This window comes from Rhea americana, unplaced genomic scaffold, assembly GCF_003343005.1.
Source record: "Rhea americana isolate MKP2758 unplaced genomic scaffold, rheAme1 scaffold_12, whole genome shotgun sequence".
Lineage (NCBI taxonomy): Eukaryota > Metazoa > Chordata > Aves > Rheiformes > Rheidae > Rhea > Rhea americana.
In genome coordinates, this window is record NW_028185261.1 from 8835425 (window position 1) to 8979603 (window position 144179).

General features: G+C 38.0%; 4 protein-coding genes across 9 annotated transcripts in view; 2 read left to right on the plus strand and 2 right to left on the minus strand.

Moving 5' to 3' along the window:
* Nucleotides 1-1302: 1302 nt before the first annotated feature.
* On the plus strand, nt 1303-47395 carry ABCB11 (ATP binding cassette subfamily B member 11). Of its 2 annotated transcripts, none has more exons than XM_085323494.1 (28): nt 1303-1378; nt 6813-6834; nt 8318-8365; nt 8460-8508; nt 10608-10849; nt 12324-12411; nt 13499-13632; nt 15252-15423; nt 16993-17117; nt 18589-18763; nt 21060-21173; nt 23222-23332; nt 23451-23576; nt 24806-25009; nt 25393-25563; nt 26912-27113; nt 27839-27917; nt 28819-28954; nt 30482-30646; nt 36035-36139; nt 36243-36404; nt 37771-37974; nt 40938-41179; nt 41263-41419; nt 42392-42589; nt 43426-43632; nt 44508-44654; nt 45372-47395. In XM_085323494.1, the coding sequence occupies exons 1-28, from the start codon at nt 1303-1305 to the stop codon at nt 45570-45572; spliced, it is 4062 nt and encodes a 1353-aa protein (XP_085179620.1). In that variant the 3' UTR covers nt 45573-47395. The 2 variants fall into 2 exon arrangements, with proteins under 2 accessions (XP_085179620.1, XP_085179628.1); XM_085323502.1 differs by having other exon boundaries at nt 1303-1372.
* A 2933-nt stretch (nt 47396-50328) lies between these two features.
* Nucleotides 50329-65481, minus strand: G6PC2 (glucose-6-phosphatase catalytic subunit 2). Of its 3 annotated transcripts, none has more exons than XM_085323528.1 (6): nt 65152-65481; nt 57635-57708; nt 57218-57327; nt 54205-54316; nt 53252-53367; nt 50329-52016 (listed from the first exon to the last, which is right to left on the minus strand). In XM_085323528.1, exons 1-6 carry the CDS (start codon nt 65452-65454, stop codon nt 51505-51507), a joined length of 1227 nt encoding a protein of 408 aa, XP_085179654.1. In that variant the 5' UTR covers nt 65455-65481; the 3' UTR covers nt 50329-51504. The 3 variants fall into 3 exon arrangements, with proteins under 3 accessions (XP_085179654.1, XP_085179671.1, XP_085179663.1); XM_085323545.1 differs by lacking the exon at nt 65152-65481 and adding an exon at nt 64749-64814; XM_085323537.1 differs by lacking the exon at nt 65152-65481 and having other exon boundaries at nt 57635-57852.
* On the plus strand, nt 65171-69570 carry SPC25 (SPC25 component of NDC80 kinetochore complex). Of its 2 annotated transcripts, none has more exons than XM_085323558.1 (7): nt 65171-65282; nt 65449-65606; nt 65692-65757; nt 66571-66717; nt 67580-67684; nt 68236-68334; nt 69316-69570. In XM_085323558.1, exons 2-7 carry the CDS (start codon nt 65453-65455, stop codon nt 69438-69440), a joined length of 696 nt encoding a protein of 231 aa, XP_085179684.1. In that variant the 5' UTR covers nt 65171-65282; nt 65449-65452; the 3' UTR covers nt 69441-69570. The 2 variants fall into 2 exon arrangements, with proteins under 2 accessions (XP_085179684.1, XP_085179694.1); XM_085323568.1 differs by having other exon boundaries at nt 65171-65249.
* Nucleotides 69571-84245: 14675 nt separating this feature from the next.
* Nucleotides 84246-144179, minus strand: part of CERS6 (ceramide synthase 6) — a 131660-nt gene continuing 71726 nt past the window's right edge. The window contains exons 5-10 of one of the 2 annotated variants that reach the window (XM_085323581.1): nt 120731-120781; nt 116556-116648; nt 109881-110009; nt 107097-107203; nt 91846-92002; nt 84246-89701 (exon numbers count right to left, since the gene is read on the minus strand). In XM_085323581.1, coding sequence (XP_085179707.1) covers nt 89540-89701; nt 91846-92002; nt 107097-107203; nt 109881-110009; nt 116556-116648; nt 120731-120781 — 699 coding nt within the window. In that variant the 3' untranslated portion in view covers nt 84246-89539. The remainder of the gene's footprint in view (nt 89702-91845; nt 92003-107096; nt 107204-109880; nt 110010-116555; nt 116649-120730; nt 120782-144179) is intronic. The other variant, XM_085323591.1, reaches the window with a different exon arrangement.

Here is a 144179-nt window from a genome sequence, read left to right on the forward strand (position 1 = left end):
TAAACTTCTCTGTAGTTTAAATCACACTCACACATGTGAGCGTGAATTTAAAAAAAATGTATAATTTTACATTATAAAAGACTGTTATAGTCCTGGCCAGACTTTTTGCTGATGTAGGTGTGATTCAGCGTTACCCACTTACATTCTGTGACCCAAATTCTCTCCTCAAGTAAGAGTGTCAGAATTTACTGGCTAGTGGATTAACAAATCTTCTCAGCTCATCAGTCTTTTAAKCAAGAAAGGATACATCCATAGAATAGCGATCAATGAATCAATGTCAGAATGAAAGTGTGTGTTAAGTTCTGCAGAAGTTTGCCTTGCTTCTTGTGTTGTCTAGAAATATTGGTAATGACGGTTTGTATAAAAAACAGGAATATAACCTGTGAGACATGTGAAATAATCCTTCTGCTTTGCTCAGCATTGGTAAGATTGAAGTTGCAATGCTGCTATGCTCATCACTTCCCAAAAGATATCACAGAAGCCAGAGGAGAGCAGTTTCGCAGAGATTTGGGAAATACAACCTGCAAGGGAAGATTGAATGAATTGGTTTGCTCATCTRAAGAGAGGGAGCCCTTCTAGTATTCTTCAAAGAAATACAGCATATTGCAAAGTGAAGGGAATTCTTATTGCTRTATCTGTGATGGATTGCACAAGATGTAATGGGCTGAAATTATGACACATGAGATTTGGGTTAGACCTTAAGAAAAACCTATCTTAGCAATCAGAATAGTGAAGCATCAGAATTCCTCAGGGAGTTATGGAGTATCTGTCCTCGGGCACCTTTGATGAACATTGGCCAAAATTAAACAGGAATAATTGAATTCTGTCTTGGACATTTAGAATTAAGAGTGGCTTCTGATAGTCTTTGCAGCCCAATTTATTGATGATTCAGTGACTTATGTGGCAAAGCTGTATACATGAGATGCAAGAAAAGATGATTAAAAAAAGAGAAGAAGGGCTAGGTTAGGCATCAGACTAGCTTGCAAGCAATAGTTGGTTTTAATATGGCTGTTAATAGAGCCAGCATTGTTTGTAGTAGGCTACAGTTACATAGCCACAAATGCCTGCCAGGCAGGCCTCACTTGAGTTATGAGATATGTAAGTCTTGTTAAGGACTTGCACTTTAATTGGAGAGGGTCATACGTGCTTCTCTGAGATACCTTTCTTCTCTGTAGTTTAAAGGAGGGTAAAACTGAGGGAGCATGAGCTTGATGCAAATACTGTTGTATGTTCAAAGACAAAATTGTACTGATACTTTTTCTTTTTTGTCTTCAGGACTTCTGATTTAAGGAACTAATCATCATGTCTGACCCAGTTATTCTGTGCAGCATCAAGAGAYTGGGAGAGGATAACTATGCTTTTGGCTCAGATGGTAAATGTAAGTTTATTCTTCAGACAGTTTCTAATTTTGTAAAATGTAAAATAGGTAGTGAGTGGCTAAAGTGGAACCAATACAAAACAAATAGCTTGTGGAATAAATACATGGTTATGTGGTACCTGCTGCTACTCCGCAAAGTTATGGATATACTGTTTGCAAAACAACATTTCTGTAAACACTATGTAGAAAAATCCCTGCTAGAGGGCAATCTTTACTGAGCCTACCTATTCACAGTATTTTTAGGTTTTTACTCATCACTTTGGAGTAAAATTAAGGGACCTTTGCTGGGAAAAATATGTCCCTCCTTTTAAAATTAAGCACAGATTTGGGCTGAAAGTTCTGTTTTCCATGGTTTCTAGGATTGCTTTGAATGAAAATATACAATATACTTACAATATGCTTATACTAAATACATTAGAATAATAATGCAATGCTATGCAAAGATCTACATCCCTTCCATCAGAGATTACTTTTCCTTTTTTTCTTTTCCTTTTTTTGGGGGGGGGGACAATGTGTATTTTTTCAAGTTTGTCAGTCCAAATGCACTAGGAGTCAAGAAAAGGAGGAGAAAATGAAGAAAAACAGCTAAACATTTAGAGACTTCTGTATCAGACTAGGTAAAACCAGAAAAAGGGAGGATTGTTTAATGTATTAGATGTAAGGTRCACAGGAAAATAAAATAGTAGCACATAATGGAAGACAGCAAATTGCGATATGTATATCTATATTAAGCTATATACAGTGTATCTGTGCCTACTCTACACATTGAAGAAAGAGGGTTCTTAGAAGGATTCCAGCACTCAAATGTCACCAGATTCCCTAAGCAAATGTCTAAGATCTATATCTTCAACAACACTGCCAGCTGTGACATAACTCTGGAGGTTTTAAAAAGTCTCTAAGACATAATGAAATGTTTCAGAGCACACATGAATAGCCTGTGTTCCAAACACTGGCCCTGTTGGGATTTACAAATGCAGCATTCATTCACTGTTTCACCTGCTTGCTCACAAAATCAGRTGTTTTCAAGTAGACCAGACTGGGCTCTGAAAAAAACACAGCTTGGAGGAGGAGGGATGCTTTTTAATCTTGGGGTTGTAGGGKTTTTTTTTATTGTTTGTTTTGTTTTGTTTTGTTTTTTCCTTTTTACCTGTCAGGTTGTTACAGCAAGTAAGCTGGATAGTGATAAAGACTGTTCATTTTTTTTGTTTCATTTCAAATATTTTTAATTCATGACACATTACCCACTAGAGCTGTAGTCAAACTCATAGTCAAAGACAGTCCTTTTCTTAGAACTGATTTTCATCAACAAAAAGAATTTAAAACAAACAGAATACTWGTTTGAGTTACAATGAATACGTCTTTGTTTCTCTGCATATATGACAGCTCAGGTTTAAGGCAGTCCATTCTCAGCCTCTTTAGTTGCATATGAAAAATACTTCTAGAGTTTATAGGTTAAAACTTGTGGCATGCAGCAGAATTCTTCACATAACCTGAACCATCATGAACAGTCAGCCAATAATTAAACCACTGCAAGACCTCATCAATAATTTTAATAACGGAGAGCCCTCTTCAAGCCTTTCTCCCTCAATATTGGTATGGCAGCATGATGTCCCAGCTATAATTTGATCTGTGGTGTCTGTCTTTATTTTTAAAGCCCTGAYGCTTTAATGCTGAATGATGTTAAGCCTGGATTTCAAAAGTAATGTCATTCAGTGTTTTAGTTTAGCTCCTAATCTTTGTTTTGTTTGGGCTTGGACTAAGCATTGATTGTGTTATCATTGTAGAGACTGACTAACATCTGCAAAGCTAAAAGCAGCTATTCTATTAGTAGATGATACATGTACTTTTTTTCTGGTCTGACCTTTGAAACTGAACAAGAGGTTCATGTGCATAAAATRTGCACTCCCACCATCTGTGTCTCTGTGCCAGTCAGATAGTTCCTTTGGTCCTGACTATTGTTATGAAACACCTTTTGCTTCCTTGGTTTATATTCTTGGACTAACTAATCTACTGTTCTACAGAGTCAAAGGTTTGCTTCTGGTAAGAACTTAACTATTGTTATACCTAGTAAGAAGCCAGGGTAGAAAACCATTCTTTAACRGTTTGAGTCAAAGCTGGCATGCTAGATTATGCAGATGATTTCAAAGTCTGCAGTATGGCAGAAGCAGCCTCAGCCCTGTAACTCCAACAGAAACCAATGTAAGTCTTCTCTGAAAGCCTGCCCTCTTCCCAGAGATTCCTACCCCAGCATGTCTTTCTACATCCTGCTAGAATGAACAGCTGTCAGCATGCTAAAGCAGGACAGACTGCCCCATTCCTCTCTGCATCCCCTCCCTCCATGTTTTTATAATATTCCTGTTTCAAGTATTGGTGGAGAGGGAGAAGGAATTGAAGGGAAAAGGGGGTGAATAGGTAAAGGGGTATGCCCTTCTGCTTCTAGCACAGAAAACGTATTGTTTCAGCTGATTACTTAAAGCTTCTCCCATTACTCAAATCTGTCTAGCTGATTTGGAGCCTTGGTTTTTTTCTGCAGTTTGGTAGCTTGTCTAATGTACTTGTTGCTTTTACTTGTCACAGGATTTTTAGCCGAGAACTTTCTTTCGATACCAAACCTACTCTCCTTTTCAGTCAGGGGTCTTCTGGCCTGTAAAGTGAGTTTGCCTCTGGCTTCTCAGTTTCCTTGGAAAAGCAGTCTTCTGCTCCATGTAATGAGCAGAAGACTCATTAACTAACTCATAACCAGTTTAAGAGCACGTTTCCCAAAGCAAACGTTATTGCTTTAAAACCCCGCTGATATTCTGCTGACTGATAACTTCTGCTTTGTAATCTCCRTTGAGGTTTGTTTCAATATCCATCTTTTATACATATTTGTAAGAATTAACCCTTTCTGGATCAAACACTTCAATACCACAATAGTAGACATAGTGAAGAGCCAGGTTTTGGCTACTACTTTTTGAGTACAGCTTCTCATCACTTGATTCAAGTATTTGATTTCCTTTTGGCTTACTTCTTACTGTGTTCTCATACCAGCAGTAAAAATTAAGTTCTTTGCAATGTTCTGCAGCTTTTCATTGACCATTTATTTCACATTGAAAAATTTCTTCCTTTAAATGTTTTAATTCCCCTTTCAACATTGTTTAAACATTCAAAGATTACTACAGCTTTTTTTTCTTTAGCGTTAATAAATTCTTTCATTTACCTTGCATTCTTTTCTTTGCTAAACAGATTATTCTCTGGCATCTTTCTCCTTTTCCTCTTGTAATGATCAGAACTGTTAATCTTGTTTCTTTACTCCTAATTAAGCATAATAATGTGATTCCAAGTTCTTGTCCTGCTCAAAATCTGCTGGCCCACAATGGTTGTCCTGCAGTTCCTCACGTTATTGAATAGCATTGCAATACTGTTTCCCTCTTCAAATTTGGTTAGGATCTCTTCATCTTTTGTAACGTACTCATCTTGCACTCTCAGTGTTACCTGGAACGCTATTTCACCAGTCTCTCTTGTTCTTCCTTGTAAATATTTCTCCTAACAGCCAATTCTTCCTTCATTTTTTGTGAAACACTTCTTAGCATTGCCATACTGCAGAAGAAGCTTCCTCTGAAACTTACATTTTCCAATAAACACTGGAGAATAAGGATGATTTCAAAGCATTACAGCTTTTACTAGTTGCCAAACTTCAACAGAGGGTAAATAGATGCACTTTTTTCTTTTTCCCTTCACAACCAGTTCTTTTCTAACACCAAATTGTTCCTTGCAATCATAACTTTATAAGTATACAACTTTCCTGGAAAGTGTTTGGGATTTGGGGGATATGGCTATCTCTTTATCTGAAGAATTTTTTCATTTTACTATTCCTGAATAACAAACTTAGCAGAATAAAATGAATGGAGTCATTGTTAGCTAAAGCCAAATAAAGTTATCTTATTAACTCCAAGAAGGGAAGAAAATAGCTGGATATAATCATCTGTTCCTTCAGTATTTTTTTCAAGTCAGTTTATTTTCCAGGTCACCATTAATATAACTCTCTCATTTATCCATCAGAAACAATGCATTGCTGCAAGTTGTGTTTAAAAACGCTTTTAGGGACTAATCTAGTCTTTCTGTTCCTTTTAATACATTTTTCTATCAGTACTGGTACAGGTAATGTTTTGAGAATGCCAAGCAGTTCTTAGCTGTGCTTACAGGTTTACAAGACACCTACCTCTTTCTATGCTTCTATGGAAGCAGCTGGGGGCCATAAATTTCAATAAATGCAAAAATGCCTAGAAGTTAAATGTTCTGAGAGCTTTTTGAGCATCTAGCCCAAAACATAAATTCCTTTCATCTAACATTGTTCCCTTGGGAAATCCAAAACCCTGGAAACAGTAGAAAATCCTTTTTCCATTGAATAAGAAAATGAATGTGGCAAAATTTGTGGTTGCAGAGATTACTTAGTGCCCTCTGTGAATTGTGAGGCAGAGTGTCTCTGTTCTSTGACATAGATTTGTCCATCCTCTGGACTGTGCCACTAGATGTGAAGAAAGGAAGGCAACTGGCTGAAAAGCATACAATGGTTCTGAACCTGGTGCTGAGCTGACAAGTGCATGGTAAACTTTAGCAAGGTGCATATATTTAATGTGCTTGGATTACCCCAAACTGTCCTGTATACATGAAACTAGCTCTTTATGCATTATCCTATCAAGTGACTTACAGCAAATACTTCACGCATCAACCCTTGTGATGACAATGCTCCTTTGAGGCTGCTGTCAGCACAGCCTATGCGTTAGCTATGTCATCTTTAACAACTTCTCTTGAAAGGGAGCTAAATCGAGACCTATTGTGGTAACTAAGGAGTTGCCCTACAGCACAATTATACAGTGTAGTATAATTCTGTTTCTGTAATCTGCAGTTAGAGAGTATCCCAGGAATAGACAATAGTGTTACAAATTCATCTTACTCCCAGGACTACAGCTGTTACTCTCAAGCAGGATCTGCTATCTGTAAGTGGTCTGAATGCAAGAGTGAAGAGCTACAGCTCCTCGTTTCAGGCAGCATATGTGGATTTCCAGCAGATACAGAAGAGGGGCRTTGCTTGATGAGGCAGGATTGAACTAGTTGACTTGGGTACTAAAACAGTTTGCAAAGAATTGAGTTTACTTTTGGCAAATGCCTTAAACTATGTGTTTAGTGAACATCATTTACTTATCTTGGGGATGGAAAAAATGAGACTACATGTTTAAGAGAAAACAAACATAATTTCAAGTTAACTTACCAAGGAATTCTTGGACCCATGTCAGTTCTTGACCTGACTAGAGATACCAGTGGGAATAAGATTCCTTATAACCTAGGAATGGCCAGGTTCCATGAGGTTCTAGAGTTTATTTTTCACATGCCTGTAGAAGATTATATACTTCAAAAATAATTAACTAGATTGTGCATTTATTTTTCCTAACAGATAACGCCTTCAAGAAACCAGAGTAAGTCATGTATACAAACAGAACAATCAATATTTCTAGGAATATTCAATGATGCTAATGTCATCAGATTAAATTGAAACATTTATAGTAAAAATTATATTTAATGTGAAGCTATTCTCTGGGAGTTGAACTGTCTTATCTGATACAACTGACACAGGTAGGCTAAAGCAGTCTTAGTATGATGCAAAAGGAGTTACTCTTGAGAACAGAGTAATGGCAGCAAAATGTGGATTTTCTTCTGCAAATGTTCTGGATATTCAGATTTATGACTCCTCAGTGCTTTGAGCCTCTCTGGCTTAGTTTGAAGAATGAGTTTTTGGGGAATTTTATTCCACCTTGATTGCTTTCTCTTAAGGTTTTAAAATGTAGCTGTGAGACTATCAAATAAAAGAATTAGCTCAGATTATTTGAGCTCAGATATTAAATTTTAAATGTAAAATGTTAAAAGATGAAATGACTTAGAGACCTTGACCTTCAACTATGATCTTGATGGAAAGGAGGATGAAGAGCTCTTCTCTTCCTAGATCTTGGGACAACTCTGTAACAGACTGGACATGGGTACAGTAATTTGTGCCAGCTCTTTCTGACACAGTGTATGCAGCCTGAGAGCTAGTCCCAGAATGGGGAAGCAAGAATGTCTCTTAATTTTTGTCTTTATCAAATTGTCCATCTCGGAGAGTACAAGCTCAGAATACAGAGTCTACAGTGATTCTTGTGTATTTCTTGAAACCAAAGTTCTGCTRGACTTTCAAGTGACACACACATGTGGCCCTACCTAATACATACATGAAGCTTCCCACAGGTGTTCCAAGATCTGGTTTCTGAAAGATGTCCGTGATGAATCTAGCTTGAATGCAATTGTTTTGTTTAAAAATCAGAAAACAAACAAACAAAAAAAGCAAACTCAAAATCCTCTATTCATTCATCATTGAATAGGTGCAGCTGATGATTGCCGCTTCTTATAATATGGATCTCATCCATAATGGTGGAGCGAGATCTTTAGTTTTTTAATTGTTTGTGTAGAGTAACAAAACYATATGGGTACTGAAAGAAAAACTGAGAGGTTGAGAAGTTAGGCAAGATATTCCACTGCCACTACAGGTGTGTGAATATATATGCAAAGAAAGAGGGAGTGGTAACAGGACCTCCCTTTCTTAAACAAGGGCTAGCCAACAATCTGGATGACAGGCATTTCTCTAACTGACCTCAAAGAACCCACTATCCACATTACAACTTCAGTATTTTGAGGAGTTGCTTATGAAACAGAGCGTAAACCTTCAGATCATTTTGACCACTGTTAGAGCAGTCCCTAGTCCCTGCCTAAAACTTGAAAGAACCATCAGATCGCTGGTTCCAAAGCAGTCTTAAAGAAATAACTTMTCTCTTCACAAATTCTGAATACAATGTCTCAAATAAAATGTAATTGCAGAGGACAAACCAAGAGAATAAAAGGATTAATGTAAAATCTTCTTCTTTTTGCTAGGAAATTCTATGCAAATGAAGAACCTTCTGTAAAGAAGAAAAGCAAAAAGTGAGTTAAATTCAATTCTGTGTAGAATCTTTGCGTGTGGTAGAAATACATAATAAARTACATGTTTATAATTGTACATTTTCTGTTCTTAAAGGTCATCAGAAAAGAAGGAAAACGGTATTCRTGTTGGCTTCTTTCAACTGGTAATGAAAGCTATGTATATAAATATTTCATATGTATTGTGCTGCAGAATAAGTGACAATCTATATGGTCATTTGGGGTAATAGCTGTGACTAAGCTGAACTTCTAAGGTTTAAACCATTGGCATGAAATCCTGCTGCTAAAATCAATGGAAATTTAATAGAACGCTTTGTCATTTTGTCRGTTGGGTATTGATTATCAATATTTGTTTCATAATTGCTCATTAAATGCATTATATTAAACCTACAGGTGGATATGGGAAAAGAGATGCACAGCGGGGGGATTGGGTGACCTTGGATGTTTGGGCTTTTGGAGTTTTTTTGTTTTGTTTTGTTTTGTTTTTTCCTGCTAGAAACTTGCTGTGTGATCTCTGGCAGATGATTTAGCTCCCTTGTAGTTACTACATGGATGTTATAAGATTTGGTAACTGATTGGGGAAATACCCAACTCTGTGTGGTATCTAGTATCTAGCCTTAGCTAATGCATCTGATGGGCCATGGAGACCCATAGGGTATTTCTAAACTTGGAAAGGAGTGCAGCTGAAATATGTCCAACTGAGCAGCAAGCAGCATAGAGGTTTAATTACTTCTGTACTGGATGTAACCTAGAAAATTAGCTTGAAATGTGTCCAAACTAAAGGTCCTTACTGTARTATTGAGCCAGTGCAGCTCCATTCCTGTGGCTTGTACTCTACCTGGTTAAGTATCACAGTTGTAGAGTTAAGTTAGCTGGAGAGAGCTGAGGCCTGTCCACATTTACCACTTTGGATATACCCAGAGTTAGGTAACAGACACAAAATAAAAAATGTATTGCTTTCTACCTTATGGTTACTGGAACAGAAATCACAATTCTTTCCTTCCCTGTGAACTGGCTTACACAGAGCTAAGCAAGTACAGAGCTTTAAAATTGTAGAAATTGCAAAAGCTCTTCTMCAGACTGTGTTTGAAGGCTATCTGTTGAGCAGAGGGACCTGTTTTGCTTAGATACTTAACTTGGAAGATGTGATCAGTAAACAGTGTATGATTGCATTAGATGTTCTAACATATCACATGTATCTGTGCATTTTCTAAGTGCTTTTATTTTCAGTAAGGGAATTCTAATAGTTCTTAAAAACAAGATTTGCAAAACAGTGATAATGCTATGGTTTTCTTCTGACTTCTTTTTTGTAGAAAGACTCTTTCTTTATTTTTCTTTTATATTGACTGACTTGTTTTTCCCTTTATCTAATCTCTGCATTTTTCTTTTTTTCTGCACTGAAATGTTCCTTTTCCATATGTGCTCTACATTCCTACTCCTTCTCTTTGACACATTATAGCACCTATAGACTGGATGAGTTCTTCAGTAGGCTATGGTTCCTCTTTGCACTCCTCCTTGTAAATATTTAGTATTTTACACTGATACTCTGTATGCATAATTTGGTCTATGTATTTATGCCTGACTTAAGCCTGAGAATCAGACTTCACACAATTGTGGCAAAGGTGACTGAAGTTACAATACGTCAGCTGAATCAGCATGCTTATGTGTTCTTAGGCCAYGACAAATGCAGGGCTTAGCTCAATTCTTTTTTACTATCATATTTCTATACATTTCTCCTGGATTAGAAGCCAATAATCAATTGCCTGAATATCTGCCAACATATTGTTTAGGTGGCTTTCTACCACAGTGCCACAGACTTTTTAGAAAGTGGCTAATTGTATTCGAAGACTCTGTATAAGTCCCTGACCCATACTTCACTCCAGGAAATCAGAAAAGCTGACTATGTATATGAATTATAACTTCCTATTCTTAATCTTTGAACCAGTGTCTGGAGCAATGATAATGTGGAGTGATATTTAGCTATTAGCATTATATGACAATACATTCGGTCATGTGGTCAGATACTGTCCTTAGGTACATAAAGGGAGCTTATAACAAGAGATTGTAATCATAGATACAGTTAGGTTAAACAGGAGAGAGAGATTTGTCTGCTTTCTATATTGAAGAGAGTTCTGAAATTCAAGAATAATTTTGTATCTGATTCATCTAATTGACTCATAAGTGTACAGACAGCATGAAGACTGCTTCTGAGCAGAGTTTTTTTTTTTTTTTTCTATCTCTTTAGTTTCGATTTTCTTCATCTATGGAAATTTTAATGATGACAGTTGGTAGTTTCTGTGCTATTCTTCATGGAGTAGCCCAGCCAGCCATGTTGCTTGTGTTTGGTGCAATGGCAGACACATTTATTGAATATGACGTTGAAATGCAAGAGCTTAAAGACCCAGGCAAAGCATGTATAAATAACACCATAATGTGGATCAATAGTACTACTCATCAAAATGAAAGTAACACCTTAAAAAGATGTGGGTAAGTAGTAGATGTGTTTGTTTCTTTTAATTTGTTATTAAGACTAGTCAGAGAATGTATTTCTAGGGAAGGTCCAGTTCAGCCTTTAAAGCTTACATTTTCTATCCATAGAGCAGAAAAGAGTCTTGTTTCAGAGTTCTGCTCCTAAAATGCAGATACTACCTGGAGAGGTAGAAGGCAAGGCTGGGCCTTTCCGCTAGCAATATCAGCAAGGATGACTTAGTGATGATTGTTCTTGTAACAGACACATCTGTGGCACATATGAAATCACTAAYACATTTTCTTTGGTGACCCACTCAATAGTAATGACTTCTGGTTGTTTTGGGCAGGACTTGGATACCTGTAAGTGCCTGCTGATTTCTGAGGAAGTTAACTAAACTGTTTCTAGTCACTGAAGAGAAATGGGTGCTTCTAGGATGCAATTCATCTTAGCCTATGGAAGGTGTCTAAGGCAGGTCAGATGCCTGCCCTATAGGAGTGCTTGTTTCTTTTCATTAACTATAATAAATGGAGTCAAGATGATGCATTCAGATATACATATCTGCCAAAGCCAAACTTGAACCTGTAACCTTTTCTAAGTCTATGTTTTCAATATATCATTCTAAGAATTTTCTAATCTCTGATATTAAATTAAATAATTAGAATTAGAAGTTACTTGTTTCTGTATTCTAAGCATATGAGAAGTGATTCAGGTTCCTAAATGTAGATATCTAAGGCCAAATTATTTCCTCCAGGCTGTCCAAGCTGGCCCCCCAGAAGGGGCTATCAAGCTCAGGATTTGTTAGAGACCTCTGTTCTGTAGCAGCACCTGGAGACCAGGCAGAATACATTAAAGCATTAAAAATGGCACTAGATATCTATGCTTAGGCTCCTATGTTTAGGCTATGTGATTATAGTGTCCCTTTTGTCTGAAAATCTCAGACTCAATACCTTTCACAGGTATTAGGAGTAACTTAATACTCTACCTGAGCTAAAAGAAATACTCAGTTCAAATTAGTGAGCTTTCTAATGGCATAAAATAATATTTGAATATTTTAGTAGCCCACCCTTTCTCTCTGTAGAATATTGTTTAAATCTGAATGTTATCTGTTGGTGTACTGCTACAAAATAGCTAAGCTAATTCAATTGATAATGAACATTTTTTGGACCTATCCCCTTTAAAAACCTCTCATTTATGCTTTTTCTCAGTAGGCAGTCTGGTGGCATTTCTCATCTGGCCCTAACAGACTATAGGGCTGCACCAGGACAGCAGAGAATTTCCAGATACCCCCCGGTTCCATACACCTCTGCAACAGGGACAGTAAAAAAACTATCTATTGCTAGGAATAGGCTCAGTATTAAGAAATAGTCTATCTGTCAGCTAAACAAGCCAACTTGCCACGTAAACCTTGAAAAAACACCGGTTTGTCGGAAGATTAAAACAGTATTGATCTTTTTTTTTTTTTTTTTTTTCTTTTTTTTTTCCCTCCCCCAGGCTGCTGGACATTGAACAAGAAATGACCAAGTTTGCAGGTTACTATGCAGGAATTGGTTGTGCAGTGCTCGTGTTAGGATACCTCCAAGTCAGTATTTTGATTTCCTATGACTCCGTATTTTGATTTCAAAATTTGCCTCAGTAAATGATTAGGTCTATAATAATTGTGTTCTTTTTAACTGCTTAATCAACTTCAATACTTGAGCAGACACTTTAATTTCTAATACTRTGAGCTGAATGTTGCAATATGTTGCTCCTTGTATTTATGCTTACCTTTTCACGTGGATGCATTTTAGCCAAGGAGATGAATGCATGCTTCTCCTTTCATATCACAAGAAATGTTTGCTTGAGTGTGGTTAGAAAAAAAAACGGCTGACATAACCAAGTTTCTAGGTATCCTCATCACTGGCACTGAAAATGAGTCAACTTTGTGTTGTACCATAAAATGTAATATTTACACTTTGGGCTTTGTTCAGTTTCCTATACACAAGCATCTAGTGCCATTTAAGGTAGTCTAGGGTATCTGAGACATTTGTGAAGAATGAGCAGATTCCTAGTTGGCATGTCAAATGATGCCAGAAACCTGTGTATAGGCAGCTGAGTAGAGCCCTGTGTTTCTATTATACAGATATTATGGAGTGTTGCTACTGTAAACATAGTGCTGGAGAAGAATCACACCCTACATGTGCTGTAGTAATTCAGGTTCAAACCTTATGCCTGAGATGACCCACAAGCAYGGATGATTCTTGCAGAATCTCCTAAAGAGACTACTGGTCCTGAAGCCTTTTATAATGAYAAAATTCACTTGTCATTATCCTTCCTAAAAAAATATCTGAAAGTTTTGCTGAGGTAGGATGGCTGTCATCCCTATATTATAGGGATAGAGCTGTAGATATAAAAACTTTTGTCTCTATGACATGAATGTAACATCACAAGTAATTTATTTGTGTCTTCTCTCAGCCTGTCACAACTAAGACAAGTGCTTGATCAGAGGCTAAAAAAAAGTTGTTGGATTATTTAAAGATCAAGGGCATAAAACTGTCATGTCTATGTAATTAGAATATGTTTCATCTAACTAGTAATTTTATCAGTAGCCAAACTRTTTTTCCTGTTTGTTTGGGAGCAGAAAGACTTTTACTGCAGTTCATCAGCCACATTATTCTCTTCCAAAACAGATCTGTTTTTGGGTTATGGCTGCAGCTCATCAGATACAGAAAATCAGGAGAGCTTATTTCAGGCAAGTGATGAGAATGGATATAGGCTGGTTTGACTGTACCTCTGTAGGAGAACTGAACACACGAATTTCTGAGTAAGTAATCTAGAAAAAATATATGCTATGGAGAACATTTTTGCACTTCCTTAGGTGCTATGAATGCCTGAGCAGTCCAAACACAGAGTGCCAATAATTAGGCATTAGMCAAACACTCCTGAGCACTCCTGATCCAAATTCCTCAAGAATGATCTGTAATCTCGCTGWCAGTGTATACTCCTCTAAGATTGAAGGTGTGGATTTGAACCCCCTCTCACTTCCTGGAAAGGAAAAATCATTAGGGGCACACTTGCTTCCACTTGGCTTTTGAAAGAAAAAAGTGAGCCTTGCTTAAAGTTCTGTGAAAGAGGATACAAGCACCTACCTTTAGAAGAGGATCCAAGGTGGATGGAGAAACCTTGTCCTGGGTAAACATTCAGCCCTTACAAAAACAGCTGGAGTTTAAGACTTACTGCTTTYCTGACTGGTTCCTGTTTACAGTCTGAAGGCAGCTGCATGACGAATATGCTGACTCTAGGTGGCTCCCCATTCTCTGTAGTGCCTGCCTAATTTGACAGGATTTTCTTTGTCTTTTCTCACTGTTCAGTGGTATCTGTGACTTTCACTTGTATTCTGCTTATGAAGAATAAATATCGACTGTATGTGGCTATGAGGAATTTCTCTGGCAAAAAATAGGAACTGAATGTGTATTTTGCAAATAAATAACATTCAGTTCCTTGATCTTCTTGACTGCAAAAACATTCTCAGGAAGAAACATAAACATATTCTTCATTCACCACTCATATTTTCAATAGAGGACTATGACTTTTCTTAATATATCAATAAACTAACAAATGTGCACTTTAAATCTCAAGGCCACTTGGTCCTGTGTTGTCTGGGAATTCCCAATTTTGCTTATTTCAAGGGTGAAGTAGTAGCCAAGAGTAGCAAAAAAATAATGACTATTTTACTTGGGAAATCTTTCCTGTATTTGCACTGGATAAGAGCAGGAAAAAAATGGACAACTCTGCAGCTGCATTAGGACCAAATGATGTTAACCACTACTCCACSATCCCCCCCATATGACAGAGCTGCTATGTTTTTCTAGTGCCTGCAGCAACAATGTAGCCCTCCTCTTTCTTGCACTCCCTCTCATTTGGAGAAAAAAACTATCTGAAAAGATGTGCAGAGGGACTAGAAGGTGTTGGAAGGTGAAACTGTGAGGAGAGATGCAGCCCTCTTCCCTTTCCCTCCCCCTTCAGCAAAGCTGTGTGTTACATATTTGGTGTTATCCAATGGGGAGAATGCTGTTTTCCCATTATCATACAACTGCATCCACACATGATGTTTCTGCCTCCCCTTTTGAATCAGCAGGGACACAGTACTAAGAAGCAGACAGTGAAGGAGACAGCTGGCAGGGTGACTTTTCTCAGGAGAAGCTGTATCTTTTCTAAAGTGTTCATATCTAAACATCTCCTGCCGTTGCAAAGGCATCAGCTGTCCTCAGTGTAGCCCGAGGTCTTTAGAAAAGATGAGAAAGGTAAGAGTAGAGGAGAGGAAGGCCTCCAGGGCCCTCTGCAGGAGAAAGCAATGAACCTTAATATGGCCAAAACTGTAACACAAATAAAAGATATAGTCACCAATCATCTCTTTTTTGTGTGTGTGTGTTTTTTTTCCAGTGACATTAACAAAATTAATGAGGCTATTGCCGATCAAGTAGCAGTTTTTATCCAACGCTTTACCACCTTTGTGTGTGGATTCCTACTGGGATTTGTCAGTGGCTGGAAACTGACTTTGGTTATCATTGCAGTCAGTCCTCTGATTGGAATTGGAGCAGCTATCTATGGTTTGGTAAGTGAATTGTGTGAGGTGCATGCCTGGGTGTGATGAGTAGGGAAGACCATGCCATTGAGCTAGAGGGGTTTGTGGAAGAGAAGGCTATAGCACCTCTCAGAAGTCAAGGAGGCAGATTCTCATCACAGCAGCTGCTGTACACTGTCCTGGAGAGAGCYGTCTCCTTCTGAGAACCTTACAACACTCCTGGGCATGACAGGGTGGGTGGGAGAGAAGGATGTTGCTCTCTTCGTTTATTCTGATTCCAGGAAAAATATGTCCTGCTTCTAAGATGGGAGCTTAAGCATACCTTCTGTGGGATCCCATGGATGGATATTATTGTTGCTGAGGTCAGAACTTGACCTATAGYGTCTCTCTGTTCCTGCAGATCTGTTTTAAATGGTTACTGTGTGTTGGACTTGAATTCTTTACAAAGGTTAGGGTGGAATCCAGTCTAGGAGCTTTAAAATATTTGAAAACAAGTATTTGACTCACCTCAAGCTGTCCATGCTCCCAGCAGCTCCTGCATCCTCTCTCAGTTGTTCCTCTCTCTACTTCTCCCACTCCCTTCACCTCCCTTTCACTGTGTGGAAGAACCACATGGAGGAGGGGAATTTCAGGCTTCTCAGTATTTTCACTTCTACTCCCTTACTCAGCAGGGCTGGGYAATTTCTACTCCTCCTTCACAATCCCCTGTGCTCTTCACTCAGGTTCAACCCTCTTGCTGTTTCCCTTCTTCCATGTTGAGAACAGTGTATTATCCTTTTACTGTCAAACCTGTAGTGTAACTCTGGCAATTTATCTTCTTCCTGCTTCTTTCATAGGTTGTGCTGTGACTGCAAGTAGATGATATGAGTAATGACTCAGTGTGAAATGGGAGAGCAGCATTTTGCCAGGGAATGAAATCAAACTCTACCTGCGTCTTTCTTTCATCTGCACTTTCTCTCTGAGCTTGTTCTCCTTTATGTTTATAATTTTTTCCCTTTCCTTTCTTCTTCCTCTATGCCCAGCTCTTTCCTTTCACATACATACTGTTTGGTGTTTTCTTCTCCTGAGCCTTTCCAAGTCTGTTTTCTCCCATAAAGAAGATAAACCCAAGGTCAGTCTGGCCTGGTTTCCTGTCTCCAAAAATGACTAATAGATGCATAGGCTAGAGTATTTGAAGAAGGAATTCCCTGTTCTGCTGGAAGCTGGGCTCTGCTGCAGTGGCTAAGGGCTTAACCTTCCTGCTTAACCTCCTCTTCCCCAAAATGCACATACCCTGCATCTGCGGGTTGCTTAAGCTCAACTGGCAACAGAAGGGAAGGGGAAGCAGTTGTCACCAGCTGCTCTTTCTAGCAATTTGGAGCAGAATGGTTGGCCAAGAGGGTGAATTTGTTGTGCAAAGTACTTGCTACAGAGAAGTATACACCCTAATATTAGAAGGCAGTTTCTGAGTAGGCAGCATGCCTAATAAAAGTTTGCTCAGAGCAGGAGAGGTGAACTCATGCAGAGAAGGTAGTGCTGGGTGACGGTCAGTAGTGCTCATCATCATCCTTGTCTACACCTATAGTTTAGGCGTAACCAACACTTCTTATGGTTTTGTAGGCTGTGGCCAAACTGACAGGCCGAGAATTAAAGGCTTATGCAAAAGCTGGGGCTGTGGCTGACGAAGTACTCTCATCCATCAGAACAGTGGCTGCTTTTGGTGGGGAAAAGAAAGAAGTTGAAAGGTTTGTTCAGATAAATTGTAAAGAGTCTCTGATTTCTTTTCTATGTAGCAACATAATGCTGTCATATGCTTCGATATCCTGACAAGTAGTCTCTCAGTTCTGAAACAGTGACTATCCTTCAGCTTTGAGTATTTTGAGTATGCATGTACCTACCACAGAAATTTAGTTTGCAAATGATATTATGTATGCAAAAACAGTTACAGAATTCAGTCAATCGGTGTATTAAAGCACCAGAAATACTATCTTCAAGTCATTCCTACTTTCAAACTTTCCTTCAGGCACTTTCTGATAAATCACTTTTGCAGCACGTCTGAAAAGTCTGGGAAATTTCAACCTAAATAAGAACTAGTTCCAGAGTCTCATAGCCCCCATGATGACCTCCATTTATGGTGCCCACTCTGAAAGTTTTATCTTTAGTAGGAATGTTTTCATGATTTTGTCCATTTTTGTCCATAAATTGTAATATACCGGTATATCACTTTTATTCATTTAATTAAAATATTGCAGCATGGATCCTGAAAAATGGAGGAAGTCATTCATTAGATAATGTCAGAAATAATAGTAACACTTCTAGTTACAGTAGTAGTACTTCAGAATCATAAATTATTGAGCATTATAAGTTACAGTAAAGTAAATAAATAAAGCTATTGATAAAAATATATACTATTAAATCGAAATACTGACAGGTATGAAATCAATCAGAACTCTTTTCATAGTTACCTGAATGTTCATGAACAGTTGGTCATTGTTCATCCACATCTTATTGCAGACCTATCTGCTCTTTAACCAGACATTTTGACAGGGTCCTAAAAATGAAAGAGCCTTTGATCTACATACAGATAGTTTCAGCTCTACCTGAATTTTCTGGTTTATAAATACTTCTAATAAGCTGGCTCTAGGTCTTCAGAAGTGCTTATTCAATAGAGAAAAATAAGCACAAGGTGAATTTTAGACACCTGAATCTAAACTATTTATCTCCTTTGTTGCCAAGATTACAAATTACTACTAAATTTTGTGTTTCTCCTGATTAGACTTAACAATTTATAGATTGTTTTCTTCACTGCTTTCCTCTTCACAGCAAAATATGATGATTTGATGATATTATGTTGCAGATCTCTTACATTCATTTTAAACACAGTGTGGCTGTAGGACTTTCTCTGAAGCTTTAGCCAAATTGCCAGATCTTGTGCCACACTGCTAAAACTCCCAATCCTTTGGTCAGGTATCTGTAGAAAGTGTGGCATTGCTTGTGCTTATTACAGTGGGATATTCAATGCTTTTCTAAACTGAAAGGACTGATGGTTTCAGCAGAAGCAACAGTGATYTCTCACTTCAGAGTAACAGGTTTCAACCTTATGTGGACCCTCAGTTCACTGCAGCACAGTCAACCATTGAAGGCACTTCATTTTGGTCTCTGTTATGAATTTTCTATCAAATTGATTTCATCCATTTTTTTCCACTCTTTCTACAGATATGATAAGAACCTGGTGTTTGCTCAGCACTGGGGAATTCGAAAAGGGATGATAATGGGATTATTCACTGGTTACATGTGGCTTATAATTTTCCTGTGTTATGCATTAGCTTTTTGGTATGGTTCTAAACTTGTCCTTGAAGAAGATGAATATTCACCTGGCACTCTTCTACAGGTACTCATTTTAATTTGATCTAACTTTTGTGGACTGTCCCTGAAAACATTAGTTCTAGAACACATATTTGTAATATTCTGATATCTGCTACCTAGCGGTAAMAAGCTCTATATGTTTTTTTCTTAAAGGTCATTACTCAGTGTATGCATAAAAGTATATGACTCAACTGGATAAGGAAAAAAAAAAMCTCATGTTCGTTTTAAAGATTTCACATGCCATCTACTGTGATCAGAATGACACTYGTGTTTGTGTGTCTCTACATATCCATCAGAGACCTGAAACTAGCTTTCTCATATCTTGAGTGTGCCTGTATTTTCTGGAATATTGGCGCTTCTGAAGAGCTTTATTTGTGAYGAAAAATCCCACTGTAGTAAGGAGGAACCTATCTGAAGAAAGTTTTATCAAATCTAATTTCTCTCATTTGAATAGTTTCAGTTCTGTTGAATCACCATTTTCTGTTGCAAGTTTCCCTCCCAGCTATCCAGATGACAAAAAACAAATTTCCCACCCAGTTCTCCAGGTGACAGAAAATGTGTAAATATTTTTGACCAATGCTGGCCAAAAAACACATGACTAGCTCCTGCAGTTTATGCAGGAAAAAAAAAAAAAAAAAAAGCATACTAACCTGAAGCGCTCTTATGCATCCACTACTAGCACAGTAGATGCTTTATAATCTAAATGCAATAGAACCAAGATCTACAGATATTTCACTTATTCTCCACTGTAAGCTACAACTGTCTAAATGGCAGGCTCTGGGTCAGACCYAGAATAAACTTTTCCTGAAGCCCTAGTGTTTTGATGAAACATCTATTTCTGATCATTCTCTCTCGTGCACCATGCCAGCTCTTAACCCTCATAGTAGCATGTAGTGCAGAACTTCCTGCTAATGGCACTTGATAAATTATTTCCCACTTTCCATCATACACTCCCAGTGAATTTGGCGGGGGGAGGAGGTTTATAGATTTTAAAAAAACATTTAAATATTCTCTTTCCAGTCTCTGAAAAACTGTTGTGCATGAGCCATACCGAGTTGGGATAAATTACAAGTTGCCTTCCCTTTTATTTCCGGTCAGAGCTACAGGACCTGYTCTCCTCCTGTTCATAATAGAATCTGACATGCATGTGATCTACTTGCTTTGGGACTTTTCCATACAAGGAAATTAGTCTCTAGTAAAGCTGAGTATGAATTTATGGCAAGATCTATACATCACAGTATACATTTTTGCAGTGCACATTATGCAGAGTAGTATGTGTCTTTCTCTTCAGCCCTGGGGGCTATTCTCAGTAAATACCAGTGGCATAAGGGAGAGCTGAGTCCTGTGTACTTTTCTTTCTTCCTGGACAGTAGCGTTTCCTTCTACACCTTGCCATCTGTCCTGACTGCAGTCTATATTGTATTCAGACTAGCTGACTTTTTAATTATTTCTTAACAGACTTCTCAGGCATTGTTAAACTACAGCAAAAGATTACATACTAGTCCTCCTAATACTCAGGTTTTATATTTTCTGCTACCTGCAGAAAGTCAACTTTAAGGCCTTGGGCCATTTATCAGGAGATGGCAAATGTTCTCCGATATCACCATAAAGAACTAATAGAATAGTCTCAACTCAAATATTGGCATATTCAGTGTTGATAGCAACCATTACAGTTCATTTCTGTGTGAAGAGGAGGCCAAAATATTCTCTGTAGCTTGTACATGCTCCAGAAGCAAGTTTTGCAAGTGTTATTTACTGGTGGGCGTTGGTCCATGTAAGAATAGCAATGATATTATGGCCAAAGTTGTCTATTTTTTCTTGATGTTGATTTGTCTTAATCACATCCTAATAGCAGTCACATATAGTATTTTAAACTTCTCCAGGCTTTTGAACTGTTATAGATTCTCATTTTCTTCTTAGTCACAGACATCTCCAAAGGATTTACTTGCCATGTTGTTCCGTTGCAGCCTTTTTTTTTTTTTTGAGGATGTAAGTGCACCATCAAACTGAGATGGCTTAAAAAAGTTGTATCTGTGGCACCTCAGTAAATGTCTGGGTGCAGACACTCTAAGTCTGGGGCAAACACGAGATAATTTGGTTTATTTCAGCCTGGAAACAAAGTTGTGAAAGACAATGGAAGTCTGTTCTTAGATGCATTAGTTTGTTTTGCTGTAAGCTGATTATGCTTGTGCAGTGAATTACTGCAGTTCGATTGATGCACAGGAATTTAAGCCACTGTAGTTTGATTTTTGTCTTTCTGAGCTCTAAACTAATAAAATTGTGCTGTTAGATTTTGTTAATTTCTTCTTCTATTTTGTCAGGTTTTCTTTGGCATTTTAGTAGGAGCTTTAAATCTTGGCCAAGTATCTCCCTGCCTGGAAGCCTTTGCCACTGGCCGTGGGGCTGCAACAAGTATTTTTGAGACAATAGATAAAGTAAGTAATAAATTTCTAAGCTCCGTCACTTGGTAGTAGAAAAATAATTAAATAGCCCTCTAGCAAGAGTATTTTTATCCACAATGTAAATGAGATAAAATGAGAGCAATTAAAGAATGGACTGTGTGATAGAAAGCTCTAGCTGCATGCACACATGTTCAGAGAGGATGTTGAACAGATTCTCCAAGTGGCCTGAATAATGATGTTTTTCCCACCAGTTACTTCTGTTTCTGGCTCCCACTTCTCCTTAGATACAACTACTGATCAGTGCTGGCCCATGGAAGGCCTGCATGCAGGCAGTAACTGTCAGTTTGCAGCCAAAGTTTCAGCATGAATCTAGCTCCAGGCTGCCAGATGGTGTCAAAAGACGTGGACCTATTGCCATTAGTTGGCAAGACTGGCCTCTGTCACCTGTCCCAAAGCTTCCCTAAGTGTGAAATGAGACCAAATGAGCACAAGCAGTGTTCCCACAGCATCCATAAATGTTATTTACAACATTTTCAGGAGAGATAAATAGATGAAATGTAGTTGTATGAGAAAGGTCTGAGAGTTGCTGGCATTTTTTTCATGAGGATTCTTTTCTGTATTTGGGTACATTTAGTGACTGGAGAAACACTGTAGATTTCTTAGTAGTATTTAGTATAGTTGGTCATTGATAGACTTTATTGTGCTAGGTGCTGTGTAAACAGGTTGAAATGCTGGCTGTCTTCTAAAGAGCACTTAAGGTACATAAAAAAGGCTAGAGGAGCTATGGTAATGCTAATAGACCTTTTAGTAAACCTTCAGTGTTCTGTAATAATAACGTATATGCCTTGTAAGTTGTGTTAAAGGTTTTGCTCTAAGATAAGCTGAAGAAGAGACAAATAAGAGAAGTGGGTTTTAACAGAAAAATTTTAAAAGCAGAAGAGTTTTCAACAGTGAGCTAGACAAAAATCAAGATAAAGCTGAGTAAGATAACCTTAGGGTTAAAAAAACAAACTACAATGACAGATTTCATCTGTCTAGAGAAAGAATGACAAAATTAGATCCATCCAATTGCCACATTTGTAGATTAGTGACTAGATAGTAAAAGCACAGCTCAGTCCTGATACTGATTTTCTCTGGCACTTAACTTAYGGTCATGCTGAGATTCCTATTTGCAGGATTTGTTTCTTCATAGCTTAGTATCTGACCTCAATTAAGACATAATCTTAAAGACTAACCAGTCCTTCGGCTGTTCTTAACAGCTTAGAACATACGCATTTCCATTATGAATATTCCCTTCTGTATGCTCCTTTCCCTCTRTTTGTTAGGCTACATAAAAGATCATATATGTTTCAGTTATCAAATATTGGTATTGCTTTAGTTTTAATTCATTCTCTTATTTCCACAGTTCATATCTTTAGATTTATGATAAGCTTTACTGTCCTTAGAAAATCTGATTTCTTTGGGATTCCTCGGATTTCTTTTTCTCCTCACTCACGTCTAACAGTCCCTGATACCCAGGGCCTGGCCAAAAGTCGRTGAGAGCAAATGCACTTGATGGAAAAACTTCAAATTAGGATTCCAGCACTTAAGAGTGGCCATGTAAGGATGGATGCTTTAAATGCAAAGAAGTGATTAAATGTGCAGATTTTCAGTAACAAATTGGTTGTTCAGTGATATGAGAGAATGTTTATGCGAGCAAAGTAATRCCATCTTAGTCCTGAGAAGCTGGGTAAAATAACTTAGTCAAAATGCCTGTTGCGTTCACCTATGCTGTTCCAGCAAAAACTAGCAAAATGACCATGGCAAACATAGTAAGCTGAAGATGAGAAGAGGATGTATTCACCTTGCCTGCGCTAACCGCTGGTGCCAACCACTCTGTCACTTTGGCCCTCGTTTTATGTTTCTTGCCTACTAGTTTTCTTGCGTACTAGTTCTGAGGCAGATTCTGCTATTACTTCAGTGCAACCAAGAGCTGTTCAACTAGAATTGTCATGGCTTTGTATGGAATTGGGAGTATTTATCTACTGCAGAAGTGTTGGTTGTTTAACAGCAATTAAATAACACACTAAATTCTACCCTAGAAACCTACCATTGACTGCATGTCAGAAGATGGCTACAAGCTGGATAAAGTACGAGGTGAAATTGAATTTCATAATGTAACATTTTATTACCCCTCCAGACCAGAAGTAAAGGTAATTAATTATTTGTCATCCCTCTTGTGAATACAATTACTGTAAGCAGTTAAAGTATGTTGGTTTTGCCAGCAGTAACAGAGAATTAAAATGGATCTTTTTGTGTTTTTTAATCCAGATTTTGGAAAATCTTAATATGGTTATTAAAGCAGGGGAGACAACAGCTTTTGTTGGAGCTAGTGGAGCTGGAAAAAGTACAACAATACAGCTCATCCAGCGTTTCTATGACCCCAGTGATGGCATGGTGAGTATCCCATTAAAGCAGGGGTTTCTCTAGTCTTAGAAGGTTTGAAGAGCAACATGCTTTCTTCTCCAAAGTGGAAAGGGAGATTCTTAAATCATTTTCCTTTTAGATCCAAAAAAGAAATGCGCAAAATACCTTTTTTTTTGTCCATTTTAGGTGAATGATGAATAGTATTATCAATAATAATTATGTGAAAGAGAAAAAAAAATTAGGAGGAAATAAAAATTCAGTGCTAAATCTGAATAAAAACTATACTTATCTAGACAGTAATTCAGGAGTGACAACTCATTTTCAGTTCTGGGAAATACAATATTGAATATTTAATCATTGTCCCATAATACTGTTTTAGTATATGCCAAATCATTTGGCTATGAATATGAGTTACATCTATTAACATTCTCATCTCATTTATGTTTTCTTAGTTGGCACAAATCACATACATGGTAACCTATATTTGAAACTAAAATAGACAAAGAATAAATTTAGTGTAAATATATATTTAACAAAACTCATTTATACAGAATTCAGTTACTTTATAGTGCATTTTCTATTATTTCTTTTTGTTCTCATGCCAAAAGACTGAAGTTTCAATATTCCTAAAGAACCTGAAAGTGCTTCATAGTCTTGAATATTAGAAAACACATGGAAAAAATAATAGCACACCTTCTCAACTTTTCTTTTTTTGAGAGGAAAGTTTTTGTAAATTTTTGTTTGCCTGTTCATTTTATAATTAAGACTTTCTCTTCCTTAACTACTCACCACCTCTGAAACAATTGACTAAATTTGACCAAAAGTATTGTTTTTCACAACTGAAAAGACCTAGTAAATGAGACACACAGAGGTAGTTTTGGGTTTTGTGACTAGATCTGTCTAGAAAACAGAAATCTCTTCCATTAGGGAACATAAAACAAAACAAAACAAAAGGTCCCTGTCTTGAAAAATATCTGCAAATAGATGGTAGAGGATGGATAATTCTTCCACCYGGCTCTCCATGAATCTGTTAATTTACTTTTACTAGTAGAAAAGGTRTATGTCCTTATATGTCCGAATATTTACATCCTTTACAGAAAACTAGTTTGACTATTTTCTGCCTGGCTTTATTTGTGAAGCCAAACAAAAAGAGATATTTATTTTCAGTGTGGTTTTTTTTTTAAATCTCTCAACTAGGGAAGAGAATGTCCATCACTTTGTTTTATTTTGTTTTGTCCTTGCTTTAATTGACTCTGTAGATTACCCTGGATGGCCATGACATTCGCTCCCTTAATATCCAGTGGCTACGCTCGCAGATTGGTATTGTTGAGCAAGAGCCAGTTCTGTTTGCTACCACAATCGCAGAGAACATTCGCTATGGTCGGGATGAGGCTACCATGGAAGAAATAATCAAAGCAGCCAAAGAGGCCAATGCTTACAACTTTATCATGGACTTGCCACAGGTATGCTCTGCCTCTTAAAATATTTGGTGGAATTTGATGAAAAAATAGAAAATCACTTTGTCCCTCCCCCTTTGTAGCTGTTTGAGTTTAGATGGAAGAGCAGAAGATTAAAATTGACAGTAAGTAGCAACCTTTCATTCAACAAGAGTTATTTAGGTCTTATAATTAATATTGTTGATTATGAAGGAGATTCTTTCATCAGCTGTCCTCAACGTCTGGAGCAGTAACAATTTTTTTTTTTTTTTTGTTTTTTAAAGTTGTTTTTTTTTTTTTGTAAGTCCACTGCCAGTGTAAACCTGAAAGGCATTTTACCAGTGACTTCATCAGAAGCTTGATAGATGCCTTTGTTACGTGTTTCATTTTAATTTTTTTCCCTCACCCAGCAATTTGACACTCATGTTGGAGAGGGTGGAAGCCAGATGAGTGGAGGTCAAAAGCAGAGGATAGCTATTGCTCGAGCCCTTGTGCGAAACCCTAAAATCCTGCTACTGGATATGGCTACCTCAGCACTTGATAATGAAAGTGAAGCTACTGTTCAAGAAGCACTTCATAAGGTTTGCTATAGTATAGCATAAATCAGATTTAAAAGAGTAGAAATAATTTTTAAGGCACTGTGTAGAGGATGCTGCTGAATTGTGACAAAGCATTGAGAAACTTCTCTTAACTGTTTCATATACACAAATAGAACCTTGGTATTGCATGGAAATATTTCTTTCTTATTGGAACATTAACAAAAATCTATAATTCACTTTCTTCAGAGATAGTTCCCATCTCTGGATATTCACTGCCCTCCATCTTTTTCTGTGTGAGTTGTAATCTGATCCATGTGTTGTGATCCAGCAAATCCCTTAGGAGGGGTTTTGGCATAAGTAGGTAATAAGATGCTCAGGACTATCAAGATTTTGACAATTCTGTCCATGATCAGAAGGAAACTTTTCTATGTCATTTGTAGGATTTGTCTGATTAAAAGTAAGTATTAGCAAGATAGATGTCTGCTCCCAGAACAGCCCCCCTTTTAACCAGCAGAGATTTGATCAATGCAATTGATAGAGTCCCAAGTGGGATTCATCTAATCCTACAGTAAATAAGTCAGACTAGAAGTGCCTATTTTAGATAAATAGATTTAATATGAAGGGAGCTTAGCCTGAATTATGTCTTRTGTAAATTTTGGCAAAATTAATGCCATTCCTGGCAATGAATGTCATTGGTAACTCTACATATAGACAATAAGTAAGTCAGAAGTTTGAAGAATCTACAATCTGTACAGATGTGTCACCTGTAATCTTGTTTCTTTTTCTGAATTAATTCCATGAATTCAAGAGTGACCTTGCCAAGGCAATGAATTYGGAACATTTGAGTTTTATTCAGCAATAACCTTTCTTCTCTGGTGCCAGAGAATTAATACTTAAATGACCATTCTGTAACTCTGCAGATGTCTGAGTTTCTCTGCAAAGAGTGAAGAAAAACAGTCACTGCAGATAAGCTCCAGTTTTTGACATGTGATTCTGTGGTTTTGTTTCTCTGAACACAGTTTTGGGCAGTTGTGTGTTTTCTCCATCTGTTCACCAAAGTGTCAAGAAAAAATAATCTGGGGGTATTAGCACAGTCCTGAGTCCAAGTTAAAACACTTTTTAGTGCCACAACAATGCAGTTTCACAGCTTCCATGCTGGAACAAACCTGCTTCCAGACAGTTTAGAGCACTAGCAAAAGGACTCAAAGATGTCTGCCTTTTTCTGTGTGAAGAATACATGAACAATATAGGCTACGGATGGAGATAATTCAAAGTCAGCTAAAACCACGTGAAAGACTGCTGTTGATATGACTGAACTTTAGGTTATGCTCCATTGGTTCCAAGAGCTTCTATTTGGTGTCTTGGCCCCATGGCTGCTGTTCTCTGTCAGGCTCGCCTTGGCCGCACGGCGATCTCGATAGCTCACCGCCTGTCCACCATCAAGGCTGCCGACGTCATTGTTGGGTTTGAGCACGGACGGGCTGTGGAGAGAGGAACTCATGAGGAACTCCTGAAGAGGAAAGGGGTTTATTTCATGCTAGTGACCTTACAAAGCAAAGGAGACAGGGCACTTGCTGGAGTACCAGTGCGAAGTAAGTGTCTCGTTTCTTTTATATAATATATATAATATATATAACATAGTGTGTATATATATTTATTTTATTGACGACTAATCCTTTTTCCCTTTCTATGCCACCCCCCACCCCATTTTTCCCCTTGAGGGCTAAATTTTAGCATCCTTAGAAGTAGTACACTGATAGCCCTGGCCGAAGTGGTTTTAGTGCATATGCACTGAATGCCCTGGAACATTAGTCCTGACCTGCAAYACCTTGGCATTTTGTTTCTCTGGTTAGTGCCAACAGTTCTGCTGTGCTGCATTTGAACTGTAGGCAAGCTACAGAGCATGCTGAAACCACTTTATTTGTTTTGCTAGAGGCAGATTTGAATCCAAGATTCTAGAAATAGAAGCTTAATAGGATGACTTGTATTTTTGTGAAGTGTCATGCGTTGGATATGATTATCTTAAAAGATGAGGCCAATTGCTAGAATAGGGAAATAGCCTTCAGCAGTCACATCCCAAATAAGATGATACTTGGTTTAATATTCAATTTACTAACTTGATCGGGTCAAATGCAAACTGATATAAAACCTGTGGTGTGTGCAGGTGGAGTAACATATTTGTTTTATGTCCCTTGCTTTCTACGAAGTATTCCAGCTATGACTTGGAGATACTTCATTTTTTTGCAGATCAACACAGGAATTAGGTTGTATTCAATTTTAGCACAAACTGAAGAGCTTTATATACTATATTTTACAGCAGCAGAAAATAACTTGCTTGAGCCAAATCTTGAGAAAGTCCAGTCATTTAGCAGAGGAAGCTATCAGGCCAGCTTGCGGTAAGTCTTAAAAATGAAGATGAGTGTAAATCTCTATGTGTTTCCAGATATCTGTACTTTTTCTAAATATACTAATAGTACTAATTATATACTGCTCTGTATGGCATGGCAAAGAGTCAAATGGCTGCAAGCATGTACTAAGACATAGCCCACTTGGAAAGGAAGAGCTTGGGTGATATGCTGCTGATTGAAGACCTATGGATAAATAGAAATACTCTTAATCCTACTGCCCTTCTAAGCATAGTATCTCCTTTCCAATTCTGGTCCACTGTGTTTGTGTTCCATTTTTAATATCCCTACCATACAGCCATGCGTTTATATCACCTCGTGCACTTTTCCTTGCTGTTGAATTACCTAAGAAATCAATGCTAACGTATAAGAATGTTTTTAGTTATGACTTCAACTTCATGAAAGATAAAGCATTTTACAAGCCAGTCTGTCTTGTAGCTAGAGATTTATTATTTCTTTCAGGCAAGCGCATGTCAAGTATGTATGAGTGAATGTGTGGCTCCCAGTTTATAGGGTTATGGTTTTGGGGCATGGGTGGACTGCTTCAGCATCCTGTTTTACAGGACTAAACTAATTTGTAGTGATAATGGTGATTTGACTTGGTTTCTTAAGAACATGTGCAAATAAGCCTGTGTGTAGAGTACTCCATGAATTTGCTCAATAAGACAACATCTGAGTGGTAAGGGTGGAGTGTGATTACGAAAATAAAAACTGTGGGATTTTTTCTTCTTGAGAAATTGACATAAGATGGCAAAGGAAAGAAAAAGTCAGTGGGATTCCTGTGGTTCAGTGAATCCTGATTTCATGTGATATTAAAACTGCACCTGCCTTGAAAGCAAATATTGTGTTTCTGAGCTGTGAAGAACAGACTGTTTTCTGTCTTCTCTCATAGAGCTTCACTTCGGCAGCGCTCCAGATCTCAGCTCTCTAATGTAGTCCCTGACCCTCCGTTATCCATTGCAGGAGACCATTCAGAATCTGCGTATCTTATGTCTTCTTATGGAGAAGGTGATGGATCAGCAAAAAAGGTYAGGTGTAATAGTTTATTATTAAATTGTAAACAAACAGGACATCTTTTATATTACTCAATACTGATAATCTGTAGATAAGTGCTTCTCTTACAGGACTTGTTGGCATGTCTTCTTGGATGGATCTTTTTCTGTACCAATCCACAGCTTTGGATCTTATCCTCTGTGTAAGCTCTAGGCTGCATTTTGATGCTGTTATGCTTACTCGTCCATGTAAAATTTCTAGCAGACCATGCACTATTGATAGATTGATATATGTTGTAGATGAAGATGTTCAGTCTATAAAAAGCCACTGAATGACTACTTTTTGTTCAGTACTACTGTTCAGTAAAGAGTAAATTCACTTCACTCTCTCAAAATTATCTGGAGAAGTATGAGAAAAGGGAGAACACCACTGCAACCTGAGCCAGAGTCCTTTCACTGATTTCAACAGACTTTTGCATCAGTGTCCTTTTGCAATCAAGCAATATAGAAAATAAAGACAGTATGCYTTAAAATGATACGGAATAGGACCGGTTCTTTAGCACAGTGTATTGATTTCCAAAATGCTTATGAAGCTATCTGCACCAACTTGCAAGGCTATAGATATTCAGTGCAGAAAGCAGCTGTCAGAAGTCACTGCTCTTGCTCTTGCTAAGCCTATTCTGTGGATAAATAGAAGGCTTTAGGGCTGTCACTATGGCACTAGTTCAGAAGGAAAAGAAAAACTAAAATGTTTCCATSCCTTTATCCTTGCACATTTCCAACAGGTAGGTGTTCACAGGGTCTTTCTTTTCTGGGCATTTTGGGCTATATGAACTGAGGGAGTTGAACAGGGCTCAGAACAGTTTTACAAATATTCTGCACAAAATCAAATGGCAAGGTAAGTTATAATTTGATGATGAGTACTCTGCACTTACTGGAAGTAATTATGGGAATTGTGCACATAGTCTAAGGATGCTTCACGTAAGGGAGGCATAATTAGCATGTATGATGCTGAAGTATCACTCTCAGGTCATCTTTGTTCTAATTTTACTTAGTGCCTATTTGATGCAAAGTCTGATCAGTACCTTCACCCACACTGTTTTAAAAAAATACTTAAGCATGCCACGAGTGACATAAAAAATCCCCTTGTGAGGAAGGAATATCATATTTTGGTAGTGAGTGTTGCATTGCACCTCATCTGAAGTAGCAGAAAGGGAACAGCCTGAGTTTCAGTAGCTGGAAGTCTTAAGCAGGTCATAAATAATCCCTTCATTTGGAATCAGCAGAGCTACACAAGCTATAACTGTTTTCCTTTTTCTCCAGGGACAATAGAGGTAATGATTTATGTAACACTCTTGTGACTCCCTAATCCTACAGAAGAATTCAAGACAGTAGGCAAGACCCATCATATTCTGTTCCTATACAAAGCCAGACTAGCTGTTTTGATACTGGAGGCAGCCATTTAACAGAGTACCTGCGCTCGTTATTTTATCTCACTGCCAAGGGGAAAACATTATTCAGAGAATTTTGGATTTTTTTCCATAAAYGCAACCTACTTTTTAGGAATCTGTTGTTGTGGATGAAGATGATGTCAAACCTGTACCATTTGCCAGGATTTTGAAATACAATGCTTCAGAATGGCCGTACATGGTGCTTGGATCTCTGGGAGCAGCTGTGAATGGAGCAGTCAATCCACTCTATGCTTTGTTATTCAGTCAGATTCTTGGGGTATGTTTTGCTAATATTTTAAAGTGTTTTTTTTTTCCTGCGGTTAAGCAAAGGGGAAAAAAAGGATCATGTGAGGCAGAACTTGATATGTTTTGTGTAAGTCTTTTAACCTTGTCTAGTAGATGGGCTTAATATTCTTGCCTATAAACAGTTTAGTATAGTTACGTAAATCACTGTCGTCACAGTATCTTTCAGCTCCCTTAAGGTGGTAGAATCATTAGTATTTGTCATGTGTGCTTCATTTTCCCTCTTATGCACCTTCCAGGAACTATTCAGAGTGGGTTTCAATATGTGCATATGCTGTTTATTTTAGATGAGGCAAGATGTACCTCACACCCAGGTATGGCAAGGAGGCTGATGTGCAGAGATCCCTCCCTACTGGACTTTATTCTACAAACTTGGCCAGGCCTTTGAGAAAGCTTTGGATCAGATCCAAAAACTACCAAACTCTTTGTTTATTGAACTATTGGAACATGCAGTCCTGCTGCCTGCTCTCAACAAAATGCCTTGGGAGAGGTAGACCATTGTAACAGGATTCAGAGCTGCCAGCAGAACGTATACCTGCATCAACAAGCCTGGAAGACAAACAGGAAATAGGAATGTATTTTTAACCTTGGAGTTCACTGAAGGATATGTTACCATCTAAATCCACAGCATTACTTGAAATTTTTCAAGAGGTCAGCTGTGACTGTTTTCCTTCAAAAGCCTGCCAAAACAGAGAGGGAATGCTTCCCCATTCTGCAAAGTAGCTTTTGGTGAAAACATTGGCCAAGTTAGTGGGAGATTGGAGGGCTGCCTGAAGAGATTCAGCATTACTCTAACTAATGCCTAGGATAGTATCCTAATTTCCAAGAATCAGTAGGGTTTTCTCTACTCTCTGTTGAACCTGTTTTTATTTGGGTAAAGTAATAACTTACACTGGGAAGAAATTGGGAATGACACTATGCTTTTGCAGTTTGGGTGCCATTTGAGGTGGTGTAAAACTTGTGTTGTGTTGTGATCCTCACTTAATTGTTTAGGTCAGGTTAGGCACATAGGTGTGCAAAGAATGCGTAGCCTAAAAGGTAGGCACTCTTCTGCAAAGCAGAGCTTCAAATCCTTTCAGACAGGAAAGAATGAATGCATGTTGTAGCATCTGAGATTAGGTTAAAAGAGGGCTGAGAAAATGTTCCTAGTAACAGTGCCTGCAATCTATTAAAGAAAAGATTGACTTCATGCTGTTGATGGTTTTGGGGGGTTTGTTTTGTTTTAAATAAAGGCTTAGACATTTCTCTGTAGAAAGTGAATTACATTTACTTGCAACTTGATGTTTGCTATCTAAAATCCAGAGATGGGCAGATAAGAAACATTCCAGTTTGGCTCCTGAACAAAGTGCTTGGCCTCTTAGCACTTTACCTCTACCATCTCTGAACACTTTTTGGGTGACTAGATCTCAAGCTGATGACTATAGCTTTCACTAGTTAGCAGACTAAGCACTGCTGTGTCCATTCTGTAATGGCTCTAACCTTTGATCCCCTTTGAGATTTAGGTTTGCCAAACATTTAAAGTTTTAGGCCTGAAGTCATCCTGCAAGATGTTGAATGCCTTCATTGCCAAGGACAAGTTCCCTCTCTTGAAAGTCTGGGTCTATAGGAGGAGAGTTTGCAAAGTAAAAYTAGACAACAACAAACATGAGCAAAATTCGACATCTGTGTTCTATTATACATAACTTTAAGCAATTTTTGTTCTACCTGGTGCCAAGGCAGGCAGATGGAACATGCATCTGCCTTCCAAGTGTTGTTTGAATATCTTTGGTGAAGTAGTTACAGATGTGTGGGCTTGTGCTCTGGGAGCAATATAGTTGAAGAGAAGGGAATAAAACCCCACAGCTATGAAATGGGAAAAGTTTAGCGAAGTCTGACTTCAAGGTTCTTCGAAATTAAACCCAAAAAGTGAATGAAGTACTGGGCAATACTGGTTATGTTGTCTTAGCAGTTCAGCTCAGTTCAGCTCAGAAGTGCATCTTTGGAACAAGTTTCTCAGTTGTTCCTTCTTAGTATACTTTGGTTGCTGTGGTGGAGTAGTCTCAGAGCACAGGAAATGAATCCCTTTCCAGTGAAAGTGAACTGGAAGATGCCTGTTACTGGGCATGTAGACCATGACCCCAGATAAAAGACTGTCTCAAGTAAAACTGCTGAAATTTTTWTAGGCTGGTTTATATAGCACCAGCTCTTTCTTTTTATTGACTTGATGCTGTTGCCCGTGCTACATGCTAAGGTAGCCAATGTTATTTTTTTATCATGAAGATCAAGAATATAGCCGASCACGTTAGGATAACCACAGAACCAGCTAGTTAAGTTTTACAGGACAAATTTTCAGTGGAAAATGTCCTTTGTTTACAATATAGAGAGCTCCTCCCAACCTATATTACCCACTTTTGCTTCTTTAGGACAGTGATGAGGGGACCTGCACTGTGGTCCTAATGCAACAAAGCACTCTTGCCCTCTGTTTAGGGTGAGCGTAAGCATATACTTCATCCCATTGCTTGTCTTGAGCCAGCATGCTTTCTTCAATCTAGGGCTTGCGATAAGAGTCCCAGACTGACTGGCAGCTGGCTTCACCAGAAACCTCCTGGGTGTCTCAGATGCTGGAGTTCTCCCAGCCTTTATCTGGGAGCAACAGGGAGCCTGGCCACTGCAGGAGGCCTTTCACAGCATCTTTCTTGCATAATGAGAAGCAGTGGAGCCACTTTGAATGTGGGTGATACAGGCAGAATGTTAAAGAAGGGGAGATTCACTGCACTCTCCTCTTTCATGAGCACCCCAGTTCCAACCTCCCTGAAACTAGGAATAGTGCTGCCTTTTACTGAAGACTCCTACTTAATCTCACCTACCATCTAGCCGTGCAGAAGCAATGAACTCAAATCTGTTTATAACAAGCACCAGTATTTACTGGGATTCACTCTAGGTCAGTGTCTTCCTTTGTTTATCTTTACCTCTCTCTTCAGTGTTTGGTCTGGTATTTATTTGATATTTCTATATTAAATTAGAGAGGAAATTTCACACTGTGGAAAAAAGAAATACTGAGTTCAATGAATGTATGGGGCCATTCCAACTATGCAGAGAGAATGCACAAATCGCTTGCAAAAAGCCATCGGCACCTCTGGAGAGTGAAGTGTTTTTCCTCCCAGTTCACAGCTTTCTATTTATTATGATCCATCACAAAGAGTGTTTATCACAATGTTTATTAGACTTATTCATTAAAATTTCTATTCACTTCGGCAGAGATTTTGATGATGTTTCCTCATATGAAGGAGTACCATAGTACTGTAATTAACTACTCATCATGCACTAGATGTTATTCCCMTGGTTATGTTTTAGGCTAGTTTTGTATACATGACATGATCGTTACTATGTCATGCTCTTTTCCCATTCATGTTTAAATATTGTGTACCATGATGGTAGAAAAAATGCCATTCCAGCAATCCTCAGATATAGAATCCTGGTAGCACACAATTCTCATGACCTCACTGAGTTCACCCTCTTGTGTCTCATGCAGTCCAAGTATTTAACTAGATTTGCTTCCAAAAAATAAATAAGAGTTTATTTTTCTCTAACTGTGTAAGTTACAAAGATGAAAGCTACTCATAGCCAGTTCAGTTCAAGATCAAATGTGAATTACTGAAGGTGCAAATGGGTTTCATTAAAGGGATAGGAACAGGAGCAGGCCATTATATGTTATATTCTTCGTATTATAGATTAAAATAAGATATTTGCATCAAAACATATGAGTAATTTTCCTTTAAACAGAGATTAGTCTGAAAAGTCATATGCCTTACTACTGATACTGATCATGGATTTGGAGCAGACCTTAGCTTGAAACACCAAATGCTGTTTCAGTGTCATCATTTTGGACTTTGCAGGATTTATTTTGTTCCCAGGGTACTGATGTACAAAGCTGAAAATACTTTGAAGTAGAATTCCCAGTAGAGAATAGTGATTTCTCTTTCCCAAATTCATGCTCTAATTCCTCCCAATTAMCTTCATGTATAGATAATTTTGAACTGCAAGTAACTTGGGTTGACCTTTTAAGACTAGAACTTGAGTTTATTTTTGTGGAATTTTTATATATTGCAGGTGTAAGGAAAATTCCGTCTTCTCTTTCTATTGTCAGATACTTACCTGAAGGAATTTAGGATGTTTTTGATCTAAGTAAAGGTCAAATGCTCAGGTTATTTTTAACTACACCTTAAAGATAACGGATTACTGGAGAAGTACAGACATAAGCTGTGGCTTATACCTGTGTGTAGTAAAAGAAGTTTAACAATTTCAGGTAGGTTAACGGACCTACATTTCAATTGCTGTGAGTGGAAGTAATTGCTAAAGGATGGCTACTTAGATTTGGACCATTACTTCATTATCAGCGAATTACACTGCCAGTTGGTAAAAAACAAAAACAAAAACAGATATAAAGAATAAGAGAGAAGAGGAAAATGCCATGAAGACTGGGGGGGGGGAGGCTGGAGAGGGCTCTACTTTAAGCACTAGTGATGCTTTTTCTCGAGTACCCAGCAGGAAGTGAATAGCTCCTATCCACTCTCCTTCAGCAGAGGACAGTGGGTTCCACCTGAAACCTATCTATATATAGCAATTAAAATGGCATCAGTTATTGTGTAAGGAGAGTCATCCTATGGTGTATTCATGTACAAGTACTTTGTTTTGTGTGGCSTAGTAAGGTAGTAATTGTCATAGACTAGAAAGAAGTTAAGGGTGCTGCTGCATTGTTGCTTTGCCTCTGTGCTATTTATTTTATTGCTGGTCTCCAGCTTTCAGACCAGATCTTGTGTACAGTGGAGGGATGATTGATTAACTAGGCATGGGCAGCAAGTATACACTAGCAGGTGCAAACACCAGGTGTAATAAACCTGGGYTTTTAACAGCAGTAAAAAGCATTATGTTGTGCCCAGGTTTAATTTAGGAAAATCTGGGGTGAATCGGGGSTGTATATGTCCAAAACAGTGACTTAAACACTGCAGGCCAGAATGGTGTTGCAGAACGGGAATCCCAAGCTTGCCCTGATGCCTCTTTGCAGGCTGCACTTAGTGGCAGTGACTGGGAGGGAGGTGGGATTTCAGACATAGTCTTTTCTTTGGTGCCTCTCATTTGTTGGCATGTATTTCCTCCTGACCATCCCGGTGCGTGTTGTGAATCACGCTCTTGGGAAACTACCACTGCAATAACTATATGAAGGACTTTGGAGTTTGTGAATTCCTGCAAATGCCACCCACAAGTTAAGTGCGTGGAACCAAATTCTGTCGTGTCCCATTGCAGATGTTAATGGAACTTGTAAGTTCTATTTCTCATGTTTACACACCTCTAATACTATGCCACTCATTTTTTTTTTCCAAAGACCTTCTCCATTCTTGATGAAGACGAACAAAGAAGACAGATTAATAGTGTCTGCTTGCTCTTTGTCTTAGTTGGGCTTGTATCATTTCTCACGCAATTTCTACAGGTAATAACAGTTCAATATAGGTAAATTTTGTTTCTTATCATCTCTTTTACTCTGTGTGTATACCTTTCTGAACAATAATTGTATATATTCTTATGCACTCCAGGGGTACACTTTTGCCAAGTCTGGTGAGCTGCTTACAAGGCGGCTGAGGAAGATTGGTTTCCAGGCTATGCTAGGGCAAGAGATTGGTTGGTTTGATGACCAGAGGAACAGTCCTGGTGCTTTGACGACACGACTTGCAACAGATGCATCACAGGTCCAAGGGGTAAGACAAGATGTATTAAGAATTGCTTTACTAAAAGCACTGACTGAGCACCTATTTTGGCACATAGCCCTCAAAATTGACTGGTACACAAATAGCAATACCAGGATAGATCCAGCCTTCATGAGTCAACAGACTCTTTCTGTCTGTTGTAGACTGTCAGCTTGAAATTATTTTCAGTGTATACACTGAAATTAATACACAAAAATTAATAAAATTAATAAGAGCCAGCAGTTGAATTGGGAGGAGCATTCAGTGCAAAGTTTTTAATTTCTTTTTTCTTAAAATGCATTTATTAGCTTTTTACCACAATATTTAATATTTATTTCAAAAACATATCAGACTAGTCTTCAGCTTCATTCATCACTAATCATGTTTTCAAGTTTTCAGCATGATACTGTGCTTGTTGTATGTGACAGTTTCAATTTAAACTGACAGTCCACTTTAAAACAATCATCTGTATTACTACATAGTGCACCAGCCAGAATCCATATAGTTAGTGTGACTTACTGTCTGGGAAGGTGAACCGCTAACCCCGTCTGGTGTGTTCCTTAGCAGATGAAAGTTAAATCATACTGAGTTATAAAAATGTTACTTATTTGCGTTGAGGCACCGGTAAAAGTGAGTTAAGAAGCCATTTTACTTGGCTCCAACACAAGTAATTTTCTGGAAACAAAGAAATATAGACTTGTTACTAATAATTGTTGTGCTTCAGCTTCACTGATGAGAGTGAGTTTTTAAAAATTATTCTTATTATTATTCTATATTATCTCATTAATAATTAGTAGAGATTTTAAGAATTTAAAAGAAAAATGAGAGAAAGTTCCCAAAGGCCCTGTCATCAGCTGTTTCCAAAGAATCTAAGAAACCCGCTGCAAAGCTCCTCTTAGAGCCCTTGCAGACTCATAAAATACTGACTGAACAATCTTAGAGTCCCCTAAGGGAAATCCTTGTCCTAAGCGAGCGTGGGCTAAACAAAGACCAGATGGAATTCTCAGGGAACCAAGGGAGTTTATTCAAATAGTTAAACTATCTTTGTTAGTATCATTAGGAACAATTTGCTTCAATTCTCCTTGGAAAGTTTGGCAAAGAATATCTGAGATTTGCATCCCTTATCTTGGTACAATTAATGGGAAACAGTGCATCTAAACTGGCTAAATTCCAGTGGTATCAACAGCCATTGGTGTCTTATGATATTTTAATGACATCTAGAGTTTACCTAAGTTTTATGGGAAGACTTTTTTTTTTTTTTTTTTTTTTTTTTTTTTTTTTTTTTTTTTTTTTTTTTTTTTTTTTTTTTTTTTTTTTTTTTTTTTTTTTTTTTTTTTTTTGCGTACAAGTCAGTTATTTCCTTTTCTTTTCTTTTAAGGCAACTGGAGCCCAGATAGGAATGATTGTCAGTTCCTTCACCAACATTGGAGTCGCCATCATTATTGCTTTCTACTTCAGCTGGAAACTGAGTTTAGTAATAATGTGTTTCTTGCCATTTTTGGCATTATCTGGAGCTGTGCAGGCCAAAATGCTGACAGGATTTGCCTCTCAGGACAAGAAAGCTCTGGAAGCTATTGGACGGGTAACATTATTTAAAAACTAATTTATATTTACAGCCACAGGGAGCCGAAAGTCAGGAATTTGGGACCATCAGTAMTTCAAATATAAAAGAACTGGCAACATTTTGCAAATAAGTTGTAACATTTCAGCTTGTAAAGCCATTGAAACATCACTAGGAATTCCCTAGCTGCAAAAATACTGCTTGGGCTGTGGCTTGCTTTTGGAAAGGTGTTGGGCCTAAATGCTCAACCTGGGTCTCTGGTCAGTCCATTTTATTGCTGTTGGGTTTTGTTTGAACACCCATTTGGTGGTTCCCTGTGATTCTCCTGTTCTCAGAGCGCAGGGGCACCCTTTCACTCAGAAATCACCACACCTAAGATTTCAGCGCTGTATGTTGATTTTAGAGAGTATAGAATTGTTTCTTCAGTAAATCCTGTAGTCTAGCAGCTTTCCTATCAGTTTCTGCTACTAAATCACAAGCATTACTGTATTTATTTTTGTGTTGGGTGGTAGCAGTCAAATTTCTATCAATCAGTCATAATTTCTCAGCTTATATATCTTCACTTTTCATACAGATGAGCACTGACCTTTTTGTTGTTTTGTGTAAGAGACGTAACACTTCCTCATAATGCTTTGTATGTCCTCCCTGGTGGCTGGGAGAAAGCAGGTGCGTGGGGATATTAAAACAACCAGCATGGGAGACGAGGAAGGAATTCCCTTCCCCTGGAAACAATGCACCCTGTGTTCAGTGATCCCTGCCTAAATTCCTCCTCCTGTTACTCTCGTTCTACTCTACTCTCATTCTATTTTCCCATTTAGCACCTTCCCGTGCCCCGTTGGCTGCCGGACCCTGAGAACTGCCTCTCCGAGGGCTGAGAATAGATTCCTCTGTTAAAGTCCTGCCCACCAAGTCTAACCCATCTCACCTTCTACCCTGCCTCATCTGAGCCTCATCTCTACTCATCTGAGCTCTCACCCAAGTGCCTTTAGCCTCCTTCTGCACCTATTCTGTGCAGCAAGTGTATGGAGCGGAGTCCTTTGCTCTGCTCAGTGCTCTGTCCACTGCCTGTCTCCTTCCCTCTCCCTGCTGCAGCCTGCACCCCCCCTGCCCCCCGGCTCCCTCCCTGTTTTGGCTTCTTTCAACTACAACTCCTCTTTCTGGGTGTGATTTAAAAAAGAAAATGTAACAAATGGAAACATAGAGTTTAAGCTGATGTAAAGGAATAAATGAACTATATTCGTTTTGATTGCCTATACATACAGACTCATAGATTTTTTTTTAATGGACCTACGGTATTACTTTGAATTAACATTACATGATTTTGGTATCACTGGTCAAACAAATGCAGTTAATGACTGCTCTGCAGAACAATCTTCAACTCTAGAAAGTCAAGGAGAAACTGAGGCCTGACCAGTCAGTCATATTCAGAACTGTTTAATTATTTGTAAAATACGATAAATCAAAATACCATCTTGGAACTGACATAGAGATTTCAACAGAGAAACTTCACTAATGAGTCGAGGCATCAGCCTGTACTCACGAGAATGACCCAGAGACTGGGATGGAAAGGGCACTCAATGCTTCAGCAGTTTTGACACTGACTGATCATCTGATGTTATTTTCTAATTTACTTGCATTGCATCCAAATGCGAAAAGCTTTTTCCGAGTCTCCACGGTGGTTGTTTATCAACCATGCTAAACATAAAAACACTGCAATTCACAGTACATACTTATCCACCCCCTCAAATTGATCCTTAATTTTGGCCAGAGAAAAAAATAAAATTGAGCAGAATATTTATATTCACATCTCTTCYTACATGGTGAAAGAATTCATTGATCATCATGCACTGGACTATTGCTACCCAAAGGAAAGCATCACACCATGAAGCCATCAAAGTCCAGGCAAACTGGAAGCATTGTTAAAATTAAACAAGACCAATTTATGAATAAAATCATATAAAATAAGACAGGTGAAACTGGAATCAAACAAACTGGTAAGGTTTGAAACTGAAACCGAAGTGCATCCAGTTTTGGGGATGGAGAACAAAATTCTGACTAGGAGCAAAACCTAATGTAAAGCCTACAATTAATTAAGGTTCCAGAGAGGTTTCCAAACCCCAGAGAAAGGTCATGTGGCTTCAGTTTCCTGTGCTGCGTTTTTCTCTGTGCGTCGGCAGGCATTGGTTTGTTCTTTGTCTATGTACAAGATAAAAATCCTGTAAATTGTGTGTGTTATTGATCTTAGAGGAATCAAGATGTTGTCTTCCATTTATGAGCTTCATCTCATCAGGCTTTTCTGGATATTAACAAGAAAAACAATGATGAGGGTGGGAAAGAGAGGAAATATATAGTAAATTCAAGTGCTTCTTATTTACAAAAAGAAAGTGGGGCACAGCATCCCTTCTGTCTCTTTCCCTGATTATCACTGTAAGTAAAATGCATGAAATAATAAACATTTAAACAATAGGCACATGCAAGCAAGTGTCCCTAAACAATTTTGTTTAAAAAGTACCAGCTGACAAAATTAAATTATGTATTATTCCATTCAGCTGGAAATTGYTGTGAATTTTGGAAATATTTGCATATATTTTAGAACGCCAATTGTCCTGTATTGAGAGGGATGTGCAGAGACCACTGTCAGTTACCACGGAGTAGAAGTCCCCACTTAGTCTCACGGCGTGAAAATCAGTCACAAGTGAGAGACCGTGCCTAGTTTCCTGTGTGCTTACACTAGCTTGTTCTAGAGGAGCAGACAGAGCTTTACTATTGAGGATATTAGCAGGTATCATCACTTCCAGGAAAGTGTCTCTTTAGGGCAGCTGATATTTGGAATAATCTGTGCCATATCTGAAATGATTTATGTGTGTATGGCATTTGTGCCATGCATTTGTGAAAGAACTGTGTGTTTGTGAAAGAGAGTGCTCTGCTTTTTTTTCCCAAGTAAAAATTAAGAGATTTTACTCATGTTTTTTTTTTTCCTTCAGATTTCCAGTGAAGCCCTCACTAACATCAGGACTGTAGCTGGGATAGGAAAGGAGAAGCTGTTTATTGACAATTATGAGAAGCACCTGGAAAAACCCTACAGAGCTGCAATCAAAAAAGCAAATGTTTATGGAATCTGCTATGGCTTTGCCCAGAGTATAGTGTTTATAGCCAATTCTGCCTCTTACCGATATGGAGGGTTTCTGGTTGACACCGAAGGACTCCATTACAGCTTTGTGTTCAGGTAAGAAAGAGCCGGAAAGAGGCTCCTCGGCAGCACGGGCCGCTCTCAGGCCTCCCGAGACGACCGCTTCCGCTTCCCTGCAGGGTGATCTCCGCTATTGTGACCAGCGGGACTGCCCTGGGRCGAGCGTCTTCCTACACGCCAAACTACGCCAAAGCCAAAACATCGGCGGCRCGGTTTTTTCAGTTGGTTGATCGGCTTCCTAAAATCAGTGTTTACAGTGATGAAGGGGAAAAATGGGTAAGAAAAAGAGTGGCGATGACCGAGATGTCATTCAGCCCGTRCAAGCACTGAAGCTGCAGTAACAATTTATAAATCAGTGAGTGCTGTACTAGGCAGAAGGAGCATTGTGAAGCGTAGCTATCAGGAATTTCTCAGTACAGCACTCCTATGAATTGGAATAGGGCCAATTTGCATGACTCACAGAATAGTACGCTTTTCTTTCTGTTCTACAGGTCTTATATAAATCTGATCACAGCTAAAAGTTTTATAATAGATATTTTTCAGTTTAACATCAAAAAGTTGAGGATGTTCAGGAGGAGAATCATCTTTGAGTGAGTCAGATGAAATGAAAATGCTCAATTTTGGATTGAATTGATAAGTCAAAACCATAAAATTCAGATAASTCATGTTTCCTTTAGACTTCTTCAAAATTAAAGGAATTCTTGAAATATTGCTACAAATTAAATACATTAAATATTTTGCTTCAAACTATGAAAATAGAACATCTCAATCCCTTCTCAGGGTTTTCTGAATGGATTTTTTWTATATATATAATTCTGGGGAAACTGGAAAATTGACCTGAATTCACAGGTTGTCTTAATTCACATGTTGCAAAATCCAATACTTCTTTTTTTAATCTAAGAAAAAAGTTTGTGTATGAATGTCTTCGCACCACCATCAAATATGGAATTCGGTGGTGTCTGTGCTTAAAAAAAAAGAATTTACAAGGCAATCCCATGTCCAGTTGTTGCAGATTGCAAGTGCAGTAAGGTAAAGTATTAGTAGAGCAACAGTGTCATGACTAATGGCTTCACCTCTGGGACAGCCATGCCAGTAAGTTTTTAAATTCTTCTTTCTAAAGTAATTTCATGATCACTAATGTCACATTTTAAATAATAGATGCAACAACAGAATTTGAGGAAGAGTTGTTTTGTACTTTACAACTCAGTTTTGATCTCACTGTAGCTTCTTTCTCATTTTTTTCACCAGGATAACTTCAAGGGAAGCGTTGAATTTCTTAATTGTAAATTCACATACCCTTCTCGGCCTGACATTCAGGTCCTGAAAGGACTCTCTGTAGCTGTGAAGCCTGGACAGACTCTGGCATTTGTTGGAAGCAGCGGATGTGGCAAGAGCACCAGCATCCAGCTTCTGGAGCGTTTCTACGACCCGGAGAAAGGAGCTGTGGTAAGCAAAGGGGATGCACTTTGTGGGCTGTTGTTTTCAGCAACATTGTAAAGCCTCTTCTGAAGGTGTCCTACCACGCAGCCTCGCAGTGGTGGTGGGCACCTGTGCAGCTGGGGGGTTTGGCTACTTAAACAAATGTGGACTCTTGCGGCAGTTCCCTGAGTGTTCTCTCAGATGCTTTCAGGCAAGCTGAGAATACACACTGCAGTCCTCAGATGTGACCACCTCTTGTATTATGTAGGCCATAGGCACTCGCCTTGGTAGTTCCTGTATGAAACACGTAGCACGTGGTTGACATCATGGGAGCACGGCCAAAAATCAAGCCTGACTTGAGCAACACTGAGTCTAGACCATGCCTAAATAAATATTTTCAACATACAGCTTCCTTGCAGGTTGAACTTGTCTAGCTTCATCTTCTAGTTATTCAGTCGCTGAGGATAGCTTAAACAGCTTTTGTATCTTTTCCCCACATACATACTTAACCAGTTTGATTTCTTTTCCTTTAGGAAAAAAAGCTGTGGCAATTAATAAGCCAGAAATCCAACAAAGCATGTGTCTGCATTTAAGCAATTAAATAGTTCAACTAGGGCTGAAGGTTAAGCCAATGGTTTAGTGCTTGGCTGGATCACAGCTGTACCAAGAAAAAAAAATTATTTGCCATGCATAAATAAGCCAAATGTGAGCAGCAGCTTCGAATTAAATCAGTCTTGTTTGCATTTTGGTAATATGGCCACATTTAAAACTGTAGGGCTTGTATAGTTTCACTGTAAATTATTTGGGTTTTGCAGCCTGTTGTTCTGGAATGATGTTTCAAGTTCTCTCCTATTTTCTTGTAGTTAATAGATGGACATGACACCAAGAAAGTAAATGTAGCGTTTCTTAGATCAAAAATTGGAGTAGTGTCCCAGGAGCCCGTGTTATTTGACTGCAGCATTGCTGATAATATTAAGTATGGCAGTAACGCCAAAGAGATGGCAATGGAAAAAGTCATAGAAGCAGCCCGGAAGGCTCAGCTGCACGACTTCGTCATGTCGCTGCCCGAGGTGAGTGCACCTGAGGCCTTGCATTTGGGCCATGCCACGCACTGGGCAGGATGCGTAGCATTCATGCCATGGGAGCTGGGCAGAAACAAATTAAAGTAGCTACACACTTATGTACCTGGTATCTTATTTTTACAGGTATAACAAGAGGTGCAAGGGGGGTGACATGAGCATTTGTTGTGTTCATGAAAGTTTGGATGTGGGTTGTTTGTGGGGTTTTTTGTTTGTTTTACACACAGTAGGCAAATATTTACAACTCTGAACAACTAGGTGAAAAGGAAAGATTTTCAAAGCAATGGCCAAGAAAGAAGAGAAAGCTCAGGTTAGTGGTCAAAGTGTGACACTAAGGCAGGAAGTATGAATCCTGTTTTCAGCTGTGGCAGATCGTCCTTGTGAGTAGGATGTGATACTTCTTAGACCAAAATATTTGAAGCTGGGAACTTGCATGCATTTAAGAAGCATTTAAATGCATTTAAATTATACATAAGAACATAAAATTTGTAACTACAGTTTAGATGCCCAAACAAAACACTTACTTATCCAGACAATTCTTCAGTCACTTTCAGCCTCTTCCCCCAAATCTACTTTTGCCTCAGACAAACTATCCATCATCTCAGATGATTTTTTTTTTTTTTCTTCGAAACCCACCATCATGCTGCCTGGGCCCCCAGGTCATGTGGCCTGCAAGTCAAGGTTCAAAAACATCTCCACAAACAAACATTAGTATCGCTCTTAACCAGTATTTTTGCCTTGCCAGATTTTTTTTTTTTTGAGGATACAGCCATGGTCAGAACTCCTGCCTCCTGCTAGCCCTTCAGTTTGTGTATTGATATGTTTGTTCACATCTAAATAAAATACTTCTTTTGTATATTTTCCAGAAATATGAAACTAATGTTGGGGCTCAAGGATCCCAGCTGTCTCGTGGGCAGAAACAACGCATTGCTATAGCTAGAGCCATCATACGAGATCCTAAAATTTTATTACTGGATGAAGCTACATCTGCCTTAGACACAGAAAGTGAAAAGGTAAATATGCAGTGAAAAGAACCACGGGGATGTTAACACAATGGCTTGCAATGCCCTTTTCTATTCTATGGAGGCACCCTACCCTACGAGGACATACTGATACGACCTAAACATTATTCCACATTCTTTATTTGCTGCTGTAACTTTAATAATCTTTATGAAAAATCCAAGAAGCAAAACTATAAAAATAATAGCCAGCTACAGTTGCTCCTTCAYTGCCAACGCAGAGGCGGCACTTCTGAAGTACTGTGCATACTCATTCCCTGGGTTTCAAAGCTTGTGGTAGGAATGTTTCCCAAATATAGCTTCTACGCATCAAAAAACTCAAAGTTTATTCAAGCATATGAATGAAGAGCATGAACATGCAGTAAACCAACAGTAATGGGCCTAAGAACTCAGGCAAGGATTTGCTTAGTTTGGTTATACTCAGAGATTAGAGAAATGCTGGAAATTTAAAAACATATCTGTGCTGAACATTCTACATTCAGTATGTCAGCTGAGGAGAGGGCTTCTATAAGACAGTTTAAATTCTACTGCTATGCTTTGCTTCTACAGGTGTTAGACTAAGCTCATGACCCATGACATAATGTTTGATTTAGCCTCACTTTTAGAAGTATTGCATGTTGTGGTTAATTAATCTGAAACAATCAGATTTCTCCAGCTCTGAGTCCCAAGCTGATTTATGCATTTTCACTCTACTGTGTGTGTTGCCTTTAGACTGTGCAAGCAGCGCTGGATAAGGCCAGAGAAGGGCGTACCTGCATTGTCATCGCCCACCGCTTGTCCACAATCCAGAACTCCAACATCATCGCTGTCATGTCACAAGGCATCATCGTTGAGAAGGGCACTCACGATGAACTAATGGCCAAGGAAGGAGCTTATTACAAGCTTGTTACCACTGGGGCCCCAATTAGCTGAATTACTGCAATACTAACTTTAGAAGAGTTACATTTTTTTTCCCTAAAGAAATACTCTGTGGTAGGTATGTGTATGTTGGTATGTAAAATGCTCTACACCATTCTGAGGTCAGTGGTACCCTAAATTTCTGTAACCTTCTGGATCAAGCAAAGCCTAGCAGGCCCTGTGCAGGGACTAAGCATAGGCTGATGCATCCCAGGAGGTATCTTAGCTCACTACTAAGGGAAAGAAAGCCTGAAAATAGGACTGACCTTTGGTGAGCAGGGAAATTGCCACCATCTGCAGTCAGGCAGCACAGTCCTGTCAACTAGCCATCACGGAAGGCTCTGCTGTGGTGTTCCGGAAGCTGCCACTTCGCTRGGTAAGCTGTATGGGCAAGAATGATGTTCTGAAGGGATCGAGTATCTCCTGATGGTCTGGTCTGCAGATGATTACAACAGATACTGTAAATATGGCTGCAGATCTCCCCCTTCCCACTCTCGCAACCTGCCTGCTTCAGCTGTGCTGCTGCAGGGAGGGCTGCCTTCCCCTGAGTGCACCTACACACTGACCCTATAGAGCCCAGAGCTTGATGTAGCAGTACCCAGTGATAAAACCACTAAGTAGTAAGGAAAGCAATCAAGAGAAACAGAAGCTGGTAAGGCTTATTTACCCTATGCTCATTACTTTGATCAAAGGTGTCAAATATTTTTGAATATGAGTAAATGCTTTATTTCAATATAAATTCCTACAGTTAATATCTTCACTGTTATTTGAATTTCTTCAATTGAAAAGGTGATGGGCAATATCCTRTTTTCATTTTGGGGAAGGCAAGAGTGACAACTATCCTTCAAAACGATCATAAATATTCTGCAAAGGTGGAAAGAATAAAAGTAAGGATTTAGCCATGATTAGCTATTTGTTTACGTTAAGCAGAGTTGATAAACTGAGCAACAATTTACTCATGATGAGAAAGGTCAGGAAGTATCTTCCTCTGGTAGAAGCTTGAATCTGTAACAGTTCATTATAGGATCCACTGCGCTGATCTCCTGTGTATGTTATTGGGTGTTGTCCACCGAACTCTAACTTCACTGACTGGTATCTCGGAGACAAAGCAGTTAGACAGACAGATAATCTAAACTTACAGTTTCAGAATTTGAATCGTGGCTTGGAACAACACAGTGTTACTTGGAAAAGGCATTCACAGCATCCCACAGTCCGCAGCTTGGGTGTTTTCTTTTTCTTTTTTTTTTCTTTCCTCCCACTTAATAATTCTAGGTAATAAAAAGCAGTATTATTTTTTGTGCAACTCCAGTATCATCAGAATGCCTTCACTAGAATATAGTGAACTCATGTAATTGACATTAAAAAGCACTTTTTAAATTAAGAACTCTGTGTTTTAATCCTTCACTGAAAATGAAAAAAGAAGCTGCATTATTGGCCTTCTGTTTTAATTTTTCAAGCCTTTTATATATTCAGGGCAATAATTAGTTTGGATGGTTTAGGATTGAAACTAMTGACAGTCAGTAACCTATTGACAAAAAGCTTTAATTTTCAAATGGTAGATACAGCTTAAAAGGGAACTACAACCTATCAACAAGATTATATCACATGAACTCCATTTTCCCTCATCTTTTTCCAAACCTACCACTCCTGTGAACAATGGTAGAAAATAGTTCAGATGATAATSACAAAAAACAAAAAATCATTGCTATGGAATAAAAATGATGAACAAACTATAAATACCGATTAAAACCTCAGTGATTTTATTTTTAACATGCTTATGATACAATTCTMTATGATTATTAATTTATATTTGTATTTAAGGATAAAAAGGAAAAAACCCCCACATTTTAATAAAACTCACAATTATTATGAGTGCTTATGTTATTTTTTTTTCCCTGAAGGTCTACAGTTTTGTGGCCCAAATTACATGAATAAATTGTATTATATTGACTCTTCTGCTTTAATACTTCATCTCTTACGCTTCTGACAAGCACTTGAATTTCTCCCCACAGATACCTAGTACTCGTACGTATTTAGGTCATGTCTGTACCAATGGTCTGCTTTACAGGACAGAGCTGTCGCGAAGGCCAGTGCAGTTGTACTAGCAGCACCTGCAAAGGCACCTGCTGGTCCCAGCTAGCTCCTTGCAGAAGCACTGGCATGGGCCTGGCTGGGTACTGCCAATCCAAAGCTGCTCTTCTTCACAAGGTAAATGTTTTTAGAAGGGCTAGTGAATACCAGGAGCTAATGTCTACACTTGCATAGCAGAAGCACTTACTTACAGCGCACACCAGAAGCTGTGCCAGCTCTTGTCCCCTCACATATATGTCTATATGGCTGTAAAGTCTTTTCGTACCTGTGCACAGACAGTTAACTACAAGGGGAGCTACACGTGTGTGGGCAGAGGCAGGTATTTTGAGGCAGGGCCTGAAGAACAGGCTGCCAGGAGCTCTCTGCTTTTCCTCTGCAGCTGCCGCACTGATAGGAGCTCCCAGACCTGGACCTGGCAACAAGAGCCTGAGCAGAATCAAGGGAGTTTGCTTAGGGCCTTCAGAGCCAGCCCTAAGTTTTCAGTCTTGGCAGCTCTAGCTGACCACATAGTTTGGTGGCTCTGCTGTGGTCTTCTTGCATTGTCCCCTGGCCACTGTATTATCTGATTTTACCAAGCATCCTCCTCTGGATAAATGTTGCCATGACGTTGTACTGGTATAGCACCTAACTGCTCTGCAAACACAGTGCTTGCGCCTGGAGCAGGAACAGTCTCACTATGGCTCTTCCATCAGGAAGGAGTAACAGCGAATAGGGAGGAGGGCTGGAAGACTTCCCTGTTGACAGAACTGAGTATTATGAACTGGGTGTAAAACCAGTTTGTCAGCTGGTTTATATGAAGAAGTTAAGGCTCACCTTAACTGGGTGGGCAACTGCTACTTCATATGACACAACTTCTGGTGGCTAGTGAGAATCTTTTTGAAGAGGGATGGAAGGATTTTTAGAATTGCATTATCCCAGTTGGGACAKCTCCATGTCAAGAATACAGGAATAACTTTCTCCTGGGCTCCCATTAATGGAAGCAGGAGGACAAGTTGAGCACTCTCCCGCCCACACACTTTATTAAGGAGGAAAACCTTAACTCAAAAGGGACTCAGTACTCATTGCCCAAACTAGGTTGAGTAGCTCAGACCATCATCATTAAAGTTTATGCTTGGTGTCTTTTCAAATTGTTAATAATTCTACAAACAGCTGCAAAAGATTGATGAAGTTACAGTTCAAATGTTTAACTTGAGAGTTCTTAGTTGAGGTTTCACACAATCTTTCTAAATAAGGCTTGAAGTATAACCTTCAACTGTGGTAAATTCACTGTAGCCTGACTAAGGAATATGTAGTCCTATTTTATTGTAAATTAGTCAGCTATTTAGCTGATACACCTCTAATGCTATCAGAATTGTATCTTGGCACTTGTTTACTCAACACTGGAAAATGGTAACTTTCTGGAGTCATCTTTTGAGACTCTTCAGACAACCACACAAGACTGTTTCAACACACTACAGCTTATCAGGAAGTGTCTTGTTCTACTGTCATTAATTTACCAGTAACTTCAGAAATTTGTTTAATTTTATCAATACTTTAATGTCATTTATTTAGTTTCCCCATCATTCTATTCTTGGTTTTAGTAATGTTTTAATACGTACAGAAAGAATACAGGGTGGTTCAGCAGAAAGCTGGTCTTTGTCCTGTTCCCTAGCATGCTATGGTTACATGCTGACTTAATTACAAACTCCAAGAGAGCAAATAAGAACCTATGTTGTCTTAGGCATGTGTACAGCACTCAGAAAAATACCACAAAAAATGCTAATTGTCATTCCATTTTTGCAGCTGTGTCTCCCATCACCGATTCTTCGCCAGTACTGAAAAGCAGAGCCTTTTTCTCTGGCACACGTGCTGCCTACCTATAAATCCCAGTTTAAAATAGCCTGCACTGCCAGCCGGCCCTGGCACTGCTGCGGTAGCCGTAGGGTCGGCTGTATGGAGCGAGGGAGAGCAGCACTGTTACACCAACCTTCCTCATCTCATGGTGCCTCTGTAGGCCACCTCAATGGTAGAAGTAACAAAGCACAGAGCAAGTTAAACACGGGAAGGATCTTTCTCACAGTTGTCTTCCTGTTTTTCATTACTTGTCTCTAGCCCTATTATCTTAGTCACCATTGCCTAAATTTTTAATGGTCATAATTATATAAATTGATTGATTTCAGGTCAGCTGCTGCAGGAAACAGAAATTCAGAGATTCATTAMGGAGAAGAAGCTAGAAGATGCATAAAGGACAGTATTCCTCAGACTGTTAAAAACAGATTATTAATTTTTTTTAAAGTCAGGGTAGACTTAACAGGCTCTTAAATAAGGATATGTGTTTGGTGTTTGCCTCTGTAATTTGTATCATGTTCATTCCCAAGGGCCAACTCAACTATTCACCTTGTTTTCCCACTTAAATAAGATTCTTCCCATTTCAGACATCCTACAGGTAATTGGAAGTCTAGAAGCTGTATTATGCATATATCCTTTCAGTCTTATTGCTATCAGATCATATATGCATAAACTTCATTAGGGCATAATGTAGCCTTATTCTGCTTGTCATCATCATGAGTTGGTATCAACTAAGTATTGTTTAGGGATTGTGCACTGAAGGGGAATATGCAACAAGAGGTGCTTAACAATGGGTAAAAAGGAAGACTACTTGGCTTWACATATTTACAGCATCAATTGTATATAACAAACTTATACATTTAACATAAGTTAATATTTAATATTAGTTACATCTGTGCTTGGGTAAACCAATCTGACCAAAATATAAGCTTGCAATGATTTAAMCTTCAATTATGTTTTCATGATTTACCCAACTGCTAACAGAGATTCAGGCTTGTGACTCAATATAAGAGAATTAGACTAACTTACCTTTGCAATACCTGAGAGCATGAACACTATTCTTGAAGCAACATAGAATCATAGAATTGGTAAGATTGGAAGGGACCTCTGGAGATCTTCTAGTCCAGCCCTCAAACGAGTGGCCCACAGGGGGATTGAGCCTGTGACCTTGGCATTATTAGCACCACGCTCTAACCACGCTGAGATACTCTCACTACTGACACCCTTTTTCACTTGTTCTGTGTAGATGTACAGAACCCACAGATTTGTTACACAATACTCATGACTTTTCAGAAAATCAAAGGTGTAACCTTTAGCATTCATGATTTATATGACCATTTTCTAAATATTAAGAATGACAAAAACATCACACAGTAGCACAAAAATATATTCTGTAGTCTAACTGAAATACATTTTCCTTTATTTTTTTTCCTTCATCAGAAACTGTTTTGCTCAGGAAGATCAATAATTTAAATTTAAAGAAAGCCTTTCTATAACTATGCTGGCTTTTTTTCTCAGTGCCTGGGTGCAGCTGTACAGTTGCAGGGGGTGTGATACTGTCACACCATTATCTAGCACTTCAGAAGACTGATTTTATATATATGTGTATATATATGTATATATGTATATATACACAGAATCTTGACTATCACTATATACAACTGGGGCTTGAAGCTCCACCTAGTTGGAGATGGACAGAACTGAAAGACCAGCAAGTAGCTAAATAAAACTAGTTGATTACACTTTAAAACTTTTGCACACTCCAGCATATTGTTAGAAACTATACTACATGGTCCTTCCTTGCAATATTTCAAGGAATAGAGACAACGTTTAATATTTCTGAGCTGTTCAGGTCATTCTTGGATGTACTGATTTTTGATGTACTGATGACTTACAAAGAGTACATCAAAGACGTGGTGGTATTGCTTCCATCCAGTTAAAATGAGTTAGCAAAACAGCCTTGGGCGGTGGGGGCTGCTCAAAACATTCATAAGACATCCACAGATTGTTGACCATTTGGAAATTTTCTTTAATTTAACTTCTTTTCGGTTGTCCTCATAAATAAGTGGACACAGTATGGAACCAAGGCAACTACAGTAAGAGGCATGGCTGCACTCTTACAAAAAGAAAGAATGTAGAATAAATACTCAGTATGAGTAGGTATCCTAACAAAGTTATACAGCTGCAGTGTAGCTAAAGAAGCAGCTATACACAATATCCGGAAACTTACCTTACAGCTATTTTTACCTTTGCAGCTTGTGATGAACATTTTGGAATTAATACCAAGACCTAAGCCAAAGAGTGCACCTAAATTTCTCACCAGTCCAGCAAATGGAGTTGTGTCAATGTTTATCCAGTCTGGATTGGCACACCATTTCTTTGCCTTTGGAACAGACCATAGCAAGTCAATATCAAGAAGTTTGAGGACTAGATAAAAGCCAAGGGCAAAGATGAAAAGGAACAAGTTTATCTTGATGTACATTCTCAAGCTTGCTGTCTGAATAGCAGGGGTATGCTCAAATGCTTCTGCCACAAGCATTCCTGTGGATTAGAAACTCAGTGTTACAGAGAACATCATACTTTCAAGAAGCAGTTTTTACAGTCTCGCTGTAGAATTGAGTTTTCAATATAGAAAAAGAATACACATGCATGCACTCTCTCTCTCTCTCTTCTCTCTCTCCCTCCCCTCCAMCCCTTCTGTGGTAAATGACAAAACGTTTTTTCCCGCCCAAAGCTGCTAATTTGAAAAAAAAAAAAAAAATAACAAGGTACCAAGCTCTACATGGTTTTAATGTGAGAAATGCCATAGGCCTGACTGCATCTCCCAGATGACAACCTATCAAATATTAAATATAAAGCAAAACATATTCCTCTTCTAGAAGAGTCTCCATTCAAAGACTGGTCCTGGCAATGCAGGTTTCAACATCAGTTCCCATATGGACTTCAAGTGTTGAAGGAGAAAACACAGAACACAATTATCTTTTTAGTCATGTCATCCTAGTTGGGCAAAGGAGAGCGGACTGCCAGCTGCTATCCTGTGCTGCCTAGATTGCTCTGCATGTGGGAAACAGTGGGAGAGGCACCCYGTGATCAGTGCTCTGGTCACTCTCATTGAGATCAGATAGATACTAAAGAGACTGATCATCATCTAAACTCCCTAAATACCAGTTTGAAACATGCTTAAGTAATTCTGAAAAATAATTTTGGGGGTCTTAAATCACTAGGGATATCATACTGCTAATTTGGCTTTTTATCTGTTCTGACCCTGGTCCCTGGCCCCATGCTCATCCACACTGCATACATGCTGGTTTGCTCCTGTGCTTTTATTTGAGTGAACCAAATAGCTTCCTCCTGAGAGGAAAGTGCGAGCTGCACAGAAGTTTGCTCCRTGGGCCTTGCCATGCAGCACAGATGCAGATCAGCTCAAAACACATTCTACTAAGTATGTAGTGCAGGTGCAGCCAGGGCAATCCAACTTGCACTGGTCTTTAACAGTGTGGACTAACGAAGTCAGCATAAACTGGTACATGGGCAAGGGCTCACTTCCTGTGTGAATCACAAAGACAGCAGATAAATACTGCCTTGCAAATTTTACCTTTACACTATCATCAAATCYTTGATTTCCCAGAGAGCACAGAACACCATCACAGCTGCAGGCTTAGTAGCACTACTAAAATTTTCTTGCCTTTTTTTTCACGTGTCACTATTTTCAGCTTTTGCATATATGTTGGAAAAAAAAACAAAAAAAACAACAAATCAACAATTGGCAACATTACCAGCAAATACTCCAAGAATAACTTGATGAGGGAAATGTGTTGCTATGAATACTCTTGAGATACACACACTGATCTGGATAATCCAAAAAATACTCCAGAGAAATGACCACGTCAATCTGAGAGAGAAAAGGAAGATGTTTAAAACATAAGAACAAGAAATCATATTCATCTACTAATTTGCCCCTGTTCTCTTTGTGCCAGGGTCATATTTTATCAACTGCAGGTTTACAAGTGCAAAAGTTTACACCTGGCTGATTAAAAATTGGAACTCAGTATTAAAATATTACCAAGTGTAGTTGATCTTGCAGCGAAATCCAGGGCTGCTGGAACAGACCCCASTCACTTAGGGCCTGTGACACTATCACGTCTTAGCAAAGTGAGGCACCAACAGCAAGTTAAATCAGAATTTCTACTCTCCCTACGTTTGTCATCATGAAGGCATATTTAAATTCCTCAGAAGATCATCAACTTGGTCACAAAATTCACATATTACGGGGAACAAACTTGTCAAGCCATCAAAGCAGTAGCAACGTTTCCTCACAGAGCTAAAAGTAACACAGTATAAACAGTGCCAGCATTTTGTGCCTTTGCTTTAAAACAGAATGACTGCTCTCAAAGCAGTACATTTATGTATTATCCAAAAGCTCAAACAAGTAAAGCCAATTAAAAGAACTCAAGCTTTCCAACATTAAAGACCTATTACAGCCTTTAATAGGAGTTGATTCAGAGATAAGTTGATGTGGTGACTGTAAATTAATGAAATATCACCCTTTAAACATGCATAAAGCCTCTTTATTCTTTCTTTTTTTCTGCAGCTGAAGCAAATCATAATGAAGGTATTTTTACAAAGTAGACCAAAACAGAGACTAGTTAGTTGAAATAGATCCATTAAAAACATAGCATGTCTATAAAGAAACATCTGTATGAGTATGTTAGAATGAAAGACACTTAACCTGTGAAGGGTAACTGCTGATTTATCTTTCCATCCAACTGTGTAGCTCAGTGCTGCTGTGACCATTACATACCAGACACAAGAAGATCCCATTGCATGCCCAGAGGGGCTTCCTAATACACAAAAATAAAAAATTCAGGCTTAAAAATGATGACTATAACATCTCACATGTAGAAAATATCTATTAGCAGTTATTCAAGCACCTAACCATTTAGAAAGAAAATTGTTAATAAGGCCTGAAAGAACATCATCTGCTTCTCAAAAGCTTATTTTCTTAATATGACTTTTTCAGAATAGGAAATCCAGAATGCTTGTCAGAAAACAAGTAATGACTTTCTCATTTTTTTTAGCTGGTATGCTGTTTGGAAAGCATAGTATTTTTCCATGATTTTGATCTGTATTATGATAGCCTAGTTGTTACTTGGCTATTAATGTATTTATAACATTATCATGTCTATACAGCTTTAATTACTCATATTTTTTCCCCAGAGAGTCAAAGGAGTATATAAAATATAGGCTGACAAATTTGAGTAATGTGTATTTCTCTGCAGGAACATGCTTWTAGGGATGTGTCAAACCCTATTTCTTCCATGTATCTCAGCTTATGGCATACCTCAACTAATTATAGTCAAAGACATCTTGATAAATTTGAGTAGCCACAAGCCTGCTTTACAAATACCAGTTCTGAAACTAGAGCTGATGTTTTGGCAAAATGCTGTTATAAATACTAGAACCCCTGTTAGGGCTGCAGTATACAATGCAGACTTTAAATGTGAGGCTAAGATAGGTTATGGATAGGCTGCCTTGTAATTAAGGGGAGTGACAATTGGCTCTTTGTAATATTCTAAATTATAGCACCAGCATAACTTAGATGGCCCTTCAAAATTGCCTTCTATCTGCTTCTCAAATTATGAAGTCATTAGCAAATGGTATTATGATCAGTGTATTGTGATTAGTAATATTACAGTCCTGAAAATTCACATTTTCTGTAGTTCTGTAATAAACTTGGAAATGTATTTGAAGTAGATGGAAGAACTGTGTTTATTTAACTTTGATTTATTTTGCAAACTTAAGGTGCTGTACAATGTCCACTAGATTGGACACAGGTTATCTATAGAACCAGCACTAGGCAGTGATGCTGTAATACACTGGACTAATTGTCTATCCATGGTACTCTAAAACAAGGAACATACATACAATCATATAGAGATTGATAACTACTTCTTTTTATTCCAGGTATAATAATGTATGATGCAATTTATTTTAATTTAGTGAAGGAAATTTTCATCATACTGGAAGCAATATGAAGCAGCAGAGAAGTTTTCACATCTGTGAAAACCTCATGATAACTAAAGTGCTGCTGGCATGATGCAAGGGAAGTGATTCCTAAAATTATTTTGTCATTTCTTTTCACTGGTAGGAGAGCTCTGTTTCACCRTGTTTAAATTCAACAAAAGGAAAAAAGGGAAGAAGAGAAAATTAGATTATTGGAAATTGTTTGTATCAGACTGTTTCACCTTGGCTTTCTGTGCAGACAACAGAGAAATAAAAGGGACAGGGTTATTACACTGGCAGAAGAAAATGTTATGACACAGATCACAAAGTAGAAAAATATTTCAGTGAAGCAGCAAAGCAGAAATTTCTAGGGAAGACAAGCTCAATGATTTCTAGCTACCCACACTTACTTTTGGTATTCTGCTAAGAAATTTATTTAATAATCAGGTAGCAATTTTTTTTTTTTTGCATTTTGTAACAGATATGCATGACTTCTTAGGTCACATAAACCACACAATAAAACAAATTTCACCGATAAGCAAAGCATGTCATATAGTGTTAGAAAAGCCTCTTTGTTGTTGTTGTCAGAACTTCAACAGAAGTTCTACCTTTCATAGCCCACCTGCAAATTATCCACTAGAAGAAGCATAAATTCCTCTCTAAGGTTTATGTTTTGAAACATTACAAATATGAGAGAAAAGCCACCTGCAGGTTTTGGATCAGTTCACTACAGAAACACAAACCAAATTTAGGTCCTTCCCATGTAGGCATATAAACGGTCTCCTCAGTTTTCCCTTTGTTCAGCTGCAGAGTTTGTATTTTACATGKTTTTTTCTCATTGCTGTGGCTGCTTCTCCAATCTTTTCATATAAGTTGCATACATAAAAGTGGGAATCAATATGATAGTGGTACCCCTCGGATAGAAACAGGAATGGCTGGTTACTTGAGGAAGAAACTTTTGTTTCAGTGAATCAGAATGACACMTACTGACTGGGTCCTAATGCTGGGCTTGAAATTACATAGTGCCAAACGGGCTCAGATCTAAAGTCTTTTGAAAAGATCTAGAGGACCTTAATACTTTGGGTCAGGCCCCAAGTGAATTCAAAACAAAGAGTAAAAATCCCTAAGAGCTGACTGAAGATCAAATATAGTGTAAGCATTATCAAAGCCTGTCTGATACAAGAGCTTAAAGCTTCTTGTCTGAAATTACAATGGGTTTATAATGGAAGATATCACGAACAACGTGCAGCTCTGCAATCCACGTAAAAGCATGCCATGAATTAAACTGACTGAGAGTTGACTGACTGAATTTAGTTTACCTGATTTCAGATATTAGGGTTTAACAAGTTCATTTGAGACTTCAACAGTATTGCATTTGAGTTCCACAGAGAAGAGAATGAGATACAAAAGAKGTAACATAAGTGAAAATGAAAAGGTTTATTTTAAAAAATATATATTTAACTTTCTGCTAACTATCTGTACACAGACACACACACACTCAGTGCCAGTGTCCAGTTACCAATACAACTAAATAGTTAATACATTTAATATAAATTAATAGTTAATATATACTACTTCCTTTTTCTCTTCCTATGTTTTGATATCATTTTTTAAATAAGGTCTGAGATTTGTACGTCATATAAGATCTTCATAAGTCACATCCTCTCCAAAACCAGTCACTCTCTTCGAGTGTTACTAGCTGCATTAGTTGCACCAATGCAATCTCCAGCATTTCTTACCTGGCCCAGTTTCACATGTTATAGGAAACTGTTCAAGGCATGGGCTTGACTGATTGGGATACATCATTGTTTCCTGTACCCACCAGTATGGACGATGACCAAATAAAATCCTAACAAAAAAAAGCACAAACTCAATAAAAAGAATTCTGTACGAGAAGGCCACAACAAAGCATGATAAATAATCTTACAATGTATACAAAGATCTGTATTACTGAAGCCATCCTCTAATAGATCCTTAGGTTCTTCTTATCAAAATGTTATTTCAAACATATCTTAAATATCTTCATTGTGAAGTCCTATTTTATAGTTACGGAGAAAAGTCTTCTTGTACATCACTCAGAGAATGTCTTCTAAATGAGGCACATATAATCACCATCATAAGAAATACCAAATTTTAAAATAAACAGAACTTCTTACCATTTAAATATGAGGTTGAACCAATCACCAATGACTGCCACCCATATCATTTTAGTACCAACCACTTGATTGAGCTGAAACCAAAGAGGAAAATAAATTGAGAATATATTCCGGGGATCACCAACATGTGACATGAAATTAAGGAAGTCCTGGTAAGCCCTGTAATCCTTCTGTAAATGCTGAATGATAAGAACCCCATTGCTATGAAGGAGATCCATCTTAAATTGATTAAACTGTACTTGAAATATAGTAAAGTTCCTTTAATCTTAAATTTCTAATGAGGGAGAAGGAGAACCAYGGAAGGCAGCTATTAAAAAATGAGAGAAAGTGATTGACGTTGCCTTTATATTGTATCAGAGTGGTGTACTCAGCCATTCCTGGAACATGTGACTCCAAATCTCTAAGAAAGCACATGAGTGTGTTAATACTGGAAAGCTTTTCTGTTTGCAAATTTTAATTGGAGGAAACTAAGTGAGCTACATGCTGATCAGCAGCAAATCGTGGGGAAAGTTTTGTGGAAACACAATGCATGACTTATGCAATCCTTTGTATGAACAGTTGGAACATGTTTGCTTGAATTTTTTCACAGTTCATTTCTCTGCARGATGGACATTAGTAATGTGTATACTTGATTAAGTGTTGCCTGTATAAAGGACAGAAAGAATACACAAATAATTGGTCTTTGCAGAAATGTCATTGAACCTGTACATTTTAATTTGAAATAGAATTTGGCTACTATACTGTATCTAATACTTGACAGAATACGTTTTCAGTAATGAAAAATATGTTCACCATCCACACATCAAAAATACTGTTGAACACTACATTTTTTTTAAAAATGCCAATTTTCTCAAAACAATGAAAAACAATCGTTCCCTTCATACAAGAAGCCATGTTAATCCAGGACACACTGAAGATGAAGTCTCTGAATCATGTCATTCAGTATCACCACTCTTYTGTGTTACTTGCAAGTGCTGCACAACGCTGCAGAAGGAGCTGAAGCCCGACCTGAGATCCCCTCTGTTCTCCACAGCCCAGTAGAAACAAGCCCTGCTGAGTGAATCAGAGGCAGGTAGGGAATGGATGCTTAGGAGCATTTCCACGTGAAGCGCTTTGGTTCTCCAGGATGAAGAGACAAGCAAAGCTCATGAGGAAATTAAGATTCTGCCTGATAGCAGGGTTTTAACAGTACGCAGCAAATAAACAATGAGCTATATGTTGAATGAATGGGAAAAATTACCAAAAGAACACTGATCAAAGTACAAGAAATAGAATGTGACCACATGTTCAAGTGGCCCACGTTAAGGCTGGCCAAGTAGACAGGATATAACAAGCTTTCCAAAGCTCTTCCTGGACATCTGATTTAGCTCTTACCAGATCTAAATCTGATTTATTAGTATATCAGATTTACAAACCTTAGTGTTAATAATTGTAGCATAAGAAAAGAACATGTTCTTCTGTGAGGTGGCTATGCAAGAAATATTTTTCTGAGAGATTAAATGGATACTAAAAGTCTGATGAACGAAAATGCCACTGGATCAGCAAGAGCAAAAACTTCCGTGCTTTAACACAGTTTAACATTCAGACATGTCTTCCATTAAAGATCATCTATGTTTCAAAAACAATCGAAGTTGGAAAACACAGTAGCTGCATATGTTCGCTGTGTAAGTACACAGTGCTCTCTCTATGGCACTTTACACTAGGCACAGTGTAATAGGGATATGAACCACTGTTTTTGCTGAAGAGTGACTTAATAGCTTAACATGGCTTTATGATGTGTAGTCACGGAAGCCACATGGAAACATTATGGAGATTCAACAGATTAGAAAGGATAATAATTAAATGGATTTAAAAGACCTCTTTTGCTCATATGATCTCACATTCACTTTAGCTATTGAATCTCTTTTTAGAAACTTTTACTAGATTCAAATCCTGCATTTAGTCATGTACAAAACTTAAGAAAGAAATTTAAAATTATATGCGCTGTTTCTGAATAATTGCTCTAATATTTTTGCTGAACATTAACTGAATTATTCACTTCAATTGCTATCACCTGATTTCAAAGAAATTCCTCTTAAAAGCAAAATTTCAGGATGTTTCAGCAATAAGTATTTCCTAGCTTCTTTGCTGCAGGTGCTGGCTCTGGTTCAAGTCATCAAATTAGGCAATTGTCAGTAGCTGTTATTTGGGAGGTGTCTTGCTAAGTGCCATTGCGAAGGAGTGATAATCCTATTGCTCTTCTGGGTGTCCAGGAAGACAACCATCATACCAATGAACCAGCAGGAATTAATTTTCCCTCTCTCAATCCTTTCCCAATAAATGACCTATACAGAAATCTCTCTCTCAAATAACTTTTATATCTTATTATTAGAGGAAATATCATTTGCTACAAATTTAAAGTATTTCTCCTTTGAAGATAGGTAGACCTTACAATAACAACAATAACAACAATCACTCTTGTACCTGCCTGAGTTTGGTTTGTAACAAATGTGAAGAATCYGAGTTTTTTTTCTATTTGCTTTTCTAGTTTATAACGAATAAGTAGCTTCAAATATTAGTGTAAATATCAGATCAGTTGGTGACAGATTAACAGCCTCCTTATTTATAGTACTTTGTTAAAACAGCAACTGTAATTAGATAAACCTAAGTAAGTATTGTTCTGTTCTGGAAAGTACTTTATAACAAGTGGATTTCCATCAAGATACAGTTTAATGTCCTCACAAGAGACCAGCAAGTACTCAAGTCACTTTCCAGTCGCTTTTGGACTTTTTCTTGCCACTATTGGTAGTTACTAGTATCAGAAAAATTGCCTGACTGACACAGGATATGCAAGACCATTTCAATTACTTCTTACATACTTGCATTATTTATGAATATAAAAATATCCACTCATTCTACCCACTTGGATACTGCTGTATCTGCTCAGACTGAACTCACTTCAGACATACCTATTGAAGCACACTTTGGTACTCTAAAATTTAGTTCATAAAATATTTGAAAGTAGATCTTGGCAATATTTCTGTAAAGTGACCACTTTTAATATAAATACTATGAATGTCATAATACTGATTTTCATGTTAAAGATTTCACTGCTGATTCATATGCTGCTAGTCTACGCTTAGATAGAATGAAAAGCATCTTAGATATAATGCGGATATACAAAAATGCTGCTAGCTAACAGTAAACATATAAATTCGCTTTATTGTTTTCCTACGTTCTGACTGTTCCAGCAAGTTACATCCTTAGATATCTGAGCTATCATAAAAAAAAAAGCTGTCTTAAAAGAAAAAATCCACAACTTTAGAATAGAAAGCAGGAAGGTGCAGAACTGACAGCCAGATCACTGATAACTAGTGAGAGAGGCAGGTCGGGATGTTGTTGTGCCTGGAAGCATCTAGGATCATGCTTCACTCAACTGACATGTGACATGTGAGTCATCTGTTACGTGGCAAGAGATCTGAAGCCTGAGAAACTTTCTTAGCTCTAGCAACCACTAGAGAAAAGATGAAGAACCATATTTTGAAATATTGTATTTAATAATACATTTAAAATCTGAAAAGGACAACTACTTCATTGATAGGCTTTTTTCCTCTCCTTTTCCTCACACAGCATTGCAAAATGCATCTGTAATGCACTCAGTCTTTTCAGATCACTTAAGATTATATATGAAATAAAACTAGATTTGTGTATTTTATTAAGTGGAATTGCAAGAAAAAATAGTGGCATTTATAAAATGGTCGAAATGTATATGCAAGTAAGTTTTTAAATCAAAGGTTTTGTCTTGTTTTCATATGATAGAACTAAGATTTGGTCTTTACCTGATCAAATGAATTCTTAGTGGAAAGCAAAACCCTTTGAAATAACTGCTTGTATAAAGAATTTTTATTTCATTGATAGTTCCTTGATTTATTTTATTTTCCAAGATATGCAAAAACAGAGCCAGTCTAGCAGTCTATATATTCTTGGTAATAGTTTCAGAAACAAAGATCATGTTGATGAACCACAGAAGGGAGGATAAAATGTTTACAGCTACTTTTCACCTACAGATCAAATATTACATAACTGGTATCATATGTTGCTAAGCAAATGTTTGCAAGGGAAGGAAAACCCATCAAAGCAAACAGTTTCTAAAACACTGTTAATGGAAACCTGTGTACTGGGCCTACCTTTCTGGTACATTATGTTTTGTTAATTGAACAATAACATTAATTTCTATGTCATTGTTTTCACTGGCATGGGGCCAGCTATGATAATTAAATAGCAATTTAATAAATTCACAAGTAAACGCTGTATACAACAGCTGGCAGCTATTTTCTTAGGTATAACTGTTTTCCAAATGGAACTGCTGAGAAAACAAATCTTATTTTTAGACTTGGGAAGAAAATCTTTGAAGAAGCTCCTACTTGCTTTCTGTATTTCATTCCCCTCAAGTGTTCCTTACTGGACCATACAGCTGTAGATCAGGCTTCTTTAGGGTTGGACTGACCAGTAGAGGTTTAGCAAACACTCGTCCCTTTCTCTTGGTTCTGCTGTCTTAATCTATTCCTTCCTAGATACGACACTCTCATTATTCCTCAGACCTTAACTATGCAAATCTAAGAARTTTAATCTTGTTTGCAATATGACAACAAAATGGCAAACTACCATGCTTTACAATATTTGCTTATATTTGTGTGTGCTTGTATATGTAACTATAAATGATACAAACAATGCATGGAATACAATTCTGGCACATTCCTGAAAAAAATAGTCTAAAAAAAAAGCTAATTATTACAAGGAGCTACATTTTAGAAATCACAAACAATGCTGAAGTTTATTGGTGAATAAAAAGTATGATCCAGTCTGCAGGTTGCATAAACTGCTAGCATAAATGGAGTCTGGATACACAGGGGCAAGATCCCTCACTGCATCTTTGTTTCCTTTCCAAAAAGATCACTCCCTTATTTATTGCTATTCTCTAATTCCCCAAACTAACCCTAAGCCAGTTGCAGCCCAGTGATGTCAGAAACCTGCCAAGGGAAACAGCTGAGTCTGCTTGTTAGGCCCCGGGTCTCCAATTCACTCTGCCCTTAGCAGCTTCCCTATAAGCCGGAGTAGTTCTCCAGTCCTGAATTTAAGCAATCACTGGAATAACCCAGCATGGACTTTCAGCTAGCAATAAAGTAAAACAAAAGATGTTTGTTAGCAATAGCCTGCCTCTTGGGTTGATGGCCACCCTGTTGCTGCCATTGTACATACAGTACATACACGAATGTTGAGTATACAATGTATATTATACAAACCTGAAGTTTAACAAAGTAACTAGGGTTACAGACGCTTCCATAAAGAACTAGCAAAGGAAGAAAAAAAAGCACTCAGATGCTACAATTAGGTTGTCTCCAGTAAATCTCACAGTGCTAGAAATAGGTAAGTTGCTGTTAAAACTTTCTTCAACAATTACCCCATGGCTTGAGTATGACAAACATTTAGAAAGGTCCATTTCACAAAGTATGTCTGGGCTAGCATTATGATAAAGTTAGGTGAGAGTTTTGGATTATGGAGCCTCTTGAATCAGACTTAACAGAGAATTTAAAAAGTACGTGGCTTGCACTAGTTAAGGTCATGAGGCTACATTTCTATTTGTGGTAGGTAAGAGCTGTCAGTGTGAACAGAAAAATGCTGTCTGCAAAAATCACCATGCTTCATTTAAATATGGAGTGGGTAAGTCTATTCTGGAAAGTGCATGATGTGGAAAAGTAAAATTGAGGCTAGGTTATACTGTAAGGTCATAACTCCAGAACTACAAGCAAGGCCTCCCAAATCAATCAGAAAAAAGATTACCAATTAAGGTACAGCTGGAGCTAGCAAATGGCATAGGCTATATTTAATCTTTGGCTAGTGAATATTCACGACAAAGGAATATGATTAATGAAACCTACAGAGAAATGTTAACTGATGAAGAAGACACTTAACTATCTGCAGAGTTAGTGCTAGCTACTGTTACCTGTTATCTAGGTTAACAAGAGTATTCAAAAGAGACCAGACTGAAGAACTCCACCGAAAGACTAAAGATTAGAATTCAGCTTTTTTTTAAAGTTAGTTACAATCGTATTTCATAAACTCTTGGGGTTGAGGAAAAGATTTATATTGAGAAAGTTATCAGCTCAAATAATAAAGGCTAGTAACATCAGAGGTGACTTTTACATTTTATGTTGGCAGATTTCACTCAGCTGGGTTTAAGGTTGGTTCAGGAAAAGGAGACAAACAGCCTCAATATATATAAAAAAAACCAACAAAAAAAACCCCAAACAAATAAAAAAAATGAGGTACAAGCTGCATCATGACAAGATCTAAATGTGGCTAGGTAATTGTCCTTGAACCAGCTCAGCTTCAGGACATTTAAGTCCCAAGCAGCTAGGGGAACACTGGCCTAACAATATTTTTAGGACTTGACACAGTTAATACTGGTGAAGATATAAAAACTGGAGAACAAGTGTCTAAGTCAAGCGAGACTGAAACGTGACTAAGTTTAAAAGATGCTGCCCAGCAGCAGCAGCAGTTTCAGCCAAGGCTAATACAACTGAGAGTCACTGGTCTCAGCTCAGACTTTGGTTGGGATCCTGTTAGGGCCATGAGAAGCTAATGGGGGAAGAGTAATTAATGGTTTCAGGAAGCAATCCTTGATGGTATACTAGGCTCACTTTATTCTGGTATACCAGATATATATAAGGTATATATCTAGTATTCTGGTAATCCCAAATAATACTGAAGTAAATTAAAGCTAGGACAACTTCATTAGCTATGGTAGCAAAAAGATTAGTAAGTAGCCTCTGTGATAAATTGAAGTTTGCTACCTGGGGTCTCCAGGGAAAAAATATTCTACTAGAAAAAGACTCTGGTGTCATAAAACCATCGTTCATGATGACAGAGGCTGATGACAAGCTTAGGACGGGTACAGGTGGGGCTGCAGTATGATGCTTTTGCCAGTACCGGAAAGGACCGCATTTACCTCTGCAATTGGTTTCTCTGTGACAGGCAAGCAGCTCCCACGCATGGGAGAATTCAGGCTTAGAGAATTACAGAGTACTCAGGAGAGTCACAAAACCGAAGATTTGGCCTATCCCAGGTACGTTACCTGAAGAAATACAACTAAACACTGGGAACGGGATCAGCCTTGGGAGCCGTGTAAAGAGGCTAACCTGCTGTTCAGCTCAAGCCTGGTTTCCTTCGCAGAGGATAACGGAGCCACACTGAAATGAGGGCGGGCGTGCGTGAGCGCTGCCGGCACAGCTTACACAAACAGCCGCAAAAAGGCTGTCCGCGAAAGGCCGCCGGCCCGCGCGGCGCCGCCTCCAGCTCGGCAGGCGCTAGGCGGCGAGGCACCGTCTCGCAGCAGCGGGCAACCCCAGCGCGGGCGGGAGGCCGCGCCGCGCCGCGCCGCGGAGCCCGGCCCAGCCCAGCCCCGGCGGAGCCGTTACCGCGGCAACGGCCGCTCCCAGCATGCCCCGCGGCTCCGCGCGGCCGGGAGGCTGACTCACCCAATCAGTCGTGCTCTTGTTGCGAGGCGCCGAGCGGCGCCGCCCAATCGGGAAGCGGCCGTTKGGGCGGCGGGAAGGCGCCGGCGGTTTGAAGGCGGGTGGGTGCGGCCGGTCTCGTCCCGGGCGCCGCGGTAGGGAGCTCGGCTGGTGCCGCCAAGGCCGCGCCGCGGGGGAGGCCGGAGCCCGGCCGGGCTGCGGGAGCGGGACGCGGCGCGCCGCGGCGGTTTCTTCTGCAGCGGTGAGCTGTAACTGCTGAGATTGTCTTGGCACCGTACTGAGCTCGTGTGTTTGTTGTAGCACCATGTCTAACGTAAAGACAGAAGATGAAATAACCCTCTTTGAAAGAGAAATAAAAGAGTTTTGGACGAAATTCAAAAGTATTTACGGCAGTGAACAGATCAATCAGACTTTAGCAYTGAGAGATTCATGCAAGGAGTCCATAAAAGCACTTTCTGGTAAGACTACAGTATGTTCACGTTACCTCGGGGTTCTCCAAGTTACCGAACCTCTTCAGTTAACTGTAATAWCTCTCCATTACAGAGAAATGGTCCAAGAAATTAAAAGAAGAGGACCTGATGATTGATAAAATTCAGGAGTTTAACAATGGTACAGTATAGAGTTTTATTTATTATGTTTTTCGTTTCTAAAATGAATCTAGTATAACTGAGCATTTTTAAGCTGACATTCTAAAAGACACTGCAGAGCCAGAGTAAAGACAGATGTGAAACTAAATGCATTTGGTTACAGGCTGTAAACTGTGCAAGTTAAAAACAATTTGCTGGAGAATTTCATGGATACAGTAAGATTAAGCTTAGTTAAAAGTTTTGCCTGTGGTGTTCTGGGTGCTTAAGAATGAACAAGTGGTTAAAACTTAAAAAATTACAGTGCCTGCTGACTACAGTGGAAAAAGTAAATTAAATAAATAGATTAGAGAAGTTAAATATTGTGAAGTTACTTATGCCTCTTCCATATTAGCAGTGGAATATAGTCAGTCTAGGATTAGCTACTCTGAGTTTTGTAATTAACCTTCAGAATCTTAGGAAAAAATAAATTGTGACCATATTAGCAGTTAGTGTTTCCGTTTGCTTTCTGTCAAATGACTTGTCTGCAGAGAGAATCCACTATGCTTAGGCTTTGACCAGACGTATTATTCTGGCACCAGAAACAAATTGCATATGGTTGAAATATCAGAGGAGCTCCCTACGTGGTAGCTTCTCTTTTGGTTAAGTTTCAGTGTAAACACTGAATATAGAGAACATCAGATATAAGTATAATGCTGACTTTCATATCCAATTGAGGTAGCTTGCATTCCACTGGATTTTATTCAAATGAGTCATCTCAAATGGTATAGATATGGAATARCTAGCGGGGGCCTAATTAATCAACTGTAAATGTTAATATTTTCCTGCTTCATTTCAGAGATTCTCCAGCAGAGCAAACACATATCAGAAAATCAGGAACATTTGACAGAAATAAAATCTAACCTAAATCATGAAGAGGAGCAAAAGAAGGACTTGACTGATAGTATCCAAGAGCTTAAAGAAGAGTTGATGAAAAAGAAGGAAAGTAAGTTTTTTGCTGAATTAAGAAAAAAAAATCCTACAGAAACCATCTGGAGTCTATATGGCTTTGCAGTATGTCCTCAAAGTAATAAACTTAGATATCTAAATAATGTCCAAACTAATAAGGATGCAGGATGTGGAGATAAGGTGAAGAAAATCTTTAAATAGCAATGTAAGCGTTCAGTTATCAATGAAATTTGCATTTAAAATGCTTTCATTCCTCATTCTAGTCAAGGCTGTTTAACTAGTTACCACTTGTAAACTTACAATGAAAAGTTTAAAGATACTTAAATAAATCATCATCAACTTCAAGTAGCAAAGTGCTTTTTCCTTGGGAAGCTGACTGGACAACAATGGGAAGCATGAAACAAGGTGAGGAAAGGATGCTGCAGGAGAACACTACTCAGAAACAGTTCCCTTCTCTCTTGCTGCCTTTTGATTCCTTCCCACATACCCCTTGTTGACTTGTGCTAGAATACTTCAAGAACTCAAACCTGAACTTCTAATGTGACTTATGAGATTGGGACAGGTGAGAAGAGGAGAATATCTGGAGCAATTTGTGGATTTTGATTTGTTACAACAGATAACACTTTTTAACCCTGCTTGTGATTAGCCAAAACTAGCAGCTGTAATTAGCTGTTACTTTGTTTAAAAGTTTTTAGTTAGGAAAACAAGTGAACAATTATTCAATAAACCATTTTTTAGAACAAATACGATAATAGGCAGTAATTCAGTCAGTAAAATTAACAAGCAGATTTTCTTAATAGTTTTTAGCACTTTTTCTTGACAAGCTTTTCTCCTGTTCTAAGTCTTTTCTATCTGTTTTACTTTTACTTTGATACTTACAATAGCTTTTAAAATTCTAGTAATCTCTTCTAAAAATAAGGCCGCTAAAGAGAGAGTGGAAAGACTATGCAAGTCTAAAGCAYTGTTTGAAGAGCGTCTTGGACTGGAAATACGCAGAATTCATAGTAAGTTTCTGTAATTTTTGTGTGCAGTGATGTAGYGTGGTAAATGCTGAATTGTGTAGTGAAGAATAAATTAAGTTAAATAACTGAAGAAGAATGCAAGCCTCAGCTCAAATCCACTTACTTTAGTTGAAGTTTCTGTAGTGTATTATATCTTCCTGTCTTACCTAGGTGCATTCACTGCAGCCATTTTCATTGGTGGCAAGTTCTGAATTATCAGCAGGCTTACCCTGGGCTTTGGAGGGTGGCTGCAGCTTGCAGCTGCTGGCATTAATGAAGAGAAGTTTAGAAATCTTTGTAAAGCTGAGGAAGGCAATGGTGGATGATAACTTTGTCAGCTAACTCAAAGTCAGTCATTACCATTGTGTCTCAAATGGCAGAAGACGGTATATTAAAACACATTTGTCTTGCCAAGTGGTTTGCTTAATTTGTAAGTATTCTGAAGACTATTAATTGAAAATGAGCTGGAGCTGAATATTGTGATTATTATTTATCATTGAGACTCTCCAGCAAATGTTAGCAGTGTTAATGAATTCTGTTTGTGTTTGCTTTAGATGAACAGTTGCAGTTTATATTCAGGCATATTGACCACAAAGATCCTGAGAAGCCATATGTGTTCACCCTTTCGATAAATGAACAGGGAGATTATGAAGGTATGTGAATTTTAAATATTTAAATAAGAGAATAGAATGTGATATCCTTTTTTGAAAAAGAAAAAGGAAGAGAGGAGTTTAACTTAACTTTCATTACGTTTCTAACTTAATGAAAAACTTTAAGGCTAGTATGGAGTTTAATGGAGTTTCTCTGTTCGATTTATATATGAAAAACACAATTGCTTATCTTCATTTCCCTCCATTTGTGGAGTTGTTTACTTTGTCTCAAGCAAAGCAGGAGTAAGAAGATATATGGAAAGACATTGTTGCTTTTCCCCTCTTAGAGTGACTGTTTATACTGACAGTCATACTTGAATCTGTTTGAGAAGCTTAGTGGGCCTAAAAACTAGGTTGCCCACTCTTAAATCCCTACAGTTGTGTGGTAAGGGAGAAAGATTAAAACTAGAAATCCAGCATTGCCCTTCTGTAAAGGGTACAGCTTTTCAGATCTTAAAGCTGTTTTTTCTTTTTTTTGACTGAATCAACTTGAATTATTATGATAACTAGCTTCTAGATGAATGCTTCTGTCTTTCTGCTATGCCCCCCTAAGTATGAACTGAAAATAGACTTCTACTCTTACAAATTCAGATATAAACTGTGCTCAAGTCCAAAGTTTATTGCATGCTGGGCTACATCAGTTCTGAGTCTGCAGTCCATCTGCAGAGCAACAAAAATGCACAGGAACATATTCCAGCTTTTGAGGCAGACTATTGATCACTGTGAATTGCTGTAACAATTCCAGTGAAGTTTAAGGAGGAGCACAACATTGAGTGGGAAGTCTAGAAATTAGAAAAGAATTCTGTGTTCTTTGAGGCTTTGTCTTCACTGAAAGAATGATTACTAGGCTGCTCAAAAATAATACTRAAAAAAGAAGCTAAAACTAATGAACTAAATTGTATTTCATGAGTATGTTAAAAAAATACTAAAACTGAATTTTTTTGATAAAACAATCTTATCTTTTGGAAATTTGTGTCATTTTAGTGACTTCCTGTTCTCCTCCCCTGGACTGTATAGCAGAGTTCCAGCTAAAAGTGAGAGAAACTAACAATTTTTCTGCATTTATTGCCAACATCAGAAAAGCTTTCACTGCTTTGTCTTATAAATAGTCTGTATAAGATTAGCTTATACTTCTGTTCCTAGCTGCACAGCATTTTTATTTCTCCTTCCTGTATTGTGAAAATCTTTTATCCATGTCTTGCTCTAATTCCTAAATAAAGAAAAATAACTAAAATAGTATTTTAGTCTGTTACCATTTAAATGTATTTGGATTATTCCCTGAACAATAATACAATCAAGTACTTCCTTAGCTGAATGTCTCTAGACATGTGCATTTGGATCCAGTAGGAAGTAGCCAAATTTGCCTTCGAGGCTTTTACCTGTAGAGGTTTCAGAGCCTTCCATTTCAGAGGTTTGTAAAAGACTAATAACACAGTATTTCTATTCAGAGCCAGTATTCATGTTTAGACAGTGGATGAAAGTGGAAGCCAAATGAGYAGAGATGGGGGTGTTTCACAGTGATAGAAAAGTACCTGTCATGCTAGTCATGACTATTAAAGTATATTGATTTTTCTGATGTAAGACAGATTACACTTACCGTCTATACCAGATAGGAAAGTGCCTTTTTAAATATTTATGTTAAAAAAAWATATATATATATGCTTCTGCTGCTGTGTGTTTTGTGTATCATGAAAGAGATTTATTCATTTTTAAGCCTCCAGTTTGTTTATATATTTTTGGTCAGCGTGTGATACAAAAGTATCATATCCTTGTCCGGTGCCTATTTCTGTTGCTAATAACAGAACTGATTGACAACATATTGTCTTGAATGGAGCTCTTGGTAGGAACAAGAAAGAGCTTTGTATTGATTGGAAATTCTGGAGATCTGAAAGAGAACATTGACAAATCCCAGAGGTTTGTGGCTACCAAAACACTTGTCTGAGCCAGAACAGCTGGACCATAACTTGCATGGTAATGGTGAGTGCAACACTTAAGATTATCAGCCCTAGTTTCTTATTCTAATTAGCTTGTTGGGAACATTTTAGAACAGAGAAGTTACAAGCTTTATGTAATAAAGCAAAATTAGAGTGAAGCATTATTCATTATTATATTACATATAATATATATTATTATATTATATTATATTATTATATTATCATATATTATATATTATATTATTATATTATATTATTATATATTATTATATTATATAATTATATATAAAATATTATATAATATATATATTGTATATTATATATATTATTATATCACTGTCAGCTGAAATCTTAAGACAGGGCGAGGCCCAAAATGAATTAAGGTACAAAATATAATAGTGGTTGCAGATAAGTCATCTTTGTATTGTGCTGGCTATCAGGAAGACTCTAGTACAGTCACAGTATTCAGCTTTATTTAAAACTATTCTTTTTGCATCTAATTCGTGAAATCTTACTCCTTTTCACAAAGTATTTAAATGCAAAATGRAAACCATTTTTTACTTGATAAGATTTTAAACAATAGGATGTCACTTAATTTTTAGGAGTGAATTTAGTAAGCCCAACTGAATCAAAAAATAATAATGATGCCTTGCAAAACACAAGTACGTAGAAAGGAGTGATATAGCAGCAGGTCATGAAATATAAAGAGTAAAAATATCCAACACAGTAAAAACCCTATGAAGTAATATTTGGAATTCTAGAATTTCCTAAAAACTTTAAAGTATCTTTTTGGAGAACATACCAAAATATTTTGCTATAAAAACAAAACTGCTCTATATCAGTATTTTTCATGAATTAAAAAATTCTGCCTTTCAAAACAGCTCCCTGCCTTAAAGAACCTGTTAAGTAGCTCCTTCTGTCTCTCCTGAGAGATGCTAACTCATTTTTTTTAATATATGTATTTATATAGCACGTATTTACACTAACATTTCACTGTTTCTTTTGAAAAGAAACTAAACTGAGACATGCACAGTCAATGCCTTCCTGTTGCTAATGTTATGTAGGCTATGGGATGGACTACAGCTAGTTTAAAGTAACTCCTTGATACACATTTAGTGTAGCTGTTGTCCTATTTACTAATGTAACTATAGGTGCACTTCCTGTGTTCATGCCCCCAAATTCTAATCTCTTATGCCTGAAAGAGGGGGGAATACAAAAAACCACTATCTCTATGCCTGTATTAGATTCTTAATATTTAAGATTTAGCCATTTAAGCATCTTTAAATATGGTGATGCAATTAAATTCTTATTGCAGTTGAATATTGCCCCTTGTGTCATGTGAACTATATTCTGAATTACTTAGCTTTTCTTAAGAATGGTTCAACTTGCTGGATATAGTGTAGACTATGCAGTCAAACCTTCTGAGATAGCTGAAGTATATCTTAAAAGAAAAAAGAACATCCCCAAAGTAGTATCCCACGTCTGCAAATGCTCTCTCCAAAGAGGAGATGACCTTCGATTTCTTTGTTTCTTGTAGGAAACAGTTTGGTATTTTGTAAATAATGCATCATATTCCTTAGTATACCTGGTGATTTCTTCTTGTCATGCAGCTAGCAAGACACAACTGAAAGCAGTAAGCATCGTATGGGATGCCAACAGGTCACTTTACAGTTGTAAAGCAGAATGGGAGCACAGCTTGCTAGGTGTTGCTGTAATGACATTTCACATGAAATATATCCTCAATTTCTGCCCTCTCCATAAATTTCCACATGTTCTGTGAGACTGTTGTAACCGACAACCTCTATTGTCCCTGAAAATACTATATGTTTGCTCACATAAAGCAATGCATATATATATATGCATGCATATATATATGTCTATTGAAATAATAAATCTTTTAGAATTATTAACAGGTGATGTAAAGAGTAAGTTTCCCTTGGAAAATAAAGGTGGCCACAAATGTTTAAATAAACAAGATACGATCTTTGCTCACCATCCATTTGGTGAGTGAAAAACTCAAATTTTATCCCTTGTGTGAGGCATCAGTACAAGGGTCAACACAAAGGGGAGTCAATGGGAGAAAAGCACAGCAGAAAAGTGTCTGTGCTGCAGACAAATAGTGGGGCTGAATCTCTTGCTTTTGCTCTTCTGGAGTTGCATTCACTGCACTCTGCAGCTCCCCGCTGAAGGGAGTGTTGGCTTAGAGCTCTGTAGCACTCCAGGGCCTGCGGGTGCTCTGCCCAATTGGAGTTCTGCATGTGCCAAAAAGGGCACTGAGCTGGCAGACACAGGATTCCTGGGGAAYGCATAGGTATTGCACAACGACTCACTAGGTCAAGGAACCTGTTATTCTTTTCCTTGTACTGATAGTAGACAGTGAGCAATACAATAAAAGCACAGATAACAGCCTTTCTACCTGAATTAACACAGCAAATGTTTTATTTTGCCAAATATGTCTCTAGGGAACAACRGTTTGAGAGTCTGCCTTCAAGTACTGGGTCTAGTTTATTTGCACATTTTGCTACCTTTTCAATCACACTAACAGGAATAATAGGAATATTTAAAGAGCATGTGTTTCTTTAAATTAGTTGCTCATAGTGCCAGAAGAATATTGGAAGTACTTTCATTTGTCAGCAGACTAGGTAGTAGTTATTAAATAAATAAAAAAAAAAAAAAAGAAAAAAAGAAAAGCAGCAGCATTCAGCCAGGTCTACACCTCCCACTTCTGTGTTCTCCCTCACGAGCTATGACTGCAAGACTACCTCACTCAGTTGGCAACTCTTCCCTTCCTCCTCCCTAGTACAGAAGCTCTCAGCTGTCATGGTACAAGGCCCTGYCTCTTCTGGTTTCTCACTAACAGCACTACCCCAGTATTCAGAATGCCTGTGATTTTTTTTTTTTTTTTTAACATACTCCTGCACTTCTCCATCTGTCTATGCCACCCACTAAAGCTAACAAGCAGATTTGATCCAGTCATCTTAACAGAAAAAAAAGAGTATTGAAACACAGCACTGAGTAACAAAGACAAATGCTCAGACTTACTGGCCTTCTCTTCTTTTCGTGTTCATCCCTGGCACAAGTAGCTGGTTTATTGCTTCTAATGAAATTACTTTGCGAAGTTTGCTGTGTGCAGGACATAAAATATGACAGCCACTGCATGGGAATTTACATTCCTAAGAAATACTTACCAGTAAAGATGATGTGCCTGGTTGTAAATATTCTGTGCATACCTCCAAATCAAGTAGTAAAGTTTGAAATGTTTATCATGTGTAATTTAAACCCTTACAACTCCTTCTGGAGTCTGAATAATGAACCTGCTTATACTTACCAGGGAAATCAGATGAAGATCTTACTTCAGGCATTCCAAAAACAGATAAAAGCTGAGGATAAAGAAGTGTACACAATAAACTTTTCTCCACTTATGTAAAACATGTAGTAAAACCACCTTGTGACCCTCTCCCCACAGCCAAAACCAGCTTTTATGCTAGCTGAAGATCTGTCTCAAAATCTTTGAAAAAGGCAGGAAGGTATTTTTAAACGTACTTAGCTCTAACACAGCTTCACACACCTTAATCTGTAGCTAGGTGGAATTTTCTAGATGTTACGAACACAATATAGCTATATCCAGTAATAGCAGGGACAATGAGAGCAGTAATGTATAATATCATTGGGACTCCAGTATGCTGGACAGCATAGAAGCAGATTGAATTGTTCCAAAGAGCTTATGGGACAAGATCTTGAGCCTAAATATGTATATATATATATATATATATATAAACAACATGCAGCCTCAGTGCTATGAGACACAATCAACCAGCTTCCTACAACTGGTACTAGTGCTCTGCCTATTAGTAGGATGAAGTTTACTGTGAGGCAGACACAGATTTTGGTGACAGTCATAAAAGGCCTTTTTTTTCTGCCCCAAAATCAGTTTGCCCAACCCTATTGCTACCCCTTTCAAACCACTTGCTTTTGTTTAGGTACCAAGAGTCAATCATGATGGATGCTGGTTAGCAACTACTTCTGTTGACCGTAGAGAAAAATTGCTGATCTGTTACTGGTGCTCAGCATTTAACTGCATGAAACTATCTCTAGTAAATATAATGCTATTCTTATCTTTCTGAAAGTAATGGTTATGACCAAATTACATTAYGATTTTTTGCTTTTCACTGCTGAAATAGGACTGTATGCCTGAAGGGTTGGGGGTTTGGCTTTGACTGCCAAACAGTGAGACTCCATTCTTTTTGTACCTTGTATTATCTAGTTGCTCCAACAGTTACACTCAAAGAGTAATTTAGCACTTTGAGCATATAAACTGTTCCAGGAGAAGCAGAGATAGTAAACTCTGATTTCCTACAGATTTGGGGTTTTGYCCTTAGATGGTACCATTCTTCCCACTACAGTATCTTCAGCTAATCTTTATTTTCATCCCAATAGATGAGAACCAGCACTAGTGCTGAGCTGGGCTTGGTTATCAGCTGGTTAGCTGCTATATAGGATAACGGCTGCATTCTGCTTACTCTTCCTTTAGTGCAKAGCATTGGTTTGTACTTCCCTCCTTTGTCTAACTGCTGGTTTCTAATAAGCTGTAAAATAGAGAGCTGAAACACAATCCCCTTTTCAAACTTGGGTCTTAAATTGAGTAATGGGTTCAAAAGTTGATACAGAGACTGGCAAGATAGACTATGCTAAAAATCACTTTTAATCATGCAAGTGCATGCTATTTTTTATAGGCTTGTATATTTATCTTAAAGTAGATATGCCCTGAAATCATTAATTGAAAGGAGATGCAATTACTGTTCATCTGATTTCCCTCCTCTTGAGTTACAGCATGTTGAATAGTGTTAATTGCTATAGACTCAGCTATTTTTTTTTCGTGACTGTTTCATGGATAATACCCTAAGTATAAACCTGCTCTTTTACTGACTTACCTCTAGAAATTCTTTTGTGTGGGGTACTGGATCATGGACTCAGTTCTTCAGTATCCTGTATCTTGTGTACCAGGTTTTCAGCTGGAATAACTGGCTTGGCAGTGAAATTGGTCTGTTGAATGAATACTAACTATACATATACATCATTATTGTTCTGATTTAAAAGCATGTTATATCTACTTTGCGCTGACAGTAATTATTATAAAGAACTCCAGGCAATTGAGCAATTGRGACCAGACACCATATATGAACTTTGTGGCTAAGTGAGGAGAAGGTACAGTAACAGTGGGATGACCTCGTGGGTGGTGAACCAGCTGTCTAAGCTGGAGCACCAATACATTCAAGAAAATGCTGCTTCATATGTTAAAAGAAAAATCAAGCAATAACTAATACCTAACCGTGTGACTAAAGCTAACAAGAAAGAAACTTGCTTGTCTAAATGCATCTCTGACACAGCTCCACTAATGGAAGGACAATGGAGATAAACTGATCATTGTAAATTACTCTTTTAACATTAGTCACCAGTATCAACATGACTTACAGGCTTGTATCTTCCTGCACTGTTCACAAAGGCAGATGAACCATCTGATAAAATGGCATTCCTAAAGGAAAGTTCTGAGAAAAATTTGTTATACAATCTTTAACAATGTCATCTGCAACTTTGCAGCAACTATCTCTCATTTTAGGCTCCAGCCCTCTTTCACATTAGCCCATAACTCTCTGTGTGCTTGGGACTGTGTTACAGGAGGCACCACTTCTGCTTAAAGTGCTCTGATGATGCATAATGATGACTCAAGGATGCCCAGTTTGCAGTCTATGTGCATGCAACTAACCTGAGCAAGTTGGTTTCCTTTCCTCAGCTACTCCTGMTGAAGCTTCCCTCAACTGTCATTTTTCAACTATATTGTTTCGTGCAAAATAGGAAAATCAGGATACAAAGAAAGAGAACAAGTTAAAGAAGAAAAGGGAGTGAATCTAGCACAAATGGAAAAAAAGGAACCCTAATTTATGAACAGGGGAATCCTGCTCCCTTGAAGTGCTCTAAAAATCATGGTCAGAAGTCCTACAATTGCCTGCAAACAGGCAAGTCTGCCCATGCTAGACAGGCCTTTTGAATGAAGTATCGTGGTTACTGTGGCGATGGCATTATCCAGAGACTCAAAGACAACAGAAGTGTCTACACAGTAGATAAAATTCAGGGAGTCCATTCAAACCAGCAGAATGGCTTAGCACAGAGCAGAAATCATTTTCTGGAGTTGGTGTATGGATTAGGTTGCCCCATACAGTAATGGCTATGGGCATGGATCTCACTCTGARATTGTTCAGTGAGAAACGACCTGTTAAAATGACAATACATCTAAGTGTTTTGGCTGAATTAAAGCATAACCAGATGAGAGACTGGGAAAAATGGCAATCAAATAGGATGCCCTTCYGGTAGGAAGCAGCTCTTTTAAAGATACCTTGGTAGAGCAACAGTAATTAAAATTATTGTTATTGGGAGGTAAGAGGGGAGGTTGTTTTTAAAAAGAGCCCAAACGGGGCAGAAAGTTGTTAAACAGGTTGATATAGGAGACAACTGATTCAGTTTTAAGTAAGGATCACATTTCACCTCTGAATTTCAGGTTGATTTTTTTCACATGAGGAAAGTGCAAAAAAGTTGCCTAAATACAGCAAGAAATACTACTGTCATGCCATTGTATGGGAGACTTACTTATCATCTTGGAATATGTAAAAATAAGCTGCATAGTACTTCTCTACCTCTGAATRGAGCACTGGTAAAATACTAGCTTTGGTTTCCCAGCCAGGTTCAAATTTGTCATTATACAGCAGTTCTGGAGTATTAGTATTCCTGAAGAGACTTTACATCCATTAAATAGCTAGTCTCTATCAATTCCAAAAGGAGTTTATAGCCAGTGTGCAAATCTGTCCCACACAAATGAGGCTACCTACCTCCTGCATTGCAGTAGCATTCCTGCCTGATGCTTTTAAAGACATAACAAACCGCTCTGCAATTCCTCTCAGTTTTATTCCTTATGACAGATATCTGGTCACTTGCTTAGATATCTATGGCCAAACTCTCAGCTCAGTTTGTGCTGGATGCTTAGACAAGCTGTAGGAATAGCTCACAGACTACCATAATTGAAGCTTAACTGCAAGTAATCCCAATGGCAGATATATTGGGGATTTCAGCAAGAAGGGCATGTTTCCCCTGGAATTCTCCTACTTACTGGGATTAAGAGCCATGCTTCTGATACTTCATCACTCATCATGACTGGAACTCACCTATTAGTCTATGCAGGTGGTCAAATCTGGTCCTACTTCCATGGAGGCTGCTGCAGAGTACAGTATTTCAAAAAACAGGAACATCAGCTTTATTTTGTGTCTACATTCATTAAAGCTTCAACCATGCAACACATGATCCATTTTAAATATTCAGTCACACCACAGCATCTTAAATATGTGTCTATACTACTGCTAAATAGGAAGGAACTTAGGACACATGCTTAGATACCTCACTGAATTGGGCTGGAGAAAGTCACCTTCCACTAACAGGCAGATAAAGCAAATCGCATCTATTTTTAAATAGATATTTTGAAATCTTCATTTATGCTAAAAAATTGTAATTGGAAGACTTAAGCTTCAAATTTAAGCAAAATTCTAATTTCTTTTTTTGAAAGAGAGGGATACTTCTGTGGCCTAGAAAAGGCTTTATGATTAAAATATGTACAGAGTAAAACTTTCATATTCGTGCCTTTTGTCCTCATAATTCATGAGAATTCATCAAGAGAGGACCTCACATTGGAAAGTCTTTACAAATATCACAGRTGGAATAACGTTTAGATTTCAGAGACGGCATTAATTTAAGAATGTAAATATTTGTTGCCAGCAGGTAGCTTAAAATAGTACCTGTATTCTCATCTGATTATTGAACTATAGCAGTAATATAACAAATTGGTCATGCTGTTCTTACAGATATCAACTGCAATACTAAACTATCTTGTAATGCTTAACTTTGTACTGCCCTTTTCTGAGCTGATTAAAAGCTAACAGTCCTTTTTGCGTCACACCTAAGCAATTTCATTTGGAAGTTAGAACTGAAATTACATTTGAGGGCTAGTACCTTGCAATCACTCAAGCATTACACACAACTCTGCACTTAACTAATCTTTCTAAAAGCATCACCAAAGACTTTGCAAACTCAGGACTGAAGAAGTTATATGTAGAACATTTGCTTTAAGTGTGTTTTATTCTATACCAATAAAGCCTGCTTCTCAAAAGGAAGATGCAGCATGAAAAACAAACTGAAGAACACATGCAAGCCTTACCCCTGCTTCCTCCTCTCCGCTCCATTGCATGTTGGGGAGGTCTCCTGCAGACACTCATGTTTTCTGTTGACAGAGCCCTGCAGAAAGAGACCTAGCACAACCCACAGCTTAAGTACAGTATTATTCTGCTAGTTAATGTGATACGAATAAATGTATTTTTTCCTGTGTTTCTAAGTAGATTGACTTCCTTTCGTGCTGTGCTGGTGTCATCATTCTCCCCCTTTCCCCCTCCACACACATTATGCTAGTTTTTCATTTTCTTCTCACTAGGTATTGATATCTGATGAAAAGTTCTTAGTTCCACTATCTTCCTTTGACCTACAAAAAAGATTATTACATCATTTATGTCCTTTAAGATACTGTAARAAAAGGTATCTAACTCACAGGTAAYGGCTGAAAGGCAAGCTCTTACAGACCTTTACTAAGGAAATACTTTGGCTGATTTCTCTCCCATTGATCCTCTATACTTTTACATCTTTTGAGCCTGACCCAGTGGCCTGTAAAGCATGGACTGCGTGAATGACTCCAATGGCCTGCTGGAACATACTGTAGGACTAAGATACTTTAAACATGAGTGTCTGCAATCAGGTTCCAAAATTATAAAAACCTGCTGTTTAGAATGACTGAAGACTTGCTCTCATTCATTCATCAACATGCACACTTWCAGTACAATGTAACGAAGTCTGGCAAGTGGCAGGATTGTTAAAATAGTTGTGCTTTAGGGTGACCCCCCCCCCCAAAAAAAAGTCAGCAATAAAATAAGCATTTTTTTTTCTGGAAAAAAGTCCTATATATTGTATTGCCTGTCAAGCTATGTTCAAAAATTACCTTAAATCCACTTTCACAGTCGTCATTGAAGAAAACATGCATCACAGGCAGACTATTTCACTGGATCATCCTGCTATATGGAACTATGGCATTCTTCTTGTTTGAATTAAGATGGTAAAATACAACTTAGGCACAGCCCTAAGGAGTCTGTAARGAACTCATGAAATGGGAGTACTCATCTCATTCCTGAGACACTGATTYTCGGGATCAACACTATCCTTTCTTCCTTGTTGAGTTCAGGAGCCTATAAGCACACCTTGGGTAACCTGCCTGGGAAACATACACGATTCCAGGAGGAAGAATTCTGATGTCATTTAAAGTAAAATGTGCTATGTTGGTTTGTGATTTTATTTTGTTGAAAAAAATCCAGAAAGATGATAGGCAGATCAGGCCATAGGCAGAATTTGAACCAAATGCTTCAGAGCAAGTTTTGAACTGGCCTGARATTAATCTAGGCTGAAATTCTGTTTTTTAACATCAGACATGTAGACCTATTGGATTATAAAACAAGAGCTCGGTTAAGAACTGCAATTGAACAAAGTTACCTTTACTGGAAGACAAAAACTGTCTGCAATTATTTGTTCCATTTTTAGACTACTATTTCACTAGGACACAAGTGAATAGAACAATTAGCTACCAATAACAAAACGTTAGTTTGGCATATTAGGCTTCATTCATTTTTGGACAGAAAGGGATTCTGCTCTAATTCATGATAAATGGCATATGCAATACTTTCGTGGATCAACAAGTGACATTTCTAGACTAAAAATATCAGTCACTGATCATGAAATGTATGTTCACTGAATGCAACGATTGTAAATGGTATCTGGAGAGTCATATTTGTTAACCCAAATAAAAGATGTCTGTAAAAACAACATGCTGAGAGTAATGTTTTAAAATCTGTCTTTTAATATATGATATGAAACATTTGCAAACTCCTTTTTTCTCTGTAAAGAAAAAAAAACCCAACACTGAGAAAATAGAAAGGGCTTGAATAGTATTAATTAACAATTTATCCAGTATACCAAGCTAACCTCCCATTCTGCACCCATGAAAATCAATGTTTTGATACTAAACTCAATTCCCACTTGCAACAATGGAAGATCAGCAGACGAAAATCTGGAAAGCCAGATCCTCTCCCTCAGCCTTTGCCCTCCTCTTTCTCCTCAAACTGACACAACCCTTCTTCCTCCCTGATTATTTTTTTCTTATTATGGGAATCTAGGAGGAGTGCTGAGTGTAAAACTGAACCCATATAGGTTCACATAGCCCTGTGATTTCCACAACAGTAAGCCTAGAAACATATATAGCACCGATGTACTTTTTCAAGAGTGAACTGAACACAGCAGGAGATCAGTCATTCACTATTCCAAAATCAATGGCTTTCCTAAGATTTATTTATGAAGAATGGGATAGCAGGACTGAACCCTTCACTGAACAAGTCAAGTGTGTGAAGTGCTACAGCTGTGCAACAGCGAGGAATGCAGTTCAAGATGCTAATTGACAATGAATCCCCTTTTACAGTGTGAGTCGCCTGCAATCATTTTAATGCATTTTCCTGAAAATTCCCCAGGACACACGAGCCATTCCCCTTGTGAACACTGGGAAATTTAAACAGCTTAGCCTGTGACAGGTGTGCTGTTTCTCTGGGCACTGAGTCAGGGCCACCTCATACTGACTCACTAATGACACTGTCTGCAACTCACTTGGGAGCACAGATTCTCCTTGTTTCCCAGAGAGATGCAACCTTCAGGTGTGACTATTACTCTTACTCCCAGGTCTTGGCAAGCTCCATATCCATTAGTGATTCCTGGCTTCCAAGCCTCAAAAGATTTAAATCAGCAGCATGCTAATTTGTTACTGACTATCCTCATACAGTTACTAAAACCAAAGCCCTTATATATATATATACATATCAAGATGGAGATTTGGATATTATCTATACAGTCAATAGACATGCACATATTTTAGATGGCAACCTGCAGAAACTGCCCCTTCTTGCTTCACAGTTGCAGCTTGCTTATGTGAATGATGTATTAAGGTCTTGGTCTAACAGCTTCCTGTGCAGTATTTGTGTGATTGCATACCCACAGTGACTCCCTATCTGTACTGAGATGGTCCTGAGAAGCCTGTAATACTGGTTTTGTTGATAAGAGACTCTGCATTGAGAGCTTTATCTTTTTAAAAATATATTAATTAGTCTCATGATGCTGCTCTGCTAACCTTGAACTAAGGAGGCTATTCAGAAGGGAAGTATTATGAACACTGCTGCACAGCTTGTCACCTCCCTGCACTATAACATAATCTCRTAATTGCCTCAAAAATTGCACTAGCATTTTTTTTTCCTCAGCATCTAATATTGCAAATTCAAGCTCATTATTTCTTTTCAATTTTTTCCTCCCACTGTCTCTGTGTCTGTAGGTCCCTCTCCCAGAGAATGCATTAGCTCAGAGCTGAATCTCAGTTTATTTTGCCAATGTACCTAATCTTCTTAGGGCTATCTGTAGCCTATCTGCTATCTGTATCTATTCTGTGGCCCCTTCATAGCCCCTCACATGTTAGCATTAGTTGAGAATTTCATGAAGTCATGAAGTCTCCTCTCCATGGCAATCTTTCAGGACTTTTCTTCCACAAGTTCTAAAAAGATTTTTTACATTTTTTTTTCAAATCAGCATTGGTTCCAGCAGGTTCTTTCTTTAGGACTGAACTAACAACTCACAAGAGAGGCGCTGCCTCCCCCTGCCACTCACACTTGCAGGCTTTGCTCCCTCTGTACAGAGCAGACCCTGCGTCTTACCGTGGCAGTAATTGTCATGCATGGGGGATGCTTAGAGGAAAATGCAGCTATCTTCAAAATGCTCAACCTCTTCTTCTGTGATATTTATGTAGCCAAGCTTCACCGGGTACAATCTTAAGGCTCCAGGTGTTAATAAAGCATATAAGTAAAATAATTTGACTTCCATAAAGCAAATTAACCTATATTTGTCTTGCATAAATAGTTCTTAGAATATGGAAACTAATGGACAACTAATTAGCAATCGTTTTTCACACAGCTGAGCTCCATGGTTTTCACAGTCCAGAGGGTAGTGCAATAATTGGTGAGAATGTAAGATAGCCCAAAAAGCATTCTGATTCATACTAATATTCACTTGCCATTTCTTATATTTTTCAATACTGAGTGTGTTCACATTTTAAAATTCCCAATTAAAATAAATGAGAACTGCATGAAAAACAACCTATGATGATCACATTAAAATTACTCTGGACTCCTCTACACCTGAGCACAAATTGGCACCCTATTCTGTGAAATCTGCTTTAGAAAATAATCCACTGTGAAGGGTAGACAGTGTGAAAGCTGTTAAGCGGTAGGAATAGTATCCTGCAGAACTGGACAGGAAGAGGAGAAAAGAAGCCCAGCATAAATGAGGGAAACAACAGCAACCTTCCTCCCAAACTAGCAGAGCCGAATGTGGAGCAGCAATCCCTCTCCACAAGCTCCCGGACTCTGTCCATCACAGCAGCTACTGAGTCATGCTGCACCCTGCCCATCCAACACAGCTTCACATTTGGAATTTTTCCACTCACCTTCTGCACTGCAGGAGACTCTGCCGGTGTCACAAATAGCATCTTCTGTGGGCAGCCGCCAGCTTTCAGTTCTAAAGAAACACAGACCGTCTGTTTTCTTCACCTGAGAACCAGTTTCCTGAACAGACAGACTTTTACAGACTTAAAAGCAGTATGGCAAGGAATTCCTGCTCTTTTTCACAGTATCTTGAGCCACTTTCTGTACACACAGCCTCTCCCTCGTGCTGTATAAGTAGAGGGGTACAATGTGGAATAGGAAGCAAAAGACATTAGACAAAAATGGACAAACTCGCATAATTATATCTCTTGATAAATCCCTTCAATAAACAAGAATTTAAATGTCATATTAAAGGTACTATGAGATTATCTCTATATATTATCATGGAGATATATTAACTACAGTAATTAGTTCTTTAATTATGATGTAAATCATAAAGAGAAGGATTACCTTCTCTTCCAGAGGCAAAACACCTACTCACATATGGAGATTACTGTACGACTGATATCTGTGTTTTGAGAACTGTGGCCTCCATTTTCTGCTGAAGTTGCATGAATGTTTTATACATCCTATCATTTGAATAATTTCTCATAATCTTTTAATGCTGCACCAAAGGCTGCCTGACAACAGTATTTTGTAGGCTCTACTTCAGTGCATGTATGGAAGCTGGAGCTCAGCACACTGCTACAGAGAGCTACTTGTTTTGGAAGAAAACTTTTATCCCTTTTGCTTTTAACAGTAGTGAAAAAGCACAGAATCCTATCATAAATAAGCGAGCAGAACTGATACACTCTSTAATGACAGAGGTCTAAAAGGTTTCACCAGTGCAACCCCTGTATGCTATTTCCTTGGCAAAATCAACAGCTGAGGATTTTTTTCTGAGGAGAACCACTGTACAACAGTGGCCCTTCTCTTATTTCCAGAAGTGGCTAGCAGTTGGTGACTGACAGCCTACCTGAAACATCCGAATGAACATTTGCTTTTAAGAAAGTCTGAAGCTCTGAGATTTTCCAAAGTGCACAAGCTGGTCATTCAGAAACAATAATATGCAAAATTTTACTTTTGAAATCTTGGCAAAATGTCTTTTTTATTTTGAATTTGTATAGAGAGAACTTGTCCTTCTAACATTTACTGTCAGAAACTGTCTTGTAAAAGAAGTACCAGAAAACACTGACAAACTCAAAGGCATACAAGGGTCTGCTCTAAAAAAAATGCTGGAGTTTGCAGGCTGGATAACAGTCTTTTGAGCTAAAACAAAGAAAAAAAAAAAAACTACGTTTGCATTTCACAGGAAAGAGAAGAAAGCTGACACTATGTTCCTAATACTTATGTTTATTATGAAAGTGTCTCCAAATTAAAATAGCCCACAATACTGATTGATTCCAGAGATTCTATGAAGAGTAATTATTTCCCCAATTAAAAAAACAAAACAAAACAAAAAAAATCAGTTTAAACATAGAATAACTTTGGAAGTTGTACACAACAGCTATACATGAAAGCACTCCTAGCTAGCTAGCACATCACTGTGTTTATGACAGTGGAGCTCTAACACATCACTGTATTTCTGAAAGAGTTGCTCAAGCACAGGATTTTCATGAAAACACAGGAGAAGTGATGTCATCTATCTCACCCTGACCTGCAGCAGGTTATCAATATGCATGGTATGGTATGAGAGCTTGTGTACAAAAGTTAAATCCTGGGACTGCAGGAGATTGAAGCTCAGAAGCCATAAAATGTGTTTTGTTCCATAGATCATTTTAGGTCCCATAAAACAGTTACTTTGGTCTTTAGTCTGACATGAGTGATCATTGACATGGCTCCAAAAATACCATTTCACAGCATTTCCTCCATTTTGAATTGAGAGCAATTTCAAAACCCAAGAATTCTGTACAGTCACACTCAAACACTGTGTTTTCATTGCAACTACATTCAGAAATCCTTACAATTTAACGGCTAAATGTGCATATTCCACTTTTCCAAACTTCCACTAGTGTTTTTTCAAAAATAAAATTAAAAAGAGAGTAGTTTGTCTCACCAAAGTTCCCACTAGGTCCCACACCAAATCAAAACCAGTCAAAACTCAAGTAACACAAACTGGTTTTGCTTCATGGTTTAAAGGCAACTGTAGTTTGCAGAACACTGAAGTTAGGTCTCATAGGGTCTACATTACAGGAAGGGTAAAAAGCATTCAATAGCTCCCCTCACAAAAATGTTACAAAAAGTAGACAAGAGGAGACATACAAAAATGAGTTGTAGCAAATAGATTAAAAAAATACCAAAGCATCAACTGTAGAAAACCAATGATAGCTTATGTTTCTCTGAGAATACAGAAGGTTGCAATAATGAGAAGATGAATGAAACAGGCATTAGGCTTCCTACTAGAACAGTCTGTGTAAAACATGTGCTGTGTCTAAATCAGCTCCTGTCGATGATCACTGACATTTGCTGCAGGGTAACTGCTTCTGCCAGTGTGTTCCATTTAGAACTAGAAAGTGATTTTCACTCAAAATGGATACAAATTTAAGACACAAATCACTTCAATGTAAGCAAAGCTTTAGTGCGCCCTGTTGGGTCTCAAGAAAGGATTTGGCATCGGTGATTGTACAGAATGTTCACAGGCTGAAACAAGAGCATCTGAAGGCTTCCAGAAGGAAGCTGCGACACCTGCTCCGATTCTGTTGGAATCATTATACAAATAATACATAGAAAAAACTACAAAATGACAACAAGGGAACAGCATGGGACACTGGCATTTTAGAACTAGCACTACTTAACACTGATTAAGATCCAAAGGACTCCCAAGCACCCTTGACGTTTGATCAGATATTTCCACCATTTTCTGCAACATTTTTTCAGTCTTTTATGAAAAAAAACACAGATTTTTATTTTGATACAATGCATGTCAATATGGAAAACAGTAAATAAAAGGAGATTTGAATCTTATTTTACTATATTCTGGGCTGGCTAGAGATAGAAGACAAATTCTTATTATTTACTAATAAAGTCTACAGTCTAAAGTCTTTCTTCTTTTTGCTACTTCAACATCTCAACTTGTACTGTACTGTCTTGCACTGTACTATAAAAAGGAAGCTTAGAAGTTGAAAACAAGTAGGTTATAGAATACAAAGCCTCATTTCTAAAATGACTAAAATGACAATTCTACAAAAGATATGAATATACAGAACCTTTTAGGACATCGCATTTACCATGAGCTCTGCGAATCACTTCAATAAACTTTCTGGAATATGTGCGATTATCCTCTAAATACTTAATGGTCTCCAAAAGCACTTTGCAAAGCTTTTCAGCAGAGAAGCAAACAAATTCAAATTTAAAAGAAAAGCACTGCACTGCACTCTCTCTGAGGAGTGGAAGATGGAACCAAAGTTTTGACATTCATTGGTTAAAAGCAATGAATCAAAACACACTGACTAAAGCACTTGGTCCTTCTCACTAAAGACATAAAAATTTGCATGAATTTTTCATTTCCATAAAAAATTGTAGTTTGAAAGCTTATTATCCAGTGAAGTTTAGTGAAGATGTTTCCTTATTCCTATCTCATTTGCACAAATGTCTCATCTGAATGTTTCGTCTTTCCTATTTTCCAGAAATACCTCTATTAAGTTTATTTCAGGCTGTTAAGAAAGGACTCTGGGACATGCTTAGGTAACAGGAGGATAAGCAGGTTACTGAGAGTCAGCTGAACCACGGTAGCTGCGTACATGCTTCAGTGCATCGCAAATGCAATTTAATTTAAACCTCAGAGGAAAAGTTTCAATCTAAGTTGCATTATTTAACAATGCGGGTACATCAAGAGCGTATGCAGCCAGTGCTGCTGGGTCAGCTCAGGGATGCCAACCCTGGCTGGCTGAATCAACAGTACGCACAGCACAGCACACCAACAGAGGCCAAAGGTCTCCTCTCTTGCACAGGGATCCTTAAAGGGAATTACTTTCTACACCAATATCAAGGAAGCTACAGTACCATAGATACACACTGATAATTTAGAGCAGCATTCTGCCTTCAGGGCAATATAAAATACTTCATGAGCATTCAGAATTTTGGGTCATTTCAAAATATCACAGTCCATTCCTGGATATCATATTTTTGTAATTATTTTTGCATAAGGGAAATGGTCCAGCGAAGGTAGTAATCAACATCATGGAAAAGCAGTGTTTAAGCTGTTATTCTCAAAGGCCATCTTAGTAGATCAAATTTCAAAAGTTATTATGTTTAATCAATATATTCCAAGATAGTCTTGTTTCAAAATCTCAGTATCATCTYGACAGTAATTATTAAACAAGAACCATTTCAAATACTGTGGATGGGACACTTTCTATAGCAATCACTCTRTTTTCACCTGTATCACTATTTCACATCTCATACTCTGTAGATAACCTGTATAAAATCAGAGGCACAGGAGACAAATGAAAAAAGTCAGAGGCAGAGAAGCTTCTGGGGGAGAAGGAGATCTAAGCAAGACTCTTACCACTCCCTCAAATATATTCATGGACATATAACCTATGCAGCTGCCGAATTACAAAGATGGCAGCTGGATTTTTCAAAAAATGGTCTGTGGGTTATACATACGAACATACAGTAGTAAAACTCACAGCTTTTTTTCCATGATTTACAAGTTTTCATTTTTCTTACCTTTACCTTTCGTTAACTGGAGGTGCTATTTGGATTCATGGCATCCTGCCCATACTTTCACAGCACGTTTCTGGCTAACACACAAGAGTCCTTATGAGTAATAAAGGTTACAGAAGTTTTCAAGAGCCACCAACAGAATAGAACAAATCTCAGTTTTTCAAAAGAAAGAAGTGGCAACACCTTTCTTCAGTACAATCTGTATATATATGACCTTTAAACATGTTTTATGGCATTAGAAACCATATGTATTTTGCTATTTGCATAGGTATAAGGAATCAGAAATACTTCCCAGCATAGCATCTCAACTGAACATGTCACTCCATTTCCTTTATATATAGGACACACATTATTAATTTTTTTTCATGTTTTGTTCTTTTCTTCCCCAAATATATATATGTATATATATAAACATATACATACATATATATCATATATATAAAAATATGTAAGAATGAGTGAGTGTAGGAGTGTGTATGCATGCGTGTGCACCTGTGTGTGTCTTTGGTCTATAAGCACATGGGTTCTGTGTGCACATACACAATACTGTCGAAGAGCAGGTTGCATAGAGTCTGTTGCCCAGGAACTTCTCCTACTTCTGGCACTACTGATAATAATCAAAGAAAAGTGTTCTGCAAGAGTTGTACGCTTCTTAGCAATACAGCAACAAACTTTGTTCTAAAAACTGGAAGTGTATATATAATGTTTAAAAAAGATATTTATTTTGGGTGTTACTTTTTCTCCTTTGGGAACACAGTTCATAAACCTTGGCTAGAACAGGAGAGCAAAATTATTTTATGACCACACTTAACTTTATTTCTAGAGGTGATAAAATACTGCTGAGTCTTTGAAGCTTGCTGTGAATTTTCTTAACTAACTTTTACTCAAGCCTTCATGCGTTTAAAATAAACTTCTAGTAATGTATAACCTTCTGCCTTCCTGATAGGCTAAAGAGAGGATAAAAAGTGGCAATAATTGTAAGAACAATCCCTAGAATGAGCTGCATCCAAGGAAGCAATGACCTTTCATCTGCTTTTTTTTTTTTTCTCYGTTATATTCCTACTCTCATCCTTCCAAACTTGTAAGAACAGTTTCAGGAGTGAGTTCTGGATTCAAAATGGTACAACTGACCAAACACCTTTCAACACAGAATCTGTGCAAAAAGCTGGAATCTATAGAGGTCAAAAGTTTCAAGGCAAAAATAAAAAGAGTAAGAGTTTATCCTAACTGTTGACATAAATTTTTGTGCATTTGGGTATTTGCACAACTAATCAAGTCTACTTCTAAWGTAACTAACCACCAATTTTGAATTTTAAATTATCTAAAATAATATCCCACAATTAACACAGGTTTTCTTTTTTCAATTGCTAATTGACCACATTAGCTATTATTTAAAATACCAATCCAGTGTTTTAAAACTTCATGTTGGAGAAACAAGCACTGTGATTTGATAGGCAATTTCAAAACCAGCACTTTAAACACAAAGATAGCAAAAATATCTGAAGCGAGCTACAATCTGTAAAGCTATGTTCTATCTTACTGTAAGTAATAAATCAAGCAACTATTACTTAGAGCAGATTCAGTGAAAGCAACAGGGATGGACAGAAGAGATCTGAGCATGATGCTCCCCACTACTGAGAATTTTGAGTAAAGATATTCCCTTTTGTCCAGAAGTTTCCAGAAAGTATTCAAAATAAATAATATTTCAAAGACAGTAAAAACGTAAATACCGCTCCCATTGTGTCAATTATATACACATACAGCATGCGCCTACGTATATAGAATGGTGTGTTGCCTTCATTCACAAACAGGGAATATGGCAGTGCACTAYCAGAATGCTTTGATACTCCTAACTTTTTCTGATGCTGTGATATATGAAGAAACCGCATTCACAACTTAGAATTTGCTTCCAGTAGCAAACAGTTCATTTTGTTTGTCTGTCATGATTGAACTAAAGGATTAATGCTCCTCTGAGCAAGTGCCACTGGTAAGATACCCATTTGTCCCATTGGCACTGCCAGTCCCATTAGTGGTGATAGTGCTGTGTGATGTCTTTGAACGAGGTCCTGTTTCTTCCTCATCTGAGCTTGACTCAATGTCACTTCGGTCATCCTTTGCTACCTGTAGAATTTGAGAAACAAAAACAAGCAACAGACTATTTAAGGGAAAACCTTTTTGTTTCAGCCAGAATCAGAGAATTCAAGCTTTTTTCAAACGGAACTTTGAAAGCAGTCTCAGCTCTGGCATACTTCTCCGCCCTTGCCTGTCTAGACTCATTTCAAACACGGATGCCTATACATGCAAACTCTGTACTCAAAGAAAAAGTGAGAACTTTGCATCAAAAGTTAGTACATTCAAGTGAAGGTAYAGGGTTAAGACAAAGGGTTGTGCACAGACTAAACGTAACCACAGTTCAGGTTCTCTAGTTCAGTCTAGTACCCCTCCCTCCCCTCTAACATCATACTATAAATTTATTTCCTGTATCTTTAACACATACGAAGACTAATACCTGGTTCAGGATACCCGCTAATAAGTAGCTTTTAATGCCAATGTCTAGCAAGCCTGCAGTTCTGACACTGATGAAATTGGATTTCAGTTGAGGTCAGAAATTTGATTCTGTACTTAACACTGCTCTAACAGATTATTTCAGTCTCTTTTACATAAAGGGACTTTTATATTAAACCTGTTGGGAAAATAGTGATATATGTAGAATTACTTTTCATCAGCCAAAAGTCAATGGGACCAGCATGGCRTACTGAGTGCCTATGATAAATATAAGGCAGACTAAACAATCCAGTTGTTCTGCATCATCTTAAACTCTTCTAGGGTATTAGATTACAGGGCCAAGTGTTCTGCTAGAGTCATATCCTGAAAGCAAACAATCAAAAGAAGATTCTATACTGCATACCCTTTTGTTATGGATGTGATTAACTCTTATTTTTAAAATGCAGCAATATACCATGTATAAAAATGGTTTTAATACAACAATACCTAGATACTACAGATAAGAATGGGTTTGAATAGTATTAGATAATGCATAAGCAAGAAGTAAAAACCAGCTTTAGAAATAGTCTTCCTTAAACATAGACACTGGATATAAATATCAGATATAAACATAAATATCAGCTATAAATACATACAGAAACTGCAAAAGAAAAAAAAATATTGCACAGAATAAATATTTAGCATACTGAATTTAAGGAACTTACATGCAAAGTGTTCCACTTCCCAGCCTTCCAGCACAGCACAAGGAGAAGGACAAACAAGCAGAGTAAGAGAGGGTATATAATGCTCTTTGAAGTCACTGGTTTAATTCAAACAGGACAGCTGAGGCTAATAATTGCCAAAGCAGAGGAGAAAAGAAGTGTGGCTTCCAGGCAAAACACAGTTCACAGCTGCATTGTCTTTCATATAGAGTGAGTGAGTGACAGATTCTGTACTCAGTCCAGCAAGAGGCTAAGCCCTCAAATACATTCTTAGAAAGCAGTGCTTTGCAGGAATAATCCCATTTACATCAGGTCATATGTCTAAAATATTTATTTGCATGCTCTACCATTTTGGGGAAAAATGGCTTCTTGTACTTTACATGACTAGGTCTATAAATGCAATTTTGATCATCTAAATTTGAGTGCAGTATTAGCATAGACAGCTTACTGCAGTTAGCAGGTCTGTAAATTACATCTCCCTTTTAACCATAACAGTGGTAGCAAGATACTAAATTTCATCACAACAAGTCTCACTATAGGATTCCTAGAAAGAGAATACATAGTCCTTTGCAGAGCCTCACTAATACTAAAGACCAAAGGAGGTTGTGATCAGTAACTTTGCCACTAACAAAGAAAGTAAAGTTTTAATATGCATTATTATTATTACCTCTGTTAGCTGGGAAATGAACGCTTTTCTAGCAACCAATATAAAGAAAAATAACAGAACTGGCAGCCCACAGAAACCAATTTGCTTCCTCTTTTTTCTTTTTTTAATCTAATTTCYCTAATTGTGGTTGGGTTCAGCGCACCAGATTACAAAAAGAAAGTGTGGAAGTATATACAAATACCATCACTAAAAATAACATGTTAATTTGTTTGGTATTTATCAGAAGAAGGGAGGAAAAGTTTCTATTAAAGGAAAGAAGAAATAATAACAAGTGTCTTCAACAACGTGCTATGAAATAGAAAGAACAAGTAATCAGAAAGTCCATGACCAGAGCTTTGTTAATTCTGAAAAAGTTAAAATGTTAAACGTGAAACATAACTGTGAAGTCTTACCTTGCCCTTTGAAATAGCTTTATAGGCTGCTTTTATGATTAGATAAGACCAAAAACAGTGCAGAACTTGAAGAACCGCAAGCAATATGTTTAAGACCCACCAGGCAGGAAAATTGCCTAGAGCTTCGTGTAGTTCAAACAATGTTGTGTTTAATATCCTACAGAAGAAAGTGACAGAAAAAATGATGTTTTAAGTCAACAACAATCTAAAGGAACCTTTTCTTAAATCAAGATGACAAATATTTGATTAGATGGGATCCACACATATATTTGATTCCCAGAGCAACAGTGACTGGGACCGACTTGTAGCAGAAGAGGAGTGACAAATGATTCTGTCTCCAGAGGTAAACAACACCCGTAAGAAACATCACCTTCTCAGTATCCCTTTCTGCTTTTTTTTCAAGTTGGTAGGTGTTAGTTGTCTCAAACAACTCTTTTCCTGATCAATAATAAAGGTTACTTTATTCCATTCTTTGAAATAAAGCTTTTTCATCTCAACTTCCTCTGCTGATGCGTTCCGTGGAACTTAAAAACAGTCTGATACTGATCAGTTAGGATGGGATATTAGCAGGGTATGAAACAACGGCAAACACCTGATAGGATTCAACCTCTCTGAATGAACGGGAGCTCCAGYCGAGTGTTCCAACATAAATTCCTACTTAGTGAAAATACCAGCACTGGTAGGAACCTCAAATCAAAATAAATCAACCAGACTTAACCCCAGTTCTTGAACAAGCCAGATGACTATAACCATTAAGGTACTGTGCAGCAGAAGAGGGTTACCTCTGGTGGGCACTGGGTGCAAGATCCAATATGCATAACAGTTAAGTACAAACATGACAGAAGTTTAGCTGTTAACAAAAAAGAACAGTAGACATCAGGGAAACGCTTGTGGCCAGGGACTGGGCGTCAAGGAAATTAAGGCAGTTCTGGTTATCTGAACCAAGCTTTGGAAACCAAAGTTTCAGATGCTGGCGCTGAAAGCAACTTTAAAATATAGCTTATGAAGCTTTGTCAATACAGCATTAATTATTCTGCCCAAATATTCCAATATAGAAGATGATTTCTATTTAGATCTTAGCAAACAGCCTGGTAACAGAGAGTGGGTAACAGACAGTAGAAAGCAATTACGCTTTCAGAAAAAAAAAAATGACGACTTAAGAATGCCTGTTACTTTGAGAAAAAAAAGGAGTAAATATGAGGATTTGTGAACTTCCATCCATTTTCCCCGCTGGTATAAAAATCCATTTAAAAGTCCATTGGCTTTGTGTTCATTTTTTTAAAATCAATTATCATCAGATAACCACTAGATGGCACATTTAATCAAGCAAATAACTACCCAGCTCTCCACAGCAGCAACCTGGTTTGTGAGAAAGAGACCTAAGGCCCTGTGAGGGCTTCTGGGCACAGCTCTCGATGCACTGAGCCCCTGAGCAAGGTTTGAAAACTTAAGAGATGCCAGGCACAACCTTTTACTAYGCAGCCACCTTTATCACAGTCCTTTCCAGCAACAGAAAGAGTAGCTCAGGTAATATTAATAAGACTTATACATCACACAGAAACCCAGAATACTACCTTTAGAGGTCATGATTTATGTGTACAAACAGCCATGGTCAGAAATTAGTCAATGATTTCTAATAAGCTAACAGACTGGCCTTCATACTGCAGGGCATTTCATAATAAATATTTTCCTTTTTATTTTTGCTTTCTTATGCTAAACTGCATGATTGCTTCATAATTCTTCCAAGTTGTAGTGAGAGGGGATGCTTTATAACCTTATTCATACAGCTGTGTTTTTACAATACATCTGTTTATGATGTGAACATCAGAAAATGAACCAATTTTTCTGTTAAAGCAAAAAAAAAATCTCACTACCAGCTAAAACTCTCTAATCTCAGCTTTATACARTTTGTTCTGCCAATGGTGGCTCTACGTGGCACAGTAACACCCCAATTTATAAATCAAGGAGACACTCAAAACAGTTACAGTCAGTCCTGTTTATTCCACTGAAAGTTATTTCAATCATAACTACTATATCAAACTTGAAGTCAGTAATTCCTGTATGTAAAGCTACTACTGTTACATCTAATTGCCTTCTATGTGTATAAAATCTCAGCCACTCCAGAACTGTAAATGCAGTTACAGGTTTCTATTTACATTTTGATTCACTAGATCAAATTAATCCCTGAGGACTTCCACTAAGTCAACTTAAAAAAGCAGCATTAGAGATGGAGATGGTCTGTTCTTGCAAAAATCCAAAGTATTAGGAAGACAACAAGCCTATAAAATCCGCTTCTGATTCCAAAAGCAACCTCGCTGTTCCAATGAGTCATCTACTGTATATTAGAGTAAAAGCTGAATGAAAATACAGAGAACTACAGAGAAATCAGAGGAAAGCATGTAACTAGTTTATGTTGAAAGTTTATCTCATATTAAAAAATAAGGAAGAAAATCATCTAGTCAGTGGGACAGAACAGAGGGAGCTGACGYCACGTGCGGAGGCTGTGGAGCCAGGGGAAGAGGAAGAGGGAAGAAAGGGAAGCCCGGACAACTTTCCTCCAAATTCCACTTTTGAAAGGATTCAACTGAAGCACTTTAACCAACTGCACATATAACAGAGACTGGAAAAAGCATGAGAATGGAATACACATTGGAGAAAGTGACTATGSGATGAAAATGCAAATAAATTCTTGGTTCAAACTCTCAGAACTTATTCAGGTACTTAAATCTGCAAACATGCTTGCTGCAATTTTTCAAAACTCTCCAGTGATTAACTCTCAGCTTTTCAAAATTAATGGTGGCAACTTTGATTCTTGGCTATCGGACTTCAAACAGCTGGATTTGATCTGACAGAAATAAATTATTTTAACCTAAAAGTGTTCTACTTCTCTGAGAACTCTGGTTAGCATTTCTCAGATCTCCACAATTTGGAAGAAAATATCAGCTTCTGCTCTTGAAAATAGGTTCTCTCTGGACCTTAGCAATTTGTCAGGATCCCTGAAAAAGGTTAATAGCTGAGCAAAGGAACAGAATGCTCTGGAAGGTATTTTCCCCTCTTCTCCTGTTAAATGCATCACCAGTGGGATGTACTTTGTGCACCTGGAAGCCTGAAGCTCTCAGTTTAGCACCCTCAGCTAAGTAGTGTGGCTGATGGAGGCAGAAGAAAACAAATTCAACGCTTTAAACCCAATCTACTCCTACAGAAATCTGTGCTAAACTTTCAGGTATAATATATGAGCCACTGAGAAAGGTAATTCTGTACTTACTGTACTACTGCTGTAATTGAAGACTCAGAATAAAATTAACATGTTTTAAACAGCTCCTAAACAATCAGCTGTACTGTATCAACAGCAGCACAGGTTTTCTCTACCATTTAACTCCTTATCTAGTCTGAGAAGCAGTACTCAGAAGGCTATCAGCACCAGGCTCATACACCGACTCGGAAAAGGTTGCCCTCCCTCCCGTCAACTTAATGGGCACAGCTCCAGTGTCTTAGAAAACAGAAACTAGTTTTTGGCAAGTTTGTCTTGCACATGGGATGGAGCAAAAAAGTGGAGATAAAGGAAGAGAGATAAAGAAAAATGGATGGCAGGAAGAGTAAAAAGCATACTTAAATTTATTTGGGAACTGACAAAAACGTGCTGCATTTGTTTCTGAAAGGATCCTGAGAGGAATGAAAGGAAATGAGAAAGAAGGCCATGTGGAAAAAGCAGGCAGTTTTCCAGAGAGGCAGGAAATTCACGATACACTCTGCAGAATTAAGCATAGCAGGGTGACTGCCATGCTGGGCACTATTATCACATCCAAAGGAAGCAGAAACTGTGCAGCTGAAACGAATGCTACCGCAAGTTGCCCTAACTTCTACAGTGTTGCCCAGTAACCAACACACACTGATGGCAACAAGCTGAATGAAAGGCATGTTGTTACTACAGTGGAATAGCCAGGAGTCTCACAGTGTAATTAAGGACAACTTGTCAATATAATTACAGAATAAATGTCTTCATCTCCTTTAACTTGTGTACAGTTCATGATAGTATGGTATATTATACCATAACCAGCTGGCCTGGGCCATTTTCCATACTGCATTCACTATATAGCAAATAGATAATTACATCTAAGTAGGCATTACTGAAATTTGGACCTTATTTAGTACAAGTAATCCAACAGTTTTGTATACTATTTTCAGGAATGCTTAAAAGTTTGTTTCTTTGATTTTTTCTTTTGAAAAATAAAAAATTGAGCTTACTTCCATCTCAAAACATGACAGTTTATCCTTCATTACACATGGAAACTAGTAAGTACAGAGAACAAAAGACTGAAGAGTTCCAGATTCTGTACTTGGCTGTTCTATTAACTTTTTATTAATGTCATCTAAGAAATGTTCAAATTTCTTTACACAGTTTGCCTATTATTAAAAATGGACGCTGGATATTGGTATGTTTTGTCTGTCTCACAAAGAGGTTGGGAGATTTAATTTAATAGCTTGTTCATAGAACACTATGGACTACTTGCATAAAAAAGCCCCAAAAACTGAGAGGATAAAAGAAGTCATTAACAGCCGTGGACAAATGAAGAGGGAGTGGTATGTAAAAGCACTTATATGTGCACCTATTGCTCAGTCATAGTGAGATAAATCAGCTGCAGCTCATCAGTAGTCAAAGTTTATCTCCAGGATTTAGGCACTGATTGAAATCTAACAGGACTTCATATCCTAGGCTGTCCTTAGTTACTTGCAATTATAGTGCTAAGCTAACTTTACACAGGTCATCTAACAGACAGATTTATCTGCCCGTGAGACCTAAAATGAGCTGCCAAACATTTTATCTGAGAGTATGAAACAATGGGCAAAAGTAGTCTTCAAGTCCAAGAAACCTTGGTCTATAGCACTGACACGTCCTGGAGCCCTCCATCTGCAGCACAATTAAATATTTAATTACAGCAAACCCAGCACATAAAGGTTTGCACTGCCAATTCCTCCGTCTTCTGAGTTGCATCTCAGCCAGCTTCTGTTACAACTGCTTTTTTTTTTTTAATCACTATTCTGCTCTGAACAGATGCTTCTTGGTTCTTGCTTAGTGAAAGACCATGCTGATTTTCCTTTTCTGGTCTTGCTGTCTCTTAGATCTTTAGTGCCTCAAAGTGGGATTTATGCTACTAATCAGTACTAATCAGCATGGTGAATAAGAGGGGCAGAGATCCACTGTGAACTGAGAATAGTCAGACCAACCAGTCACCCGCACCGCATCAATGAAACAGGAAAGGAAGGATCGAGCAGGAGAGAGAGACGGTCTTCCAACGACATCTAAGAGGAACTCCTTGGTTGTTTTGTGTTGGTCCTGCTCATGACCGCCTTTAGACAGTAAGCTGATAAAACATCTCTGCAAAGTGCAGTGATAGAAAGGATATAAACACTTGAGTCAGTCTGACACATTCAAAATGAAGAGCAATGTTAAGTTAAGATACTTCAGATTTATCAGTGARGTTAGAAACATGCAAAGTTCTACTCATCCATACCAGTCCTTGTTGTCAGAGGATTTATAAGCTAGCTGAGGCCTGCAACTCCTGACATGGTGCTAACACAGGTTCAGCAGCTGTAGATACGGGCACTGCTGTAATGGACAACAATACCTCTTTGTAGAAATGACAGCCCTGCTGCTGAGACTGCGTTATTTTAAGCCCTGCGCAGATCAATAGGATTTCCAATTACTTAACTAAAATGATACAACAGACAGCAAATTATTCACGTTTGATGTACTGTAAAAGGAACTATTCTGATCAAGCTGTCACTTTTCTGGGTTCAGTTGTTCTTTCCTGTTCACTCAGTTTCTTCTCATCAACAGCTCCTCTCTATTAAYGAATTTTGCAGTCACTGGTATGAACATTAATATTTCCTTGACAGAAAAAAAAAAAAAAACCCACAAGGTCAGTGACACCTTCACAATCCAAGCTCAAATCTCAGGACAGTCTTTCAGTAGACATTAGGAAACGGAAAGATTTCMAATTCCCCAGCAGAACGTAATTACACTCAGCAAAATGTTCCATCAGTAATGTGTTCTGGCAAAATGCTTATGTAAAGGCCTTTGATTGCAACACACAGGCAGAGAGAAGCTACGTTATGAYAGGAATGATGCTTCCAAATCTCCAAGCATACACAAAACTTCTATATGACTAACACAGAATACATACCAAGATCCTTCTGCCTGGGGTTCCTATTATTCTCTAAATAGGAAAGACATTCGGTGTAAGCTACAGGAGGTCAGTTTCCAATCTGCAAAATAGRGCATCAGAAGACAAAAGAACCTTCTCTATGCCTCTTTCTGTCAACTAAAAATAAATGCAGTACCTGTGTTCAGGGAATATCTCTTTCTTATGCTTCTGGAAAAGCACAGTGCCTTGTATTTAGCTATAGCGCATGCCAGACATCTCAGGAAAAGATTCCCCAAACTTTCTCTAATGTGGGACCTAAATAGAACTAGTCCAGAAGTCTGCAAAATGTCACARAACAGCTGCAGCCAGCTCTCTGCCAGGTCACCAATGTCTTTCGGGTGGCTTACATGTGATCAATGGTAGAAGTGCCACACTTTTGGATAAATTGGTCTAGTCCTTAGACATTAGCAGAAACATTTTTGAAATCCATAAAAATGCAGCCTAAGAAAGTGTGGTGACACAGTGTCTGCCAAAGACTCATCTTTCAAACAAATGACTCAAGGATTACACTCTAGCTAGAGAAAAAAATGCTGAAGGATATGGATGGGGAAGAAAAATAAAGAAAAAACAATTCCACCCCCCCAACWAAATCAACTCTACCTGTGTCCCCTCAAGTGTTTTAAGAAATTCCTCCAAACCAAAGTCTGGGAAATCAGCCTTCAACAGTTTACAGTTTAATGTAGTTTTCCAAACAATTATCTCCAATTTCATGTCTTTCACAGATCAAACTCTGCCATGGTGCAACATTGACAAAATGAACAGAATGTGCTCACTTGGGGATCGAGTTCCTCTTGAAGTGTTTTGCTCTAATGACCTCTTCCTAACTGATTGCTAATGAGACCCTCGCTGCATCATAGCTATTGATCACAATATTCAAAAGCTGTTTACTACATCAAGCTGCTAACTTAACTATCATATTACCACCTTTCTCTATAGCTATGATTTTTATATGCCACATACACCAGTGACTGGAAATCCCCAATACAAACACATTAGAACAATTACAATGTGTGCTTCAACATGYGTGTCCACACCAAGAACTATTTTCCCCAGCTGCGCTACACCCTTCCCCCAGCCAGGGTAGCAGGGTTGTGTGATGCACCCTCCTGTAGCTGCAACCTTCTAGCAACTCTAGTCTTTCAAAGATGCACTGTGACCCCCTCTGTAAGGCCAGTCCAAAAYAAAAGGTAGTTCACCTTTTGTTGTCCAGCTCTTACATTGACTCTGCAGCATTGTATGTAATACCACACTGGCAGCAAGCTTCTGTGTTGCAGATAAGAAAGGGAGGTGAAAACATGCAGAATGCTTGCACATAAACTACCTACAGCCACCCAGAGTGTCAGCCCTTGCATGGGCTCTTTGTGGAATTCCTGCATCAAAACCGCTCTCCTCTTTACAGGAGGAGTAATACTTTAAAAAATCTATTTTGGGTCAAAATTTTCTTCCCTGTGTCTCCTTTAGATGAAAACCAGTCAAATTGTAAATTTCCATGGTCAGTCTCTTCTTTCCTCCCCTCCTCCATGCAACTTCAGAGAAGATTCAGAGAATTTTCCCTCATTAAAAGAAGCTTATAGAGGGAGCAGACCACTATGATGGAAGCAGCCCTCAATATAGCCACCTCAGTTCATCAAAACTCTTGTTTACTCTCCAGTCACCATGGCTTGCTGAGTGATCTAAAAGCAGCTAACATATCTGCCCACAGGAATAACATCAATACTGTTTCTCTTCCCTTGAAATATTTACATCCATCAGCATCGGAATGATTTGGGGGAAAAAATAGTGCCATAGTAATTTTGAGTGTCCTGTTTTCAATTAGACCTTCGGTTTTAGAAAGGACATTTTTCATAATAAATCAAGGAAAGTGAGAACACTGACTGAACAGCCTGTCCTTGCCAACAGAATGCAATATTACAGTCACAAAGAACAGTCTGTAGAAACTAAAAAGGAGGATAAGAATCAACTTTGAAAGTCTGGTGAAATCCTTTTTCATATAATTCTTCCTCTTGTGATCATATGAAAATCTTAAAAACTGAAATACTGAGCAAATGCCACATCTTGTTATTTACATAGCAAACTTGCAAAGGTGAACAACACAAGTAACCTTTCCATTTCTTCTACCTTCTCTGTAAAGAGCTGGATCACTATTAACCCAGCACTCCAAAGACTTAAGTTTTGCTTCATGGAGCTCACAAGAGTGGTAAACAATTTGAGGAAATATAACAACCAGGCACGATGAAGGACAATATCAGATAATGATTTGTCGAAGGCAGATCAGATGACAACATTATATATGCTCTGCTGAAGAGCTAAGATAAGGGTTTTGAGTAGATTTATGGAGACTTCATTAATTAAATCTTCTTTTTAGTCCATAATTAAAGAGCCTGTAATTTCTTCAAATATACTATAGTTAAAAAAAACTGTTTGCCAGAAAGTTTTCATTAAATCCTCTTGGTAAAGTGATTGGTTATAAGTTGTTTGCTGAAACTACTAAAAGCCTGAAATATAAGCACAGTAGATAATTTTTGTTGTTAGCTCTACAGTCTCCATTCATTGGCAGCATGAATAACATCAGTAATCAAGTATCATGAATGAAAATCAGAACTTATTCCTTCGATATCTGCTACTCAATCTAGTTTGTGCTTTATTTCAGCCAATATTCTGAACAAAATGATTCCAAACCTGTGTCAAAAAAAGAATTATTTTCTTAATAAAAAGTGGATTTATTTTACTGTAGAATGATTGGAAATGTTTATCTACTTCTATACATAATACTAGCCAGGCTAGAAAGATTTTCACTGACTTCAGGATCCAGTGAGAGTGAGTAAAACCATCACAAAACAGCATGTTACTGCAGACTTCAGACCAAGTCTGGGCAATAATGATTTATCTGGCTGTGCACAGTAACTGACCAGGAACCTTGCTTTAGCTAGTGCCTGTTAGTGCTTTGATGTAATACGATGTTTCTTAAGGGTAGGTTTGAGCTTTCAGTTTTACCCGTACGTTCAGGGAAATGAAGCAGGGCAGTTCTGCCGTGGTTCACATGCTGTCTTCCCACAAAACATGCCGGAAGTGCCAAACAGAAGAAAACATYACAGAGAAAGCAAATGAGTATCAAAGATGACAACTCAACCTTCCCACATGTTAAGGGCTACAAAAAAAMCAAGCAACAGCAGCTAGAAAAGGGACAAGGCTAGGAAAAAGAGAGGTTCAGCAAATCTGGGCAGCAGCCCCTGCTAATGGGGGCTCTGTGCTGCCCTATTCACAACTAAAGCTACCATTTCACTCAGAGAGGCTGATTCCAGGATAACAGAACAGTGCAAACTGGCCACCCTGGATCACTATTTGGAGACCCACAGTATGCGTTAATAGCACAGATATATTCCAACTGTCGTTCAACAGTGATKAAATTCAGAAAGGGCTATTCAGCTGGTAGTGCAGAGATGAGAGAGAGACTGGTAATAACCAACTAAGGTTCATTACAGCACACTACGGTGAAGAGAAGTTAATTTTAGCTCAGCAAGGATCATGCCATGTCTGTCTGGTTCATGCAGATACTTACTGCCATGAACAGGCAATTAGAAATCAGCCATGTACCAGACTGTATGTACTCCCGTGAGCTTTAAAAATGAAAGAATAAAAAGCAACTAAGTTGTTCTTCTAAGGACTGGCAGATCTATGTTTATACACAATTTGGTGGCATAAGGAAAAAAACCCTCATTTAGCAACTGTACGTTACAGCCAATGAGGAGACAGACATTTGACAAAATGATGCAGCTTTAAGTCTTAACAGTGAGATTTATCTTTGCCATCTTCTGATGACAGAAACCTTTCCAAACAGGCTCACAAGTGGATGATCCAATTAGACACATCTACAAACATTAAGTAAGAACACACCAACGAGTCTGGTTAGCCATCCGTGCTTATAGCATCCCACATCACGGTACAGTAGTGCCACTGACAGTCTCAAGGACAGGAGAGAATAGGGACTATCTGAATCATGCCAAATTTGCCTAGATGAGTATTTGGTGGACAGCACATGCTCAGTACGATTGTGTTCTTTACAAACACCTTAAATCAGGCCTTCATTTACATTTATACAGTTAAACTGTTGTTGTTTTACATTTGCCAGTATATATGCGTAACGCTTACAGAGACTTCATAGTTCTTGTGAGGGCAAACCCCCCTTCCCTGCTCCTCCACCTTTTGACAGCAGTACTCATGAGTAACAGCTCCCTGAAACTCTATTCCACTTCTCATATAATTAATCAAAACTAGTGAAATGCAACCTCGTACTAGCACTGTTCAAAGAACCTGAACATTGCCCAACTTTGTGCCTTCCCCTGGTAAATGCTAGCTTGGCTTTCCTGGAATCTCCTATCATCCTCTTTCTTCTTTCAAACCCATTCTTTCTCCACTGTTACCTCAAGCCATCTTTTAAAATGTTAAATGGATTTAGTAACTTTTTACTTCCCTCTGTGCTAACTACCCTCCTTCCACCCTTGCTTCTACTGAASTGCTTGGAAATACCCTCAGTCACTGTCATTCCATAAGAAAAGTTCCAGATTTAGAGCTCTTTACAGCATTAGGAGATTTACTCAAATGGCTCTGTCAAGGAAAGAATGTACTCTGGAAGAATAAGAAAAGTAAGTAGGCTTGGGTTTCCTGCATAGCCCAGATTTCAGGAGTTTCACAGTTCTTAGAGCATGAGCTCTGTAACTAGCAATAAGCTGGGAAAATCTGGGCTGCCAAATGGATCATTTTCTTCACCTACTTCTCCTGGAATAAAAGTGGCCATTTGTTCTCTGTACAAATCAAAACAAGATTAATAAGAAAAACAAATGAACAGTAGCAAAAACCAAAACACTCCTTTAACAACAAAAGAGAGAAGACTATGTCTGTGTAAACAGAGCAAAAACAAATGTTTGGTGCTTAGAGAAAAGGCATGGTAAGACTTCCTGAAATAAAGGCTTCAGGTAACCGTTTTGTCCAGCCTAATCAGAGTAGCTGAAGGCTCACATCATTTATATCAATTCTTCAGCTGGGGATTGCTTTCATTGTCCCTGTATTGATCCTGTATCACCTGAGAAGGCATGATGTTCACTCTGATTCATGGGGAGTTGTGTTTTACGTTGTAATTTGCTAGAACAGCGATTACGCACAAGTGGGAGAATTTCACAAATGAAATGTCTTGTCAGTGAAAACAGCAGCTTTACTCCTACATCCACTTAGCAGCAGGAGGCAGAAAGTGTCCTGGGGTTTTTGAATTATTGCTGAAATGAACTCCAGATGCCTGTAGAAAGACTGCTAAATATATACCTAATTGCYTATTTGTGTTATCTTAGCCCCACTGCTAAACAACCTTCAAACAACAGCATTTGATACGTTCTGAATTCCTTATTAGCACCTCTATGCAAAATTAAATGGAATTTGTGCAAAGCCAGAGCTCAAGAGCATGCCAGCATTTTATAGGCAATGTGACTGGAACCCATTCTTGGATACTTGCCTTCCTGCAAGGAGGAAGTTTTCTTCTAAATTACAGTCTTCCTTTTACATTGCAAGCACACCAATTTTATACCTCCCAAATTTTCTGCTAGAAAAATTTGCATATTTATGTAATATTAATCAGACACCAAATTTTGCTGTTTTGAATATTCAGCAACAAGGAAAAAATTATGCTTCCCAGCCTGCTGCCACTCCAGTGATTCATCTTTGCTGACATGCAAGTTAATGGGGGCAAAGATTTGGAACCGTTGCCTCATAGAAGAAAAGATTTGAGAGAGACAAGCCCATATGACCCACACTTCATTTCTACAAATCCTGACTCCCACTTCCAATGCTCACCCTACTGCTGAGAAATATGAAGCTGCCTCCGGACTCTTTGATTACACATGTAAGTAAAGGGTAACCTTTAGGAATATAGGCATCTTTAGTCTGGAAGTAAGATGGTATCAAAAATCACAGATCATATATACTGTACTTTTATTCTATTCCCTATAATCGGAGTATCCTTGCAACTGTCATCCCCCCAGTCCCACTAATCAGGAGTTTTCCTTTTTCCTCAGAGCCATGTGCTAAAGTCACCTCTCCAATTACTCGTTTCTACTATCAGGTATTTTGGAGCTAACCTGTGACTTGTACTTCGAGAAGATGCTGGCAGAGTCTAATTTCCTCTCTCTTACTCATGCAGTTGGCCTATTAGACTGCATGTAAGGGCTCACTGCACACAAGGAAAGGACCTTACTTTTCTTGTAACATAGCTGTTTTCTTGCTATGACAATGGTTATTAAATTGGCTGTAAGTTGATCACATTCCTCTACTACAAAAACAGGTTCCTTGTCTTCTCTATCCTAGCAGCTAACCTTACCCACAGTTGTAACCTGCTGTCCTCACTGACCCTATATTCAGTATCAAGAGAGCTTAACATCAATCACAGGTGTTATTATGCAGCTCTTCTTTCCTTTCCTTCTTCTCCAGACCTACTTTCTTCAATTTTCACACTGTTTTTAGCACACTCTGCCACTGCGATTCCAGACAGCAGGATTCAGATGAAGTTTCAATCAGAACTGGTATGGAACTGCTGCTGTTGCCTAATGTATAGGGGAAACGTATGTACACATCCCAGAATCACGAGACAAAACAGGATGGCTGTAAATCAGCACTCAGGTTTTGATGCTTCCTAGATAAGGTATCACTGTGCTGGTAATCTCTTACTTTGGAGATTTTGCAAGTCAGACACCATGAGCTGTGTAACAGGACACTTGCACAGCCTTCAGCTGTATTATGTCTAGCTCCCACCAGCCAAGTCAATCTTCAGCTGAAAATTTGCCTAGTTCTAGCAAGAGCTTCCTGCAGTGTGACATTTGGCTGTATATTTCACAGAAATCACTTGAGATGGTGTTAGCTTTCAGTTCTGATTATAAACATTGTTATTTTAAACACTTCAAGCTAAATTGTATACTCTCCAAAACTTGACTACCATAGTAAGGATGGAAAGGATGGAAAAAACTTGACCTTGCTGATTTTCAGATTTCTCAAGAGGAAAAGCATACTGGGAAGCTGCTTCCAGTTAAACTGTGAGAAAACCAATGAACTCCTTAAAATTCTGCACTTTGGATGAGATTAACCTACTCTTTGTTAACTGTTCAGCAAGGCAGGCACATAGCAATTATCTGGTAAAGTTTTGTTTGAATAACAAAATGTAAAGTCAGCAGTTCCCTCCTTGCTACTTCAATCAACATAGAATGGKGTTTAAATGCCATGCTAGAGTCACAGCTAAACACACATGGCAGCACTGTAATACAAACTCAAAGCACTCAAAAACGAGTGTAAATATATTATTTCTTTAAAACTATTCAAGGAGAAAGGAAAATGCAGTGGAATTTCCATTTCAAGCTGTCATCATCTGACTAAACCTTCTCTGAAGCTGAGTCATGTACTGCAGTCTCCAGTGGCAGAACTCTCTTAGTGGAATTTAATCCTCACTCATTTCCCAATATAAAACAGAGTGCTACAGTCAGACAAAATTCTGTGAACAAGAGTGCCATCATTCTTCCTATCTGAGATCTTACAAGTGGGAAAAATTAGCTTACTTCATTTGCAGAAATTCAGTGAATGGCTAAGTTAGCTTCAAGGAAGAGCTAAGGAAAGGGAAGTAAAGATGTTTAAGAAACATATCATTGCTCCTTGGAAAACGTATCAAGGATTTTTAAACATAGTTTGTGTGTCTATCCATTTTCTCCTTTTGTCGTGGGGCTTCATCAATTCACAGCACACTAAGGACCAAGTATTATCACATTATCTTTGGAGTCATTAAACACTAAATGTGACTACTTCATTCTATTATTAATCAGTTGATGACACAGGTCGCTAAAGCACCTACATCTTATCCTGTTTGCATTAACAACACGCCAAAGAGATACCACTATAGAGGATTTGGAAAGGAAACTTGTGGCAGAGAGATTGATACTTGTAATGTAAATCCTTTGCATGCTTAATTAAGGAGCTCACTAATCACTTTACATGAATCTCTGCAAAGGGTAATATTTTTGGCTTTCCTAGTGCTTTCCAAAGATGAAACTGTCACTCTGTATCTTCTGCTGTAATGAGACACCTCTTGCTTTCCCAAGAACACAGAGATTTGGGTTAGTTCTGTTCATACTAGAGAACGAAGGATCCTGAACACAAAAGAAAGAGGTCAAGGCTTTCTTCCAGCCCCCCTCAAAAACACAGGCACCTGACTCGAGATTATGACATCTCCTCTCTCGGCAAAGGTACCGTGGCTACTGGGGAACCTGAATGGGTTTCTGCACTGGTATATATCATGGTATTTTCTGACTAGTCAGCAGGTTTGTGGGTGCTGAAGATCATTGCTGAAAAATCAAACATACCTGTGCACGTTTGCATGCATGCATGTGGGTATACCTAGGAAGAGGGAGAGAACATGCAAATACAAGCAGCTGTCTTTATCTGGAAAGAGGTGAGATTAGAGTAACATCCGTGTTTTTCTCTTACAGATATATTACACAGCCTCCCCAGGACCCCCAGCAGGGGTAGAAAAGGAAAAGTTTGGAGTACTGCAATCTGCATGGCAGCAACATCCTTATATTGATTTCAGCAGGCTAGAATTTTTTTTAGCTCGCTGTGTTTCTTCTTCGAGTGGAACACTCTGATAAAGCACACACTGAAARTTACTGAGAAAATTCTAGTATCAAGCTTTGCTTCCGCTCAGCGTCTTCCTAACTTGTATTTTTTATCCTACCACCCCCTCCGCCTTTTTGCTAATACAACATCTGCCTCAGCCTAAGGCCATGTTGTCTCCAACTCGCTTCTACTTTAAAATCATCTCAAGCCCTTTATTTCCTGTCAGATGCATGGTAACTATGATGGAACTCCAGTAAATGCACTGTCAGCACCTAGTGATGTCTGAAACTCTCCTTGGCACTTTGGGAAAGACAATAATGTCAGTGGATCGTATTCTATTAGAATATAGCTATTTTGAAGCTTGTTTGATGCTTCACATTTGAGGAAAAGGATATGCTTACTCACCATAAAGGATATATGCCAAGCCTACTGACAATGAAGACAATGGCAAACGTAAGGAACAAAAGGTCACTCAGTTTTTGACACTTGCAGTAGTTTGCCATTTTGGCAGCCTGCAAAAGAAATAATAGGCTGTTTACATCTGTGAGGACAACTGAGTTCTCTTGTACTGTATACAAAATGAGAAGAAACAATCAAATTCTGATCAAATCATTAATATTTTCATTGTGTCACCTTGCAGTGACCTTGTAAATTCTCTCCACCAAGAAGCCRGAAAACTACTTCTCAGAAGAAAACAGACTGCATAAAACCAGAGTACATCTCTAATTTCTTTTTCTCCATTCAACTTCCTGTTTGAAACTCTACAGTCTGAGATTCACAAAACACTTCTAAGCCTTTCAATGCACCGCATTGTGTTTATGCTATCCTTGTCCTCAACCTCTTTACTGACTCCTGCCTCTCACCTTTCTGTTTCGSTACTCTTGATCCTAGTAAAACAATTCCCTCTTTCCCACTTGCATTTTCAGGAGCTATCTGTCTTCCACCTGTCCTATGGTCTCTGACCTCCTAGTGTCTGCCATAATGTGATTTGCCTCAAGTCCTCTGTTGTGTATCATTTCCTTTGGTCTCCTGCAGCATCTTTTCTTCCTTTCTGGCCTAAAAAGACCAGTTTCCACCTCTAAAATTGTATTACTCTCCTTAAAGTCTTTTTCCAAGGCTCTCAATTCTATTTCCTCCTTCCCTTTCTCAGTCATTTATGCTTCCCCAACTTGTTGCACTAAGAATATTTTTACATGCTTCTCTCGTTTCTCTTTAAGCAGTCTTCCAATTCTTCCTCTATGGAGGAAAGGGGTCAGCTAATTCCTCTTCACTCAAACTGCTCTTTAAAACACTGAGCTTCCCYGAGTTTCCCAGCTGCCTTCTCCTGAAGAAAACAGCACGTACAAGCAAGCTTGTTTTAAGACATCTATGCATGTTCATGTGTGTAAGTAATGCTACTTATTTTAAAACATCTGCTTCAAGACTGGGACAATCTTTTTTTATGCTTTGTGCTAAATTTATATAGGGAACCACTGCACAATAAAAAAATGCATAAGATGCCTGATTTAGTGCCCACACTAGCCACCACAAGCCCTTTTGAGGGCACCCTTCGGAGGGCTCTATATCCAATCCCAATACGTTAAAAAATGCTTACATGCACAGACTTTCTGGAGTGCTAAGAGGAAGCAAAATTATCACAACTGTTTATATAGAATATTATTCTGAAGGCAGAATTCACATCAGAGAATCCTCTAAAATGCTGTGAGACACACTTGCATTATTCCTGATTTTTTGGTTGAAACACACTGAACCTGAAATTACTCAATGTTCATAGTTACCATTCAGATTCCTAGATCAACCAGCTCTGTTGGGTGTTACTTAACTTCCATAATGTTTCCATCCAAAATCTTAACTCAAAAGATACCCCTGATAGCTGAAAKCATGTCAGGAATATAAGGAAAGCTACCAGTAGTGCAAACTAAACACAAACCTTCAGAGTCAGTGCTATATTTTAGTGGACATAAACAAAACTCCTAGTAATTCATACTCAGAGTCAGATTTAAGGGAAAGCAAACATTTTGGATGTTGATATACAAAGCAAAAGAGTTGTATTTATAACATCTTGATATTCAGATGTCTGAAAGTCCAACCAGGAATTCTGGCTGTATTTCCATGGCAGTCTGAAAAAGCTGATTTCACAGTGTGTGGAGTTGATACTGCTATAGCAGCCTGCAGCAGTATCACACCGTTTCTCAGAAACGGTACAGCCACTGGGTCATCAGTTTTTGGGTAACAAATTTACAAACAGTATTGCAAAAAGGGGGACTGTATAAAATGGGAAAGGGTATGTGGTTAGATAGAATTTGGCCACCTAAGACAATACAACACAAATTTCAAAGCATAAAGAACATGAACAGCTGAATAACACAGCTCTTACGGCTAGTCTTGCTAGCTTATTTAATCGTGTTTATTTTACAGTGCAGCCATTTGGCTTGGTCTGAAGTATCTGTTACTCACCTTTTTGAAAAGTGTCTTAGGAGATGGGTAGAACTTGATAAAAAGGATTTGGGCTCAATTGTTGGCTACAGTGAGATTCACTTTTACCAGACATGTACCAAGCTGGGAACAGTTTCACAGGCATACACTGGCATCAGAAAAGTGTTAATGTCCCTAAATCAGTGGGATTTTAAGTACTTTAGCAGGTTAGGTCACAGCATTTCCAACCTATAAGCTATACTGCAGTGCAGGGATATAGAAGACCCCTTGAAAAACTTATTTGGGGTTCTGAAAGTTGCTTCTCAGTGGCAATCTAGATTTCAGCTTCAGCTAATGTAGTGACTTCTTAGCATGACAAATGATTACAAGCCTGATCTATCCTGCCACGGCTAGGCTGCTTTGAGCTCCAAGATAACTTTCACTCAGAGCTAAGAGAACATCTAGGGATTCCTAAAAATACTCCTGTAACTCTCCTGCATCTGCCTAAAGATTTATGAAAAAAATGACCTCACCTCCAGTATTTCCACCAATGTATACTGCTTTCTGCAATGAAAATAGCAGAATTATTACACCTGCAATACATTTCAGGAAGGAAATACTCTACACTATAATCACCTTTATCATCCTGARTTGACATCTTTGCTTAGGAACTACTTGTTCCGCATAGCAAACAGATTCTACCCATTCATATGATAGCTTACAGAACAGTGAATACCATATACAGACTCTAATCAGACACACATATAATCTCACCTCTAGGACAATATCAGCCGCATCATGGAGACACAAGGTCAAGGTTCCTACTCGTGTCAAATTGGTTACATACGAGAAGGTTATCAGGATGACTGTTACAATGTGATGAGTAAACATGATGCCAAAATCCTAAAGCAGCAGGAAGCAGAAAGAAAAACAAAGAAATAAAGATTCAACGCCCTCATAGAAAAGCAGATTTATGTTTTCTAAACTCAGGTTATATTACATAAAGATCCAGTTACGTAAGTGCATACACTAAATGCCCAGCTACCAATTTCATTTAGACAGAATAATCATTGCGCTCTAAGAAAATGTAAAAAGATTATTCAAAGCTAGGCAGAATCTACACTTCCGAGTTCCTAGACATTTAACCTAATGAAGTAAACATTTATGATGAAAGTTACTTTGAAAATACATATATGCATACAAATCAAATTATGCCATATTTCTTACATGCCAAGCAATGTACAATATGCAAAATAATGTATCATTTACAAGACTTTAGATAGTTAAAAAGGAATAGGAAAAACATTGCTACCACACTAAAATTTATGGACAGTCACCTGTCAAGCTCAAGTGTCAGATTTCTACATGACATGTAGAGAGAAGACTTTTCTCTATAAGCTTCAAAATATTAAAAAGAGACATCTTGCTGGAATTCACTGAACTAGCAGGACAGATTTGAGAAAATAGTATCAAAATCCTGAAGAAAAGTCACAGGCGTCATTTGMCTGGAAAGTTCCTTCATGCATTATGTGCTGAGATAGTACGGCAGCTCTCAGCAGGGCAAGTGGCTCTCAGGTAGGGCTGTCTGAAGGAACAGGGATCCAGGAATTCACAAGGAACAGCTCCTCCAGGCAGCCAGCTCACCAAGCATTTGGAGAGGTAGCATTTGGCTTTCTTGCAGCTATTGTGGGCTAGTCCTGTTGAGATGTAAAGAGTCTCAGGTAAATGGCCCACACCAGAGAAACTGGGCTGAGCCACTGCAACCTTCAGAGAGGCAGAATCTAGTTTGCCACAGGATGAAAAGTATGGGTGGGATGGTAGAGGGCCCTCCTGGCCAAGTGCTGGTAAGCCCCCCTAACGCAGCGACAACTCTTGCCTGCTGCAGCAGCTACAGCTACTCTCTCTAACGCTGAAGAGAGTAACTGCCCAGTGCCATTCCACCTCTTCCTGGTAATGGGAATGCTACAAAGCGCTACAAGGTCCCATTTCCTCCAAATATACATCACTGGGCATTGCTAGCATCTTCTACACAAAGCTGAACAATAAGACCAAAAGGAGAAACCTAATCAGATACACATCAAGCATTTTTAAAACAGATTATTTGGTCCCCAGCAGTCTGGAGCAAAACCAAATACACCTAGCAGAGATCTGAAGTCATTGCTTAATATTAATCTTCTTTAAGTAGACTGAGCAAAAGGAGAATTACAGGTGGGTTTCCCTTTCTAAGGCTCATAAGGGACAGCAGGGAAATGGCATCTCAGTCATTTCAAATACTACAAACCCACACTTTGAAGGCTACTTGACCCTACTATAATCAAAACAGAATAGCACCAACTTCTTTTCCCCAGGATTAGAAGGCACTAGCACTGCCATACATCATATTGTAGCCTAGCTCTTTACCTGCTTCAGCTGCMATCCTATGGCACTGTTCTTCACTTTCCCGCTAATGGTAATTATATTAGCACATAAGCAGCTTAAATGAGGGGGAGGAAGCCAAGCAGAAAAGAATCCCTGTTTTCACCGCTGCTGCACTGAGGTTCTATAAATACTAGATTTCTAGTCCCTTTGTAGAACTTTTCAAGGCATTCCTGACAACATGCATTATTCCTAAGTAGCCCTAATGCTTTTGGTCAGCAATCTTCTGCATTTCTCTCTGATGCTATTTTCACAAACACTGACCAGGGAACTCCTCTGATATGTTTCGTAAGAGAGACAGTTATCTGACAGCTCTGAAAAGAGATCCTGTACTGATCAAAATGCCAAAGAGGCTGAGGAGTCCAAGTGCTACTGAAGGGCAATGCAGCTTCATTCTYAGGCCTTTCAGCTTCTTTGTTTATGCATCAATAAATGAATGGAATATGACCAGCTCGAGGTTTTAACTATTCCATCTTCAGTAGAGATCCACAAAATGAATGCAATCTAAATCTTTTTTTCTTGAAACAAAAGAATTCAGCTCTATGATTTTTCCTTTTCTTCCTCCCACTGAGTTTGCAGARGGAGTTTCGGTATCTAGTTTCACTGGAATATAGCATACATTTTCCAGAAACAAAGTGGAATAGTCAAGATAATTGGCACCTACAGATTGTTTTATTTTGAGGGATAGGAAGAAGAGTCATCTTCTTTTTTAAAAAAGAAAAAACAGAGGAGCTCTATGAATTGCCAAATGCTTGGAACTAAAAAGTATGAATACACAAAAAGGTCACATAACTACACTGACTGAAGTAGAAATTTTATATATTCCCTTAACTACACTGGTCAGATAGATTTCCATCAAACAATACCTCAGGCACCCAGAAAGCATTTGAATAAGCTTCAATAATTTTCAGGGCTTGTGGGAAACACAGTTTCCCAATCTAAATTTCTTTTTCTATATTGAACAGAATAGAAGCACGGAGAGCTGGACAAACATGATAAAAAAATCATACTAGGATGCAGAAGTCTGTGGAAATGAAAACACTTTAAGTGTAAGACATCATTACAGCAACACAGAAGTTTATGAAGCAAGCAACATACTATTATAAAATCGTAAAAGTTAATCTACCTAGTCCACTGCTTTGACTTAGTGCCAATGGTAGGTATGGACAAAAATCTAAATATTTTGCATATATTTCTTCAGCTAGGCAGCAATAATCTGGTGGAATTTCTAATATCTACATAAACAGGTGTTTGAAAATCAGCAATCCAACTGGAAGTCATTTTCAACTCATGAATTTACTATTAAGAAAGAATAAAGGGAGATGGAAAACAGCACATACCTTTCTCTTGAGCTACGTAAAGTGAAAGACCAGGGTTGGAATTATGCCAATGCTGAGTGCTGGCACTTTCAAATAAGACCTACAACACTCTCTTTGAGAGAAATCTGACTCCATAGAAATGACTGGCTAAATTCCAGAAGTGAACAAGACTGCCAAGATACTTTAGATCGTTCCAGACTACAACACAGGTACTGTAGAATTTAAAAGTATTTAAAATGATAACTAAGACTTGGATAAAAGTCTTTCTCTCATTGTAAGAAGAAAATAGTAGCACGTTCCTCAGGCTGAGAACTGTTAATCTGCTCTGTCATGAAGTATTATCATAAATGTCTGGTAATAGCTGGCATTCTTCCAGTTAAGCATGTGTTTTAGATGGGCACTATTTCCCATATTATGTGTTGTAAATCATAGAATCGGTACGGTTGGAAGGGACCTCTGGAGATCATCTAGTCCAACTCTCAAATGAGTGGCCCATATGGGGACTGAACCCACAACCTTGGCATTATTAGCACCACCATCTAACCAACTGAGCTCTGTACCTGAAGAGGTTTCCACATTTTTAAAATTAAACCTGTCTTTTAAAAAAGACAGCTACTATGATGCTGCAACAGCTGATGTCTCTGTCAAGCTCATACCTCCCGCAAGCTGAGAATCTTTAATCATGTTCTATAAATAAATTTTTAATTGAAGTTGCTTTTTCTTCTTACTTGCTGGCCTACTGAAGAGGTTGGTGATGTACAAACTATCTTAGGAACACGGCCTTTATGGCCAACCTGTTGTGACATCTCAGGCCTCAAAAAATCCTTGAAGTGCATGGTTCTTGGGCTGACATTATACTTCTTGCTTGCCTCATTTTACCAGTCAAGAACCGGTAATCAGTCTCTTTCAGCCTTTCCTTTCCTGTAAGTATACACCCACTTGTTTCATGCTCCTGAGTGTCTGATATGAGCTCACCTGAAAGCTAAGGCTCATCCTGTATTTTCCTAGGAACATCTGTGTTTGCACTAGTCTGGTACATTGCTTGTCTGATGTCACCCTACGTCCTCAGCCGTCTGCAGAGAGGGCATTCAGCATCGTATTGTGAGCCTRCTGACAGCTGGCATTGCCGAGGACAGCAGCATGTGGTGCTCCTGTGTCAACTACTGTAAGCTCCCAGTGAAAACATCTTTCAAGTCATGTGTTTTTTTGACAGTCTGCGTTCATCCCAGGCCACAGAACAGTTTCATTGTGTGACACTAGCACACAGCCACATTTCTTAAATCCAGTCTTCCTAGTTAACAATTTTTCTTGAATAATAGTAAGATCCCTCTCTGTAGTTTTGCTGTAATCAAACTGGTCAGCGATCTAACAGTTCATTTACAAACATGGCATTTCTGCTGTCTCCATCAGGGTGCTCACAATGAAAGGTTTTTGACTTGATATCGTTGCATTGCAGACATTGTGCTCCTGCTCTCTGTCAGGAGACTGTGCATCCTCAGACACAGTAGATGTATGGGACATAGCTTTAAGGTGTCAATTTGGTGCTATGGGTTACAAATTTGGGTTACAAAAAGTGTTATTTTATTATTAACTATTTACTTCCCCACCTCCATCCCCCATTCTACTTCCACAGTAGGTTGCTGAGAAACCTTCATGATAGTAAGCCATTTATATGCAACTGAGAGACAGACTTCCAAAAAACTGTTTACTTGCATCTATACTAYGGAAATTATCAAGCTTTATTTCTGTGCTCAGCTCAATATGGGAATAAATTCTCCAAGACATGAGAGGAATAGCTACAGCATTCATCCATGCGACTTACCAAACGAGAAAAGTATTAGTGAATATCACAGTGGCTTTTTTTAGAACTGTACTTCAGCACAGCCAGGTGCTGTTCAGGAACCCTCCAATTATGTTTTATGTAAGCAAAGAAGCTATTTAGGAAGCAATTAAATATTCATTAAAAACACATATTACTGCAAAATTGCAATAACTTTGCAATTGCAATGCTGTTATATTTTCTTTTCCTTCAGACGGTACACAAAAGATATCCAACCGTGCAGCCCAGAAGGCTGAACGATCGCAGGGAGGCTGATGAGACATGACACATTTCTGCAGCAATAACCTGAATAATTCTGCAAAACTACCGCAGAGGTTTGGTTTATATATTGGCAAATGGCTATTAAGTACTGCCTGTATTTGCTGCTTATGTATATTACTCATGTTACTCATGACTGAAATTTATCTCCACTACCACACAACTCCACTGAGCCCTGTTTCTCTGCATTTGTTATTTGAGACAGTGAAGTTATACCCATTTCAAGCTCATGATTAACAGGATGTTTAACATCTACAAATAATGCAAGCAAGGGATTAACATTTATTCACCCTAAACTGCCTGTTCTGTTTATGATATATCATCTGATATAGTTTTGAAATTGGTACATGTTTTCTTGAGAGTTCTACTTCTGGAAAAATTTTGCTAATTCAAATATAGAGGTGTTTTTGCATATACATAGCTACAATACAAGATTTCTTGTACACTGTGGTTCCAAATAACAGATCAACTTATTTAGGACATACTGGATTCTTTATATCTTTTTTCAGTTATGCACCTGCTAAAATTCTTGTAAACTACTATTTTTTTCCATTAGAACAATAGCCTACAGTCATTTAATTAAATTAGAGCAGAAAAAGGCACATTGAAAGTACTATCAAATCCTTCCAAATGTCTTAAATAAATAATTTCACAACATTAAAAAGCCCTGCAAGAATAGCTCAATGGATTGTTACTAAAGAATGACTTGTGTTTTTGCTGCAGATTAGCATGCTACAGATCTTTTTTGGAGGAGAACCTAGATGAAAGAATACGGAACTGGCTGCCACTGATGCTGGCAAATTGTCTTCATCTGGCCAGAGCTTTTGTTTCTCGATTAACAGTCCATCTGCTCTGTGTGGTGCACACAACTACTTTTCCAGTACTACCTTTCAATTATCAGAAAAATATATTGGAAATAGTTTTAATTTACAGTTGCTACAGTTTCCTATGTCTTGTTTTAAATATTTTTAATTACAAAGAAAACAGAAATAAAAGCCATTATACTTGAGACAAATGCCATGACTTATACTTAAACACAAAGCAACACTCATCTACTTGAAATTTTATAACTTTAAATGTAAGATCAAACATAGCATCATTTTAATATTAAATATATCCTTGTTTTTACCACTGCTTTGTAAAAAAAAAAAAAAAAAAAAAAAAAAAAAAAAAAAAAGAAAAAGAAAGAAAAAACACATTTAAAGCTGTCATAGCTCTTACCAAAACAATACTATGAATTTATGAGGCAGTCTTGCTCCGTCATTGATGTTTTCATCATTTTACTCCTAATAGAAATGGTACATCTACTGGCTACTAGGAGTGTTCCATTCCATTCAAGTCACTGTATGGGATCAGCAGCTTATCCCCTGATGCCATTTCCCTTTGAATACTGGATTACTTCAGGCTCTTAATTACTCTTTTCCCAATATGCAGAAAAAAACCCCACATCATAGTACTGACGAACACAAACACTTCAACACCATTTTTTTTAGTGATGAACATCTGCAAGAGATAATGATTAGAAAGAACTGTACTTCTAGTTCCAATGCACAGATATTCCTCAAGTCAAAAACATGTGCTTAAAGCCTTCAAAGTTTTTAGTCTCATTGCTCTTACCTTTCTTTTGATGTCAATGAATTGAGAAAACATTAAGGACCAGTAGAATGACAATTCGACTATGTAGTAATAATGAAGGTCAGGCATCAGTGGCTGAAAGATGGAGATGAGAAAAGGTTAAAGAGACCTAATTGACACTACATGCATCTCAGGTCTGTAGGAAAGACTTTTAATCACAGATGAATTACTGACTTCTACGTTTGCATCCTATGTAAAAAGGAATGATGATGGTTGCCTCATTCAAACTTTGATAGCCCTGGGAAAGAAGAGCTTCTTACTCATTCTTACACGTTTTTACTTGTGTTTAAATTTTGACAATATTGCAATACCAGAAACCTACAATGCTTTCCATTAGGGACCTTGAATAAACAGAATTCTGCCTAAATTTTAACTCAAATCCTATCTTATATGCAGGACAGAAGATCCTAAGAGTGTTTTGAAAGACTACTTAAAACATCTTACTATACTTCAGTAAAGTTGGTTTAAAGCACAATAAAAGAAACAATGTTGCAGCAACTAGAAAAAAGTGATGCTGGTGTATAACCTGATCTGTTCATGATGAAAATGCTCTGATTTTAAAGTATGGTTCTTTCTAATATAAAAGCCTATTTTTAAAGACTCTAACCATTTTCTAGGAACATGTTAACATTTGGGGAAGAAAGTCATTAAATTTATCCAGGCATCTTATTTGATATACACATTTATATACATGTTTATACGCTAAAGAAACAAAGATAACAAGATACAGGAAGTTATTCACAACCAAACACAACCTGAGCTAACTGCAAAGAAGGGAAGTGGTGGCAAGAATAGGTGGTCTAGCCCCTAGCCCGAGACAGCCGGTTCTAGGAACTACTCTAATCTCCACACTACTACACTTTGCTGCCTGTCACATCTTTCACCTCAGTGACAGAGATGGGCCCTGGCCTGGGGGAATCTCCTGAGGGATTAGATGAACCACCTCTAGAGCAGTTTGCACTGGTCCAGCRATGCAACCAAGAAGAGCAAGAGCTATTTCAGTTGGGAAGAGTCACTTCAATTGCCTCTTTAATTTTCTCTTTGATTGGCTTTTGGGGACCAATTCTTTGAAGCTAGAAAATCGCCTTTAGGTGCACAGTGTATGCTCTAAACGGGTTGCTTAAATGTAAACATATATTTAAGCTTTATAAAAATGCGTACACTCTAAATCAATTCTTTAAAACCATTGCTGTGGTCAATACAATCCTTTTCTGTCTTAGTGAGACTGCCATTAATTAATTTCTAGTAAAATAATGAAGATTGTCAGTTGCGTTATTAACAATACCATTAGTATTTCTAAGCCCATGTATAAGGATAATGGGAAGAGTGSGGGAGAGGATTCTAAAGATACTATAGTTTTCCCCCATTAAAAGCTAAACAATGTGCATTTAAATTGGTTAAAGTGTCAGGTTTCAGTTCCCCAAAGACTTAACTGTAATAGGACTATTTCATGTTTATGGATAAGTTGTCATTCAAATGATCCACTTGACTATCTACAGCAAGTCCAGCTGGATTTCTGTAATGCTGTGTTGAGTGACTTGCAAAAAAACTTACAAAGGAATCAAAATTTGATGATTTGCTTTCTGTTGGACCATCTCCACTTGTAACACAATTTTCATATATCGTAAGTTTAATTGCCACCCTCTGAAGCTGTAACTAACTTTTTGAATGATTTCCTTGTCCTGCTCACAAGTCTGGTAAGTCCATGTTCTTTAAATAGTAAGACTCATTCTTTCCTCAGAAGTAAATATCTTCTTGCATGTAATATCATAAAAATAGCAGAAAACAGGACTGAAAGGCACCACAAGAAGTTATCCAGTCCCCTGCCCCAAGGCAGCAGAAACTGCAGCTGTATCATTTGTAACAAATGACTGTTCGTAAAAACTTGGAGGGCTGAAGAGTCAACACTCCTCAGGCAATCTGTTCTGCTGCTGCCCTAAAATTTTTCAGTTTGCTCTAGTCCTTTGATGTAATTTAAGTCATTATTTTTTGTCCATCCAAATGTGGACAGAGAAAGGTTTATTCCTTTCTTCACAGAAACTTTATACACACTTGAAAACTATTACAATTCAGTTTTCGCTTCCTGAGGCTAAATGATCAAATTCCTTCAACCTTTCCCAGCAGATCAAGATTTCTGGTCATTCTTCCTGCCCCTCCGCTGACCTATCTCCAACAGGTCCACAACTTTCACATAATGTGGGCCCCTAAATTAAACACAGTTCTCCTGTTTAAGGCTTTTCACTGACACATACATGGGAATTCATGTGTCTTACAGATAATACTCGTCTTTATACTTTCCAGTCCAGCACTGATTTCCCTTCCTCCTACCTCACTCCACCCTTTTTAAAGTAACAATAGACAGATTGCCCTAAACTCCTTAGATTGCAAACTAGAGTTTTGGGGAATTCATTGTAATTTATATTTGAAAAGCAGCTAGTACAATGTCTTGATGATCCTATTTTGAGTTCTGCATACTGCATACAAACAGAAATAAAAAGTACTTTAAAGAAGCTCAAGTTTAGAATTTAGATAATTAAAAATGCTACCAAAAATCATCCTCAAAAGTTATGCAGAATTTTGAAGACCATCTAACTAGGTCATATTTGAAAAATTTGTTAACTAAAGGAAATGTTATACTTCAACCTCTYGCTATCTCTCCTTTATATAAAGGTACAAGGGCAACAGGTGGAGCTTAGCTTTCCTGAAAGGGTTTCCAAAGTCCAATGCCATAAACTTAATGCTACTTTTTCTTTAATGGTTTTATTATTATTATTGATAGTAAAAAAGTAGCATTTAATTAATTTACTGATCCTCACATGTTGAAAGTTAGTTCTATCAAACCAAGAGACAAAATGAGTCAGTAGTGCAGCCACCTCCAAGTTATTGTTTCTCAAAAATATACTAAATGTTTTATAGAAGGTTGCTGGCTCTGTTTAGACACATTCCATAACTTAACAACTATAATCAGTTGTACGACCTGAGGGAAAGTGCAGAAGATGTTTCTCAAAGCTATTGRGTATGCAGACTTTGGAAACCCCAGTTCAACCACATAATGATGGACAAAATTTCTTCCCTTTTCCCTCCTTCTCTGCCAGAGAACAGTTTCCAGAGTTGTGGAGCTACAGAATCCTGCAATCCTGATATGTCCTTGGAGCTACTGTGCTGCTGTGAAAGACAGCCAGAATTTGGGCTCAGATTAACTACACATAGAATGAGTTAAAATCTCAGTATTGCTCACTAACAGTCTCTTAGCAAATAATAAATACAATGCTATTGTTTTCTTGAAGATCTTTTTGAGGAAAGTAAATTTCAGACTTGAGCAAAATGTTTCTGTAGGAGAGAGAGTGGGAATGAGTGCAGCAGGACACAACCTGAAAGTGCATTTTTTCTTTAATAGTGGCATTCCACTCCTTACTAAAGCAGATGAATGTGTAAAATGAATGAGTTGACTTTGAAGTTAAGTCATATAATTTAATCTATAACAGGGACAAATAATTTGACCTAGAACAGAGACTAAGACCGATGTTTTTGAATCAGTGAAAATACACAGACATCACTGAAAACAAAGGCTGGACTATTCTTAATTTAATTCTCTTGTTAATTTTAACCTCCTCAGCATTTTTGTTTTCAGTTTCCTTGAGGCCAGGACTGGATAGTTCTTATTCAAGTACTTTAAAGGAGAAGCTTACCATCTCTCTTCAGCTTCCTCTATGAACACACCAACAGCCAGAGTATTTCACTTTATGCAGCATAACAATCTTAAATCTGAAATTCCTAATGTTTCCTGGTTTATGAGAACTATACTGCTTCTTCCCAATCCGCTGAATCTCTGGCTTTGCTAAAACTAGCAACGTGCTCTAAGAACTTTGTGAAAAGTAACTGTTCTACCACTGTCGCCTATATCTGCTCTCACAGGCAGATTTCACAGTTTGCCGTTTTCAGACCCTATGCTTCATGTCAAAATAAGTGCAACAGCTGCTGTTCATACTTCCTGTCTTGTCCTTGAACTCAAGCAAGGAGGGGAGCATCTAGCATTATTATTATACACTGCTGAATAACCCATTAAAGATGCCTGATATTTACTCAAAGCTCCACCATAACAAAAACAACTCTACAGAGGTGGCACATTTGTTTTTGGACAGCACTATAATTTTTACCTGATTTGGATACCCACTCCAGCACTGTCTGGTATTCCAGAGCCAGGGTGTCTGAGAAGAAAAAAAAAAAGAAAAAGAAAAAAGAAAAAGTTCTGAAGTTCTGTACAAACCATTCTGGGTATTGTAGTTGTACATGGTTAATACAGGTGAGAGGCAAAAGCATAGGAACAGCTTAGTATCTGCATTTTCTTCTAAAGGCCATGAGATTTGAATATAAGAAGTATATTCATCAAAGTTTCACAGTAGGTGTTAGATCAACCTGTCCATTGACAGAGATTTTCCTTTAGTGCAGCACGACCTTACATTAACAGATTTCACAGGAGTGTAGGCTGAACACGAATCCACTTGTGCCCAAGTGGTTAGATCTCACATTTCCTTCTCAGCAGCACCGCAGATCTGGATTTCACCATGAGATGGAGCAGTCCAGCTTAGGCAAAGCATAATATTTTGCCTAAGTTTGTTATTATATATGAGTGTCAAACCAAATAAAATGAACATTAAGTGGAATGTTGCCCTGGGGTTTGAAGACCCAAGTTGAGAATCAAGCTAGTACTGCCTTTATAAATAGGAAGGATCTGCACCATGCAGAGAGACAGTATAAACACTAGTCAGCATTACATCTTCATTTCCAACTCAAAGAGTGAGCTCTAAATATGATTTGTCTCATAGAATGTCCCTATAGCCTTTGTTGGTTAAGTAGTGATGTGATATGAGCACTAAGGGCTCTTTCTGTTTATTTGAATATCCTTCACATGGAAAGTAAAATAAAATAAAGCTTAAACACATAGACATCTCCAATGTTCCTGAAATGGAAAGGAATAATACTTGTAATAATACTTCTATAATAACCAGAGCTATATACTAGCATCAACAAGTAACAGGCTTCCTGGAGTTTCTAATACACCACTCAGAAGATGGCTGTAAGAATGATAAAAGTTAATTCCAACTTCTCCTTCTCTCTATTAAGGAAAATTATTTAATGCAAGCAATTCATTGGTTCAAACATCTCCACAGTAGTTACTATGCTAAGCGAATGCAATGAAAAAGGTTTTTGGAAACAGACACAGCTCCTTTGTAAGTGTTACTGATACACAGAACTTAAAATATTTCTGTCTGGCAGCTGCCTAAATTAGAGCCATCCAAATATTGTAGGATAATTCATAGTTTTAGCTAGGTTTGAAAAGCTGCAACTGTCTTTCATATCAGATTCAGCTAGAGATAAGAGATGATTCCTACCCAATTGTTTTCCTACCTAAATTACAGGTGCTAGGAAAAAATGCTCATTTTTCTCTTTCAAATATTATGACATCTTCAAGTTTCTTCAGAGAAATGCTTGCTATAGAAGATGCAGATGCAGAGGTCTAGGTGCATTTAAAATGCTGAACACTAAATAGAACAGGCTCCATTGGAGAAGCCCTTACAGATTTACCACAAAGCCTGACAGGATACCACAAACTGACAGACAACATAATATATGCACTAAGTCTCAGAGATCAACACAGTGCAGAGCATCTGCCTCTTCTGAGCCACACAAGCTTCAGAAGGCTGTGCTGCCATCTCAAACAMAATGCTTCTCTGATGCTGCTTGGAAGCCTATTGGATCCTACAGGCGCAATAGGTGGCCAAGGGTGGCTAAAAAAGCAGGGGATCTACACTATCTTCTTACCTTGTGTCATGTCCAGCTCCCCTCCACTCCCCTTGTGCTAGCTACATGGAGCTGGCTCCCACTGTGGTCCTATGAGGGGATGTAGGTTACAGATGCCTTGAGGGACTTCAGCAAAGAGGTACAGAAAGACCACTTGGTTTAAGCACAGCCTTCCTCTCCGATCTCCACAACAAACATAGCCCTAGACTGACCCTAACTTTTCCACGAAGACTACTGCTGTAGTTGAAGCAATGAGCATCTTGTTTAGTCCTCCAGGAACCTCATAACTGCAGAGAACTCAATACAAGCTTCAGCAGGAAGGAGAGGAGCCTGCAAATAACCACACATACTGCAATGTAACACCTAGACACTCTGGTAAGGGTGGAATTMATCAGAAAGGACTTAATACTGATATTCTCAGGGCTCAGTTGAGCCCTGCATAAGCTCACAGGATATGCTTAGCTCTCCCTGAATACTCCCATGGTGGCTAGTGAAAAAAAGGTCAGTGATTTGGCTTTGAAATGGATTATTTCTGGATAAATCTAAGTATGCTACTGTTTCCACTGCCCATTAAATATCCAAATATCAAGAACAAGTAGTAAAGTGGAAAGATGATGTTTGGAAGAGGTGAACATGAGAGGAGGGGAGCATATGGAGTGTGGAGAAGGCAGGAAATGCAAAGAACCAGAAAACAAAATAGTATTCTTGAACTGGAAACAGAATACTAAGAACCTCAGTATCAATTTTGTCAGGCACAAAGCACCAGTCCTACAATGCTGAAATCTTCCCTTACATGAAATGACAGAGTTCAGATGGAAACTTAAGGTTTACCTAAACAGTACAGCATCTACGACAGTGAAGGACAATAAACAGCTGTTGAATCTGCTGTCATTCACAGTATTAAAGAACAAATCTCCATTCTTTTACTTTCCTCACAGAAATATCTGTCAAAAGCTCCATCAAACCTCTTTTCAACTCTATGATTAAAGGGAGTAATTTTAAAGAACTTCAGAAAAAACTCTCTTGAGACAAGGGAATGACTGAGGATTTTTTTAAAAAGATCTGAACAAATGATCTGAGATGCCTGCATGCTAGCCAGGAGCCTCGGTTTGTTTTGTATTCACTGTCCTATGCAGTTACCTTTGGAAAAATCTTCTAATTAGGCCATGACTTTCAGAAGCCCCAAAGCAATGAAATTTTGCTTGTTTTGCTCAATGTGCTGTTAATATCCAGTATGTGAAACAAAGGTCAGTTCTGATAGTAAATAGGAAAAAAAGGCAATATAATAAAAAACTTCTATTTGTGATCTACTCTCTGGGTAGTGAGTTGGCTGAAAGGTATTTGTGTGTGTACTTTATTAGATAGGCAGAAAGTCCTTCTGGTAAAATATTTTAAAATAACAAGTTAGATTTTGGTTCATCATACAGTAATAAAAATAATCCAAGAATACTCGTTTCTTAACCATATTTACCCAGCAGAACCAACTGAGCACAGGAAACAGATCCTGTAGACTAGATCCTCAAAGACACCGGCAGGAAACACACATGCCACGAGCAAGTACCTTCCCATGCTCTAGGCTGGACAGTTATAAGGTATGTGTACAGCAGGCATTTTATGGTTATATGTGAGTTCCATGAACATGTTCTACAAGAGGTTGTGTCTTTAGATTAACAAACAATATATATGTATATCCAGACAATTTACAGTGTAGGTCACTTTGCAAAGTAACTGCTTTTGTGCAGCTAAAGTTACTTCCACAGTTAATTTTGTTGCACGTTGCTGTGTCGGTCATTGAGCCACCTGTACTTGTACTCAGCACATTTAGAAATGCAACTACACATGTTGTATCCACCAACATTGGTGCTGCTTTGACCCATGATATATGCTCAATCTTGGAAGTACAACATAAATAAGAGATATGCAAAAACTGCAGACAGTGTTGCTGGCATTCGGCTTGTTTTTTGTCATCCTTAAACTTGAAACAATAGCACAAAGAAACCATCCAGATGTTCATCATTAAGCCTTATGACAGCAAAACCCAGATTCCTACAGAGTAGCTTCTGCCCTAGCAGTCTGGATTACTAGAAAGAGCTAGTACGCACCTGATCCATTCCAGACCACATGTATATGTTCTAACACGCAAAGGAGTTCTAAGATCCCAGAGAAATACTACTACTAACAAAAAACTTCACAGAATTTTCCAACAAATAAATAAATACAATCTGCCTGCTGTTTTTATCAGGATGCAGCATGCAAAAATTTAGGAACTTTGTAACGCAGAATCTTCACTTCTCATGAAAGCCTATTTATACCACTAAACACATTTTGAAACAAGAAATCTGGCACTCAGTTCAGAAGAGATTTAAACCTTCTGAACTTAGAAAACAGCTGATGCTTTAAAACAAAAAAATCTACCATAATACAGAAATCCTGAGCATTCACCGGAAGTATTCTCACTGCTATAAAATCTCTAAATGATGAGATTTTATTTGGCTTGGATGCTAAACTTGGATACAGGTCATACAAAATTTGTCTTCAATAGCTGTAAGTAATATTAAGTGCAAGAGAAATTAACAGCATTAATCAAAGTCAAGATATTTAATATTTTTGACAACATTCCACTCACCTCACTCTTGTTTAAAATAGGCAGATATATGCTCAGATGACTTACTGCATTTGTATCACTACTTTCATTTCATTATGTTAGAACAGGTCTTTGTTCCTCGTGAGAACAAGTTGTACAAGTGAGGCAAGAAGGTTTCCCCTTGAACAGGGTTTGCTCAGCCCCCAAAATGCTGTGTGGTTTGTACTTATCCCTAGCTCTAACACTCACCATCTGATACATAAGCATAATTTTCTCTTTTATTCCACAGCAGCTGCAGTCTCTCATCCTAGGTAAGAGAAGACAATTTCTTGTTCTTGTGGACGTGCACTTCACACTATCATAAAATTTACAGTTTATCTACGTAAAAGTGCAATTGTAATGCAAGCGGTGTGGGGGGGAAGACTACAGTTTTTCTCTTGACTGCAAAATACAAAAGTATGTTTATATGTCTTTTAAAAGTATACCTTTTTATTTTACAGGAATTGCAAATTACAGGCTTTTAGTGAACAGTACCTTTCATAACATCAGACAATTACTTACAATTAACAGCCTTTTTTTTTTGTTTTGGGGGCTTTTCAGGTTTTTGGTTTTTGGGGTTTTTTTGCATTTCACCTTCTACGTGCCTAAATTAAATAGTATCTTGATGTTCACTTTTTTCCTGCCAATTAAGGCTAGGAATTCCAGCAATTTTTTCTTATTCACTATATTAATGAGCATTACTCTTACACATCACTGGTTTGAACAAGTACTTGCTTAGAAGAGAATTACTTCAATTGCTGTCTTTTTTAGCGTCTACAACACCTGCATCCTCTTGGCATGGTATGCTGAATGGCTGCTGACATTAGAAAGAAAGTCAGATTACCATGGCAGCGCACAAAAGCCTCCTTCTGTAGCTTCCTGCCCCTGGAGTTCTGTGTTCTGGTGTAAAAATGATTCCACCTTTTTATGGTAAAATGAAGAGACTTTTCAGTAAGTACATCTCTTGGATTCAAATTCCACTGTGACCTTGAGATTCCTTCCCCATCTTCTTTCTTGGCTTAACAGGGATCTATCTTAGTATAGACTACAGCAGCCTTTCTCTCTTCTGGGAATCATGTACTGAAGAAAACATTTGCTTCTGTGTACAACGTACAAAGGAATTGAAAGTCTTTTTTCTTAGCTACAGAAAATCTTAGCTACAGAAAATCTCCTACATATTAATTGCTGTAAAACAAATCAAAGCTGAACCAGATACAGGCTGTTCAGAAGGAAAACAATAAAAGCAAATAATGAGAATGTCTTCCTTGCTAATACAATTTATAATCTCCACATTGATGTATTATTTTAAAATAAGCTAAATGAGYTGGGTTGTAATCCATGTCCTTTAGTCATTATGACTATCTTTATTACCTCTCTTAACACATTCCAAGCACTGCTTCAACTAAATAAAAAGTGCCAAGAAATGCTGAGAAAATACTGCACTGTTACTTTATCATTATTGCAGCAAAATTAAATTTAAGTCATACTTAATTACACCCACTGAGGTAACACTTGAACACAAGGGCACAGCTTGTATGCTCCACTGGCCACACAAAAATGGGATGAGGAAAACTGTGTTTTTACCCATGCAGGGCTTGAAGCCTGCCTTATTAAGAATCAATCAGCTCAGTTGCACAGTTTATATAGCTTTTGCCACTTCCGCTGATAAGCTTACAACACAAGATGGGAACAATTTTTCCCCACCCCATAAAACTCTAAGCTTTCAGAATATGTTTTTCTTCTACTGTAAAGCAAAACCAAGAATCTTTACACCAGCAAGTAGGAAACCCATATTTACATCTTGCTCCCGTATATTACACATCCCAGATGAGCAAGTGTCCAGTAGAGTTTAGGGTAACCAAGAGAGACTCATCAGAAAAGTTCCTTTGGTTGGAAAGAAAAAAAAAACCAAAAACAAAAACAAGAAAACCACACACAATCTTCCTCCTTATTTTTTAGAAGGTTTATGAAGGGAACAACCAGAACAATGTGTTAGTTTTTCAGATTTTTTATAGCCTTCCAGTAAGTTTAACTGACCTCCATGGACTAACATTAGAGCCGTGGATTTAGGATGTCTCAAAACTCTCTCTGATCACCTAGAAATGTTTTTCTCTTGTCATCTTCCCCCCAGATCACCCTAGATAAGACAGGATCTGAATCATGTTAAAATCATCTCTTGCTATTTTACTACTACTTAAGTATTTCTCATCCTAAATCTCACTTATTTAAATATTACATCAGGCAGTTTCAAGTCTCCAATGACCTTCTGTGACCAGCATTTATGTCACAACCTTAGTAGTAAATAATGCCAACTATACTGGCTGGTATTATTTATGGCAGGATGAACTGTGGATCCCTCAAAAATAGTATAGGAATAAACATATTCTCCATAAACATCAGTATTTAACCACCTACACATCACAACTAAATATGTTTTCCACTATCCACAAAAACATTAGACAGTGACAAAACACCATGCTGGGAACAAAAAGAATTCAGCAAAACAAAAAAATCCATAGCTAATATTTTGCATCAGCTTCTACATGCTCTTCTTCCCAGTGACTTGTGATTTGGTTTAGGATGCAATTGCTTCTCACACCATGAACAGCATTTTCATAAACCCTTCACAAACCCAAGCAATCATTCAGATTTCTTGGCATAGCTCGCAGCCTAAGTGAAGACAATATGACACACTGAATCTCTCGAGCTTCTCTTTTCACACGTCATGACGAAGCAAGCCATCATAAGCTTCCACAGGACTGCTAATTCTCTAGAGTTTAGTGCTTTGTGTCTGCAGAAACAAGGTGTTTTGGGAAAGAAAAGCTTTTGAATTGTAGAGCACTCAGCCTTTCCTCTCAGCAATCTGCACTTCTCATTCCCAAATATAACTAAAAATGATACTTCTACTAATGGGAAGAAAGAACTATAAAATATATGAAAGATATATAAAAGGCCAAAATCAACAACATTCACTGAAAGATGCACTTGACATTTCAAATGCAAATGTTTGTGTGCACAAAAATATTTTTAGAAAAAAAAATATGAACTCAAATTTGGATTTATTTACAGAAAGTGATTTCTATCTGGAAGGGCAGCGCAAGCTCACTCCATCACATACCTACAACTTTTCTGCATATGATGTACAAAGATCTCTTGCAGTAGTTATTTCTCGAGCTGATAAATGTGTAATTTCACCTTCCAAATGATATGCAGAATCAGTCCCCTGCAGTCTAAAACAAAGATGGCAAAAGGAATAGATAATTCTAGAGTATCTGGAATAGTCACCCTTACCTAGTTAAGGGTGACAGGAAAGGAGGTAAAAAGACTGCACAATTTTTCCCAGTTGACACTCAGAAGCCCCCAAGTGGATCCTAGCACGTGTTGAGCAGGACTGAAGAATTCACCAGTTCGAGAAGCTGGTAAATGCATCTCCTCAGCAGGCTTTTATCAGCCAGCTGCATTGCCAAATTCTCTCTCCTCTTACCACATCCACTCATCAAACAGCTTGCTCTGAGTACCTTCTTGTTTCAGTACTTCTGCTACTTGCTTTCTATTAAACAAAACTTTCTAAAATTGTCTTCATGTGCAATAACAACAATTTTTAAAATGATTTTCTGTCATGAACAAGTTGGGCAGTCTGCGGTGCTATGACAGTTTATAGGTTTATATACATATATGGCAGTTAAAGATCTATAAGTGTTGTACAAGCCTGGCTAATGCTCCTGTTTGTTGGTGGGTAACATATTTCCTAGTGACACTACTCAACATATTTTGAAGTCATTCTATCAGCATATTAAGAAGAATATATAAAAAGATAATGGACCCATTAGAGCACCCCAGATGCTTGATAACGCTTTGGTGAAGCAAAGTAGCTGCAAACCCATTAGCTTGATAGATGCGTTGTACTTTTCAATTACAAAGCCAGACCACAGCATTTAACCTAGACATTTGCATCTGAGAGGTTATTTGTGAAATTATTTTATTAAGACAGACAACATGCAGCTGTAAACTATAGGTTTGCAAAACTGTAGGTTTTTCCTTAAGGAGATAGTGCTGAGACTTACACTTAGAGAACCATATCTTGTAATGAAAGTCTGAGTTGTATAAAATTACCATGTGTTTAAGAGACTAGTAAAAATTTCAAGAGACAGTTAAAAAAAACAAACAAAAAACCAAAAACAAGAACAAAAAGCAACACACACGAGTTCATCCCTGGTGGCAGTGCAATGCTCTGAGACTTCTGTAGAACTGAGCCACTCAAGAATACTCTGTTTTCTTATGGTATGTAACTTCAACAAAGCTCCAGGTTTTCCAGCATTCTATATTCTGATATTACAGCTATTCAGAGGCATACATGAAAGCAGTTAATAATTACACTTGTCATTATGTATTTACCTTATGTAATTATAGCTACTACCTTTAGCTTTTTTGCCAGAAGAGTACCTCTGACTAATTTTGACAAGTTGATGTTTTCYATCCCACTTGTCGAAGGAAAAGCGTTTACTGCYTTTTAGAGCACATTACTGAAACCGCCTGCTGGAAATTCCAAATCATTTTTCCTTTGAAGGATGCACTGTGTCACGATGGCTTGCTTTACTGACATATAATATGCTCCATTACCGCATTTGGCCCACAGAGGGAGACAGAGTCAATTTTAAATAATAATAAAACAACAACAACTCTGTACTGAGTGACGTGGAGGTACAATGTCAAGCGCAAAACCAGATGTTTAATATAGTGATATTTATGATCCTACACTGCCTACTGGAAAAAAGTTGCATTCAAAAAAACCCAGCAAACATCCTCCACTTTCCACTCCTGCAAATACTGCTTTTTTCCTGTAACTTAGTACATGCATACTGCATCAAGGTCTCAAAATTACCCCTGAAAGTTTGCAAATTGAGTTCTTGCAGCTGCAGATTTTTTTTTTTTATATGAAATATAATTCACAGGGATAAGATATACCTCCAGACAGACAAAAGTGTACATGTTCAAGTCATTTGGTGCCATTATGGGTGGATGGTGAAGAAACCTTTTGCTAGTGAACTYCTCTCACTACTGCTACTAAAATCCTGAGAGAACGACTAGCTTACTTACTAAATTTGCTTCTAAATACAAGAACACAATAAAATTCCACAGGATGACTGAAGGAGCAGAGCTCCTTCCAGACAGATCGCTGGAATAGGCAGGGCGAGAGCACCCTATCTCCAGTCTCCCCAATGCGTAAGGACCATCTTCATGGTATTTCAGTCACTGCGCACAGCAAAAGAGGCAGAAACCCAAGCAACAGAAAGGGAAGGCCAGACTAAAGTCTTTACCCAAGGACCTACCTTACTAAAGACCACCTCCTCGCCTCCCCCATAACTGCTGCGCTTTTCTGAAGCTAATGCACGCGCAGTGTATTGGGGCGACTGACCCTTGAGAGTAAAGTTGTCTTCACTAGTCAGCTCTGCCTTGGTGTACTTAATAATGCCATAGCTTCTAAGCACTGCCTAGGGAAAGCCCGGTGAGAAAAATCTCATACCATATTTTCTCTAACAGAATAAGGGAGAGTGGGAGACAAGTTTAATTTTAATGTAACAATAGACATGGTAAAGAACGCCTTCCTGCTCAGTTCTGAGTGAATGGTTAGGATAACATTTACTTTACTGTAGTAGAGGAAAACGGACACATTTTTAAGATTTGGGAAATTATTTTGGCTAAACCCACATAAACTTTCTTGTTTCTCTCCTCTGTTTTCCACTTGCCATTCAGGTAGTGTCCAGATATAAACCTTCTCTTGCTGCCATTTGCCATCCCACCAGTGGATCTGTTCAGGCATAATTTATTTTTTCTTCAATTCATTTACTAACACAAATAGTTACCAGAAAAGTGGCTGAAGCAGATGCTTCATCAGCATGCATCAGCAAGTGCAAAACTAGTACAAAGTTCTGGTATAAAACAATAAACATAAGTTTTGGACACGGCAGAGTAATGGGAAAGGGTAGGGGTTTGCTTCCTTACTGTCTTGAGGCTACAGATTCCCAGGGAAAAATCTAAAACTCCTCACAAAACTCCTTATTTAAGTCACATATAAGATAACAGCAGTTAAAAATTGGAAAAAAAATGAGTAAGATTTGAACCTAAAGCAATGTTTCCCCATGTTAACTTCTGTCATTATTTAATTATTTAATAGCTGAGACTATCAGCAGGCAGGAAAAATGAGAAGCCTGTAAGAAATATGTAAACTGAAGGGAATACAATTTAATAAAAAATGGTCCTGAACTACTGATAACACATCTGCCTAACTGCCAAGCTTCTTTTCCTTGCTACATTTAGAATTAAGTGAAGCAGAGTTACAACTCGTGGACTTTTACAATGTAAATTTTTACATTGTTCTAAAGGTTATACCTTCATTCTAAATTAAATGAAGACATAGCTATCTTCCTCCCAGCCACGCCTCTCTAGTGAATGAGTCCAATTCAATAACAGCAATTCAAAGCACTAGTCCAACTATTATTAACCTGCTCTAATATATCAAGCATACTCAGTGCTAAAGTTCAGCTGTGGAAAATATGACTGCTTCATTCATCTGAACTGCAAAATATGAAAGGTCTTTGAACTACAAAATATGAAAGATCTTTGACTCCTGGTAATAGAGCAGCACTGTTCTAAATACCTTGAATTTAGGTACGAATGAGCTTTTTTTTAAAAAAMAAAAAAACAAAAAAAAAAAAAACCTGCCCAGTGAAAAACTTTGGGAAGTATTCCCTCTAGCTCTGCCATTCTTAAACATACGGCACTGAATGACTCACATCATTCAGAAAGTTGAGCTCCCAGGAGCATAACTACTGTGATGAAGTCAAAACTGACAACCTGCCCACAAAAGGACATGAGCTCTGACAGTCCGTTTCACTGGCCAGAGCAATAGTACCATGTAAACTATTAAAGATGCTGTGTATGGCTCAGTGCACGCTTAACTCTCCAAAGATCTGATTAATTAGAGAGCATTTACTTACTACATTTTTGCCAGTGGTTATTAAATATCCCCAGCCGGATTCCAAGCAAATAAAGTGAAATCCAATTCTAGATATATTTTAAATTAGTGGGTCGCTTTCTCTCCCTGTGCTTATGTCAAGTTTGTCCTCATTGTCYGCATCTGAAAATCCTGTTGCCATCAGGGTCCTATTACTGCATTAGGGGTATTACTGATGTTCTTCATTTGCTCGCTTCTTTCCACAACCTTCTGTTTTCTTTCAGCCACAAAAAAATTCTGCCAACCTGCTTAGCTTTGTCCTTTTTTGCCTGATCCAGTTGATTATCTTAACTTCAAACAACTCACACAATAAATTATTTCCAATGCAGACTGATCTTAAGAATTCTCATATTCCAAAATGCATTGGTTCTTCCTTGTCGATGTACATTGAAGTGCTACAGTCATCTGAAATTCAATCTCTCCACTGACTTTGATCTTTCTCACAGCACGATTCATGATTTAAACCTCAGATGTCCAAAGCACACACTTTATCTCTTCTAAGTGCCCTCAACTGTATTTATGCCTTTTTGAAGAAGTGTCTGAAACAAATTCCTTTTCCATAGGTGGAATCTAACTTTGGTCTTACTGGAAACCCTTTCTACTCACAATACTTACTTTGAAGTGTAACGTGGTAACCCTTTTTCACAATTGTATCCCTTGGGAGCTGCTCTGGCACAAYTGTTCTTTCCTGCTTGCACAGAGAATCAGATGTTGTTTGATTTAGCACCTAATGCTCATTCTTACCTTCAGGGAAAGCAATGAAAGACTGGATTTTAACATCCAAAATTATTTCAGCTTAACAATTTTCACCACATACAGACACTGACCAATTTGTTTTCTAATTAAAGAAAGAATCAAGAAAAGCACACAGTGCCCAAATCAATTTTACAGCAAGTACAGCCTGCCAAAGGCATGCTTCGTTTCCCTCCAGACTGGCATGCACACTACATTAGCCCTCTCGTAACAGCRCAGTAGAACACCAAATACCAGCGCTGCTTTAAAAGGACTCCAGAGTGGACTTTGACATTCTTCATTTAAATGAGAGTATTTCTGTCATTTCAGGTTGATTAACTTGGTGAATAACAAAAGTAATTATGCAGTTTCAATAACAGATAGAACAACTACCTTTCAGCTACAACATAGGAAAGAAACCTCACAACCAGATACGGACTCACAGTTGTTTGTCTGGCAGCACCCAAAATCTAGATATGTGCCTAAACTAAATGCCAGCTCCAAATAATCCAATAGTGAATGAGAAAGAGAGGGCACTGCAAGGGATCTGAAGAAATCCACATGCTTCTAATTCTTGTCACACAGTTATTTTCCACTGTCAGTTCCAATATAAACAAAGGTTACAGAAATTTCACAAATTCATGTTTTGGTACCTCAGGTCTAAAACCAGAATGGTTTAAGCCCAGTCTACTTAATGTCATTCTCAGAATCAGACCGTTGAATGTACTTCAAACAGCAGTGTGACCATTTCTAAGATACTGTATTTCTTGTATTATTCCATTCTGCAAAATAACCAGAAGCACTATCTTCGAGGAAAAGTAGACATAGTAAGTGCAAAAGCAGGAATGGAAATGACAGTGATAAATGAAAATGCCAACCATTCTGACCCAGCTCATTTTTTTCTGCTCCAAACCACGTATGTAACATGCAACATGTTCTATGAATAACTTTGCAATAGCTGAGAAACTTCTACAACAGAATCAACTCTATTCCACTGCTAGAAAGACTGAAAGTGTTGATAGCATTGGACATGCTCAGTTTTGCCCGTAGGATTGATAGCTAGTCCCTGTACACTAGATCCAACTCATCTGCAACATGCAAAGCAATTTTGGCCAGAAACATATTCTGTTAGCATTGAATTTTTCAGGTGTTCTAAAGGTAAGCACAAAATAAACTAAAATTTCTGTTTACTGTTCATCCTACAACAGGTTTTGATACTTGTCCTCATGTCCTGTAGAGGAAGCAGACATGATTACTGCCATTCAACACCAATATAAATGTCTTTTTCAGAGTGGCAGCTGCTGGTGTTTTGCAGAAGATTTTTTTCTAATGCAATCCAGATTCGCCAAAAATGATTTATATCTCTGACGAATCTTTGAAGTAATATAAAACTAAAAAGTTTTAAAAGTACCACAGGTACCAACTACTAATTCAGGGACTTCTGCTATCACAGTTGGCCTTGGAGMTGAATAGTTTCTGGGGGAAGAGTTATTGTCAGTACTGTAAGCAGAAACGATGTTCTTTTAAAATTTCCATCACAATAACAATGAAAAATAAATTTGTTCTTTATTCCTAATGATGGTAGTAGCCAAAAGACCTCATGAAGGGTGTCTCTTTGCACTGTCAGATTTGTATGAAAAAAACTGAAATTATTCATCTTTGCAATCAAACTTTTTTGTTATTTCCTCCAGAACAAAATCACTACTAAAACCTCATTTAAACTGCAGCATGACCTTTATTTTGAAATATTTTGGAAAGAATTTCATGAGTCAAACAAAAATCCAGAAATCTAAATAAACACACTCGACACCTTCTTATTTGCTGGTTTCAGAAATCAAGCATTGCTTAGGGATCAGTACAGGAAGCAGTGAATTCAGCTGGTACGAAGGAGAAGATGACCCTGTACAAGAATCCTGCCAGAGGCATCTTAGAATTCAAGGGTTCTTATTCAACAAGAAGTTTGAGCTATCATATTTGTAAACATGTGGCTTTGGGGGAAGCATGCTGATACCACGGTGTCAGTGTTACATACCAGTTAGTATATACCTATACATACTATAAGAATATATACTTAAAATTATTAACCTGTARCCTAATCTACAACAATGTATGAACCACAAGGCAGAATGTTTACAGCACACTGTCACTGCAGGTTTCATTTCTAACAAAATATTTCCAAAATTGTTTTCCATTTATTTTTTCATTCCTCAATCCAACACCAACCAATGGAGTGACATAAACTTGCTTAAAAGCACAGTCAGCATTCTTCTCTTTTTCTAGCAGCTTTATTTTACTGCAAACACAGTATCATGACTCAGTAGACACACTAACCACAGATATGGTACAGCTTCCCAAATAAGTAAAGCAGTTAACATTTTAACTTTAAAACTGGTCATCAATCTAGATAGAACCTTGTTTCAGCAATATGTAGACAGAACCAGTGACATTAGGAAAAGAAAACCATTCACAGTCACGCTACACTTGCATATCTGAACAGTTCTTTGAAGAATCATCATCTTCGTTGCAACTCAACCACTTTGCCATGAAGCTGCCAAGATGATTTCAAAAACATCCTTAAAAAGAGGACTCAATAAAACATCACAACCAGCATGAGGCTTTTGAAAAAGCTACAGTATGCATCTCCTCCTATAGTGTGATTATAGTGAAAAGCTGCTGGACACTGAAGACAGACTCGCTGGTTTCAAAGAATCAGCATCTTGGATTGCTTCCTCACCACATYAAGAACCAATCAATCACAACACCAGCTGACATTTGTTTTAGTGAATCTCTAGGCTACACAGTATGATCTCAGTAAAGGAGAGTCCAAAGTATCCCTATCCTCACTAGCACTTTGGAAATTGCAATGTACAAAAATGAATCTCCTCAGATTTGTTTTCTTCATTTTCAGAGAACTGAAAAGAACACACAACCTCCAGAAAGATTAGGGACTTTCCTGTGCTTCTGCTGAAACACTACTGACATTGAGAGCTAAAGCAAGGTCATTCCTATCTGTGTCTCTGARGGAAAACGTGTTGATACTGGGTAAAATGATCATGGTAAAATGATGGAATAAAGAGAGGAATGAAACAGGCAGCCTTTCTGTAGTCCTCAAGTATATGTCAAACCAACAAACACAGAGGATTTGGAAATCCACTCCCAAAAATAAGCAGCTCAGGTTAAGAAGCTGGGGAGAAGCAGCACAATGATCTGATAAAAAGTAGTAAAAGGAGTAAACCCTGAAATAAGAAATAGCTGGGGATTATAAAAGAAAAGGAAAGATGACAGTCGTTACAAAATTAAGTTTCTTCCCCAAATGGTTCTGACACTCCCAGGACCAACATGCTCAGGGCTGTACAAAATAGAACAAAGAACTAACCATGGACAAACAGGACACAAAGCCAAACCAGCCTTTCCAAGAGGATCACAACAATAAAACTCTGCCYCTTCCTAATAATTCATCCTTAGATAGACAAGGAAAGAAAAAAATCCATGAGATTTCCATGGACAGCCTTGAGATGAAGACACTAGAAAACATAGAGCAGGAAGAAACTACTGGTGATCACATGGGCCTTTCTTCTGAAAGATCAGTCATTCTTTTCRAGGCCACACAAATTGCATTAGGAAAAGAGAGAAACAAACAGGTAACCAACCAAATSTGTACTCTGCACTGCTCTATAGAGCTATAATCCAGTTCTCATGGGAATGGTTAAGAAAAAAAAACAGCATCGCTCTATCAGAAAAGCCTCACATATACCTGCGAAGTTAGAACCTTCCTCGTTCATTAGACAGACAAAGTAATTTGTGACAGAATGAAATTGCTTTAATGAGTCTGTGTTGGGAAGTGTTCGTAATTTATACCGAGCATCCTTCAAGCCTGCTGAAGCCATATACGGCTGAGAAAGAAATAGATGAACAGAGAACTGTGAAATAAGTCATTCATAGTGAATAAAACATATACTTGCTCTTTAAAATAGGAACAGCTACTCATTTCAACCTTAACTTTCCAATCACAGAGAGGGCTCTGGGATACTACTGCCAGAATATAGTTTTTATTTGTTTGTCTTTAAAAGAGTTTGCATTTAAAGAAAAGAAGATTTAATGGTGGAAATGCACAGAGCAGTACAGCACATTAATACTAACTCCTTCTTTACAGGAAGCACACGAGTTATAATGTTATTTTGGCCAAAAGTCTTAAAGCATAACTAAGCAGTCCTGAGATACAGATGAGTAGAGCACAGAGAAAACTCTAGCTGGCAACAATGCCTCATGGAAGTGTTGTCTTTAAAGGTCAAAGAGAACAGATGGCCATGGAGCACTGCTTTGAGAAAGAACGAGGTTTTGAGGTTTGTGCAAAAGCAAATCTGAACGATGATACTCTTCACAGCAACAGACCACAGAAGAACACCCAAAAAGTTAGGGCAGTTATCAGCAAAAGATACTTCCACTATGCTCTACCAGTAGTATATAGTGCCAGCCTTCCCTCTTGCAGGGCTCACGTTCTATCCACACGTCCTCTACCCACACGCATGCCATCCTTGCTATCCTCTGAACAAACAACACCAAACACACCTTAGGAATTGCAAAGCATTCAGCATCTGCTGTCACATTGGCAACAGCAATCTGCTACCACTCTGGGTCCTGGCCAGGAATATTTCTTCTCTTTTTCTACCTTCTTCAGCTTAGTTCACCTACTTGAGTCTACTCACAACTGTGTTCCTCCTAGGAATTCTTCCTATCAGACAAATAAGTGCCTGACTTTTAAACTGGTGGCACACTACTGCCCCTGTTTGATGTACTCACTTTTCCTAGACATCATAGGGCTAGAACATACTCCCAGATATTCAAAAAGAAGTAATACCATGCCTAGGAAAGTAATCAAATAGAGACAAACATCTAATKCTTGGCTTTCTGTATTGCTCATATTCACATGCTGCGTGGCTCATCACTCCACTTCAGTTTGTATCAATCAAAATTCTTACCAGCATTCAAACTGATAACAGATATTTCACTTTTTATACAAATTAAGACAGAGTGTACGACTATCTTCAATGTTATCACAGTAATTTAAATTAGCCATCTTAATTATCATTTATTAGGGAAAAATACAATTCCTATACTGTTTCTTGCAACAAATAATATATATTATTCATATACATCCCTCTTGCATTAGTTACCTACCTGCATTTTGGTTTTGGCTTTTCTAATTTATATTTATATTAAATTCTATGCATTTAGAGCTTGCAACTAGGTAACAAAAATACAACTTTATAGGCACACAACACATTTTCAACATATTGCTCTCTACGATCTAGACGTAGCCAGAGCTACGTATGTGTGCATTTTCGATCTATCTAAACATACTATAAGATCCTTTGTTTTAGCGTAAGAGAGCCTTTGCTCTCAATATAGTGTTGGTTAGAGTGCTGGCTCTTGGACAGCATTTGCAGCTGGGAAGTGTTGCTCGTCTGATGAAATAACCACTCTGAAAGAAATCCATATTTCAAATCAGAGATTATAGCAAAATTAATTGAGACAGAAAAAAAAGTGACTTAGTTTTCTGCAGACTGAGCACCTATAGCTAAAGGCTCTACAAGCAACTAGCCCTCTAGAAAAATCAAGCTACAATTTRCTATTTGGTTCTGGCTCTACGGAGTTTTAAACCTCCAGCTGATAAAACATGCTTATCCTGTTTTATCAGTATAATTTCCAGAGTTTCAATTCAAATTCTCCATTGCACCCTGCAATTTTGTTGCTGATCCTCCCCAGACTCATAGGGTATGTTTACTTTCAATATGAACTAAAGGTTGGCAATCCACCACTTCACAAGACTAGACTGCACTTAAAATAAATGTAGGACACTGCATATAGTGAGGCTATTAAAGAATTTAATACCCATATAGCTGAAAAATTAACAGGAAAATGAATAGATGAAAACTGTGGGGGGGAAAAAAAAAAAGGCAAATGGGATACCACTCCAGCTGAACATCACTTCATTCCTGTGTCCCACCTTTGACTTATTTCCTGCAGGGGTATGAAGTCAGAATATTCATCACAGAAATGCCTCATTTTCCCAATTACAACTGTTTTATGAGCACATTTACTCTTCAGCTGTGGGTATCACCAACCTATTTACTTCTTCAGAGAGTAACATTCTCCATAGTCAAGAGATGTAGAAGAACTACATTACAAAAACAGTGTCCAACAGCAGTAATTGCAGTCTGAAGTGATAAATTCAATGCATTTCAAACACAGATGGTCTGATTTCAGGCTTTAAAATTCCTGAATATAAGCAATTCAAAATGGCATTAACAAATATTATACTAATCTCCCAAGACTGTCACATCTGCATATACTGCTGATGGTATTCTGTTCCAAAAAAAGGCAAAGAATGCAGCCAATTCAGCTAAGTAGCTAAATGGAGCATCCTCACTTGCAARAAAAGTATTAGGAAGCCAGGCTCTCTCTAAACATGCACAAAAACTTCAGGCCACTAACAGACCACTTCATGCTGTCACACAGTAACTGGCTAACTTAGTGGTTAACTCAGGCATGAGAAATGTTTCATTCTCTTCCTTTGGAGCATCCTACAGTTTCAAAAAAGAGGAACTATGGTAACAGAGAAAATAACATTCTACTTAGATTTTTCTAGGGTAGAAGGAATTTTTTTCTCTCTCCAGCTCTCTCATACATTTATGTCACTATCAGATTTGGGCAGTCAAATTTACGCTCTGTTGCTTTACTCTGTTTCAAAATACATTTGCACCACTAGCATTTGCTATTGAACAATTAACAGATTCAGTCAAACAGTTCCGATGTACAGGGATTATTCCTTAGGAATCAAGATAAAAATCTGCCACTCAATCAACTGCACAAAATGGAAGTTTGTTACACCTGTTTTTTCTTTCTTTCTTTTTTTTTTTTTAACACAGCTACATCATCATCTTTTCTTCAAGAATGAATTTGAGAAAAAGCAAGTTAAAAGTGATTCATTCATTCAGGCAGATGGTCCTTTTTCCAGTAGGATACCTACATGCAACTTCAGATTCCTAAGTCTCAATGTAGACTTCTCAAGACTCCCACTGAGGTGAGTTCATGATCTTTTGTGAGTTTGTGATTCTCAGGGGCAATGGACAGAKGGAAAATTAATGTGAAAAGTCACCATATGCCATCTTCCTCTAGAGAAGCCTCACTTCCTCAATGTTTTTAAAGCTTTTTCATTCCACAGAATTATACAGATACTGCCTAACACCAAGAACCAGGCTATATAAAACAAAAATCCTGAATTCTTCGTTCTGTTTCTTTATCATTGAAGCTAATGATAATATTGCCACTGGAATTTAATGGGAACACAATCAGACCTTTAACTAATAATGAACCAATCTGCCACTGATTTCATTGTGAATATTGCCAAAGCAAAAAAAACTTTATCGTATTTTGTTCCTATGTTAGTGATAAATAAAACAGAGGGATAGTGTAGTGGTTATCACATCTGCTTTACAYGTTGAAGGTCCTAGGTTCAAGCCCCAGTGGAACCAGCACCAAGAAATCGTTGGGAGGTTAGACCAGATGATTTCCAGAGGTCCCTTCCAACCTTACTGATTCTGTGAAAACAGTTAGTTTCATGTCACTGTAACTTAATGTTTTCTTGGCATCATTACTGGTGTGATGTTCTGCAAAGGAATGTTTAGTAGACATGYAAACTGAACAAACTGTCAAAACAAGCTGAAAAAAAAAAGACTCAGCTGCAGTCAAAAAAGGGAAAAATCTGCATATACAAGATCAGAGTGGAAATAAAATTACTTATCTTCTTTTATACTTCAAATTTTAGTGATTTATAAAGGTATRAAGAATGCTGCAATACATTTATTACCCTAGCAGTCTTCTGGGCATGCAGAGTACTATGCTGAAGTACTCTATGAAGACCTAAGGGTTTATCATTATTTCACAATCATACTTCACACTGATGATGACATTTGAAGCCAAATATCTTGTATAAGAGTCACATCACAGATAAATGTGGTCATAGCTCTTATAAGTCAGTATCTAGCACTATCTTGTCATGAATCATCTACAAAGGTGAAAATTTTTTTCAATACAACTATGGCTTCCGTGGGTACAACTCATGGAGAACACTGGTGTTGTAGTAGACAATTTATCATTGCCTTCACTATTAGCTAATGAGGAAGTAAAAATAGATCTTGTAAGAAAAAAACCTCACATATTCTAAGCGTCTATGTTCTCTACTATCCATAATACTAAACATCATGTTGGTACCTTATTTCACCACTTAAATTATAAAGGACAAACATGGAAAAGAGTTAAAAAGAAAAAAAAAAGTAAAAATACAAGCAAACCTCACACTGTGGTTTCATGCATACAAGTTATGAAAAATGTGTCAAATAGTCAAAATTTCAAAAAGTAATCAAAGTAGACATTTACTCTGTGGCAAGAATCTCAAGATCTTTTAAAAGAAATACATAGCAATTTTAACAGGCTTCACTYTAGATGAGCCATGGAAGCAACTAGGTGAAAGGACTGGCTTCAGCCTATATTGTCAAAACGTAGCTGTTTGATAAACATTTCTTTCTAAAGCTTGAAAACTGAGATGGAATCATCACATTGTGCCAAGGACAGCGGAAGTGAGGCATAGAAGGGAAGGCGAATATTTTGGATTAAAAGTTTTTTGTGTTTGGCCACTCCAGCCTTAGCCCCAAATCATTTAAACCTGCCATGGCTAATGGTACGTAATGGAGCGGGCCATGAGTAATGAAAGAAAGCTTCACTTTCTCTCTGAAAATTGCTGTCTCAATCCATTTCCTTACCTAGGATAATTTTTGTTATCAAATCTCCTCTGGAAAATGGTAACATTTGATGGAGGAAGTGAACTGGCTAGAACTCTGAACTATACTTACACTGATCTCCTCTTCTTATAAAGTATCATACAAATGACAGAGGTAACTTCCAGTGGTAATTACAGTGATGTAGTTCATCTAATTCAGTACATTAGCCACAAGACGGAAGAACAGGACGGACAGTTCTATACCCCTGAGCTCAGTGGAGACCCGGGTTTAGCGTGGGAGCAGAGTAYGTTTCTAGCGAAAAAGGGGAGGGGACGATAAACCTCACTAACTTCTTAACCCTTGCTATATACTCATTACCTGGAAAGTTAACTCTTCACTTTCATAACATAGAAAGCTCTGATTTTGAAGACTTCAGCAAAGAAAGCATCTTTAGGAAGCAGAAACTCTCATGGCACTGTATTACTTGGATGTCACTATTCTATCATTTGGTAATACTGTAAGACAGCTAAAATTCGAAGTGTAAGAGGACATTAAGCAGAAGCAAAATTTTTTTGCAGAACATTTGTTATTTTAAAAAAATCAGAAAAATTTCATCTTCAAGAGGCTCTGACATTAAAATGTCATTAATTACTTCTCTAGTGACAGACAGGAACAGCAAAACCCCTAATAAACTTAAAGCCTTGCAGCTGCACAGTATTCATTTACTTGTTATTTTGATGTGAAGGAGACTAAAAGGAAAGGCTGCAGGTCTGCAGGAGCTGGGAAAGGGAGGAACGTCTAATATGATAATTAAACAGTAATAAACAATAAACATTAATTTTTTTAGTGGAGTGTGCTAGTCTCTCAGGCATATCTGTGAAGAGACATTTTGTAGGTATGATTCAACAGGTGGCTGAGTAACTGGAAGGCTGTAAGCCCTCCCTTTGTATGTGGCCTATTTGTGAGTAATAAAGTACCTGCCCTGCCTGCTTTACTCCCCTACAGAAGACMGAAGCACTTAATTCTCTCACTTCACTGTAACTGAAAGTTAATGCAAGGGGCATTCAATTCAGTTATATTGCAAATATTTATAAGAGATATTAACTATTAATCTGCATCCTGCAGTTAAAGACACCTGCTGCCTGAAAAAAAGGCAGCTACCAACAGCAAAAGTTGCATTTTTACTGTTTCTGCCATGAGAAAAAGGGAAAATTTTTGCAAAAACATAGGTCAGGTTTTGACCTTTGTTATGACTTCGCATTATGCATCAGAAATGTAGCTTTCATTAGAAAAGGACAAAACCCAAGAGAACATTTCTCTAAACAGACATGGCTTTCAGGGAGAAGAAAGTCTTTAGATCTTCAGTGATGCACTCAACAATTATATGAGGCAAAAAGAATTGATATATCCTATCACACGCACATGTTACTCCAAATAATTACAGGTTGCTTTATTGGGTGCAGAAATATTGGACTACTATTAATGTATTTCTTTTATCTAGATTAGCCATTAACTGCAGTAACAGAACACAGACAAGCTTGCCATGGCATATTTAAGAGATATACAGTTGTTCTGAATGACAGCTTTATTTGCTTTCATGTGCTTCTACAGGGAAGCGAGAATCAAAGCAGAAACCTTAAGTACATTCCTTCTTGTGAGATGCTGTAGCAAAACAGATGCAGTTTTAATGCAGTTAGTTAAATACATCCTAAAAATAAATTTTTGTCAGCATGTGCGCAATGCTGACATTCTCATTTACACTTTGAGAACTGAAGAGTTGATAAATCTGTTAATTACTGTTTATTAAACTTGGGTACATCTTCCAAAAAAGCCAGATAAACTTGTCAGCTCTGCAAAGTCACCAGAGACCTAACGACATTTTTTGTAAGCTCTAGTGGAGCACGAGGAACCACAGATATCCTCCCTTTTGCTGGAACTGAGCTGATGCAGTTATATTATTATAAGCCACAAACAGGGAAGGCGGAAGATGAAGTACCACTGATWTATGCCTCATTGGCACTATGTGAAATGTGTTTCAGAAGAATCTATTCCTTCATTGTATTAAACATTAGCTTGGGTTTTAAGAAAAGTCACAATGAATATTTCAAATGTGGTGTTATGCTGATGGCGTATTTCATTCTTCAAGTAGGAAGAGGCAGTAACATTTTCTCACACCCTCTCAGTCAGCAAGCACGTGTTGCTCTCTGAYGGAATGGGCCTCTTAGATTGCCATTGTACCAAGGGTTGCTCTCCCTCCTTCTCAGTCTTCCAGATTAGGTCTCTACAAGATGATCTTAAGGAGATCTTGTTATTTGAAATGATGCAGATCTCTAGCATGCCATTAGCACAGCAARGCAATGCTGACTGAGTATGAAGTGAACTTTGTCTCCAGAAAAAACACTTTTTCTGAAGGGATGATCTTTAAAATTTGTAAGAGAGTTTATTACGCTCAACTGACTCTATTCTCTAGCTTCCTAAGGAAGGGTTTAGCATTTCTTTGCAATTCTTCCATTATGAAAAACAGGATAAATTAAAAAAAAAATAAATAGATCAGCCACTTTGGTACTATAGTGCAGCTGGAAGTATTATAGATGAAGCTCTAAAAGAAGTGTCTCACTCTAGATTTTGGGGTCTGACTTTTATTCCTTGCAAAC